The sequence below is a fragment of the Drosophila innubila genome, chromosome X, assembly GCF_004354385.1.
Source record: "Drosophila innubila isolate TH190305 chromosome X, UK_Dinn_1.0, whole genome shotgun sequence".
In the NCBI taxonomy this organism is placed as follows: domain Eukaryota; kingdom Metazoa; phylum Arthropoda; class Insecta; order Diptera; family Drosophilidae; genus Drosophila; species Drosophila innubila.
This window is the reverse complement of record NC_047626.1, coordinates 22644853-22789031: the sequence shown is the minus strand read 5'-3', so window position 1 is coordinate 22789031 and position 144179 is coordinate 22644853. Positions and strand designations below refer to the sequence as shown.

The 144179-nt window shown below is 35.9% G+C and overlaps 11 protein-coding genes, 1 long non-coding RNA gene and 5 other non-coding genes across 27 annotated transcripts in view; 9 read left to right on the top strand and 8 right to left on the bottom strand.

Annotated features, from left to right (window-relative positions):
- LOC117789231 (glycine-rich cell wall structural protein 1.0) overlaps positions 1 to 65949 on the bottom strand; it is a 115336-nt gene extending 49387 nt beyond the window's left edge. For both annotated transcript variants that reach the window (XM_034628330.1, XM_034628340.1), the window contains exon 1: positions 65836 to 65949. The gene's annotated coding sequence lies outside the window, so the exon portion shown is untranslated. The remainder of the gene's footprint in view (positions 1 to 65835) is intronic.
- Positions 18409 to 19722, top strand: LOC117789240 (mastermind-like protein 2). Its single transcript, XM_034628353.1, has one exon. The coding sequence runs from the start codon at positions 18583 to 18585 to the stop codon at positions 19504 to 19506; it is 924 nt and encodes a 307-aa protein (XP_034484244.1). The 5' UTR covers positions 18409 to 18582; the 3' UTR covers positions 19507 to 19722.
- Positions 65950 to 71519: 5570 nt separating the features above from the next.
- LOC117788449 (ATP-binding cassette sub-family A member 3) lies at positions 71520 to 80065 on the top strand. The gene is made up of 9 exons (XM_034627230.1): positions 71520 to 72392; positions 72462 to 72605; positions 73547 to 74839; positions 75358 to 76172; positions 77253 to 77587; positions 77650 to 77973; positions 78064 to 78421; positions 78994 to 79734; positions 79788 to 80065. Exons 1-9 carry the CDS (start codon positions 71520 to 71522, stop codon positions 79984 to 79986), a joined length of 5082 nt encoding a protein of 1693 aa, XP_034483121.1. The 3' UTR covers positions 79987 to 80065.
- Positions 80066 to 80285: 220 nt separating this feature from the next.
- LOC117780208 (ATP-binding cassette sub-family A member 3) lies at positions 80286 to 97538 on the bottom strand. 5 transcript variants are annotated; one of them, XM_034616648.1, is made up of 14 exons: positions 97447 to 97538; positions 90704 to 90995; positions 88011 to 88599; positions 86060 to 87484; positions 85152 to 85485; positions 83859 to 85085; positions 83639 to 83789; positions 82910 to 83080; positions 82190 to 82846; positions 81861 to 81986; positions 81722 to 81799; positions 81530 to 81649; positions 81273 to 81467; positions 80286 to 80886 (listed from the first exon to the last, which is right to left on the bottom strand). In XM_034616648.1, the coding sequence occupies exons 2-14, from the start codon at positions 90913 to 90915 to the stop codon at positions 80796 to 80798; spliced, it is 5376 nt and encodes a 1791-aa protein (XP_034472539.1). In that variant the 5' UTR covers positions 90916 to 90995; positions 97447 to 97538; the 3' UTR covers positions 80286 to 80795. The 5 variants fall into 5 exon arrangements, with proteins under 5 accessions (XP_034472539.1, XP_034472569.1, XP_034472561.1 ...); XM_034616678.1 differs by having other exon boundaries at positions 81530 to 81634; XM_034616670.1 differs by having other exon boundaries at positions 81861 to 81983.
- On the top strand, positions 95163 to 95252 carry Trnac-gca. The gene is given in 2 exon segments: positions 95163 to 95199; positions 95217 to 95252. It is a non-coding gene; the product is annotated as a tRNA-Cys (tRNA).
- On the top strand, positions 95331 to 95420 carry Trnay-gua. Its single transcript is given in 2 exon segments — positions 95331 to 95367; positions 95385 to 95420. It is a non-coding gene; the product is annotated as a tRNA-Tyr (tRNA).
- Positions 95500 to 95589, top strand: Trnay-gua. Its single transcript is given in 2 exon segments — positions 95500 to 95536; positions 95554 to 95589. It is a non-coding gene; the product is annotated as a tRNA-Tyr (tRNA).
- On the top strand, positions 95796 to 95885 carry Trnay-gua. The gene is given in 2 exon segments: positions 95796 to 95832; positions 95850 to 95885. It is a non-coding gene; the product is annotated as a tRNA-Tyr (tRNA).
- A 1973-nt stretch (positions 97539 to 99511) lies between the features above and the next one.
- Trnay-gua lies at positions 99512 to 99615 on the bottom strand. Its single transcript has 2 exons — positions 99579 to 99615; positions 99512 to 99547 (listed from the first exon to the last, which is right to left on the bottom strand). It is a non-coding gene; the product is annotated as a tRNA-Tyr (tRNA).
- A 395-nt stretch (positions 99616 to 100010) lies between these two features.
- LOC117786784 (ATP-binding cassette sub-family A member 3) lies at positions 100011 to 107408 on the bottom strand. Its single transcript, XM_034625174.1, has 12 exons — positions 107081 to 107408; positions 106423 to 107017; positions 106172 to 106319; positions 104686 to 105920; positions 104342 to 104621; positions 103770 to 104283; positions 102558 to 103243; positions 102364 to 102502; positions 101771 to 101953; positions 101056 to 101715; positions 100915 to 100980; positions 100011 to 100422 (listed from the first exon to the last, which is right to left on the bottom strand). Exons 1-12 carry the CDS (start codon positions 107296 to 107298, stop codon positions 100188 to 100190), a joined length of 4959 nt encoding a protein of 1652 aa, XP_034481065.1. The 5' UTR covers positions 107299 to 107408; the 3' UTR covers positions 100011 to 100187.
- Positions 107409 to 108611: 1203 nt separating this feature from the next.
- LOC117781600 (26S proteasome regulatory subunit 8) lies at positions 108612 to 110944 on the top strand. The gene is made up of 3 exons (XM_034618380.1): positions 108612 to 108767; positions 108833 to 108977; positions 109812 to 110944. The coding sequence occupies exons 1-3, from the start codon at positions 108750 to 108752 to the stop codon at positions 110864 to 110866; spliced, it is 1218 nt and encodes a 405-aa protein (XP_034474271.1). The 5' UTR covers positions 108612 to 108749; the 3' UTR covers positions 110867 to 110944.
- LOC117781608 (acyl-CoA-binding domain-containing protein 6) lies at positions 110913 to 111809 on the bottom strand. Its single transcript, XM_034618393.1, has one exon. The coding sequence runs from the start codon at positions 111772 to 111774 to the stop codon at positions 110983 to 110985; it is 792 nt and encodes a 263-aa protein (XP_034474284.1). The 5' UTR covers positions 111775 to 111809; the 3' UTR covers positions 110913 to 110982.
- Positions 111810 to 111890: 81 nt separating this feature from the next.
- On the bottom strand, positions 111891 to 112702 carry LOC117788441 (SRA stem-loop-interacting RNA-binding protein, mitochondrial). Its single transcript, XM_034627221.1, has 2 exons — positions 112696 to 112702; positions 111891 to 112228 (listed from the first exon to the last, which is right to left on the bottom strand). Exons 1-2 carry the CDS (start codon positions 112700 to 112702, stop codon positions 111924 to 111926), a joined length of 312 nt encoding a protein of 103 aa, XP_034483112.1. The 3' UTR covers positions 111891 to 111923.
- Positions 112703 to 114043: 1341 nt separating this feature from the next.
- Positions 114044 to 118398, bottom strand: LOC117793539 (CTD nuclear envelope phosphatase 1 homolog). 2 transcript variants are annotated; one of them, XM_034633876.1, is made up of 4 exons: positions 117218 to 118398; positions 115626 to 115883; positions 114683 to 114865; positions 114044 to 114611 (listed from the first exon to the last, which is right to left on the bottom strand). In XM_034633876.1, exons 1-4 carry the CDS (start codon positions 117314 to 117316, stop codon positions 114420 to 114422), a joined length of 732 nt encoding a protein of 243 aa, XP_034489767.1. In that variant the 5' UTR covers positions 117317 to 118398; the 3' UTR covers positions 114044 to 114419. The 2 variants fall into 2 exon arrangements, with proteins under 2 accessions (XP_034489767.1, XP_034489768.1); XM_034633877.1 differs by having other exon boundaries at positions 115626 to 115874; positions 117218 to 118397.
- Positions 118399 to 119219: 821 nt separating this feature from the next.
- On the top strand, positions 119220 to 126282 carry LOC117792660 (basic proline-rich protein). 3 transcript variants are annotated; one of them, XM_034632887.1, is made up of 4 exons: positions 119220 to 120396; positions 120473 to 120989; positions 122067 to 123247; positions 124612 to 126282. In XM_034632887.1, exons 1-4 carry the CDS (start codon positions 119845 to 119847, stop codon positions 125173 to 125175), a joined length of 2814 nt encoding a protein of 937 aa, XP_034488778.1. In that variant the 5' UTR covers positions 119220 to 119844; the 3' UTR covers positions 125176 to 126282. The 3 variants fall into 3 exon arrangements, with proteins under 3 accessions (XP_034488778.1, XP_034488770.1, XP_034488786.1); XM_034632879.1 differs by having other exon boundaries at positions 120473 to 120995; XM_034632895.1 differs by having other exon boundaries at positions 120473 to 120995; positions 124589 to 124807.
- Positions 126283 to 126453: 171 nt separating this feature from the next.
- Positions 126454 to 128797, bottom strand: LOC117792682 (GPI transamidase component PIG-T). Its single transcript, XM_034632907.1, has 2 exons — positions 128498 to 128797; positions 126454 to 128431 (listed from the first exon to the last, which is right to left on the bottom strand). The coding sequence occupies exons 1-2, from the start codon at positions 128685 to 128687 to the stop codon at positions 126717 to 126719; spliced, it is 1905 nt and encodes a 634-aa protein (XP_034488798.1). The 5' UTR covers positions 128688 to 128797; the 3' UTR covers positions 126454 to 126716.
- Positions 128798 to 129531: 734 nt separating this feature from the next.
- On the top strand, positions 129532 to 132899 carry LOC117792687. 3 transcript variants are annotated; one of them, XR_004618192.1, is made up of 3 exons: positions 130066 to 130168; positions 131588 to 131882; positions 132370 to 132899. It is a non-coding gene; the product is annotated as an uncharacterized LOC117792687 (long non-coding RNA). The 3 variants fall into 3 exon arrangements; XR_004618194.1 differs by lacking the exons at positions 131588 to 131882; positions 132370 to 132899 and adding an exon at positions 131378 to 131397 and having other exon boundaries at positions 129532 to 130168; XR_004618193.1 differs by lacking the exons at positions 131588 to 131882; positions 132370 to 132899 and adding an exon at positions 130321 to 131271.
- Positions 132900 to 144179: the final 11280 nt, after the last annotated feature.

Below are 144179 nucleotides of genomic sequence, written 5' to 3'. Positions count from 1 at the left end.
AATAAAGTTAAGAAAAGCTTAAAATTTATTTAAATTAGAATTTTATGATAATATATTTGAAATAGTGTAAATATAATTAATTTATAATAGTTACAGGATATGTTCTCTGCTCTCCTAGAGTTATTAACTTTACAACTTTTATATTTTTTTTGGGTGTTTTTTTTTTATTTTGATTGTGGCGAAAAAAAAGAGGGAACAACAAACAAAATGAAAGTTGAATGCGTTGCCGCAATGTCGACCCTCGTCTAGGCACAACAACAATCATAACTATGACACAAAACAACAATGACAACAAGAGCAACAACAAGAACAACGACAACGACAGGAACAACAACATTGACAGGGCTACAAAGCAAAAGGCATAAATATTGTGTTCACGATTGTTGTTGCCAGATTTCGCTTCCGAAAACTGACCAAAAGCCCAGAGAGAGTGAGAGACAGAGAGAGGAAGAGGAAGAGAATGAGGAGTAGACAGCACATGAATAACATTTATGAGGGCCTTAAAATACTTACATAAATTAAATTATTTATTAACGTTTTAGTTAAGCAACCAACAAAGCGAAACAAAATCAAATTAATCAACGAAAGCTTTCAGGGAAATATATAAAAGATTTTTAGATTTTAACCATTTAAGATAATGCAAAATTGTTATATTCTGTGAAAATGTGAAAAGACAGCGCCGAAAAGTATGCTACATTTTCTCATCTATGCATAATTCATGTCTGTATCAGAGAGCTGCATTGGGTATGTTCGAGTATGATCGAACATGTGTGCAGAAAATTCAACCAAATCAACTCAACCACTCGGGCGCAACGTGTTCGATCAGGTTCCGCGCGTCTCTGTTTACGATCGAGTATCGAGCGTGATTGTTTGTTTACGAACTACTCAACCGGATTGAGGTTCGTTTGTGACGAAACCCAAAGCCACGTTTTGGTTTGGGTATGCTTCGAACTTGGGTAGGTATGGGTATGGGTGTGAAAACATGTGTCGGTTTTGGGTATCTATATGGGTATGGGTATGGGTATGCGAATGAGTGTCGGCGTTTGGGTATGCAATCAGGTATGGGTATGGGTATGAGCTTGAGTGCCTGTGCTTAACAAGAGTGCGACAGAGCGCGCAATAGCGAGCACGCGCGGCGTTTACTTTTACACTAAAATGTGTATGTGAAAGAAATAGTATGTATTGTACAGGTCTAAGAAAAGATAAAATTTTACTTTTGCTTGAATAAGTATAACTTTTAGGATTAGGTAAATAAAATTTACAACTATAGTTTCGTCAATAATTTTAAATAAACCTTAGAATTAACTTCTAGAAATAAGTTAATAATAATTAGTTTCCTTCGTTTAATTTACTTAAAAAATGCAGTCAGTAAAATACTTTAAGCATAAGTTCATTTTAAAAAAGCAAAAATAATATTAATTAATAATAACACGTTTTTTTTTATTATTTTCAAAATAAAGCAATTCATATATTTTCAATTATTATTTCTTTGTCATAAATTTATTTTGCCATTCAATAATAATTTTAATACCAACTAACTAACAAGAGTACAAAAAAAAAACATACGCGTAGGTATTCGCTTGCAAGCCTGCATAACCAAACGCAGGCAACCATGCGCACGGCCATACTCATACCTGATTGCATACCCAAAAGCCGACACTCATTCGCATACCCATACCCATACCCATTTGGATACCCAAAACCGCTACCCTTGCTCATACCCATACCCATACCTGATCGTTTGAACAAAATGAGTAAGCATCAAATCAAGTCAGCCTGCCGGTTCGGTCAATGCTCGTGGTTGAACAAAAACAAACAAACACAAACGGTCATGAACACAAACTGGCAATGTGTTCGAACTGAGCGAACGAACCGAGCGCTCAGTTCGAACGGTCCGCTCCTGTCGCTTAACCAAAGCAAAAAAATCATAACGGGTTCGAGTCAATGTTTGAGTATGATCGAACATTTCATACCCGTTGCAGTTCTCTGGTCTGTATCAGTTCTACTGATACTACGTGTAAGTTAAATATATTTTGTATATACTCCTGCAATAAGATTGATTTATTTTTTACGGAATTAACATCCAAAATGCTCTGCTATTCGGATACTTCAATAAAATTACTTTAAATTAAAGTAGCTTAAGCTTTTTATATAGAATTATTATGCAATGTGAAACCACATTAACCCAATTATCATGAGTTTGAGCTTAAGAATTCAACTAACCACCGCAGTAGAGCTTATTAATGGGAAACAAATAGAAATTATAAGCTTAATTCTTAAGCGTAGCTCAAGTTAATAGTTCTGATTAATAAACTAATTTTAACTTCATTTACCTGTTACTTTTGCGCTTCCACTAATCGAATTAGGTAGTTAAAAGGAGTAGTTTTTTTTATCCGCAGCACGAATTGAATCTGTGAAAACTTCTCTAATGACTGCTTTCAATTTGCATGGAAGTGGAGTGCTAAGCAGGGATTTTAAGTAAAGTAAAGACCCTAGATTTTAGCTGGCCCACAACCTACTTATGATTGCGTCTACATTCCCTGTCCATTTCCTTCCTTGTCTTCTGTCCGGAAATCGACACAAAACGCTGCATTTTCAATGAATTAACCAAAGGAGGCAAAACCAAAAAAAAAAAAGGGAGAAAAAAATAGAAAGTGAGAGTAGATAAAAGAGATATGGCCAACTACAGCTCTAGCAGTTGCTGATCTAGTTATTTCCAAGAGCCAAAACGCCCAATGCTTGTCCAGAATAGAAAGAAGGGAGCAGTATTGGGGGTAGGAGTTGGGGAGGGGTGGGGACAGTGGCAGGATGCGCTGTCGGACAACGCGAGGCAATTATTGTAAGCGGCTTTCATAGTGCGATGATTACACTTACAACTGAAATGGCGCCCAACAAGAAAAGCAAAATGAGAGAAACAAAATTAAGAAAAAAGCAAAGAATCATTTATCTTAGCATTGCCCACGATTAAATACTCTTTCTTTAGCTGATTTTGAGAATATATTTTTAAAATTAGCTTAGCTTCAATGAAATTATGAGGCAATGTTTTGAAAAAAATCCATATATATATATTTTTATAGAAAATAAAAATAACCATACTATATATTAAAGGTACAATCATAAAATTTGCATGGACATTTAAAGCTTTCGTTTATTTTAACTTGCTAATATAAAATTCAAAAAAATTGACAACGTAAAATTTTTTATAAAAAAATTGAATAGTAAATATTATTTTAGATTTTTATTATAAAAAATTAAAAATAGTAATTAATTTCAATTTTTATTATAAAAAATTAAAAATAGTAATTAATTTCAATCATTTCAATTATAAAAATCAAAACAAAAATTATTTGTCAATTTCTATTGTAAAAATTGAAGAATAGAAATCCAGTGTAAATATCAATACCTTAAACATCCTTAATATACGTCCTTTAGGGTCGTGTAATGTATCATATGAAAAGTATTCAGTCACAAATTATAAATATTTTTAGATTTTGGAAATACGTCACTTGGTTCAAAGGATATTTACATTCATGTTTTATAATAATAATTGATAAATAATTTTTATTCTAGATTTTTATAATAAAAATTGAAATCAATAATTATTTGTAATTTTTAAATTAAAAATTTAAATTAATAATTATTTTTTATTTTTAAAATAAATATTGAATTTAATAGTTATTTTTCAACTTTTTTATAAAAATCAGCAAAATATTGTTATTCATAATTTTTATTTTAAAAATCATAACTGTTACTGTCCCTGTCTTAAACAGATTTAAATACATAAATAAATAGCTTGAGCATATACAAACCTGTATCTTAAGCCTGATCAAAAATCTATATGTCGTATATAAAGTTGATGGTAATCAATTCCTAATTATTTTTGGTGTTACACACTTTGTTTTAAAGTTATAATACCAAGCATGATTGCGATTGCAGGGTATTAAAATGGCTACACAAAAAATGTGCGGCTGTTAAGAAGGCGGCGATTGAAGGCCAATAGAGTAAAGACAACGGCAACAGTAAGAAATAGAGAGAAGGGAAAGGGAGAGAGACTTATAGACAGAGGGGGGGTGGTAGTGTAAGTGAGATGGAAAAACATTTCTAAAAACGCATTTTGCTTACATTTGGCCCGTTGGCTGTTTGGTTTGTTGGCTGGTTAGTTTGGTTGCTTGTCTGGTCGCTTGTTGGCCATGTTTGTTGGCCTAATTAGTGCTGTGCAATTTTATGGCATAATTTTCGGTGTTGTAAGCGTTTTGGCGCCATCAAATTGTAAAACATGAAAATATTACATTAAAATTTATGAACTAAAAACATACACAAAATAACAAAAACATCAAAACTTTGAGCCAACACACACACACACACACACCCACGGAAGAAGAGAGACAGAGAGACAATGAGAGAGAGAGAGAGAGGGAGATAGAGTTAACGTGGCTAGTTTGATGTTAGCGGTTAGCAGTTGGTTCCATCTACACTTTGTCTGGATTACGGCCAGGGCAATTAGTGTCCAGACTGGGATTCAGACAGCAACTTGGTTGTGATTTCTTTTTATATTTATAGCATATTCAATGGAGCTCACCTGCAACGAGATAAGAAGATAAAAGATATCGCATGAGTACTTGTAGATTGTATAAATATTAAATTTTAGTTTAAACGAGTTGAGCACACGAGAACTTAATAGTTCTAAATGATTATAGAATTAACCGATTTCTTTTTGCGCCCAGAATGTTAAGCTTCTTTTTAAATAAATTAGTATCTTTATAAATCTTGATTTTAGATTAATTAAAAATTAGCTCGTTAGTTTAACGATGTTTTTGATTTAGAATTAGTTTAACTAGTTATCTTTAATATAAACAAATTTAAATAAATAAATTAAAATTTTTAGAAAAAAAATAACGATGGTTTCGTCGAAACGCCTTTCTAAATATTCTATTTAATTTATTTTTTTTAAGATTGTTTGCAAATTGATTTTAAATTAAAGAGTTTGTCGTTTGACAATGTATTATATAGTTTATATAGCTTTTTCCCAACGCAAGATAAATAAAATAACATTTTTATCAAACTATTTATTAAATATTCATTAATTATTCACTTCAAAATTAGAAATAGGAGATAAATGCAAATTTCTTGGTTAAGGTAAAATTTAATCAAACAGATATTTAAATTTAAATACCCATAAAAATGTTTACGAATATCGCTTGACATCAATTTCAATTGCACGCTTATCGATAACAGAGGAAAAAGGCCAATAAGTTTGTTTTAGCCACATTGAAATTGTTTAGTTTATGTGGCCGACAGAAAAAAGAGGCAACAGTCAATATCATCGGAGGCATTTCAATGGTTGTATGTGTGTGTGTGTGTATGTATAGTATGTAGTTGATGGCATATTGTGGTGTTGCAAGTGCCCTGCTGCATGTTGCATGGATGCATTGGTTGCATGGTGCAATAAAAATGCATTTCATGCTCGAAACATGACTTGGCTCAATTTATTTTACGTTGCCGCATTTAACGACTTCACACAGGACTTGTCCCGCAATCGGAGACGCCACAGCAGCTGGAGTTGCCACCACACAAACGCAAATACATATATACATATATATAAATATATATTTATATATATAAATACATATACTAGAGAAATATTTTGGTGTTAGGCCACAATGAGCTCAATTTACGGCAATGATTGGTGGTGCCGCTTGTCGAAGGAAAGAAAAAGGGGGCAAGTGGCAAGTGGCAAGCAGCGCCCGAGGGCCGTTTGAATGCCTGGCAAACTCCAGGGATACCCAAAGGTCCTCCACCTCACTTCGATCCCGTTGCGATTGCCGAAAAAGTTACATGTTTGCATTTGCCTATCGTCTATCGTCTATCGTCTGGCCGTCTGACTTTAGTTTGTTGCTCGTGTGAGTGGCAATGTGGCAAAGGGGCAGGGAGGAGTGGATTTTGCCTCCTAAGTAGCAGCCGCCAGACGTTAAACATCGCGTGTAGACAGACATGAACGCGCCCCCTCCCCCCTCTCCCTTTCCTACCCCTCGTCACATTCACAACAACAGGAACAAATCGAGAAGGAAAAAAAAATGAAAATCTAAAGTCGCAGACATGAAAATTGCACTGCACACGGCACAACGACGACAACGACTTCTTGGCCATATAACAACCCCCTCCCCTGACCCACCGCATGCTTCTTCAGCAGTCAAACCACACCCCTCTTGGCCTACGCCCATGTCTTGGAGCCAAACAAGAAACTACAAGCAAAGCCATATATAAAAAATCAACTGACATGTCTATGGGCTGCAGAGAGCGTCAGCGACGTGTCGAGTGGAGGGTGGGGTGGGAGGAGGGAGGGGGTAAGTGAGAGAGAGTGGGTGTAGGGGTAGGAGTTGGGATTGTTGTTGTTGTTGGCGCAGTGGTTGTTAAGGCTTGCGGAAGTCGCCCCTTGGGCTCGTCTCCTTTTTCTCTCACCCCCTCTCTCACTCTCCCCCTCTCTCTCTCTCTCTCTCTCACACTATAGGGACTGGCAAGTTTACTTGTTACACGTAACAAGCGCAGCATTCTATTCTTAAACGAGGCCCCCTACTCTCGTCCTTTCCTCTTTCCGCTTTCCTCCTCCTTCAGTCCCTACACGTACTACTGAATATAGCATTTAAGGCAATCAGAAATGGCGATTGCAACTTTATGGCAAACGCCAGAAGACATTTTAATTGTGATTTGTACATGGCAGACAGACAGACAGACAGAGAAAAAAAAATAGATTGAGTGAGAAGAATAGACAGAAAACACTGATAAACAGTTTTGCCAGAACTGATTTTTTATCCTGAAATCTCGCTATTTTTTTTAAACCAATAGCAATAATTAAAGATTAAAAATTTATATTAATAATTTAATAAAATTTAAATTAAATAGTGACCATCATATTATTTACCTATTAACTTTGTTCTAAGAACCATAAGCAACTATAAAACAATTTAATGAAAAATTAAAAAAAAAATATAAAACCAAGAAATTAATATTTTTTGAAAAATAAAATGTGTAAATTTCAGTTAAAACATAAATATTAATAAATCAGAAACATAAGATGATCATATGTACGACTAAACAGTCCGTAGGTCAAATTCTGGCTACAACAATTTAGCTATTTGCCTCAAAAAAAAAAAAATAATAATAATATTTTGGTTTTACAAATGTTGGCAGCACTGTCGATAACCAACATTTAGTTGAAAGTTTTCATGACAGCCTCAAAGTTGCCCTTTCGCATGCCAGAAACTATTGTTTGGAATGTCTTGAATTGCCGTCGATTCACTTTGAATACTAATTAAGACAACAACACAATTGTAACAGCAACAACAACAACTACATAATAAATAGACTACATAATTAACCTGTCGCTTACAGCGAGTGTTTACCTCAACAAACAGTCTCTAAACTTAGTTGGTCACACTGTTTGTCATTAAATTTATAGCATTTGCAGAATCAAATTTGAAATGATTGTTATTAATTGAATGGCATTTACGAGACAATTAGAAGAACATGAATATTTTCAGATTATTCAGCGTGAATTTGAGCAAGAAAAAGAATAACAGTTGAGAAGAAGAGCAAAATAGCAGAGAAAAATAAATGGTGATCATTGAAAACATTGAATCTGGTCAGAACATTCAGAAAAACATTTGTAATCTGGTCACATAAAGTTTCGGTGAAAAAACTCTGATCTTTATGGACTTTTATGAATTTTAATCCTTCTCAATCTATATTAAAGTAAAAAATAAACAATACTTAACAATTTTATTTAAGAATTTCTTCTCTTTCACTTTAGCTAATTAGCTTGTTAATCGCCATCTTTGAATACCAACAAAACAGATTATTATTACCTGATTTTTGAAATCGAATATAAAGATTAAGCAGTTATTGTACTTGATTGAGCAATTTCTTAATTATATTAATTGCAACAAGTTGCTCAAAATTGCAAATTGATAAACAATGTTATCACATCCTTGAAGTCAAACAATTCAAATGAAAATTGTTTGCTTTTTGCCGCTTGCATTGTTCGAAATTAAGAACATAAATATGTGGCCAACAACAAGTTGGCTGACAACAGACAAAGTGACTGCCTGCCTCTTATGCATTATCAGCATCAAAAGTGTAAGAAACTTAACAACTAAACGAAGACGAATAGGCAAATACCCTGTAATCTATTGGTGTCGAATTGTCTAATCAAAAATTTTATTTAACTTCCAATGAAATGTCTATTAAAATTAGGCATATATATATATATATATATATATATATTTACAGCTGTTAATTTCTCAATTCTGATAATTATCAAAACTTTACTTTTAAAACCTCACTTTGATAACGTCCCCGAGTTTTTTTTTGGAAGATTAAAGTAAACTAATGTTTATATGATGATATTATTATTATTGTTATATGTTTATTAAGTATTCCAGCACAATGTATAAGTATAAACTTATTATTTACTGTGCTAGTCACGATATTTTTATAACTTAAACTATGTTAAAGCTATATCATTTATAATTAACAAGAATAGTCCTGGGCAATTTTTTGTCGAGTTTCTTCATGAAACTTTCAGGACTGATAAATTTGAGGTCGCTGAATCCGAAAAAAAAATTATTTATGTTCGTCCTTGTGAGGATAATCGACAGGATCATTTTTTCAACTGTTACCATATGGTAACGCTGGGTCGTACAGGGTACAGGTTTACTAAATACTACAAAACACAAATATTTGAGAAACAATGAAATAAACACAGCTTTATATATGACCAAATTTGGTTCAAATCGGTGCACTATATCATATAGCTGTCATAAGAACAATCGGGGTCAAATTTACCTTTAGTATGCAAAACTTTTTGGTTTTCTGAGATATCTCAACCAAACTCACAGAATCTGCATTTAAGTTGGTTATATACATTCTGACTAAATTTGGTTCACATCAGCTTACTATATCATATAGCTGCCATGGGAACAATCATATTTTGTGAGCAAAACAGTACCGAAATTAAAATGAACAGAAAAAGCTTGTACCCTGTACGTCCCAGCGTTACCATATGGTAACACGAAAATAAAAAGCGTAAATTTACCGAAAAAAAAGTGTTTTATTCCCGATTTTTTTTATAATTGAAAAGAGCACTCTTTTAACTTACTGATGATGAGTGCATTGCATATAGTTCAGTACTAAAATTAGTTAAGCGATTTAAATTTACTTGTGACGAATTGCCAAATGCTGTTATTTTGCACTGCAGAATATAGTGAGCAAATTTTTGGATCAGCTTACTTCAAGAGATTGTTAAAATCTACTTAAATCTAGAGACAAAAAATTTCTCTTAGAATATCATTTAAAAGTTAATCTAATGTTAATATGTTGTCTAAAAAAGAAGTTTTAGTAAATGCCTATTGCTTGTTACCATATGGTCACGCTAGGACTATTCGGGTTAATTTAAATAATATTAATTTGATTTTCACATATTTGTTGAGTTTAATTTAATGTCTGCAAGTGTTGTTTAACTTAACATTAAACCTTTTTTGTTATCATTGGAGTTTAAAGAAAACAAGACTTTTATTAAATTGCATAACTTGTCTATTTATTGATCGAAAAATAGAAAACATATGTAATTAATTTAAATTTTTTGTTTTTTTTTTTCTTTAATAAAAGTATTGCCTGACTAAGCATTAGTTTAGCACATACAACTTTAATAGTTATTTTTGGCACTACAGGGTATAAACAGCAGATGTAAATAATGAGCAAAAGAAGAAAAATATGGAGACGAAGAAGTAGTAGGAACAGCAACAAGGACAAGAGACAACAACAAAAGCCATTTGCTATTATGATAATTATTTTGAAAGGCTTTGCACGAGTTTTTGAACACAAAAGGGATTTAAATTACGCCGCTAAGCGGTTTATGTAGCAACAACAGCAACAACAACAAGAGCTCAAAGTTAAGAGCCAACGAATTGCTGTCATCTTAAGGGCGAGAGAGAGAGAGAGAGAGAGAGAGATAGGGGGAAGAGAGCGGTAAAGTGACAGAAGCTTCAGAGAACTCATCAGCAGCCAAGCATCACATTTTGAGATAAACATAAAGCGCACCTAATGCGTATGTGTTCGGGTGTGTGTGTGTGTGTGTGTGTGTGTACCCGCAGACAGGCTACTCATATGTGTGTGTGTGTGTGTGCTGTTGACTTTGGATAATGTCGTTTGTTGCCTGTCGTTGTCGTTGTCGTTGCCCGCGTTGCGTTTGTTTGTTTGTTTGACTGATTGTCTGTCATTTTGTCTGATTGTGCGCCTATTAGTATACAAATGAATGAATAAGTGTGCACACCCCCCCCACACACACACACACACACGCACAACCAACACCCCAGCTTTCCCCTTCTTCCACTTTTCACAGCATGTTTTCATTTTCGTTGATTGAATGTGCGAACAAATGTTACGAGCTAAAAGCCGCAGTTAGAGATTAGGTTGGATCAAAGTTAGAAAGGGGATGGAGAAGGGTAGGGACTAGAAGGGAAACCTGTAGTAGCTTGGAATTGCAGAAGGGGATTCCCCTGTCAATGTCTATACACACACACACACACACACACACACAACGAGATTATTGTGCTTTAATCCTTTAAGTCTTTGTTACACAATTTGCAGCCAAATGGCATGCAGACAAATTCAAGCGCGACGAATTGATACCCTTTACAAAAATATATAATTGCATACGGAAATAAAAAACTGAAAAGCTCTTACTTGTCGAATTAAAATGCTAAGTTCACATTTTTAGGGTTGTCACCTTTGAGAGGAAAATATAAAATATATATGCATGTTTTTAAAAATCAAAGTTAACTGTCTCAACAAGTGACTTATTACAAATATGTAAATGCAATACCTTGGCAACTCTAGTTAAACAAGCTGTAAAACTTCTCCGAATTCATGATTCAAAATGATCCAGTGAAATTCCTCGAAACATTGTAAACTTATACAATTGTACTTAAATATATCAAAACTTTACAAGTTGAATTCAATTAAATTATATTTGAATGATGGTGCCAAATATACTTTTCAGATATCAAGGTCGCAATTATCAAATAATATCTAAGCAAATTTTATTTAAAAAAAAAAATATAATTATTAAAAAAAAAAATACAACTCAAAATAGTTGGCAACTCTAGACAAATTGACATGATTCTTTGTCTCTTTAAATATTGCATTGACTTTTTAAAAGTAACAAATAAAAGTTTGAAATATCCTAGAATGATTTAATATTTGCATATATTTAACATATATTGGCAACTCTGGTTAAATATCTATTTACTTTAACACTACTGTAATGCCTATAAATATATTTTTTTAAGCGAAAGAGAGAGAGAGAGAGAGAGTTTTTGTCCACCTTCACTGACAGACTGTCAAAACCGCTCAACTGTCCATTACAGGGTATACAAAGTGTTGATTGTGCCTCATTTTTTTTCTTTATTGCGAGTGTCTCTGCAAGTGGCTTTAATTGTTGTAATTCGATTTCATTCATTGCTAGTGACTTCTGTCAGTCATGCTATCAGTCAGTTCATCAGTCTGTCAGTCTCTCAATCTGTCTGTCAGTCTGTCACTCTGTCAATCCCATGCTCAACATCAGTCAGTGATTGCAATTTCATGGTCGCATCCATTGTTGTTGGGCTTCTAGATCCGCTTTGAGCAGCTTGTCGGCATGTTTCAATTGACTTGGCTCTTGGTGGTGCGGTGGTGCGGTGGTTGGGTGCTGCGGTGGTTGTCTGGTGCGATTTAGCGGATTTAACGCTAATGCAATTGTTACTGCGCTTTGGCCAGTTAAATTGCCAGTTAGGCGCCATCAGCCTATTATGTAATATAAGTCAAGCAATTAATTCTCTCAGTCAAATTGAAGCACTCAAGCGTCAGTTTTAGCGGCTTTGTGCATTTCAAATGAATGAATACCTAATACGAGTACAATGAATGATTCGATTGTATAACGCATTCTTATGACTAACACTTCAACACTTATTTATTCATTTTTATCTCAAAGATCTGTTTAATTGCCACACGGACTATGCGAATTTTAAGTCTACTGGAAGCTTTAACTTTTAATTAAGACAATGACACTATAAAGTTTAATTATTCTGCCTGTTCAAATCAAAGCTGAAAGGCCTTAAAATTTCAAAGAACTTAAACGTATTTAAAGCCAGTGTTGTCAATTTTGTTTTTAGCACCTTTGATGTCTTTTAACACTGTTCAAACTTCAATCGTTTCCTGTTTTTCTTACTTTACTTAAAACCGAATTACTAAAGTATTCTTTAAGCTATAGCTTTAACTTTTGGTTACAAGCTCAGTTTCTAGCTTAGTTTGAAATTCTGAAAATTTCAGCTAATTCCTGACTACAGGGTAACTGCCAGCCGAGCTTAACTTACAGCCAATTTATGCAAATAATTTGCTTAGTTTTATATCAAGTATTTATTGAAATTGTTATAAAATATTGTTCAAAAAGAATTGTTTATTATTAACAACATTATTAACATCATCAAAAACATCATTAGCTATTCATCATTAGCAGCTAATGATCATTAGTGTTAAATAGTGAATTGCAAGACAATTTTTCAATTGTCCCAATCAAAATAAATGTAACTGTTTGGTCAGTTGGACTGCCTGGGTATTCAGACGAGTACTCAAGCGCGTATTCACACTTATTCACATCATTTGCGTCAATTACAAGTGACTTGAACGAGCACTTGAGTCACTTAAATCAACATAAAAACAAACAAATTGACTGCATTTAGTTGAGGTATCTTGTTGTTGCTTATTACAGTGCCTGTTAGTTGTCGTTGTACAGTTATGGTCATGAACATAGAACATACACATACACATACACATACGTGTATGTATAGTCGTAATGAGAAGGGCGTTGCGCATAAATTGACTGTGGCTAGACAGAGTACAGTGCCAGCAAACAGTTTACACACACACACACACACAACACTGCAAGTCCATGGCAGTCATAAACAGTGCGCACAAATTGTTAATTGACACATTGGTATAATGAAGACATGAGATGCCATTGCACAGCTTGTTTCATCTCCAGCTGATTTCCCAATTAGCCTTCACAACAACAACAGCAGCAACCACCGCACTTGACTTTAATGGATGCCAGCGTGAAGGGGGTGGGGGTCGTAATTGAGGGTTGGATCATTAGTGCTTAACTGCTTAACAGCTTTACAGCTTAATTGCTCAGCTACCAACTATTGTGCTATTACTTAACATTATGTTATGGCCACAGTTGGCAGACAGATTTCATTTGACGCTCCTTCAATCAGCTGTCTTCGCCTTTCTGCCTTCTCCACTCTCCATCCTCCCCTTGCTCTATAAACAACCCTCGGAACTATCCCTCACCCAGACAAATCAATCACAATTAGGATTTGAGCAAATACTTACGACTACAGTCAAACACTCATACTCACTGACATTCACACATGTGGCACATTCCATTCATTATTCATTATGAATTCCGTGAGTGTGTGTGTATTTGTTGTTGTTAAGCTAAATGAGTCTGAAACCTTTGGTGAAAATAAACTTTCGAATCTCATTTAAACAATTCTTAGTATAAACAATTTAATGGCATACTTTTTGGGGAATTGAGCCCATTGAAAATGGGCAAAAAAAGGGTATAATGTGTTTGGCAGAATGTATGTAACAGGCAGAAGGGGGTGGCAGATCAGAATCAACAGACGAGTCGATTAAGCCATGTCCGTCTGTCTGTCCGTCTGTCTGTCCGCCTGTCTGTCTGTACGTCGCGTCGATCTCAGAGACCATAAGAGCTAGAAACTTCAAACTTGGTCAGTAGGTTCAGATCGGTTTCCTATATCAAATAGCTGCCATAGGAACAATTTTTATTTTTTATCTCTGAAATTTACAAACAAATTTAATTGATTACGATTAATGATGCTGGCAAATCGTATACAAATATATTACATTAGGCGAAAATTTGAAATTTTCTATAAAAATTAGTTTTACAAACTTTAGCATTTCATAAATTTGAAATCTCTTGTTCAAAGAAAAATATTATATATTCCACAAAATATATTTAAACCAATAAATACATATCCAGCCAGCTGAAAATCTAAATCAACTGCTTATTGAGTGAAGAAAATCTATTGGAAGTTGGAACTTAGAGTTTTATAATTGAGTAATGAAATGAAGCAACTTTCTAATTGTCTAAGGAGCTGCAATTAACTTGAAACCTTTTCAATGGGTATTAAAACTTTGCTTTATTGATATAAATATTCTAATTTTTGTGTAAGATTTGGCACGCTTTAATTGCTCAATTGTGAAATTGTTGAATTGGTCAATTGGTCAATTTGCTCATTCGGAATGCATTCAATTTGCAACAATTTTATTTGGCACATGTCTGACATGCCTTTTGACATAAATTGCATTTGCCTTGGCATTTTGCATTCACAGATTCCATTTTGCATTTGCATTTAAATGCATTTTGGCCAGAACACAGGACAGTGGACAGTGGGACATTGGGAAATGGGATAGAGGACACAGGACATTTGACTAGGCAAAGTCATTTATCAAGCGAATATATCAAATAAATTAGTTAAATATTATGTTATCAAATTAAGTGCGCACGCCCAAAACATAAGCACAAGCATACACATAAATATACACACACACACACACACACACAAATATGTAGTCACACACACATGGAGTTGTTCTAGCATATGTTTTACACTGTCAGCATAAATTTCACTCACAACATTTGACATGACAACAATAAAGTCGAATTGCATTTACTTATAGTGCTCATCTCAGATGCAGCTTGCCGTCAACTCACATTCAGCTCATATTCAGCTGATATTCAGCTCATTCAGCGCTCATTCAGCGCATATTTAGTGGCAATGACAATTTCAAGTCTGCATTCAAATTACAACCAAAAACTCGAAACCAGCAAATTGTCAGCGACAAACTTAACGACCAGAATTTAGACTCGACAGCTGGTTGCCTGTCCCCCTTACCCCGCCTCCACCTGGTTGCCCCTCAAGTACAGTTGCAGCATGACACATGTCTGTTCAAAATGCTAATCACCACATATGACATTCATTGTCTGTAAAACAATTGGAATCAGACAACATGCTCAAATTGCTATGAATTGTATTACGTGCTCACGCGGTCAGCTCAGAATAGTCACCATTGAGTGGAAAACACAGACACCCCCATATTCCCCATCCTCCCCCTCACATACCACTCATCCCTATCATCTTGCTAGCCTGGCTGACAGTTGATAAGTGAGAAGCAGCTTAACTAATGTTTATGTATATCTACATATTTTGTGCCAAAACCCAAACCCACAACTTGTCTCTGAATTCAACTGTCAGCATCATTTTACACTCGCCAACAGAGTAGTTTATCTGAATTAAATATAAATATAAATAGCATATATCTATATACAGACACCATTAACAGTTTTATTATACTCTCAAAATATCATTTGAATATAAAACCAAAATTAATTTTAGACTCTTCAATTTCAAATTGATTACAATATTTATTGTTTGTTTCTTTTTAACTTAATATATTACTTTATAATATTTAATTTAATTGTATACTTAATTTTATCCAAAACACCACAATAAAATTTATTTAGAAATTTAAGTTGATCTCTATTTCCTTAGCTTAAGCTTAATACAAACTGTTATACTCTCCGTTTTGTTAGAGTATAGGATTTTTTTTGGAAAATATGCGTTGGAGTCCAGAGAAGAAGGCTAAACAGAAAAAGGATATAACTCAACAGTAAGGGGACTTTACACACACATGTACAGGAAATGAGCATATCTATGTTTGGCACACACACACACACACTCACACACACTTATACTACATACTAAATGACTTGTGGCTTTGTGTTGAGTCAGTCTGATATATTGCTGGGACAGAACACATATATATCCTGCTTAAATGTACGAGTACTTCCGGATATTAACCCAACTCAGCTGATGAAGTGATCAAGGCAAAAGCTAAACTCAAAACTAAAAAGAATTATTATAAAGAAATGTTTTATTCAAAAAGATTTGAGAACATTGGAATAAAAGGGATGGAATGGAGTGTCTAAAGTATGGAAGGATATTCTTAATTCATATACAATTTAAGAGATTTGGAATTAACTAGTTAGGTAAAGTCTTAAAGAGACTTAAAGAGACCAGTGCCTCAAAATCCTAAGCAGATTTGTTTTTAAATTTGAGTACAAGGAAGATTCATTAAATTGTAGCATGCTTTATAAATTAGAAGGACCTAGAGGAATTCTGGGGACAAACCTAACTATAAATATGCAGAGCTAAAAAAACCTATAGACTTAAGAACTTAGAATAACTTTACAGCTTTAAGAGCTAAGATATCTAAGAATCTAGAGAAAACTAGCAGCCATCAATCAGTGAGTGAATGAAACAAAAACTGTCAATCCAGCAACAGACAACTTGGGAAGTAAAGACAGATAGTGTTGTACTCTAAATAGATATTAGATTCCTAACGAGATACGCTCAGATAACCACAACACACAGCTGACAAAGGAACGCACAGCAATCGCCTCATTTTCTAACTTTCCTGTCTTTTACTTTTTCTTTATATCTTTTCCTGTCTTACATTACATATTTTTATACGTTTTCCTTTGATTTTTCTTTCCTTTTTTGCACTTGCGTGCATTATGTTAAACTGCTGAGCGCAGCAAATTAGCATGGAGGGGATGACAACAACAACAACAACAACAAAAACAACAAGTAACAAACAACAAACAACATGTGTCACTCTCTCCTGTCTCCATCTCTGTCGCTCTCCGTCTCCATCTCTCTTTGACTGTTTTTCCCGACGTGGAGTGTGTCACATTAAATGATACGCAACACTTGACACCAAAATGCGACACTGCCAACGACGCTAAGAAAAACTGTAAGCTAAAAGCAGAGTGTGCTTGACTAAATGTTACCCTGTCACTCACTCTTCCCATTTTCTTCATTCATTCCTATTCATTCTCTTCACAACTGCATCCACTAAAATACATTATTTATCAATATTTTATTTATTTTTCTACATTTGATATAATATAAAATATTCTATCTTAAGATGCAAGCCGATTACGAAGAGTATTAGTAACTATAACCCTTTTAACAAAAAATTGCAACTCTCCTCTTTAAACATTACAGGGTATTTGAAAGGAATATCATAGAGAGATTCTGGCGACGCACTAAAGTAGGCAACAAAATTGCTCTATAAATTTATGTGCGTACTTTATTAATGAGTCGTTAGCGGTGGTTGTGTTGTCTTTCTGGTTGTTGTTCTAGTTGTTGTCGTTGTTTGTGGAAGTTGCATTCTCTAGTGTTGGGGTTGCACACAGGGAAAATCAATAGAAAGCCAGCTGCTGCCGCAAAGTATGCAATGAAATTGGGCAAATGAATTTAAATGATGCCGCCACGCGTTGCGTATACGCAATGTGGAAAGCAGTCAACTGTGAAAGAGTAAAGAGGGATGGAGAGTTAACATTTGTAAGGGGTACACACACACACATACACACACACACATAGATAGGGTACATATGTGTGGTGGCAAAAGCATATGCAAATACTTACAAAAATCTAAGAAAGCAAACGGAAGTTTATTTCAAGTCGGCACAACTGAACTGCAAGAGGGGAAGGAAAAAGGGTGGCAGGGAGGCAAGTAGCATAGGGAATGAAGTGGCAGTCAAGTGCAAGCCCAGGCAACATCAGAGGCAAAAGTAAAACAAACAAGCGCATAAAGCAAAGGCCAAGACAAACAACAGGAAGACAAAATCAAGCAGCTCTAAGAAAATAACAGAAAAAAATCATAAAAAATATATATAAATTTATATATGTATATCTAAAAAAAAAAATATATATACATATTTATTCAGGCAGAAAGCATGTCCCCCCTCCCTTAGTAAGAGTTGTTTGTAGCATTTTTGAACTTGTAACCTCAGCGAGTCAAAAGGTAAAAGGAAGCGGATGTCTTGACTGGCGGTTGAAGCAGCAGAAAAAGAAGAACGGAGAATTGGCGGACAGTGAAGCTTGCCAAAACGTGCTCAAGTTCATACAAGCAAAGAGGGGCAAAGAGACAGCCAGAGAGACTGAGAGATGGTAAGAGAAACAAATAGACAAATAGACAGACAGACAGACAGACAGACAGACAGACAGACAGTTAAAGCGTCAACATCCACATCAAGTCTATCAACTGAAGTATAATGCCTCTTTTTCCTAATCATCATCACCTTTCTCCATTTGGGATTTGCCCCGTTTGTGCAATTTAGAATTATGAAAAGATGAAAATTTTGAATTTTAAAATATGATTAAATATTTTGAATTTGAAAACTTTTTTTTTTCGTCATCATCATCTTTTTCCTCATTTTCCGTTTCATAATTTTTGTCATCATGAGGCAGCAGGCCGTGTGTAAGGCACTTGAAAAAAAGGCATTCCATTTTCATTTCAGTTCAGTCAAAACATTTGAGGAAGTCAATCCATTCAGTCAGCCAGTTAGATAAACAAAATTTTTGGAATAAAAAAAGAATAGACAGAAAACACAATATGGCAAAAGTGAAACAACGGCCAACAAAAATCAGGACACAGCAACTACAAGAACAACAGCAACAGAACCAACAGCAAAACCCACAACAACAACAACAACAGCAACAACCGCCTTCAAAATCAAAAGCAAAGTCAAAGTCAAATCCAGTGGCAATCATGAAATTGAGCAACCAGCAACCCAATCACAATCCCAATCCCAATCCCAATGTGATGACCGTACTGAGAGCGCACCCAACAACGTTGACCAAGCCCCTCGTCAGTCCCACGAAGAAACGGAAGCCAAAGAAGCAGCAACAACAACAACAACAACCTATACGAAGATCCCACTTGATGGCCAATGCCTTGTTGCCCCTAATGCCATCCGCAAAGAAAAAGAAATGCGATGAGGGGCAACAAAAGGTTGACGGTAGCGCAGGTCGTCGTAAAGTGTCGGGGAATGCAACCCAAACCCTTTTGGTTATACGGGATTCTCTGGAGCGCTTGGTGAATCCCAAGAAGACTTCCCCAAAGAGTTCGCTTCGTCGCAATCCAGAGACAACAGCAGCTGTCAGTGTCAAACTGGAGAAGGTGTCGCATCAACCGGTCAGTGTGGAGACCTTCTATGATAAGGGACAGCGTGTAGGGTCGAACCGTTTGGCCCCAATGCCGTTAAAGCAATCGCAGAAGCTGCACTTGAGCACGGCGGCAGGAGCTGGAGGAGCAAGCGGAGGAGGCGGGGCCAGCGGTCTGTCAAGCGGTGGTCAATCCACTGTCCATACAGTGGGTGCCAAGCAAAATCAAAAGAGTAATGAAATGGAGGTACCCCTAACAACTCGACTGCCCATCATTGACTTCATTTCAACTGATGATTTTGCCCGAATGCATGCAACGAAAAAGCAAAAGGCTGCCAGACGTTTGGCATTGGCTAATGAAGCTAACGAGTAACTAAATGATGGTATCGACTAATCCCGAGTAATCACGAGTAATGCGTAACGCGTAACGCAATTCACGAAATTGAGGAACAGAACCGAGTAACGAACCGGCAATCATTGTTTTGGCTACTCGGCTTATGTTTTATGTTCTACACAAAATTGCAATTGAAACGGTCTTTTTTTGTTTGTCAAATAAATTCCCCCTCTTTTGGTGACCAGTGACATAAAATAACTCTAACGAGTGACCACTTACGAGGAGTAGTCTATCATTGAAACCAAATGAACAGAAGCGAGTGAATTGTGATAAATAGCTAACAACAAGTTTATTTCAACGACCTAGCAGCAACGAGTAGTCTTAAAAAAAGTGACGAGTATAGTTCAACACGTTTACTTCAAAGCTCAAAGAGCAACGATTAGCAATAAGCAGGGAAACGAGTAAACTACAACGAGTAAATGATAATAGATCATAGTTTTAAAATCAATTCCTAGTCCTCGCTTTTTAAGTTGAAAATTTTCTGTTTTTAGTCTAAAATTATGTTTTAAGGACAATTAGTCCTTTAATTCTATATTAATTCTATATAATTTTGAAAGTCCTGGTTCTGACAAAAGTTTTGAAACCAATGTTGTCAGAATCGAACTAAAAACACTAAAGATTTGCCATTAAAATCATAATAACAATTTCGAAAAATTAAAACTTTAACTCAATAAGCGGGGACTAGAAATTGATTTTAGAACTATGGTATCCGGGTGGAAATATCTTAGAATTAGCCGTAGATCACGAATTTGGATCGATGCACTCTACTAGTTAATAGTGTATAAAAACGAGTAGCCTGGAACAGTGAAAAATAACAAAAGAGCAGTGTCGAGTCAGCCGTAACGAGTATTCTTAAACAAATATGCAGTAACGAGTATATTTATTGTAAAGAGCGGAATGAACAGCAACGAGTAGGGAGTCACGACTATCCCATAAAAAATGCAGAGTAACGAGTTGACAGTAACGACTGCACATAACCAAACAAATTGACACTTGGCTAATAACGAATGCAGTGCTTAATAACGAGTAGTTACTTAAAAGCAACGAATGTCCAGTACTTTTCTGCCTGATCACATTTTCGAAAGAAAAAAAAACACAAGTCGAACTTAAGAAGTAGATGAAAAATGGGGAGTGAGAAGGAGCGACTGAAGAACGAGAGAGGAAAGCAAATGCGAGGTAGATTTTAGTTGCAGAAAATGCGGTAATAGGAAGGCGAAGCCAGAGTAAAACAACTTTTGCGCAAATTATCTGCGTCGCGTTTATTTCGCGCAAACAAATCGCAAAAGTTTTGTCGACCCGAAAACGACTTGACTTGGCCCCAGAACGGAAACGGGAACGGGTACGAGGACGGGAACGGGAATGGAACAAAATGGTACCGAATGGTTCTTGCCTGATCTGCGACTGGCCTCGACAACTGGCTTGACATGGCCCTGCTCGGGTCTGGTCGGATCTGGTCTGGTCTGGTGTATTTAAAAGTTTTTGCCGCTTTGCCGGCACAAAAGTTTAGCTTGGAGCACGGGCATCTTGCAGCAATTTACGGCCTTCCTTTTTTCCTACTGTCCTGGCTAACAGAATCAGACCAACTTCAAGCAAAGCAGCAGTTGGAATTGGAATCGGAGTTGGAGTTGGAGCTGGAGAAGAAGATGGAGTTCAAGTTGAAGCTGAAGCTGAAGACGATTTGGCAATTGAAGGAATGCGGCATGAATTTTGTTGCTTTTGCAACGAGACTTTTTCGGCTTGTTTTCATTTTCGCTGCTAGAGGATTTGCATTTGTTGAAACGGACCAAACGATGGGGAAATTCAAGTGGGCAACTTAAGGTGGAAGACGGAAAACGGAAGGCAGCAGACGGGAAACGGGAGACGGGAGATGGCAGAGGTATTAGAGACAAGCACAACGACGATGACGATGAAGATGACGACGGCTGCGGCTTTTAACCGCAAACCAAACGGAAATTGAGATTCATTTAATTCATTGTGCGCTAGACGATGGAGGCAAGGGGCATTAAGGCTGGGTGCTGCAAAGGGTTAAACGCAGTGCGCTGCTTCGTTGACAGCTTTTGGGCCATGGCATAATCAACAGCAGCAGCAACGGGAGCAATGGGAGCAACGGGAGCAATGGGAGCAACGGGAGCAACATTTAAATGACTGCGGCTACGTCAACGGCAACGCCTTGCTAATATTTATGCCCCAAGCTTTATAATCGAGTGGCAGTTGCAGCTGCAGCTTCTGTGGCACAAACCGGCGACGCCCCAAATGCCAATGGCTGAGGCAAGTGCACTTCTTGGCCAGTCGAAATTCTTTGATTGCCCTCAAGTTGGCCAAGCAAAAAGAAGAAAGCCAAAAGAGGCAACAAGACTGAAAGGCAGGGAGCCAAGGAGACTGATACGTTGACTGAATGGGAGGTGAAGCCTTGTCTGGCGTCGTTTTGGATTGCAAACTTCAGCAATAAAGTCGAGTGGTTGCAATTCCCTCATCATTGAGGGCCACAGATTTTTTCGTAGCCACCCAATCTCATTATGCCCATTTACTGTCACCTAAATAGGGTATATTGATCACTGATTGATTTTAAATAAAAACTGAATATTTAATTGAAAACTGCAAACCTCTAAGATTTAAGAGAAGCTTCGAATTTAAAACAGATTTCAATTCAATGTAATGACAATCAAAGACATATAAGTTCTTTTATAAATAAACTTTCAATTATTACTCGGAAAAAATATAATTATTTTATATTTTTAATGTTATGGACCAAAATCATTGATAGCTAAGTAAACTAAAGAAGGAAATTGTCATATATCACATATATTTTAAGCGATAAAAATGACGGCTAGTCAAAGCAAAGAGTACAAAATGTAATATTATAATTGTTCCAAAATGTATGCAACACATATTTTTAAAACCAAAGAGTACTCTTTAAATATAGTTTAATATGATATTTCTAGGTAAAATTAGGAAACTACTTAAGAATTGTAAATATTTAGAACGCTTAAAGTGACTTGTAATTAATTGTATCATTTTTAGTTTTAGTTTCATTTGTTACTTTTGAACTGCAGCAATTTTCTAAGTAATGTAAGTTGAGCATATATGTTGGAAAAGCTTTCTCTCTCTTTCACTCGCAGTGTCTCACTCTCGCATTCTCTTCTCCCCCTTTCTCCAGCTAAACTCATTAGCACTGCTTTACTCACTGAAACATAAGATTCTCTCTCTATCTTAGTGTCCACTTATAAGTCACATTACGTATACGCCACATGGCACACACACACACAAAAACACACACACACAGCGCATACAAAGTTCGTTGTCTGCATTGAGAACTTAATATATTTATTTTCCTTATCCAATTGCTTTGGCTTTTGTTGTCATTTTGGAGGATGGCAAGTGGGGCTATACTTTATTTTTGTTCTTTGGTGGTGCAGCGGGTGGCACCTTCCGCCTGGCTGAGCACTCGGTCTGACCAATGAGCCACTGGCATTTCAGGCATATTCCTTTGCAGACTGCCTGCCATTTCAGTTATGTGGTGTGCAAATTTGCTTTTCGCACGATTTCATTTCAAGTGGTGCATAAATTAAGCATTGGTCCGACTTCAAATTTTTGGTGGTACTCAATTGCGAGTCTATGTGTATGAGAAAATAAAAAAAAATGTAAAGAAAGCTTATTTGCGGCACACCAAACATCTGATATCCTTGTAGAGCTCTGTTTAACTGATTGTTCCTACGTCAGCTATATAATATAGACATAAATTTTCAGTCAAATTTGCTTAAAAATATATAAGATAATGCAAAATAAATAATCTGTGAGATTTGTTGAGATATCTCAAGAATCAACAAAAAGGTTTATATTAGGCCTGAACTATGAAACGATCGTTCTTATGGCAGCTATATGACATGGTGCGCAGATTTTTTAGTTATTGCTTAGGCTTAAGCAAAGTACTTTCATGCTATGCCAAACCGCTGAAGTTACATGTTTTAAGTTTGGACACAATATACCTAAGATAATTTTATCGGGATATAAGACGGCGTTTTGAAAAATTCGACCTGCAAGTGTGTCAAAATAGAGGCCATAGCGGCGTTTGGTCAGCAAGCGGGTTAAGTACTTAGGTTGTGCAGAGGATGGTGTCGTAGACTCACGCCCACGGGGTCGTGAGTTCGAATTCAGAAAAAGCAAGATTTATTTTTATTTTTTAATTTTTTTTTTTCACATTTATTTGACCAAATTTTGTCAAAATCGGATGACTACATCATATACATGCCATTAGAGCAATTGGATGCAAATAAACTATTAGCATGAAATTTTTTTTGTTTTTTGAGCTATCTCAAACAAACTCACAGAATATGTCTATTTTACTAAATGCTTCACCCTGCTCCGATTTGTTATAAATCGGATAAGCCCAATGTTAGAAATAACGACCCTTTGCACTTAAATGACAGAAACTGCAGTAGTATTCTATATATTTGTCTGTCATGCCTTTTTTCATGCGTTACAGATTTTGTGACAAAAGTGAAATACCCTCAGTTAGGGTATAAATAACCAGGCTAAAATTTAATTATGCATGCAATTGCAATGGCTGTGGAAGGCATTTGCTTAGAGAAGAAGTTATATGCACGAATGCACCACACAGATAAATTTAGAGCGACAGAGAAAGAGAGAGAGAGAAATGGAGAAAGAGTAAGAAATCCACCACCCAATTGATATGCCAATTATGCAGCACAAGTGACACTTGTATGTGTGTGTTTGTGTGTGTGTGTGTGTATGTTTGACCTGCTTATTGAACGATTTTGCAATTACCTGACACAGTTTCCACATACGCAAAAACGATGCCAACGTAACGCAATTGCAAAATTGGTGTCAAAGTTCACGGGAAACAAAACTTTCCATTCAATTTCTCCATTTCCTTTTCCCTTTCCCTTTCCCCATCCGTTTCCATCGTTTTCTCATCTGCTGGCAGCTGGCATCTCGCATCTGGCATCTGGACTTTTGTTAATTAGCCACAGAACCACATCCTTTTTGCCAGGACAAAACCCACCCCCTCACCCCCAATTGACCCACTAAACGATCCACTTTGGCTTCAACTTTGAGACTCATCCGCTCTTTACCTCCCCATCCCCTATCCCGCTGTTGCAATCCCCTCGCAAGTGCAAACCTGATGATATTAAAAAACTAATGGAGCTGCCGGCTGACACAAGTGCAGAAATCGAAAGGCAACAACAACAACAATAACAGAAAGCGATGCAGAAAATTGGAAAACAACTGTAATACGCCCCCGAAAACAAGGGGTGCCAAAATGGTGCCCACAATAGCGCGCAAGGGGAGCGACAAGGGGAAGGGGAAGATGGTAACTGACCTCGACCCAGTATAACTTTATTGTATATGTATTTGTATATTTCGCAGTTTGAATACCCTGTAAAACATTGAAAATCTTTAAAAAATTAGAGTATTGCAACATGCTGTAAAAGGCATAGAAAAGTACACTGACCGAAAGAAGATAAATTATTTTTAAAAATTGTTGAGATACAAAAATTTATAAAGCTCCACTTCTTTTTTAAGTTTCTTTTTGTAATTTTTCACAAACATATATCTTTTTTAAGTATAATACTCAAGGATATAAAGTAAAGTAGTCTAAGAAATATTTTTCATTTGGTTGTTCCTTCATATACTTACAACTCTTTTTTTGGGTTCTTTCTTCTTTTCTGAGAGAACTAAAAATATTAATTTTGTTCATTCTGCCCAGAACCTGCCATTTTCTCTGCTTAGTTTTCCCATGTCCAATAATTAATTTTGTAGATTCATTAAGTTAAATACTAAAAAAAAATTATTTTTCTTATATGTTAATTTTTTATTATGTCATGCCAATTTCTTGACAAAATTTAGGAAAATCTTAATAGCGATTCTGTTAAAGCTATAGACAGCATTGAGTATGTGGTTAATAATATCTTTCATATTATACATAATTTTTCTTCTCTTTCTTATTTTTATAACATTATTTGCTTCCATTTTAACATAGACAAAAGTTACTATCGTGAGATTTTATGTCTGTCTATATTAAAGTTTAGGTATGTATTCAAAAAAAGGGTCAGATTATGTTTTACTAACTTAGCGCTAGCTAAAGAGTATTTCATAGTCGTGTAACAATGTTATTTTAAATTTTTCCAACGCGACTGTCTGTCTGTCTGTCCGTCCGTCTGTCTGTCCGTCTGTGTGGTTCTTTGGTTATCGCAATCGCAATTGCTATCCATTTCATTTACCGCAGGACAAATTTTTATTGCCGCCTGCGCTGACCCAACAACAAACAACAACAAACTATAGCAACAGCAACAGCAACAACAATGTGGCATTGTTTCAATACCTACATATATACATATATAAAATTGCCGGAAAGTTGTTGCAATTGTCCTCATTTTCTTGCATTTAAGGACAATTTTTTTATGCATTGTTGGCCAGCTGCTGCTTTTCTCCTCCCTTCCCTTGCCCCTAACCCCATTGCCACAATTGTTGTGCAACATTTAATATATGTAAATAACAACTACTACTACAAACAGGCTCAAGTTTGTACATGCCCATTCATGTCCATATGTCCAATGTGACAGTCGTCAAGTGCATTGTGCACTTTGCCAAAAACAATTTGCAGTCAAGGACACTCTCCACAACGAGTGCCTTTTGACTGCACGGGGTGGCAAGAGAGGAGGAAGGTGGCGTATCTTGTGCGAATGGTAGAGACATTCATATGCATGTCTGTGCATGTTTGCCTATGACTGTGACAAGTCCAAAAGCTTGTTTAATTATGTTGACAATTCATAGCTATAAAATAATTGCATTCCAGTTTGCGGTCTAATGAGGAATTCGTAATAGTGCACTCACGAATGCAAATGAGTACCTATTCACGCTCATACTCACACTTATACTCCTACTCAATTAATGGTGTCAAATTAATTAAATTACATTTATTATATGCTCGACTTTTTTGTCAATGTTTTGAATTAACTTATTTTTTTGTAGATTTTAGTGCTGATTAATTTAATTTTGAATTGCGTAGTCTTTATTTATTTCTTCTTTTTACACAATCTTATTTTATTTTGTAAATTTAATTAATGTTTTTATTTAAATTTATTTTTGGTAGATTTAAATTTTCTTTAATTTAATTTTGATTTGTGTATTCTTTCTCTATTACTTCTGTGTCTTACTGCACAAATACTTTTTCTAATTTTATTCGTTCTTCCTCAGTGTTGTTTGATGTTTATGTGTTTCATAGCAGTCAGCTTGACTGTCAGCGCCATGCAGCTTTTGCCATAAAGCATTGCCTTCACCCTGCGTTCTCGTGAGTGAAATCATTATCACATTTCCATTTACTCAGACGTCTCAGAGCCCATAAATATACATATCAAGCATACGCCGCGTATACATAAATCTGCACCAGAGCAGTCCAGAGTGTCCAGTCCATGGAATTGCACCTCTGGCAACTTGGGCAACAAATGTGTGGCTGAAATGTTTGGCTTAACACCTCAATAAGTCGAAAGCCCGAAAGCCCGAAAGCCGTACATGAACGTAGAGCTTGTCAGTGCCCGGAATTGCCAATGGGGTTGCAAATCGGGGGGATTGGGGATAGGAAAGTTGCGAATTGTCTGGGAATTGGTATCGGATTTAGTGTAGCATATGCAATTGGCGCCTGCACAGACGTTGGCCAATCGGCTGACCCACGATTTGTACTTGCAGCTTGCAACTTGCAACTTGCCACAAGCCACAAGCTTAAAAGACACAGACAAAGACAAAGGCACTTGCAACTGCAACTGCAACAGCGGCTCCAATAGCTATGAAAATATTTTTTCGAGCATCGGAAAACAACAGCAATAACAACAACAACAAAACGTTGTTTTCCGCTTAAGCACATCGTCAAGCTTGCGTCGACTTTCAACTCCTTCCTCGAAGAAGAAGCAGCAACAACAAGAGGAAAACAGTTTGTTTTATATTTTGCCGCTGAAATAACAAAGCAAGCCACAACTAACTCATGCTAGACTTTTAGATATCCTCTTAAAAAAATTTAAAACTCTTGCCAACAATCTACTTTAATTTGTATGAATTTTTCAAATATTTAATTGTGTATTTAACATCGATGAAAGCAACAATTATAAAAATTTATATTTATATTAGAAATTTTTATTTTAAATTAAAAACTAAAGAGATAAAAATATTAATAAATACTATCTAAGCTGATTTGAATATGTATAGGAATATATTCAGCATATTTACATTAATAATTGTGTTTATGACTAGTGTATAATGCATTTTCTAACACTAAAATAAAATTAATTTTAATTGATTTTAAATCTAAGTTTAAGCTATAAGCACACAGTTTAAAAGGAGAATTTTAAATTCTTTCACATTCTACTCCCACTTCTTGACCATAAAAAAAATCTAGTCCATCAATTGTTTAGCATGTTAAAAAATGTTTAAATATGTAAAAAGTTAGTCATAGACATTTATCTTTTTAATTTGTCAAATACTTCTTGACGCCTCAAAAATTACTATAAAAAAATGGAGTTCGTGAATTAAATGGTTTTTATGGATTTTGTGAATTTTGTTACATTTAAGCTATTATTATTATTTGTTACATAAGAAATGAATAAAAATATATTACTTAAATGAATTTTGGGGTTACCATACTTTAAGTATGAGTTCTTGAAAATTTGTTAAAATGACTTTAAAACTCTTGCAGATTACAGTTATAATATTCTTTGAAAGTACAAAATGTTTGAGTTGGCGGAGACTGCAATATTTACAGGGTATAGAGTAAAGCTTTGACTCAGACTGAACCTGAGGCTGCCATTGTTGTGACACCGAACAAAAAAAGGAAGCCAAGCGGCACAGAAGGACGTCAAACAGGCTAAGAAAAGTGAAGAGAATGCAGCAGATGGGAGAATGTGAGGAGAAAGAGAAAGAGAAAGAGAGAGAGAGAGAGAGAGGGAGATAGAGAGTCAGAAAGAAGTGGTAGGGAAATGTTAAAGCAAAACAGAAATGTGCACATGCTTCGTTGGCCGTGGAGTGCGCTATTTTGCACCTATGGGGATTTTGTTGCTCCACTCGGCACATGGAAAAACATGAAAATCCATTTGAAATCAGTCAACGCGCCAAGGCTTTCATTCAGTTAGAAGGCAGCGCAGACAACAGACAACAGACAGTATACAGAATGAAACAACGCAACAAGCAACGAGCAACGAGAGGGAGTGAATGAAAGAGGCAGCGGTGGGTTAAGGAGAAGGGAGCAAGAAGAAAGGAGACGCAAGCTATGTGGCAGGCAACAAACAACATGAGTCGTTTGGGGCATCAAGGGTTGTGTATTCATGTGCTCGGGTTGTGGCTTCATTTGTGCGCCAAAAAGCAGGCAATACAAAATATTACAACAGCTGCATACATATGAGAATGTAAGAGAGTATGTGTGTGTGTGTGTGTGTGTGTGTGTGTGATTGTACGTGTGACTCAAGTGAAGCTTGAAGCGGAAGTGCGGCTTGATTTACTCAACTCGTTTGCTCGCTCGTTTGTTTCCGACTGCACATATTTTGCTGAACCCCTCCCCAACCCCTCCTTATTCCTTTCGCCTTTCGCCTTTCCCCCTTTAACCCCTTATACAGCGCTCACTGTTGGGGCATCTTTTCTCTTCCTGTTGCAGCCTTAAATATTTATTAGCCTTAAAACCGAAATACTTTTTCACAGACTGCAAGTTAAAGACTTAAGCTGATCCGATCTATTCTGGCTGCCCAAAAACAAATGTACCGGAAATGGCAATGGCACGTAGTTGTCCAATAAGAAAAAAGGCAGCCAACCAAAAACATGCTCAACTAGCAGACACCCTAGAAGCTGTCAAATCTCAAACTTTTCACATTTTACTTGCACTTCTTTTGCTGCCCGCACAACAAACTTAGATAGGTCAGAAAGAACAAAAAAAAATAAAACAGCTTTCGTTCAAGTGCTCAAGATATAGGAAAAATTTATTATTTATTTTTTGAATTTATTTTTTAGATTAATAATATTGTGCAACAAATGCTGCCCGCACAACAAACTTAGATAGGTCAGAAAGAACAAAAAAAAATAAAACAGCTTTCGTTCAATTGCTCAAGATATAGGAAAAATTTATTATTTATTTTTTGAATTTATTTTTTAGATTAATAATATTGTGCAACAAATAAATAAATATTTAAGAATTTAACTTAAGATTATGATTTTGTTTTAATTTTTTAAGTCATAAAAAATAAACCACATTTCTCACACGTCCAGGGTATGCGAAAAAAAGGCAAACAAATTTGTGCATGTTTATTAAAGCATTTCTTACGCATCATTTGTTGCTCTCACAATCGTCGTGAGTCGCAATCTCCATTGGGAGAAGAAAAAAAAGACTAACAGGACACATGAGATAGGAAGTGGAGAGTGGGAATTGAAGAAGGACACAGAATACGAATGCACATCAAGTTGAATTCCACTTTTGCAACAGGCTTAATGAAAACGCTCCTACAAATTTGACACAAATGCCCATTTTGCCAGTTTGGAATGGAATTTCAAATTTCATTCTAACCAAATTAAAAGACAAAAAAAGAAAGTCAAAAAACTTTCAAGCAACTACAAATTTTGGCTATATTTGTTGGCAAAGTCAATGCTAAAACTTGCTCAGAAAACTGGTCAAGTGGCCAATGATACTTCAGCTAGGAGCAAGCAATTAGTCAGTTGAAAGGCAGCTGCTTTTGCCCTTTCCGAGGTTCACTCACTGGGCTTACTTGACGTATGAGTAATATGTATGTGCAAAGTGTTAGAAATTTGCTTACAACAGCAACAGAAATTTTAGCAATCTTCTCAAAAAAATTTGTTTAATTTTATAAAAAAAAAATTGTTTTTATTTAATTTCTCAATTTGTTTTTTTTTTTAATTTTTTTTTAATTTGAATTATATTCTCTCCATCAGGCTATAAAAGTGATATAACATACACGTAGATATAGATATTAATTGATTTTAAAATTTAAATGGATTTTTGTTGTCAATCGTTACTCTAAGCTTTATTTCCAAGAAAGGCCAGAAGACTAAGAGAAGTTGAAGAAGAGTAAAAGATTTCGGAATTTATTCAAAGCTGCAGAAATCCATAAAAAAATGCTCAACATTTTTTTGAGAGTCGCCGACTTATCAAATGTATAGTCACAGCTTGAAAAAAAACTGGTTTCGATTCACAATCATGTTATTCTGAATGTGTTTTTATACTAACACTTAATTTAAATATATTTTTGGCTATCTAAAAACTTGAGCTGGTCACGTGCTCGTGCTTTGTATCGTGACACGAACAGCAGCAATTTGGTGTGTGCGTATTCAACATGACTTTGCGGCAAATCTCTCGGCAATCTCTAGTCAAATTGAGGTTGCACTTGACGTGACGAGAGACGAGAGGCACGTATTGGACACAACTTGTAGCAAAAGCAAAAGCAAACACCAGCACACAAATTGTACAAGTCCGCGCACGTATCCTATTTAGTCGGAAAGTGGGGATAACATGCTCAAAGGGGGCATGAAAGGGATTGTTAACAATCAGGCATCGATCATGGCAACTAAGCGAAACAAATGTCAGTTGCCCGTTCGCTTAATTGCCAGCATCAATGAAAGGAGGCAAAATGAAACACAAAAAACTGTGTTCGAGTAGTGGAAAAGTTTTCGTTTTTCTTGTATTTATTTAACGTTAGCCGCAAAAATCTTTGCAAAACAAAAGAAATTAAGTAAATCACCAAATTAATTGTTTAGCCAATGAGGAAAAGTCAGCATGAAGTCAGTACAGAAAGTATATAGAAAAGTACACAGAGTGCCAGGTCAATGTACTGAATTGGTCATGTACGTGGCATGTGGCAAGCAGCAAGTGTAGCGTGTGGCAATGTCGAAGAAATCCGAAAGAAACGCAAACGTTGAATGTTGAATGAAAAAAGTCAATAGGCAACACTAATATTAATGCACTACACACACACACACACACACACACACAATTGTAGCTTTGTCCACAAATGAAGGCATAAAAGTCAAAGACAACTTAAATGCCTTTCGCCCACGTTTACATTTCCGAATCGTTGGCTTTAGCCCCTCACTTTTTTACCACTCTTACCCTTCTTTTCTCTTTCCTTCAATCGCTCTTTCCCTTTGGCCAAACTTCATTTAATCAAACATTTGCCCAATTCGTTTGGCAGACAAAACAAAGTCATAGAAATTCAAGTGTTGGCTGTAGCTATTCCGCCTTCACTTTCCGTTCCTGTTTTTGTTTCAACCTCCTTGAACAGAAATTAGCCGCATTTTCTTGGTAACTTGGCGACTTTGGCCTGGTCAATGGACCATTTAGCCACGCCTTCAAGTGTCTTGTATTTAACCATAAATTGTTGTTTTTATGTGCGACGTTTAATGTAATTTGTTTCTTGCTCCGCAAAATGTCAATTACTCCACTAAGTAGGCAATTGTAGCTGGAGGGGGAGGTAGGGTATAATATTGGGACTTGGAAAATTGCAAATTGTGTTAAATTATTAAATAAACTACGTTAATTATTAATTTCAAACTGTTTTTGTCTCTTTAAGTAGAATTTATTTCCCTTCCATTGCATTCTCTTCTCAAATTCATGGGGTATATTTTAATCTTTTAACTGAAGTTTTTGTTTGTCAATTGCTTTAATGCAATTTGCTTTGGTTTTTCATGAAAAGAGAATTTTTTTTTTATTTTATTAAATTAAATCTAGCATACAATGCTAAAGTTAGTGAATGTTTAAAGAGCACTAATTCCTGTGGCCTTCGACTCTCTATTTTTTTTTTTTTTTTGAAGCTATGTTTCGTTTTTACTTTAAAGGGTTTAACTTTCTTTATATAAACTTTATTTTCTCTCATTTGAAATCTTTATAGGGTATTCCTTTTTGTTTACCATTTTCTTCAAATAAATTTGAAATTTATTGGGTTTCTTTTAAAGGGTATCTCTTGGTCGTTTTGCTCTAGCGTTGCTTTTTTTTGTTGTTTGGAACGTGTTTTGTGAATTGGAATTGGCAAATGCTTCAATTAAATTTGATTTGTTTCCTCACCACACACACACACACACTCACACACCACAGGGAGGGAGACTGTGACATGCATGGGCAATTTGATAAGCTCAATAGTCTATCTCCCTGCCTCCTTGTGTCCCTTTTGTCCCTCTATTGGCCACGTCTCTCGCCTTTACCCATCATTAGTTTCGTACTTTGAGCGCTTTTTCCTCGCCACAAATTTACTGCTGCACGTTACATTGCTGTCCCTTACCCCCTCCCCCCTTTCTCTCACTCTCTCTCTCTCTATCTCTTTTTCTCAGTGTATGTGGACAATTTGATAACCAAAAGCAGCCGCCCATCGACAGCTCAGCTGGTCTCCAATTTGGATTCCAATTGCGGCTCTACCTTCAGTGTCCTGCGCTCGTTGCCTGCAAATGACATTTTCACATCATTTGCTGATGTGGCAAATGTGTGCGAGACTGCATATATATACATATATGTGTGTGTGTGTGCCTCGTAACAGAACTCAAATTCACTTCACATCATCCTGCACTGTAAACTGGACAAAAAATGATGTGAATATCATCGTTGCACTGTGGTCAACAGCATTTCGCAATGACATTTTGAAGAATGTCGCAGTTACTCGCTTTTTGAATACCCTAACAAACAGAGCATTGTGAATATTGTAGTAAAGATAACACTAAAAGTGCTATTGTAATAGCATAATCCGTACTCTGGTACAGTGTAGTCTAAAAGTATGCTGTCCCTATCACATGTCATAAGAGAAAGTATTCTAACGCCAACTTTAGGAAAACACAACTCTAGTCTAATCTCTACTTAGCAAAAGGGCTGGCAAATCATAAAATTTTAATGGTCATCGAGTATTTCGATTGTTTTTCTCAAAGATTATTAGCCAAAAAATTCTAAATACACAATCTGGCAGATTGGTTAGACTTAACTCGTTGTTCGAATCATTTCGGAAGAAAATATTATTGTACTATTAATATATTAATATTATAATTATTTTATATGCATTAAATTCTCGAAAAATTAAAAATTCTTTTATTTAACAAATTAATGTTAAAAAATAACAAGGCATAAATCATACAATTAAGAAATCAAAACAAATTATTGTTTTAAATCAAAAACTGACTATGAATTCCCAAATTTAGTTGATTATTATCAAGGCAGATTTTAAAACATCTGTCTAACAACGATTTCCATTTTTAAAAAATTTCGATGTATCGATGTTTCCATCTAAATTTACATCTTTTAGCTGGATCAGCTAATTAAGAGTAAATCGAATGAAAGGAATTTAATTTATGTTTTAAATTGAAAGCTCGTTTAAAGATTCGAATGAAAGCAACTAACTTTAAACTAAGGGTAGTTCAACAGTGACTTCTGGTTTACAGTATTTTTTGATGTTGTTTGTGTTGATCGTTTGTGCTGTAAAATTTGAAATATTCCCAGATGAAAGAAAGGGAAGTGAGCAAAGCAACTGGCACCTTTTGAATACACTTGTCGACGCCGTTGGCAGCCATCATAATGCCAATGAAATGAACTCTCCGGCTGCGATTCCGTCTCAGTTGCATTGAATTCCTTTTCCTTTGATATCCTGCTTCACTAAACGGTACTTGTGTGTGAATTGATGTGTGCATGTATGCGTGTAAGTTTGTGTGTGTCTGTGTGTGTGTGTCCAGTTCCGTTTAGCACACAGTCCACACTCTACTTATGAAGTTCACTCGGTACTCAGTAAGTAAACAAGGCCACAAATGAGGTATAACAATGCAAATAGTTAACTTGATAAGAAGGTATACCTATCGATAACTCAATAGTCGATATACATTTAAACCTACCACTCGGGTATTAATCGATATGTTTATTAAGGTTTTTGCATTAGATGTGCCAAAGATATATCAATTATCCCTTTATTCGATAACATTTTTGCTAATCGATAACTTTATCATCGTTTTCCAAGTAATTCCAACAGTAAAAAACCTTGAAAAACTGCGTAAGTCTAAGCATTTCAATACAATTTTAGTCCAAATTAGTGATGCATTTAGCTATCGATAGCCCATTAATCGATTTATGCACATATAATGCCAATATAAGTTGCAGGTGTAACTTAGTTCAGTTCAGAGCTTGACAGAAATAGCCAATCGGCGCAGATATCGATAACTGAATAGTCGATATATCGATATTTTATGCCGTTCTACATTTTCGTAAAATTTGAATATAAAATTAAGGTTTTTTCCTAAGGTAGGTACTTATATGTTTGTTAATCGATAGCTCAATAATCGTTATTCAAGCATTATTAAGGTTGCAATCGATATAGGAAATTTTGAATTAAAAATATGACCGTATATGTATAAAGCTAAGGAGCCCTCACTTATGCAAGGTATCTTTCAGTCTATCAAGTAGCTATTTTCTCTGTATTTGGTTTTGCTCGCTCGCACTTTGACTGCACTTTTCATTTTGACTATATGTAGCTCCGGTCATGCCCCAAAGGGCGCACACAGACACGGACACATACACATACAGCCAGACATAGTCTCTAACACACACACACACACACAGACACACAGACACAAAGATCTGGCATATGCATGTGACTGTTAAATCTTCTGCAAATCATTTAATATTTGGTCTTTTGCTGATTTGGCACTTTTTCCATTGGCATTGCGAGTGATTTTCAAATTCATTTACTTCCTCTTCCTCTTCCTCTTGCTCATCCAAATCCTTAGCTTTCTATTTCTTGGCTATTCTCTTTACCCTTTTTGGCTTTGACATCCGCTTTTCTTTCATCTTCCTTCAACTTTCTTCTTTCGCTTTTTATCGCCTGCGTCATCGTCTTGTTGCATTTCAAGCGTAAATTTTTTCAACTTTTTCTTTGCATTTTCCTCATTTTTTTTTTAGGTTTTCTTTTTTTTCAGTTTTCTTGCTTCGTTTTTTGGCTAATGCATTTTTCGGTGCTGTCGTCAGCGGCCACGCCCCCCGCTAGCCTCTTGGGGGGTGGGAAGGAGGGAGGGAATTGAAGAGAACGTCGTCAGTCGCTGCTGCTGATGGATATTTGGTCGTTATTGTGACCCCTTTGTGACCCAGCTACTCCCCCTCTCCCCGCCCACAATCCTTCTTTTTCACATCTGCACCTTCTTTTACCCCCTTTCGTTGTTCTTCCTTTATGTTGTTCTTTTCTTGATGCTGTACTTAAAAAATCGTTTCTTTTGCTGACGCAGCGCTTAAATGGTTTCATAGTTGTTGTTGTTGTTGTTTTTGTTGCTATTGTTGTTGTTGTTGTGCGTTTTTCTCTTGCATTTCTCTTTAGCTTATTGTTTAACATTTTGAGGAATTGTTTATAATTTTTTTGCCAATTCTTTTACTTCCTTCATTTGTTTTAGTTAACAAAACCTTATGTGCCTTGGCTCAACTCTCATCATTACACTCTCTTTCTCTCTCTCTACCCATCGGACTCTTCTCTCTGCCAGTCTTTGTGATTTTTTTTATTCAACGACTTTAATACAATGCCTACGATCAGAATTTCTCGGTGGTTAACATTGTCATATCTCTCATTCCTTTTTTTTTCTCACCCGCTTTCGATCTCTCCATCTATTAATTACTGCTTTCCATTCACCTGAAATCACTTGACTCCTACAAATTTTTACCTTCAACGTTCTCTTTTAATGTTTTTTGTCTTTTCTTATTTTATGGCATTGATATCATAGTTATAAAAAATAATAATAATATCTTTAATTTTAAGTTCTTATCTTAATACCATCCGTCCTACCCTCATTCTCCCATTCTTTTTCTTTCCTCTTTTATTTTTTTTTTTTCGATCTATTTGGATACCATTTTCTTTCCGTAGTTTAATTTTCTTTATCTTAATACAGTTTATATGTTTTCTCCCATCCTTTTATAATTTTCCACTATTATTTTTGCACCTCCTCTCCTCTGTCTTTTAATTTCATCCTCTCCCTTCTACTTGAATTTGTCGGTATTCTCTCATTTTCTTTACATTTATTTCAATACTTCAAGCTTTGCTTTTATAAGTTACACTTTCTATAACTATATGTAATTCTTTCATTATATTCGTCTCTCTTTCTTTTCTACTCCATAACATATTACTGTTCTGATCCTCTATGGCTAGCATAACATAATTTTCCAAACTTTTGAGTAATTTTTTACAAATTGATTTTATTCTTTTTTGCAATTTTTATTGGAAAGCAAGTTTTTCTATTTTGTGTTTTCTTTTTTTTTTGTCATGCTTCTTCTCGCTGCACATCACATGTTTGTATTTTACTTCAATTGTCCTCAGGCGTTACGTTTTTTCAATTTATTTTTTATTTTGAATTTTTGAATACAATACAAGAAACAAAAGAAAACTTTAAGCCATAACTTTGATAACTTATACGTATATTATGTCAACTCGTTATATGTCTCTCTTTCCCTCACTCACTATATGTTATTCTCTATCTCTCTCTCTCTCTCTCTCTCTTTCTCTCTCTGTCTGTTGCACTTACTGACCAGTGTCCCTGTCGGCATATTAATCTTGGCCAAGTTAAAAGCAAAACACTTGCGCCCACTGCTACTGAATGTAAAGTTGTCGTTGTCGTTGTCTTTGTTGTTATTGTTATTGCTGTTGTTGTTGTTGTTGTTGGCCACAGCTGCCAAGAGTGCGACAAAAGTCCTCGTCTCGTGTCCAAGTCTTAGTCTTAGTCCAAGTGCCCAATGGCGCCTGTCAACGGCCACCAAATGGCAGCCAACTTCCAGCGGCAGCTGAAAAGTCTATTGTGGAGACCCCGACTATGAAATACCCGTTGCATACTTTTAGACGATGGAGTTGATTAAGAACTTTAAACAGCCATAAATACAGTTATATTTAGTCGATCTTCATGCAATTAGTTAGCATAATATCTACCTGTCTATTTCTTATACTATAGTCTGTGAATTCAAGTTGGCTGTTGATGCTGATCAAGAATATATATAGTTTATAGGGTTGTAGCTGACTTTTCTACGAATACACCCTTGTACTTATTTTTTACGTAGCGGGTATAAAAATTATACCATAATCACAGGCGTCCATTTTGCTGTTGTCGTTGTTCTTTCTTTTCCTCTTCTTTCTCTTTCTCTTTTCGCTGTTGTCGTCGTCTTGGTCGCTGCTGTCTTAGCTTTTAAGTGGGGCCAGCATTAAGCTATTAGCATAATTTTTGTACATTATCATTACGAGAAAGCGAACGTAATTCCTATACGAACCAAAGTGAGAACCGAAATAATAAATTAAAGTGCCACTCGACTATGAGATACCCAGCAATTTGTTTTGAAAGGTCATACTATACTAATGCTCAAACACACTTAACTAAATAAGTGGCTTAATGTTATGATAATGCCCTTAAATGTTTATTTTTTTTACCAAATTATTAGTAAGTACACTCAAAAAATATCTTAGGCTTTTTTTGTCTACTTTAAAAATCCCCATAAAAAGGGGGAACACGGCAACTTACCCTCGATTAGAAAAATTTGTTTTTAAAATTTGGGAAGGTATTTTCTTTTAATAAGTTAGAAATTACTAACATTTAAAAAAAAAAAATGTAACTTATTTTTCTTAAAAATTTTTGAAAAAGTTTTTTTTTTTAATTTTTAGAATTTAAATTATATTTTGAGTGCAGGAAAAGATATTGAAAAGATATACTGAATTAATAAATATAAAAAATAAAGCAGATTAATATCTAAATATAATCAAGTCACCCAATGCTAAGCAATTTTTAAGTACAGGGTGTATAAAACTAAGTTTATGCCATTTATCATTGACATATTTGCTGTATTGCTTATATTTTGTTCTTATTTTCTTTCGCTCAAGAACGCATCAAAATTTGCTCTTACCCGAAGACAAAGGAAAAAGCAGAGCCGAAAGAAAGTTACTTCTTTTTATATTCTACGTCTTATGATATGTACTTCTTGTTAGTCAGCGGGAACTAAACTCACCTGCAATGAAGAAAGAAAAAGAAGAAAGTCAGCGATGGAGAAAACATTATAAAAATAGATAAGAACAGTTGCTTTTTTTTATTATTTTTATTTAGGGGTTTTCAGTTTTAATGTACTTTAGCTGGGCAACAAAAAAAAAGAATGACCAAGGATTTCAGTCAGTTAGTAGTTTGGCCAAAAAGCAACTGAATTTTGGAAGCCATTGTAGACAGATAAAGATACAGTGGAAGATACAGATACACACAGACAGGTAAATACCTATGCGATACTTGAGAAAGTCGGCTAAGCCACAAAACCTAAATGATTCTTTGTGTTGAAATACAGAGACTGTCATGTAAGGTAAGATAGACAGAGAAAGAGTGAAAGACAGAGGCAGACAAATGGAAAATAAGAGAGAATAAAAAAGATTAACAAGATAAATGCTAACAAACTTAATATGCGAATTGGCAGACTGATGAAATGCATTTGCCGACACAAAAAGTAAAAGTAAGGTACTTCAATACCCTAGTGATATTTTAATATCCATTAAGTTAATAACTTATCTTCTTATGCACCATTAAGTCAGTTTAAGAAGCTTAATTTGTAATTTACCGAACTATTTTTAGAAAGATTGCATTTTAATTTCCAGTAAACTTATAAAACTAACCAAAACAAAATTTTATTAAAATTATTAAAAATAAATGGAATCAAAATTAAAGTTATTTATTAAAATAAAAGCTCTAAACGAATTTTTCAAAATTTTTGAAATTTCAAATACTCAAATTAAACTAAAAATTTTCCTTAATATTACTTATTAAAATACCCTATAATCTTATAAAAACTTTTAAATTCTCTCCTCTTTGCAGAGAGAGCTTAATTAAATATATGTTTACTCTTGAGTAATAAAATATTTAATTTGGTTTATAACTCTCAACAAGTATTATCCTAGCTTCAGACTTGAGTCATAAAAACGTACTGATAAAATCAAAGTGAATTGCACAAACTTCATTTGATAGTGTAGTGGAAATCCAAACTGAATCGAGTTTAAAATCGAAATGTTAAAATCGACAACAAAAAGAATCGAGTTGCCGATCAATCGGCAAATAATTCATCGAATTACACAAATCGAGTTTTCCCACAATTTGTATTTTTCCAATTAGGTTTTTTTATGAAAATCGATTAAATTAAGCCGATTGATTGTCAAAAAAAATAATCGAGTTAAAGTAGTTAAAAATTGTTTTGAGAAAATCGAGCTGTCGAATTTTCAATGTATTTATAAACTACTATTTAATAGTCAACCAGCAAGAATTCAGATCATAATACTATATACAATTCACAACTGATTTGAGCGCCAACCGAGTATATATGCATTTATCTTTAAAGAAGTTGTTCAACAAGTTTAATTTCGAAGTTGAAGCCACTTTTTGTGGTGATGCGAACAGTAAATATTAATAAATGCATTTTCATCTCATATGAGTTTTCATTTTAATTTGTGCAAAAAATCCATTCGGCAAATGTCATTTAATTTTTAATTTATCAAATGGATGGCAAAAGCAATTTCATATATTTATATTGGTTCATATACATACATATATATATATATATATTTATTTCATTTATTTGCCTTTGTTTGTGTGTGTGAATTTCTCTCATTTCTCTGTCTCTGTCTCTATCTGTTTTTGTCTTGTTCTCGTTTTGTTTTGTCTGCGGCTTTTTGCCTGTGTTGTTGTGGCAAGTGAGTGTGGCAGATTGAGGTGGCGCCACATTTTAATTGCCCGACTGCAACTTTGGATACGTGTGCAAGTTTTCTAGTTCCTTGTTCAGTTCGCCAGACTGCGGGGGCGGGGGGGCGGTGAGGCGGGGAAGCTGCCACTAAGCCAGCCACGCCCCAAAGTTGCCAGAGATAGCCTTGCTAAGCCGCAAAACGTTGCATACTCGCCATTTGACTGCGGTGGGCAAAGATGAGAGAAAGAGGGAGGAAACTAATCCGCCTCGAAAATTTATTTGCTTAATTTCATTTGTTGGCTGGCAGTCGGAGCAAGGACTAAGGCAGGACACTAGTCTCCAGTTGTCAGTGAGACAGTAAGACAGTGAAAGAGAGTGCGAGAGAGATGGAGAGGGAGAGGGAGTAGAAGAGTCTCTTGTGGGCGTGCGATAATGTTGCATTAAGCTCTCGACATTTGCCACATCCTTTTTTTGGCTGCCACTTGCCACAGTCGCTGGACACAATCGGCAATCATAAATCGTGAGCGTAGCGCATTAATTACAATTCTCTCGCGCTCTTCAATCTCCGCTCTTCAGTCCCTCTCCCTTTCCCTTTCCCCTTTCCCCTTCCCATTCTAAGTTGCCACGCATCTTTATTTTATCAGAAAGCCAGAAGCCTCAACGTCTGACAAAATTCGTTGCCTTCATTTCAATTAATTTCCGCGACATTGATGCGCCCTGTCGTCGTCCTGTTCCATCCTGTCGTCTTTGACACACACACACACACACACACACATCTCCTCTCTCTCTCTCTCTCTTGTGTTTGTTGTCAACGGCAACGCGCTTAAAAACATTTTTGCATGCGCTTTTTAATTAATTTAAAGTTATTTTGCTTGTCGTCGTTCACGTTGTCCTCAAGCCGCACTACACCCACCTCCCTCCCCTTCCCTCCTCCTTTCTTTCCTCTCCCCTCAACACTTGTATATATCATCTATCCGCCCTGAAGCGTCGACTGCGCTTTATTAAATCCGCCTGCATTGCGTTTTAATTGAAATCCTGCTGCTGTTGCTCAAGCAATTTACATAAATCCAATTCCCCCTCCTTTTTCCCATCCCCTCATCCACCGACACTCCCCTGCAGTCGCCTCTTTCACAACAAACTGCCAACTCAATCTTATTGCTTGCTTAATGTATGCTGCAATTTTTGGAAAATGTTTCGATTGATGCGATGCGCACAACAAATGTTTTTTGCTGTTTAACCTGGCGTATGCTTGATGTGCGTATACTTAATCACATTAATAGCGATGTGTGCCTATTATTTACAACTGTTATTTAGCTTTTACATGGGCGTATATTAAAATTAATATATTATTCTACCGATAAATTTAAAAAATCTTTTATTTATCAGATTTAACGTAAAAAAAATGTACAGAGTAGCATGAAAAAATTAAAAATGTTAAATAGTATATTACCAAAAAATTGTATAGCAATCGGTAATATTTAATGAATAGAAAAAAATATACACATATCAAAATTAATAAGACTGCAAATATAAATAAGTGTTATTGCATCAAATTAAATATTTCTAAGAATTGAAGGAATAACAAGCTCACAACCATATCAGTATGATTGAATGAATTATATTTTATATAATTTAGTATAGTTGTTCATGTTTTCACTTCTCTTCTTCTCTTATAATTAACCTTAGTTATCTACTACTTATTTCAAAACTTTCTCAGCATATTTAAAGTGAAATGCGCCCGAAGTTTTGCCTATTTACATTTTTTTGTACTTGTTGTTTGTTGTTTGTTTGTTGCTGTTGTTGCTGTTGTAGCGCTTTTTGCACTTTTGCCGGCTGTTTTAGTGTATTTGTTTTGTTAGTCTGTTTGTTAGTTGTCAACATTCTAGGCATATGAGCAGCTGACTGAAGTGCAATGTGCATTCAAATTGTGAGTCCTTTAGTCCTGCAGTCCTCAGTCCTCAGTCCTTATTCCTGGAGTCCTAGACCCGTTGCCAGTGCCCCTGCCCTCTGTTCGCTGCCAGTTCTGTCATTGCCCAGCCCTTGGTTTGCCTTCATTAGCCTTTGGCAGTGTGTCAGAGTCACTCGCTACGTGTGTGTTTATGCCTTTGCGTGTGTGTGTGTGTGTGTGTGCTTAACAAAGAGCCTTTTGAATATATCTACATATATGTACACATATACAGATGTATACATGTGTTTGTGCTTAAATAGTGCAAAGTAGAAGAAGCAGCAACAACTGCAGCAAAGACAGTCCATATGGCATTGACTTTACTTCCAGGCGTAACCTCCATAACCTAAAACTACCCCTCCCCCCATCCCACTCTCCAGTCCCCACTGTTCTCTTTCTCACTTTTCCCCACTACAATCCTCAGAGCTCTCCTGTTTCCTCCTTTTGTCCAGTCATATTGATTGTATCCAAGTGCAAATTGAAGCTCAGACTCGCAACTTTTTTAATAACTGTCACTTTGCCACACACACAACAAAAATACACACACACGCACACACATACAAATCTGCCTACATTAATGCATAAGAAGTTTATTTTCAGTTAAATTAAAAAAAGACACCGCTATAAATATAAGTAAGAAATACGATTAGTGCAGAATTTTTCACATTATTTTGTTATTTTAAAAAAATTTTAAAAATCTTTGTTAATATTCATTTGGTGTTTATATGGTTGTTAAAATACCAGATATAAACTTAAAATTTAGTACATCACGTTTCTGTATATACGCACTTAAAACAAATTGTTCTTTTATGATATATATCTAATACTAACTCTGAGTAAAAATATTAACTAGACCTCCATAATGTTGACAGGTAAAATATATTTTTTTTAAGGTCTTAAATAGTCGGAAATCAATTTTATATTGAAAATTAAATATTTTTTAAATGGTTTTTCGTATGATAATCAATTCAGTTTGATTAACGCTATGCAATTGAGGTCTGATATATTATAGAATGCAGTACTTCTAATTCAATTTGTAATAATAATGTAAAAAGATGAAAAAAATTTAAATTATCAAATTTAAAATAAATGTAAAGCCCTTTTTTAAGTCTAGTTGACATTTTCCCAAAATTTTAAAACTTAAATTTTAAATTTTATGAAGAAAGTTAAAAGATAGTTAAGAGAACTTCGCTTTAAAAGTGAAACTCGAAACTGCTGAAAATATTCAAAAATGTTCAGAAAGTGACTACTGTATTTTTAGAATATTACAATAGAAAAAACACATTGAAAAGTGATCAAATCTAATTTTATTGAAAGTTTGGCTCACATTTGCAGTCAATGTTTGTCTAGCTGTTTTTCTTTCAGTGTATGCACTTGTATCATACTAGAAGTGAACATTAAAGCCATTGCTAAAGCAGCAGGCAGCTGGCAGCTGGCAGCAGGCAATCTAATTTAAGTGCAACTAACGTCTGCAACTGTTGGTTGCAACTGCAGATGGCAGGCATCAAGCATCAAGCATCAGGCATCAAGCATCAGGCATCATGCAACACGATTCGTTGTGAAAATTGTTTGCAGTAGCAGTTGTTCTTGTACTTGTTGTACTTGTTGTAGTTGTAGTTGTTCAGTTGGCAGATGTCACTCACATGGCGGGATAGCATAGCAGATATAAGAAGCCCAACAAAAAATGCAAGATATAAAAAAAATAAAGAACCGTTGACGGCACACGTTTAAACATAATAATTCTCAATTTCGTCAGCGATATCAATGCAGAACCAAGTCGGAAAAGTAGAAGTTAAAGCGGGGTCTGTGTGTCTGGGATTGGGATTGGGACTGGGACTGAGAGACGTTGACGGTAGCCTGGGTAGAAAGCAGTTCTCGCGCCACAGGAAAACCATGCAGAGACATCAAAATCAACTGACATTCTCCCCTACAACTTTACTTGTGTTGCTTCTGCTTGTGCTTCTTCTTCTTTACTTCTTTACTTCTGGTTCTTCTTCTTTTACTCTGCACGAAATTGAGCACACGAATGGCAAAAATAAGCCAAAAGCTAGAAAAACAAGCCCAAAAGCAGCGAGCAAAAAAATATTATAGAAGAAGCAGAAAAATAAAGCTCAAACGACATGCGGAAATCATGTCAGATGAAGCAGCAGCAGCAACGACAGCACGAAAAAATGGCACAACATTGCGTCAAGTGAGCGACTAGCAGATACCCTGTAGTCTACATTTCATTAATCTGCATAGCTTTTATCTTTTTTTTATTTCATTGATTCCATACAATAAAATACTAAATGTAAAATTACAGGGTCTCCATTGATATTTGTCGTTTAAGCCAACTTTAAAATGTTGCCCAACTATTGTTATTATAAGGCAAAATATCAGCTTATATAGTAAAAAAAGGGAATCAAGCCAAAACAAATATCGGTTCCGGTACGTTCCGAAACAACTATTTCCCCGCTGTTCCGATATAAGTACCGGTACAGCAAATCAGTTTTATAACATTAAAAAATGTTTAATTTTCGAAATTCCATTCATTAAACTCGAAACCCAGGTACAGGGTATACTTCTGGGTGATTGTGAATTTTTAGTTCATATTTTCTACTTTAAAAAAATTATTCTGTTATTGTCTTAAATAGATAGTTGCTCTAACTGCATATAATACCCTTTATTTTCTTGAGTACAGGGTAGTTTAGAGGAAGCAAAAAAGAAGAAGGCATAGGAATACGAGAGAGCGCGAATAAATGGCAGCGCTCACACACACCCATTACACACACACACCCATTACACACACACACCCATCACACACACACACACGCACACATGTGCATGCAGCTGTGAATACAGATGGGCTGATGAAATAAGTAGAAAAAGAGGCGGGGAGAGAGAGGGCAACTGTTGGGGTCGGGTTGCAACATGCAACATGGGCAACTGCGACGCGAACAATCGCATGTTGAAAGGAAACGAAAAGAGTTGTACGGCATTGCCGACATTGCCGACATCAGAAGTGCACAGTATGTCCAACAACAGCAGATCTAAAATGAATCTTCACACTGATTTCATTGCATTATCTTCTTTAAACTGATTTTTTTACTCTCTATTCTTCTCACTGTTTCTTATTCGTGTCAACCACGATCTTTAATTGTTGTAGATTTGAGTAACCGTTTCAGTCGAGTCATATATAATAGTGAAATAAACAGAAAATAATATTTAAAAATACACCTTTTTCTTCTAATGTCTCTTAATTCTCTTCTTTTACTTAAACTTCTTCACATTGAGTCTTCTTCTTCACACACTAAATCCTCTTCATTATCATATGAATAATTAACATTCTATATTTTCCTCACACGGTTTTTGCTGTTTTTTTCTTATCTATATAATATTTCTTTTATAATAGTTTTAGTCTTTACACTGTAGATTATTTTGATCATGTTTTCACATAAATTTCTAATGACATTGATTTTCCTCTTAGTTCTTTAAAATGTTTGTTTTACTTAATTTTCTTCTGATTGGCTCTTCTTCTTCAAATTAATTAACACTCATTATTTTCCTTAGACTGATTCTTTTATTCTTCAGTTGAATTTTCATACTTATCATGTTTTTCAAACTAATTATTTTCCTTATTTTATGTTCTTCACACTGTTTCTTCGTATTCACCTAATTTAAACAGATTTCTTGTAATTACTTTTGATTTATATTTATGATGCCTTGCAATTCTTTAGCTCTGAACATATCTTTAAGGAATTGATTTCACTAAATTAATGAGTTCAGCTTTTGTTTCATTGTTCATCTCAGTTTCTTTAACTTAGCATGATTTGTTTTCAGATTTAAGGCACGTTAAGTTTCCTTGAAGTTTCATAGTCCTGTAACCACTGTGCTTGACAGCTGGCAGCTGGCATTGTCATTATTATTTGCGCTCGTTTAGTGCCTCGTCTGTAAGTGCATGGTAATGTTTTAGAAAAACGCGACACAGACGCTCCGATAAGGGCCAACAAAGAGGCCAAAAGCGTTGCCATATCAATTTTCAATTTCCAGCACCGAAAGCCTGTCAAGTGTCAGTTTCCAGAGGGGAGAGGGGTTACAAAATGTTAGGTTCAACGGAAGTGAGAGCGCGGCGTCTGATGCGATTAGAAAATATCCGAAATCAACATGTCGAGACAATGAAATGTTATTTTTTTCTTTTATACTCCAACTCTACAAGGACAGAGGAAAAAGTGTAAGAGAGAGAGAGAGAGAGAGAGAGAGAGAGGAGTAGGAAGAACATTGTCAAATGCTTGGCCCAGTTGCTAGTTTGATTTATGAGCCAAAATGCTTGGCCATTTTCATTTCATTGAAGGTCCTGCCGATCGTCAGGTGGGGACACCAATTGACCAACAACAAAGCAGGCCAAAACAAATATTTGCTGCCACTACAAAAATACAACAACTGTTGCCACTACACTCTGCAACAGCTCTCGTTGTTTGGTCATTGGTTGGAAAATCCTCTTGTTGAATTTTTGGTTAAAATTTTCGGCTGGTAGCAAACACACACATAAGCACACAACACCACACAACACGGCAAACTGAGCTGACATTTTGTTCAAATATTTGCAACATTCTCGTAATTTGCCTTGTGCCAAATTTTGTGGCAGTTATCAATATGCATTTGTTAACAGCATCCATCACAAAACAGAGTTCTGTTAGGTGTCCTCTTTCCATCAATATTCCATTTCCTGCTCCCGTTTTGTGTTTCATTCTGTTGTTTGTAATTATTTCAACTGATGCAAAAGATTAAGATTTTTTGCAACTTGTAACAGAATATTTGTTACGTTCTTCTTTATATTCTTCTCAATTAAAGTGTTGTTAAATGTTGCAAATTAGTTGAACTTTACTCTTCTTTTGGAATAGTTTTAAAAGTAGTTAGAAAGTAATCTGGAAAGCAAGTCAGAGATGAAGAAAAAAAAAAAAAGAAAAAGAAAAAGAAAGACAGACAGACAACGAGGAAGCGAGAAGGAGATAGTCAAAGCTCTAAAGCAGACTTTAAAAAATATCGTTAAGACCATCGATATTGCGAATCTTAGGGATATTATAAGGAATTGCAAATATAAATATGAAAAGTTAAAAAAGAAAATATTTAAGTTCCTTAGGAATGAAACGCAATTCTCAATTAGGTCATATTGAAGCAATAATTATAATAATAAAATAAATGGCAGACTGCAGTAGCTAAAAATATCGCCAATACTTTCGCATAATAAACTCTACATATCGATATAGTCGAAATATTTGTTACGATAAATAAATAAATAAATAAATAATTACGATAAAAAAATATATATGATAACACTAGGCAACAAATTTGAATTTTTTGGCTATTACAAGAACCAAACCCACTTTTTTTAATAGATATGGGGCCCCAAACGACGAAAAACTATTTTTTTTTCTATAGTGAAATTTTTTTTTAGAATTTTTTAAATTTTGACTTTTTTAATACTTTTTTTCAGAGGTGCGCTCACATTTGTCGTCATTACTCGAGAATTCCAAAACCGATTTTCAAAAGTTATTCTACAGGGTATACCAAAACAGCAAGTGTTGCAACAAGAGGCACTTAATTAGCGATGCGTGGCAACTGCCACAAGCCACATGCCACAATCTAGCATTGCTGCAACTTGAGTCAATAGCTGTAGTTGCAGATCAAATCGCATGAGACGATACAAAATTAATTGGGGCGTGGCAGTGGCTAAAACCACAGTCAGGCAAACAGGCTTAGATCCCTTGGCTCATTAGCCTTGCCACGTTGACACACATTGATAAGCGTGTGTTGCTGTGTGTGTGTGTGTGTTTGTGTGTGTTGCAATGCAAGTCTAATTAACCCGCTAATGTCATTTGCAGCGAAGGGCGCTAATTAAGCTCAAAAATGGAAAAAGTGCTGCCTGCGGAAAAGGTCAAAGCATAAATCAAGAAGCGCTGGCAAAGCCAAAAAGCAGCGACGGCAAAGCGTAAGAGGCGCAGATAGAGACAGAGAGAGAAAGAGGAGAATGGATAGTGAAACCATTGCCTTTACCGTTACCGTTGCAATTGCAATGTCCCACTTTAATTTTTTTTTTTTTTTTTTTTTTGGGAAGAGAGCAAAACGCGCGCGAATGCCATAATAAATTTGTTTTTTTTCTTTGCTCTTCTCGCAATTATATGAGGAATGGGGTAGGGACAGTCGTTTTGTTGTACTCAAACTAAATCTAAGTGCATATTAGTCAACGCTACCGCTACTGTCTTTGACTGGCCCTGGCCTGTGAGCAGCCCGGGAGCTGCCATGTGACACAATTTCGCAGCCTGGCCGGGTCGACATGGCTTGCACATTGGGTTCGGTTTCATTTTCTTTATTTTTCTGTTGTTTTTTTATTCGGTTTTCGTGGGCAGAGGGGCAGCACAATGTATTTCAAGTGGAGCGAGCGCAAATAAAATTAAAAACAAGACGCGCAAAACAAAAATATGGCAACGCTGCGGCGCCGACCTCGTTTCGGTCTGGCCACAATGGCTAAAAGAGCCACCCGAAAAGGACGACCAGAAGGCGAAGGATGGAGAAAATTGTAGTTTGGGAGATTTTGGGTGGGTTGTATGATGGCGCGACTTGTTTTTCTACTTTTCAACGTTGTCTGTCGACCAACGATGCCAACACTTGGCGACCTCTGCTGCTGGCGTTGCCATTTTGTCATTGTTTGCATTTGGCGCGCCTTTTGTTTTATGCCCCAAACTGCAGCCAGCAACAAACAACAACAACAACATCAACAGCGGCCATCTGAATCAACTTGAAATGCTATTGGAGCCGCCACAAAGATGAACTACAAGATGCCCAGCAAATTAGGAAAAAATAACTAAACGTAGATACAATATAATTTAATTTATTTCCATCGGTATCAACGAAAATACCTAGTCTTTTGCAGTTACTGCTATTAGTTGGCGCCCAACGTTGGCTGACTACTATATTACAGTCTGGACTTACCAAATTACATCTATTTAATCAATAAAACAATTCAACTATAATATTCACTTTCTCCCTTACTTCACACTACTTTCCACACCGACGTGGCCAATTAAAAATATCAATATAACGTGTTTTCCATTATTAATCCAACAATTTGGCGCCCAACGTAAGACCAACAACTTACCTATAGTAAAAAGTAGTATAACCATTTTACGAATTAAAATACTATTTCAAAATTTGTTCACTTTTTCTCACAAAACTTGGCGCCCAATTCGCTAAAAAAATTCTGTTATAATGTTTATAATTAACGGATAATACCTTAAATAGAATCTCCACATTAACAAATGTTGCAGATATTTTTCTGTCATTTACAGTCACTCTAACATTTTGGCTTCAACTTGTGCTTAAAGAACGCTTATTTCCACCCACTCTCCAACAAATTAAATATATCAAACTGTAAGCTCCATTTAAATTTTTAATAAACTTTAATCCAACAATTAGCTATTTTAAATAATGTTAAAGAATTTTATTATGCTACTCATGAAACGAATTTCAATTACTTAAGCACATTTCCAAACAGGTAAGAGAAACCGGTTTTTAATACTCATCCTAAATATTTAATGTGCTTTCAAACTACAACAAAAGGCTCTTCAAGTGCGCAGTAAATCCCACAACAATAAACAAAAAAACTTGCATAGTGCTGCAGATTTGCGAATTATGAGAAAAACAAATTTCTGTGAATTGTGGATAATCCAGACTTGCCAGAGTTACCACACTTCACTTCAGTCCTGTCGTAAACAACTCAATTGCTTACATAAAAGTATTTGCATTAGCTTCATATGATGACTTTAGTTTTTATAGTCGCCAAGATAATAAACTCGAGTTCTATCTCCATCCGTTGTTTAACGAGTTGTGGTTTGCTTTGCGGTTGACAAGTTACTTATATGAGCTGGCATGTGGTATACCCCATTCAATTAATTGGCCAAGAGGGCATAAACAACAAGTTTTAGTGCTGTAGTAGATGTAAAATAAAAATATTTAAAAAAAAAATTTTTTAAATTTGATACCATTTAAGCTAGACGTTTTCTTGAAAAAGCTTCGCATTAAAATACATTTTTTTAACACATTTATTGCGTTATTATTTGAGACTTTGAATGAAAAAGCACAAAATTATGAATGAAAATTAAAACACATTCTTAGATTAAATTCTTAAACACAATTGGCTGTTTTTTATATTTTTTAATGAATTAAAGAACTCAGCAAATTGATAATTAAAAGATAAAAACAGTTTTGAACCAAAACCTTTGTTTTAGGGTTCTTTTCGGATACAAAGATGTCAGACCATTTGGTCCTATTTCTATTTTAGAATATATCATGCATCATAAATCGAAAATCTCCCAAAAATGTATGGAGTTTTTGGGAGATTTTCGGTTGCTTTCGTTTTCTGTGGCAGCCCTGATTATGTTAACTAGACTACTATAGCATATTGATAGAAGAGATGATTTTTTTTTTAAAATATATATACCTGTCCACATTATATATACCTGTAACATGCCCTTACATAAGTAAGTGCTACACCAGTTCATACACTTTATGGCTACAGGGTATGCAAAAACGAAAACAAGCTTCAACTTGTGCCGCACACATTTTTATAATTCCAAGAAAAGTCCGGACGAGTCGAGCTGTTTGTTTATTAGGGTTTTTGGCTCTTGCATTGTTTTTTCATTTCATTTTTATATGCTGCAAAGTCGAGTGGATAGAGGGGAGAGGCGAAGCGGGGACTAAGGGCGGGAAGGTTGGTAAGCATCTCATTGAGTTGCATGCCGCGAACTTTTTGTCATATTTGCTGGCACCTTTGTCAAGGACGCGAAACCATTTTTGTCGCAATTTGTTGGCATCTTCTTTTTTACTCTTTGCTTTTTTTTATGTGCGGTCAAAAACGAAATCGCAAATGTTGCAGAAGCTGCTGTGGTTGCCTCAGCTGCTGTCTCAGCTGCCACTGCCGCTGCCGCTGCTGCTGATGACGTTGACGCGACCGGAAGTTGTGCAAAATTTAAAACGGAAGTCAATTGTCAGACAGCCAGCGCATTGGTCGCCGCCGTTGTCGAGCCGGAAGCAGCAGCTGCAACGCTGCCATTTTTGGTCATAACGACGTCACACACAACACACACGCACACTCACATACATAGTAAAAGAGAGCAAGCATCGTTATACATTTTGTATTTTTTTTTTTTGTTTTTTATTGAGTTATTGGCGCATTCATTTGCCATACGCCACATGCAAGATTTATGCCCGCCATGTGTCATGTGGCTAAAACAAACAGTCGGCCATCCAGCGAGCCATTTAGCCAGCCTTGCAGCCTTTCAGCCATTCAGCCAGCCAATCGGACAGACAGACAGACAGACAGACAGACAGACGGACAGTTAGCCAGCACGAAAGCGGACCCAAATTGTTTAAAAGCACTGACAACAACATTGCGGCTCAAATATGTTCCGCATATCGCCTTCCTTTAACTCCCTCCTCTCTCCCTCACTTTCTCCCACTCCCTCTCTCTCTCTCTCTCTCTCTCTCTCTCTCTCTCTCTGTTCCTCTCTTGCTCTAGCTCCTTGCTTTGGCATTTCCTTTCATTTGGTATTGGCCCGTTTCATTCATTTTATTCTTCATTTTTTTGCATACGTAATTGCAATGGGTTTTCGGTAAATGGCTAACAGTCTAACAGGCAGCAGGATCAGATACCAGAGTTGCTATTCGCCGCGAGAATTCGCAATGATTTAATCTATGAAACGTGTGAATAGAATTATACAACGTTACTCTTGATTGCCTGCCAATTGTCGAGTTACAATAAAGTTTCCTATGCATTCATAAAGCATACTTTAAAGGGACTGTTAATAGCAGTTGACTTGTATGTTAAGTGCATTTTAAGGTCACTGTTAAATAAGTAAAAGATCTAATAATGCAGAAAATGTTTCATGCAAATGTTTAATTTTATTCATTAACAGATTTAAAACTGAGTTTAAAAATAAGTTTTACTACAAATTTAATATTAATGTCATGTTATGTCTTAATTGGTCTGTAAAGCAGCTGTTATTAAGTAAGATTAAAATTACTTTCCTCTTCAGTACGAAATCAACTTTTCTGTTGACTGCATGTTATGTTATGCCTATAAAAGATAACAGAGAGCTGTAAAGTACAGAGAATGTTATAAGTTAAGCCTCAATTTAAGCAACTTATAGACTTAGGTCAATATTAATATTCAAATTTCTCAGCATAATTCTCTTTTATTGTTTATTTATAAGTTTATAAAATAAGTTGTAATTCATTAAGAAGTTTGAGTTTTTAATCAACTAAAATCAAAACTCTTGCCTTTTAAATAAATGGCATTTCGTAGTGAGCTGAGCAACCTTCACAGCTTATTACAGGATATTTGTTTGAAAATAAGCTCGTTATTTATAAATTTATTTGTATATATACATATTTATGACATGATATATACGAATTGAGGTCCATTAAATATGCATTATTCGTGGTGTAATTAAATTCAAATTAGAAGTAAAATGTGTTTCAGGTAAAATATATATTTAGATAGATTCGTTGCGAAAATTGCGGAAAAATGTTTCAGCTAATGATCATGACGTTGATTAAGTGAATTGTGTAAAGTACAACAACAGCGTGAAAGGGAGCGAGAGAGGGTGAGAGAAAATGGGAACCGGGGAACAGGGAAAAATGGAGTTGACAAATGATTTTTGCTGCGGCCAAAAGAAAATGCAGGCACAGCTGTCTCTGTATATGTGTGTGCGTGTGTGTGCGTATGTGTGTGCCGTGTTAAACCACAACTGAGCATAAATTTATATTTAATTATGAATAAATTTTGCAAGCGCATTAAATTTCATATTTTCAACTCATCAACGTCGACAACAACAAGAACAATAAGTTTGAAAACCACAATTATGAGTGATTGACTTCAAAATATCCTATATTTGCACTTGCATCATTACATTTATGTTTATCAAACATAACGAAATTTTAGAAATAGATAAAGAATATAGTTAGATATAAGTACACAAAATTTAATGGAGACATCATCATAAATAAAGATGGAAAAGTAATGCTAAATTTATAAGTATAGTATGCAGGTAATACCATACATACACTGTCAATAACTTTTAATAACTCTGAGTTGAAATTTAGAGATGTAGAGGCAAATTTAGAATGTCTCAAATCCTGAGCTAGTTGAAGGAACATTCCTTGACTTTTTCAATTTATGTTGTAGGATGGAAGACACCTCCTTCAAACGTCTGTGACATAGAATACCACAGTGTTTTAATACCCATTTAAACCATTTTTTAATGAGTATCTGGCATAATAATAATGGTCAACGCCTCACGCGTGCTGTAAATCAACAGATAAACGCCCTCTCTCTCTCTCTCTATCACTCACTGTCTCGTTTTCCCTCTCCCTCCCCATTATTCTCCCTCTATATCTCACACACATATATCTGCAGTTGTGTTTTACAGTTAATATGGGTTCCTCTGGCGCAGTTGGACATTTGGCGGCTTCTGGCCCGGACAATTCACAATTCGTTAAATGCACTGCAAAATTTATTTATGACGCCAACACACAAACAATAAACAATTCGGTCAGAGCGCAAGGGGGTTGGTGGGGGGAGGGGAGTTATAGCCACGACTGAGTCAGCATTGGGGTTATTTTATTGGCTTTCAGCTTACGCAGGAAACATTTAATTGCACATCAAATGAACTTTAATTTCATTTTAATTTGCTAAACAGGTTTTTCACTTGTTTTACCATTTTTTTTTCGTCAAATGAGCCAAACACTTGAACAATTCCGAGTATTCGCAATTCAATTAGCCAAATCTATTCAGAAACATGCAATATTTAATTAATCGACTCGTCTTGTTAAACATTTAACTATACAAAATATTATCTATTGATTTTGTACACATTTTATCAGTCGATTTCAAATATTTTGTAAATATATTTATAAAATACATAATATCTAAGACCATAATTTAATTACCGTCACAAAAAGATTTGTATCAGTTCAAAAAGGGTGTAAAATAAATGCCTTAATTATTTGAATAAGTGAATATTAAATTTTAATTCTAATTAAACAAGCATAATAACAACAATAAGAACAATAACAGAATTGAGTGTCAGGTGCAAGTTGAAGATAAAGATGCTGCGATAACAATTTCCATATGGCAACCTTATTCGAGATGAGAGCTTGAAGAATACTTTCAAGCGAGAAAAACAGATGACACAAAACGCAACTAGAAGTGGGAAAAATAAAAAAAAAAAATAACAATAAATTTACTAAAAAAAAAAAAATAAAAATTGCAAATAAATCGAAAATAAGAGCATTGTCCGGATATTTGGAAAAATCTCCGATATACTATTTTATCCTGAAAACAGGATGAACTTTCATTTTAAAATTATGACTATAAAAATTTATTTAAACTCATAGTTTTGATTTAAATAAAAATTATTATAAAAAAATTTTGGTTCAACATTTATTTCAATATTTAAAAATCGGTTTATTTAATTTGTTTAATTGTACAATATTATACAAATTAAAATTAAACGTTCGTTTGCAATCATTATTCTTTAAATATTGAAATTATAAATATCAATAACAAAAATAAATACATATATATAATAATATATATATAAAATAATATCGAAAACTGTTTTATTTACTTTCTAAAATTAACTTTAATAAATTAATTAATTTTGAGTAGAATTAGAAACACGCTGTAGTTTATTAGAAGAATTCGTGTCACGACACGACCTATGTAAATTTTACACCCATCACCAATACATGCACTTCGATGGGCTTAAATGCTTTTGATGTTTAATGCTTGATAAACGTCGCCTACGGAACAAAATGCCAAACGGCAATAAAGTTTAATAACCTAAAGGAATTGGTAGATGGATGAGGGATGAGGGAGCTGTGGATGCGGCGATGTAGGAGCAGATGGAGACGGAGGCGTCTATAATCAGCATCATCAACTGGCATCTTCGTGTACATAATTTGCCTTTGCCTGTTTCTTACCTCTCGCTCTCTCCCGCTACACAAACACACACACACACACACACACACACACACATACTTACAGAGGAGCTGTATCCATAGGCGCTAAGCTGTTTAAGTGTAAATGACGTGAAAATGGGAACTCTGAATGGAGACTGAGAAAAACCGATGAAAGTGATGGCAAAAACTGAGGCCGAGGGGCAAAGCTGAAACTGAAAGATGTTGGGACCATCATTTTGGCAGGCGACAAAACATAAAAAGTAATATATATCTATATATATATAAAGTATTTATATGTACATATAATATATATATCGTTTCGAACTGAAAAGGTTGCCCTGGAGCCGAGTGGGATGGGAGAGGGGGGCTTGGAGTTCGTAACATGCCCGACAAATTGTGCATGAAAAAATATTTTGTATAGATTTATTTATGATGACGATTAACAATGAGCCGGCTCCGTTGTGAAGGCGTGAGGAAGAGGGCCACTTAAAAAAGTTGTATACAACAGCATAAAAAAAAAACCCGATGAGGATAGTAGGAGAAGAAAAAGAAGTATTTATTTTACGTAGAAGCAAGCGGGAAGAGAACTAAGCAAAGCATTTCGAATGCCATTCAACTTTCTATTTTATTTTTTTTACCCCACTCCTGTTCTAAAATGTATAAGGTGTGAGGTATATGAGACGCTACCTCTGTCAGCCGCTACACCGAAAAAAAAGATCAACTTCCGAAATCAAGAGCATTCATCTCAAATATTTTGTTCTCAAAATACGAACATTTGAAGACCATTCAACTAATACTTAGAATATTAATCTAAAAAATCAAAGTTCTTAATACAAGAATAAAAATCTTAAAATTGTACAAATGTATAAATATGTACTAATTCAAATGAAAAAAATTATGGCCGAATACCACTCGTTACCAAGTAAAATAACATTTATAAAATTACCGAGACAGAAAAAAATGAATATTAATTAAAATTACAAAAAAAAAAGAAAAATTTATGTATAAAAATCATTTTTAATTTTTTTATTTTTTTATTTTAATATTAAGAACATTTATTCCCAAAATAAGAACTTGATCTTATTTGATATGTTCTTAAAACCAAGATGTGCTTTCTTAATTTAAGAATTTTATGTTCTCGATGCATTTTTTTGAACATAATTCTTAGTTTTGAGACCAAAACCTTGATTTTAGAACACTTTTTTATCACTGTACATTCTACAGCCTTCTTCTGCCTCTCTCCCGCCCTCCTTCCCTCCCGGCTCGACTACCCTCTTCAGTTGCCTTGGTTAAAGTTAGCTCGTAATTTTCATAAATCAACATGGGCTTTTCAATTGAATTCTTTGTGCCTGCTGCACGGCGCACAATTTTCATTTTTATAATTAAATCATAAATTATGGGCGCACATGGAAAGCGGCTCAATAGAATTTTCTCAACTCGAACCCGACGACTCCGCGCGATTCGATTCGACGGATGCGACGCGTTTTCCCTCAGTGGACAAAAACTGAATTTCAAAGTATGAGAGCCGAAAATTGAATTATCACAAACAAAATAAAGAGAGAGAAAGAGAGAGAGAGAGAGAGAGAGAGGAGAAAAAGGTCGTCTAGCTTTGAGCCAGAATTATGAGCAATTTGATTCAATAAATTTACTTACGAGTGTATTCAATCGTTTCAATTTATATGCAATTATTCAAGCGTTTCCAACGAATGCGACAAATATTTTGTTTGATCAGCACAAAGTTTGCAACAAAATTAAAGTAGTTAAAGTGAATATCTAATTATAATGTTCATTTACATTGTAAGCGATTGTTCACTGTATTAACTAGTTTATTTACATCATTTGAATTTAAGTTATCACCTCTAGATTTATTGCTTATTGATTGACTTTCAGTTACCAAAAATTGCCATTAATATGTTAATTGCATCGGTAGTAACTTTATTTTTCATTGATTTTAGCTTTAATAAATAAATCAAAATAAAAAAAATGGTTCCTCTTTTGAAAATTTACAATGACAACATTTTCTTCACTTTCATATCAGTTATCCAAATATGGGATGATAAAATGTATAGAAAATAAAAAAAATTATAAGAATTTTAAGAATTAAAGTTATTTCAATTTTTTTAAATACATAAAAATTATAAATAAATATATAAAAATAAGAAGCTTCTTTAAAAAAAATACTATGACAAGATTTTCTTCACTTTCATATCAGTAATCCGGATATGGTATGAAAAATTGTATAGAACAAAAAAAATTGTAAAAATTTTTAGAATTAAAAATGGTGAAATTTTTTATTTATGATAATAAAATATAGCATTGTAATGAATTACTTAAACTTAAAGATTGATTGGTAGCACAATTAAAGTGGAAGTTAGTGGGGTTTCACTGTAAACGTACCAAAAATATATGCACATATTTTTATGTATATAAAGCTACTGATCTCATCACGCGCTCATCCCAATCATTGCGAATGCCAGAAAAAATGTAGAAAAAAAGCAACAATTAAAAAGCATTTGTTTTTTATATTAGCTTATGAGTAAACCCGTATTTACCCATATTATAAACGAGATAGCCCATTGGGATTTTTTGTTATGGACTTTAAGCTTTGTATTGTTGTCGTTGTCGTTGTTGTTGTTGTTGTCTGGTTGTTATTGTTTTGGTCGTTGTTGTTATTGTTTTTGTCGTTGTTGCTGTTCTTGTCATCGTTGTTGTCATTTCCATTGTATTTACGTACGTTTATCAATTGACTGTGGAGCCTGTAAAAGTTGCAGTTGAATTGATTCGATGCTTGAATTGGTCTCACAATTCGTTTCGATTGCATTCGATTTGATTATTTTGATTATAAGAATGTTTTGAGTTATTGTGGTACACAAAAAAAAAAAAACTAAAAAAAAGCTAACTTTATTTACAATATCAAATTGAAATCAAATATCAAAACGCAAAGCTTTTCAATTCTGACTGTCCTCAACCGAACGTCTATGAAATTGTCACTGAGTGAGCTGCCAAATTAAAAAGGGAACGACAGCAGACACACACACACAAACACACATATAGAGAGAGAGAGAGAGAGAGAGAGAGAGAGGGAGAGAAAAATGGAAGTTGACTGCGTCTGAATGTGGCGCCACAAAGTGTGGAGTAGGTACCGAGTTTGCTGTAGAATAGGATAACCTTGAAATGCAGCCATGTCTGCCAACTTTATAAACGGATGTGACAATTGAATTGTCGAGCGTTGTAACTGTAACTGTAACTGTGACTGTGCCTGTGACTGTGACTCGACGCTGACTCTGTCTACGACTCTGACTTGCAACTGGAGCTTGCCACAGTGGCATGCAACCATGCAACCATGCAACCGTGCAACGCCTGGCAGCATAGCGAAATTTGTCATGTCATGGCACGAATGTGGCTACAGATCTACTTTGGATTACAGCTTAAAGACCCAACAACAACCAACCAACCAACCAACCAAAGCGACCCCCAAAAGTCGCATTGCTTTTCAATTTGATTCGCTTTCAGATACTACGAATGTGAATTGTCCAAAATGACTTCAATGACTTCTGGCTACTACTGGTTAGGTTACCAATCCCATTCTCCCAGTGTATGTAAACCTTCAGATAACATGCGATTTGTGTGTGGTGCACAACTGAAGCAATGTGAATGCCACACACTGCATACCCACACACACACTCACACGCACACACACACTCACACTCACACAATATTAAACATTCAAATTGTCTTGCATAAATTTCGAATACATGCTATTCCTGATTTGAGTACTTATACAAATTGTCAGATAAATAAGTTATAATAGTTTGGAATTTTTCAAAAATTTCTACATTTCTGCTAACTTTCTTCTGACTGTTTCTAATTCTCTATTATTTTTAATTGTCTTCTTTTCAACTTTTAATTTTGTTATACATTTTGAATCCGTTGTCATTTTCTTTTTTTGTTTTACTTGTCTTCTTTTCCCGCTTTCCACTTTATTTTCTTCTAATACTTTGCTTTTCTTTTTAATTTTAAAATATATTTCCATTTGATTTCCCTATTCTTTGATCTCCCATTTTATTTTCCCTTTCATCCATTTATTTTACTATTTCTTCTTTTTCTGGTTGCAACTTCCGAGTAAATATTTTGATATTTTCGCTGCAATTTTCTAATTGTAATTGCTTCCACTTCCAGCTATCTAGACTCTTACCTCCCCTGCGTCTACCCCCTTCCGACACGCCTTCAAAATGTCGCGTATGTTGCGCCCTTGAGACAGGCGACGATGTCGACGCCACCGACGTGTGCAGCGCAGCGTGCCACAATTCCAATAGGAGAAGAGGGCAGCGGTAAGGTGAAAGCGTACCAAAAAATAAAAAATACACAGCAAAACACTCTGAAGAAAGGCATCAGACATAAAGGTATAGGAGTGTATTTATTCATCTATAGTACGAGTGCTCACAGCAAATACGCATTCTCATGTATGGCATAAATTAAGCGAAACGCAAATTCAATTCAACATCGCATCAATTCAATGCAAATGATTGGCCCATGCGGCGTATGAGTAATAAAATTGCACCTGCACAATATGAAGACTACATAAAGTTACTTTGATGATGCAGAAAATATAGTGCCGAAGATCTTTAAAATGAAATGAAATTGACTGTAAAAGAAAAAAGCAATTTCCTCTATCAGGAGTTGAATTCATTATTTTTTCCACAAATTGGAAGCTACAGAAACTAGATTTAAAGTTCATCAAGCAATCAATCAATCTGCTAATTATTTTCTTAATTAAGCTAATATTTTTAAAAATATGCACAGCTTAATCTCTGCCAATTTATAAACACTATATTAAAGATTTGTGTTGGTTCTTGTTTAAGCAGAAAAAAGTATGTACAGATAGCTTTCTCTTATACTTTGTCTAGCATTAATAATGTCGAAATTAAAAGTGTAGAAAATATATAGAAAAATAAATAAAAATCAAAAAAAAAAAACAAATGTATTTTACTTAGTTTCTGAATTGAATTGAAGGTTTTATTTCGCGTTGCTCGCAGTCACTATCAATGTGAGATTGTGCCAGAGACTTTTGATAACCTTTAGCTAAGGCAGCTGTGGGTCAAGACGCAATCGAATTATATACTCTATGTTCTATACTATATGTTTGTGTATATATATAATATATATGTATGTAAACTGTTATTGTGACTCTGGCGATGTGGTTAAGCAATCCACACGTAATCCAATTTGCTTTCATCATCAGCTTTGGTCAACGAGTGTCTTTATTTTGCTCTGCTTTGTCTCTAACTCTTGCTCTCTCTCTCTCTCTCTCTATTGCTATTGCTTTTGTTCATAAAGCCAAGCGGCATCCTTTCGGCGAGTTAACAATTGTTTTTGATTATTTAATTTGCCAGACTTTTGCTTTGATTTAGTTTTTCGGCTTAGTTGCAAATTTACTTGGACAGCTTGAGGCAAAAAGCCAAACAGACCGCAAGATTTTCCTTCTATCCTCAGTCTATTCACTCTTTCTCACTCTTTCACCTTGTCTCTTTTTCTTTGTGTCTGTGTGTGTGTGTGTGTGCTTATGATTTAGCTGTGCCGCAGTTTGGGGACCTTGAAAATATTGCAGCGCATTGTTTGCTGTTGTTTTAAATTTTTTTTTTTTTTTTTTTTTTGGCCTCAACCGCAACGCAAATGCGCCACACAGGCGACTGACTAAAGATGTGCAGCATTCTGTATACCCTATAATATCAATGTAAAACGAGTATATTAGTTTCCAGCTGCAGTATTTTGATGAGAAAATTGTAGCTGTTCTCAGTATCTTTATAAATACTTTACAAGTTTTTAATTGGATTCTAGATTTGTTAATGTTAATTATTCGACTATTTTAAAAAATTAAAATTCAGCTTAATATGTATATGAAAATGATAATTTGTTATATTGTTGATAAGTGCTCTGTAACTTGGGTAACTTTACTTTAATAGGGGTATTCATATTGCAGAGTCTATCAACCGAGTACAAATTTGCAATAGTTAAGCTTAAAAACATTTGCGCTTAAATTCATTTTTATATTTTATTTTAATTATTTAAAATTTACATTTGTAACACATTTGTAACACTTTTAAATGGTAACGAATATTACGCATGGACTTTCACAAACAATTTTTAAATCCTTAAGCAAGTAGAAGTTTTAAAACCCAAAACAAATAAAAATAACATATGTTCATACTTTCATAAAATAAGAAACAAAAATTCAAAATAAACAACCAAGAATAGATGATATTTTAAACAAAAGTAAAAACACTTACTGTAAAAACAAATAAAGAGAGTGAAGATCATTAGTGGAATTTCCAATTTAGACTTTAATAAATGATAGCATACTTTTTAGCTTGAATTGCAACAGCGGCAATTAGTGTAAAGGTTAAAGGGCAACTGGGAAGTCGTGCCAAGTTTTGTTTGCCGCTTAGATGCCGCACTCGCCTTGGCTGTTGGCTGCCGGACAACAAACGTGCAACATGGCGTGGCAACATTTGTCCTGCGTCCTTGATGCCGCCTGACTGCCCTTTTGTCTGTGTGCATTCGGCTTGACAGTCGCAGTAACCAAAAGTTCACTTTGTACCTTTGTTTTTGTTGCGCTTTGCTGATTTCTATCTTCAACTCTCTCACTCTCACTCTCACTCTTACTATCGCTATATATCTATCTCTATCGCGTGCTCTCTTTCTGTCACAGGCTCTGACTGTGCTTTGGGAGCATTTTGAGGTATTTTTCTCGAGATGCATTATTAAAATACGTTGTTGCCCTTTCTGTGAGTATTGGGGGAAGAGGGCGAAATCTCGTCGTGCCACTTTGGCGCCCAACGTAGGGGTCTACCTTCCCCAATCCACTACACTCAATGTTGAGCTCAATGTCTGTAGGCGTCGCTGAAACCACAATAAATTTTCAGCCACAATTATCTTGTTGCGCATAACTTTCAATCGGAGTTAATTGTTTGACTCACAAAACTTTGCAAATAGTTTGCTTTTATTGGGGTCTTAACCCTCATACAATCACTATTCATCTTTCTCTCTCTCTCTCTCTCTCGCTGCATCGAAAAGCCATAAACAAAATTAACTTTTACCCAAAATAGAGAGAAAAAAAGCCTTCTTTGCAAATTATTTGCGTGTGTGTTAGAAACTGGTCATACTGGCTGTAAAAGTGGGCGTAGAATTGTGAATCGCCCGAAAATTCATTGTTAACGATGGGGTGTTATCTGGTAAATATACTGATTGGCAACACTGTTTGGGAGCATATAACGGCATATAAATTAGCAACACTATATGTTGTGTGTGCGTGTGTGTGTCGATTGTTTAAGAAGGATTATTGATCGCTTAACTTCAGCTGATACACATTTGCATAACACGGAAGCTAAATAAATTACATATGCGTACAACAGTGGGTTAAGCGGGGGCGATAACGATAAATTAAATATCGATAACCAGTTGCAAGGTTTTGAGTAGCAATTATTAATGAAGCTCAACAGTTGAATGGCTTCATTTAATAAGAAAAAGCACTTTTGAAATGAAACTGAAACCGAGACCTAGCCTAAGCTAATCCAATACAGTACAACCGAGCTTAACCTAACATAACCAAACTTAAGCCTTACCCAACCTAACCTAAGAAAGTATAATTCAATAAGTGTCCTTTTCTTACAAAAATACAGGATTCAAACTTAAATTCTTACAAAACAAAAAGAAACGAAGATTGTAAATAAAATAATATAACGTGAAATCATATCTGATAATAATTTATTTAAGAAAAATACGAGATCCGGAAGTCGTTTAAGCATTAATCACTTAATACCAAATAAATAATGGCATGAACTAGTTGAAAGTTAATACATCAGCCCCTAGAACTGTTTATAATATAATAACTCCATCAGACTCGTACAATGTACTATACGGTATAGTCTCAGTTGGAAAATAATTACACGAAGAACTTAAACCTATTGGTAAAACTGTGACGAATACGGAACATACTATAAGTGAACAACGAACTTTGATTAAAAATTCAAAACATAGGTTTTTAAATTAATAGAGCTAATATGAGTAGGGGGTGTAATAATGGGAGGGGTGACATTTCCCCTATAATATGCAAATAGTACGCCGCCATATAGCTAAACAGTTGGTTAGTAAAGTAATACACACTGACCTGACCTACTCTCCGGTTTCAAGCAGAGCAGCACGTCGATGTTGTACGGCAACGGCAACGGGAACGGGAACAGGCGCACAGCGGTTGGCATTATTATATATACATATATATTTGTATATGTAAATATATCGTAGAATATTTGTAAATTTATATATAACGAAATGGAAAACAGAAAGAAAAAAAAAATTACAAGATATTTTTTTTTAGAAATAACGAACTATGTAAGTGGTAAGTACAATATAATATTTATTGTATTTGTTGTTGTACTTTAAGAGTATGATATATAAGTACGTAGAACTATTGTACGAGTTACTATATATTTGAATGTCCTATGAAAGCAAAGTCGACCGCACAGCGCGCACTGTTTGAAGTCGGTTTTTGGGTCCTGCTGTGGGAAAGGAACTGAATCTGAAACCGGCCACAAAGTGGGTAGCACCGGGGGGGAGTGTAGAGAGGAGGGGGAGGGGGCAACGTTCTACACGCGATGAAGGCAGCGACTTTTGCCTGACGGACTGTTGCGTGTTTTGCTGGGAGCCAAAAACTTTGATGTGCTTTATTGTTGTTGTTGTTGTTGTTTCTATTGCTGTTAAGGCTTCTATGTATATAATTTCTATTGTATTATATTTTATGCGGCTTGACAAAGAGCAGCCACTTAGACAACTGCTTCAACTTGCTATTGTTGTTGTTGTTGTTATTGTTTATTATTGTTATTTAATATTTAAAGCACACTGTACTTCCATACATACATATGTACATACATACGTGTATGTCGCACTTCAGCTTCTCCACTCAAGGCGTCAAAAAAAAGTATTATTAGCTATTGAGCATTATTCAAATTACTGTACGAGAGTGTAAAGCAAATAAAATAATAGGAGCAACAACAATGAGCTGACGATCACAGTTTGCCACTCTTTCTCTTTTGCTCACTCATCCGTTCTCTTGCGCTCTTTGCTGTCAAGAGAGACTCAAGACTTTCGGAGCGGCAACAACAACGCAAGGTCTAAGCGTGAATCTTGAATTGTGTTTTGTGCTCTGCTCTGATTCTTACACTCAGTAAAATCTGCTTGAGAAATAGAAACAAGTGAAAAGCTCATTACGAATTGATGCGTTGTGAACAATGATTAAAAATACACGATTGTATTTAAATTTTCAAGCTATTTACTTTGAGCAATAGCAGTTAACGTACACTTGAAACTTAAATGCAATTACAAATACTATAAAAATGCCAATATTGGCATATGGAAATAATGCGAATTGAGCAGTAAATAACATATGTAAAGTCTGAGCTAGTATTAGCCAACATTACCCGGATTTACCCGGCATTACCCATTGCATTTATAAAGACTAACAAATAATAATTATTTAGAGAATTTGATGACAATTACTTTGGAAAACCACCAAACAAAATTTCAAAATTTCCGAAAAATCATTATTTTGAAATCACAAAAATCGTCTGCCATCAATTTTTTCGATTCTAAAAAATAGTAACCATTGAAATTTTTAAAATTAATTATTGTATTTTACGACATTTAATTATATTTGAAAAAAATTGTATTTAGATTTATAAATTTTAAATGTTGACATTGGTTTTTACAAATTTGTTTCTCTATAAAACTTGGAAAACTGCTTTGATGGCATAATTATATTTATATTGGCATTGAGTATATTTTATTCGCATATATTTTGTTCGTTTTATAATTGATTCCTAGTATCTCAAAGATTTTTTAAAAAACAATTTTCAAGCTTAATGCCAGCTGATCATAATAATGATCTCACAAGGTTAAGCACAACCTACAATAAATTGTTATATTCGTTCGTCGAGTTTTTTATAGACTCAATTATTCGAGCACAAAACTTTTGCATGCGTCAGCAAAAAGTCGCATTTGTTTAAAACATTTGTGGAAATTACAATATTTGTCAACAAATTTGCAGTACATTTGTATTTTTCTCAATCAGTCAATGAAATCAGCAACTAAAATAACAACAACAACAGCGACAAACTATCAAGATCAATGACGATCAGATGCTGCGCGTGTTCTCTCCTCTCCCTTCCTCTCCCGTCGCGAGCACACAAACAAAATTGATAAACGGGGAAAAAATCTGTTGTTTGATCTCGTGGAAATATGCAAAAACGAATGTATTTTAATTAAGATAGGGAAAATCCGTACAAACAACAAATATAACAACAAAACAATCGGTGTGCTTAGATTATCATTTCTCTCTAGTATCCGCGTCACTTTAACTTAAAGATGATTTATTGACCACACAATCAAAAAAATATTTCAAAAAAAATGTTTGAAAAAAAAACCAAATTAACAAAGCAAAACGATGCTCGCGAAAAAAACGAACGTTTCAATAATTAACACTTTAATTGTTAAATGTGACTGTTTTCTTTTTATTGTTTCTGTTGTGAGTTGTTTTTTTTTTTTAACAATTTTATGCATTGTTATGTATGTTTTGGATTTGAATGAAAGCCGCTTTGGAAATCAACACAGCTCGCAACGTACGTCAAAATATGCGCCAAATATACGAACGGAACGACGACAAAATGAAAGACCGCAAGACACCTGACACCTTCGATGCTTCAATTCGCACTGAAACGGCCAGACAGCGACACAAACAGTCAGCGGTCCCAAAAACCGGTCGCCATTCGTTTCATCGCTTCATCGTTTCGTCGTTTGTATCTTTCATTCGTCGTGTCGTGTCGTGTCGTGCTCGACTTCGTGCTCGTGCTCGTGCTCGTTTCGCTGTTTGCTTCGTTCGCCTCGAAGTTTGAACACACGATTGCCGCAATGGCGGGCTGCCTGCCCTAACTACGACTATTTTGCCCCTCGTTCTCTGGCCTAGCTCCATTTCTCTCCCTCTCCGCTCTGTGTGCGTTTTGCTCTGTCGCTCGATGACGTTTTCAATGCCAAGCAAGCAGCTGTTCAGCGTACGTTTGTTTTTGTTATATTTTTGTCTTCTCTTTTGGCGCAAGCTTCAACTAACGGTCTCTCGACTGCAATGTTGCTCTACTCAAAACAGATCGTAGTTGGTTCTAAATATACAAAAATATAATACGCGTTCTGTTTAAAATTTACTTATGTTTTTTAGTTTCTTTAAATACAACTTTTATTTAAAAAAAAAACTGAAAAATACAAGTAAATACAAGTAAAAGTCAAGGAACAACCTTAAAATTCAAAATAAGTGATTTTTCTTAGCATTTATTTCATAAATCAGCATTTCAGACTTACATATAATAAGAATTGTCTTAGAAATAGATAATAGTTAGAGTAATCAAATTTGGCGCACGGAATTCTAGAAACCCCAAGCTGATCAAGTTTGTTGTAAATTATGGTCATGTAATATCTTAATCGCAACCAGATCATTTAAAATAAAACAGAAGTAATGGCTGTTTTAACTTTTAAAGAAATTCAAGCTCCTAAAAGTATGTAACAGGTATTCCTATAGTCGGGGTCTTGACCAAAGCTTTTCCGACTAGTTTTTATTTATACATATGTAGTTCATGTGCCTGCAAATATTTAAAAAATAAATTCACAAAAACTACAGGAATTTGCTCGTAGACTGCAGGGAAAGTCTAGGAAATGTTTTTTAAAATAATTTATAACACTTATGCTGATTAATTCGAGCGTCTGCAAAGTGACGTGTACTTGGCATCTTACAATCGAGAATCTTGACTGTAGTGTTTTAATTTAATTTTATTTTGAAACTTAAAACTTCTACGATCTCTGGTTTCACACTTAAACACAAATATATACAGCGGTGGGTAAAAGTATTTACAAAATAATCATTCTTTTCTAAACATCTCTCTCACTCTCAATTTCTCTCTTTCTCTTTCTCCAGAGAGAGTCGGCTCAAATATTTGAGTCGCGTTCTCGACGCCGCACAGTTTTCATCTTTAGCCGCTTATCAGTTTGTTTTTGAAACACTGTTAGCACGAGATAAGCGTCTTCTCTAAAAAAAAAATAGACAAATGCGTAGTGAACTGATAAGAGTCAAGGAAATTTAAAAAAAAACCATAGTAAGTATATAAAGAGTTTACTCTTTAGCCAACATTCCTAAGCTTGCTTTTATTTCCCCAATGCATATTTATTTGTATTTTCCTTCCTATATTTAAATACTCGTATTTATACTATAAATTTACCTTGACTTCATAAACACCTTTACATAACGAAAACGCCCAGTTGAGCATTTGCATCACCTACACATAACTGGTTTGGAGCGCTCAAGCAATCCCAATGAAGTGAACCAAACCTCCCGCTGCAACACTTGCATTAACGAGTTCTCCTGTGTGCTGCATCCTCATGTTTATAGGGAGTTCCCCTCTTCCGCTTCACCACAAAGCTGTTGGAACTGTGGCATGCGGTTATGTTCAGTTTGTCGCCCGGTTAAGTTTGGCTTTCGTTTAATCGACAATTTCGCTGAAAAATTGATTGTGAACTTGATTACTTGACTTCTATTCCACCAAGGAATAAACATACTTATTTCAATAATTTTCAAATGAACTAAAAAAACATAGTGGAAGATCAATGACTTGAAATCTGCCTGAGATTAATTTGTATAGCATATAATATAACAGATCTGTTTATTTCTTTCTTATCAAATGAGTACTATAAATAAAGTCGACATATACTTAGCAGAATTATTTCAATTCACTCACTAAAAGTTTAAAAATCTAGAACATTTTTGAATATTCATGCTAACCTATAAATTATTTAGTACAATATTTATCAGTTATCTATCAGTCTGGTAACTTTGTCAATACAACCTGCCATCTTGTTATAGTACTTAGCATTGCCATTTTAGATGCTTTCTATCGCTATCTTTATCTGTATTTGCAACTCCATCTCTTTTTTGTTTCAAGCCCATTTTTTTTTATTAACTGAAACATTTTCGCATAAACACAATTTTCATTGTTTTTTTTTTTTTTTTTTTGTCATTTGTTATTGTTGTTGCTACCAACATTTAATATGCGGCCTTTATTATACCCTGTAGGCATACAAATGACCCCAATAAAACTGTCAAAGCCTGTAAGACAATATGGGGTCGAACAACTCTTAAGATTTAAGACCCTTTGACATTATTTCTATGAATGGAATACATGAAGTGTATTCTTTTAATTTATTTTAATACTAGTTGTATCAATAACTATTGCAAAGAAATATTGAAATGTTTCAAAATTGACAACCATTTACAGGGTATCGGCTAGTCGACGTATGTAATTCTAAGTATTTTCGACACAGTATGATATAAACTATATGGAGGCAATTACAGGATATCTGCTAGTCGACTAAACTTTGAAGCTGGAAGCATTTTAACGCGTATAAGAGAATGAACAGTTAATTGCAGGGTAATGCTAGTCGACTAACATTCTTCATTATTTTGCACATTACAGCAAAAGGAAACAGCAGGCTTAAGCTTCTTAAGGAGTATTAGCAAAGTGTCAGCGCAAAACAGAGTATCTGCTAGTCTACTAACATGCATCTAGTTGATTTTTCATATAATAAAGCAAAGGAAATTGACAGATTGAAGCCTGATTGCGAGTATTAGGAAATTGTCAACTAACTACAGGGTATCTGAAAGTCGACTTTGGTCTTTTAATAGATTTTGACAACATTTTGCACGTTACACATACTACATATTGTATTTTTATGGGTATTTTCATTCAGCCTAGAGCATAATACTCTCAAATAACTATATACTTTCTATGTATGAGTGTGTGTGTGTGTGTGTGTGTGTATGATGTACCTATATATCAAGAGATAACTGTCGCTTTAATGTAATGTAGTCCATTTGCGACAAATATGCGCAGGCCAAAAATGCTTGGACATTGTACGGTATACAATAGGAGAAATTGTTCGCATATTCATGACCGAATTACCCACATTCAGAGGCTACACACACAAACACACACACACACACACACAAACACACACACACACACACACAACCACACACACACAGATATGGGAACACATACATCCACAGTTGAGTCGCCATTTGTGGACAGCAGAACAAACAAAACCATTGAAAGGCACGCAAATCTCAGCTATGACCAAAATATTTGCCAAAGTTCGTGGAGCGTACACAAAAAACAACAAACAAACAGACAGAGATAGCTAGAAAGAGACAGAGAGATAGAGAGAGGGAGAGAAATGGATTGGAAAAAGAGAGGGGTAGTGAGTGAGTGCCAAGAAATCAAAGTGGGCCGGATATATTAGCCAGGCCAACAGCAATCGGACAGATCGGCAGCATCAGCTACATGCATACATATAGATATATGCTCGTATTAACGTTCCCCCGCTCAATGACAAAAATGCTGTTACCACAAGCTTCCCACAAGCTTTCTCCCTCCCACACACACTCACACACATTCAACCATTTGAAGCAATTTTAGGCTACTCACATGACGTTTGAACCAACTATGTCTATATATTTGAAATCTCTCATTTCGGTTTGTGGCCCAATAAGCACAAAGACAAGCATCCATAAAGTAAACACACACACCAGCACACACACCAGCACACACACACACACACACACACATACTGCTGTCCATGTCGATATCGTTTTGGACACTAATATTTGCCAAGCGTAAAGTAATAAAATATTTCTTTGGTCAATAAATGCAATTGAATGTGAAAAGAAGCAGCGGCTAGTCAAGATACTCTCAAAAAAAGAAGAAAATACCCAGTATTTTGTTGAGCACTCCTAATAAGTGCAAAAATGAAACAAGTCGAAGAACCCGCACTACTTTATTGATATACCCCACTTATACACATAACCTGTGCAGGGTATTAAAGGGAAAACGAGTCGCAGATAAAAATCGAATATTGCATGCGCTGCAAATATCAATTGAGATTCAATTGACAAAAGTATCGACTAAATATACTATAGATTCCACCCATATAAAAGAGCAGTTAAACAGGAAGAGGAAATCAATTGGATTGCAAGTGTACTAAATATATCAATTGGACCTTGAGATATGTGTATGTAAAATTTTTACCTTTCCACAATTTTTTTTAAATTCGCAGATGTCATATAATCTATGTCTTTATTTGAAGTGTAAACTCAACTAGTTCAATATGATTGCTAACAAATCGCCATCGCTTTATTGTCATTTGTTGACATTATAACGCAATAAAACTGTTATGTCAAAGGATGAATAAACGCTCGACATGCTGCCAAAAATAACATGCAAGAAACTCTTGTAATTTGACAAGCATGACTAAACAAATACCCTGTAGCCTGTACAAGACAAAAATTTACTAACTTTTTTATTGTATTATGCAATTTTAAGTTTACAGTGGGTTAACAGATAATTTCTAGTATATTAACAGCTGTTATTTTTGCATGTAACTTACATCAAAAGATTTAACTTAGTAAAAAGATTTCCTAATATTTATGTGCATATAGCGAGTAAGCTCTGTGTCATTGAAACTACAGGGTATAAGAATGCTTGTCTGGAATTTAAGGGACAAACTGACCAGCAAAATTAGAAATATGTTTGTACTTTAAACGGATGTAATAAGCAGTGGACGAAGAAGTCCAAAAAGGATTTGTCGATTTAAAGAAATGGGTATAAAGAATATAGGGATTAGCGAGATATAGATATAGATATAGATATAGATATAGATATAGATATAGATATAGATATAGATAGATGCTGATACAGATACAGATACAGACAGATAAGATATAGATATAGATATAGATTAGAGACATAGATACAGATACAGATATAGACATAGATATAGATTACAGATATAGATAGATACAGATACAGATATAGATATAGACATAGATAGATACAGATATAGATACAGATGATATAGATATACAGATATAGATATAGACATAGATAGATATAGGTGATTACAGATACAGATACAGATATAGATATAGATAGAGATATAGATATAGACATAGATATAGACAGATACAGATATAGATATAGATATAGATATAGATATAGATATAGATATAGATATAGATATAGATATAGATATAGATATAGATATAGATATAGATATAGATATAGATATAGATATATCGAAATTTAAAATACAAATAATTATATTTCCAATTTAGACAAATATCTAAACTGACATAAATAGATATGTATGTAGACTCAGGGAATGATAAAGTAAGCTGTGGCTAGTTTTGCAAAAGGGTCAGAAAGTGTCAAAATGTCAATTCGACACTATATCGAGAGATTTCTGTTGCTTACGTGGAAACTGAATAAGACGCAATGGAACCGTCCTCTAGAAATGCTATGGTTGCTATTATCCCCCACGTTGCTGTGCATTATAGCTGTGGGAATGCGAATGGATACTGATGTATCAGAGAGGCATAACACATATTACGATGCGATTGATATGGAACAAAGCTGGATCGATTTGGTTGAGGCATTATCGGAGCGCGACAAGATTCGGAAGCACAATAATCGGAGTAACAATGTGTTTGTGCCTCAACTGGTAATTGCCTGGGCTCCCAATGATCATAATCTCTTTGGAGAAATCATAAAGATGTCCGAACCGGAGCTTCATACCATGAAATTTAAAGGCTTTATCGATTGCAGCACAATGGAGAAGGCGATACAGGAGAACTATCTATTTGCGGGCATTTGCTTCGATAACAGCCAAATTGAAAAACAATATGTGATTTTAAATAGTCGTTTGGGACCCGGTGAGATTTTGTTACCGCACTTTAACTACACTATCGTCTATCCCAGCGAGTTACGTATATTCAATGGTACTTTTATCGGAGACAATTGGAAGACAATCTATCATGACGATCCAAGAACCTGCATTGTACAGCGACTCAACGAACCTCAAACAGATGGTCACATTTGTTATGTTCGGGAAGGTTTCATTAAGATCCAGAAATCCATATCCGAAAATTATTTAAAGCTTGTTAGCAAAACCAAAATTCCAAATATTGTTTTACGACGATTTCCGGTCGATGGACGCGTCCAGGATCCCCTATTGAACTATATCAATCGTGGTCTCCCATTGCTCATAACCATTGGATACATGTTTCCAGCACAGATACTTGTCTGGGTACGTTTTCTATCGCAATACGATTAATCGATTATTAAACAAATACTCTGTATCTATCTTGATCTTTAGCAAATTGTAGACGAAAAACAGCGGCAAATGCGTTTATTTCTTATCAATATGAATATTGGCAATATCATACATTTTACCTCCTGGTTCCTTAAGGGATTTCTCTACATGTTTTTTAGCTCCCTTTTCCTTATGTTGGTTATTAAGGTAATGATTACAATTACATTTCTTATTACAGTATTTCATCATCAATTATAAATTCAAACAGGGACCGTAACAATTATAATTTATTAAATAAAAAAAACTATATGCTGATTTTTATAAAAAAGTTAAAAAATAACTATTAATTATAATTCCTATTATACAAATTTAAAATAATAACTAATTTAAATTTGTATTATAAAAATATAAAAATCAAAAATGAAAATTATTTGTCAATTTCTATTATAAAAATTGAAAGATAAAAATTTAATATAAATTTAATGTAAATATCCTTTGAACCAAATGGTGCATTTCTAATATCTAAAAATATTTATGATGAGTGGCTCCATACTTTATATATGACACATTCCACGACCCTAAAGGACGTATATTAAGAATATTTAAGGTATTGATATCTACACTCTATTTTTATCTTTCAATTTTTAAAATAGAAATTGAAATCAAACCTGGAGTTAGTAACATTTTTAATTTCCTAGTTCTCTTTAATAAGTTAAAACCACAGTTTTAATTTTATTCTGAGATGTTTTATTTATTTGTAAAAAATCATGCCGAGTTTGCCGAAAATTTTGACTTCTAAAGTTGAGAGGTCAAACGTCTGACCAACTTGAAACATTTATAACTTTGTGAAAACTCAACCGATTTGCAATTTAAATTGAATTAATATCGTTATGCTAATTTTTTCATCATGATCTAGGTTTCGATTTTAAGACCAAAGAGTTTTTAAGCGGAATATAATTATATGCATAGTTTAACCTCATAATTTATTCTATTTTCAAATTTAAATAATTTTGTTTAAAAAATACAGTCTAGCTCTTCCTTTCCAGTATTTACTTAACTCATACTAGAGTCATAAATATATATTATTAATAATTATTCTAAGATTATTCTGATTGATTAAGAAATCTTCTACTTTGTCGTTGTTTTAGGTGCATTGGAACAAGGCACACAGTCTTCTCACTCAGACACCGTGGTATATAGTGTTGTTAGTGTTGACAACGTATAACGTAGCGGCGACAAGTTTTACATTGATGGTAGCATCGTTTTTCAAAAACAGCGCCCTGTCGGTAAGAATCCTGACTATACTGTGGCTGCTGACTTATATGCCGTTCTTTGTGTTGTGGAATAATCGGGAAAAGGAGGTGATGATAATACGTTATGTGTCTTATGCGTTGCCCAACACTGTGCTGGCCTTGATATGCGAGGGATTGATCGAGCGTGAAGTGATCTTTGATAAGTCATGGGTAGATCAGGGCTATGCCCTTAACTATGCTGCCGATCGACTCAATGTCTATTCGGGAGCTTTCATATTCCTTGCCATTTCGGTATGTTGTTGTGCGGTCGGTATATATATGGATGTATGGAATACGGGAGAAGCGGGGGGAAGACGACGACGTCGTATACCCGTTCCAGCGCATAGCGGTGACTTTACATTTCAAGATCGAGATGATAGTTTCATGCCACAGGGCTCCCAATCGATTGGCATTAAGGCGACCAAGATCTATGAGGTAGAGCCATCGCATCGGCGCTTCAAGATCAAGATCAAGAAATTGTGCAAACGATATGCTCCCAATAGTCGGGGGGCCTTGAACTCCTTCACCTGGAATGTTTATGAAAATGAGGTGACTGTCCTCATGGGGCACAATGGTTGCGGAAAGTCGACACTATTGAAGATCCTCGCCGGATTGCTGGAACCAACACGTGGTCTTGTCATGGTCGCCGATTATAATATACAGACGGAAAGACAAGACGCATCGATGCAGTTGGGACTCGCTTTGAATAATAATCTTCTCGTGCCAGACTTTAGTGTAGCCGATCAAATTCGTTTCATTTGCCTGGTCAAAGGCACCTCCTGGACCACAGCCACCGAAGAGATCGAGCTTTACACTCAACGGTTGCAGTTGACACAAGTGAAGCAAAACAAGGTGAAGACGTTGACAGCACAACAACGTAATCTTCTCAGCATTGGTTGTGCCTTTGCTGGCGGTAGCTCGATCGTATTGATCGATGATCTCCATTGTGATCTGGACTTACTCGCACAATCTGTCATCTGCGGCCTTATTAATGAGGAGAAATCTAGGCGTACCATCATTTTGGTATCAAATTCAACGGCCCTGGCGAATCATGTGGCCGATCGACTGGCGATCATGTCCAACGGCGAGCTGAAGTGTACGGGCACGAAGCCTTTTCTACGTAATATGTACGGACATGGCTTTCGACTGGCAAGTTTCTCATATTAAATGAACAATTCTTAATTTTTGAATTTCCAAAATTCGATCTTTGTCGGGCTAAAGCCCTTTTTCTCCCTTGATCATTGATTTTTGATTCTCCATCCTCCATTAAAAATTTTAAAGTTTCTTAACATAATTTTCTAGTGATCATTGATCTTAAATCCGTATTCTTACATTATCGATTTTTAATTATCTATTTTTGATTTTCAACCTTATATCCACGATCTTGGATTCTTAATTTTACAGCTTTTTCGTCTTTGATCATCAATCTCCTTTTCTTCATTTTCAATCTAAATTAAATTTCTTAAACTTCGCGATCGTAAGTCGACTTGATCAACATTCTGAAGTTTTTGATCTGCATTCATTAATTTCCAAATCTCGATATATTATTAACCTACTTAGTATATTAAAGAGATGATAGATTTTTTGATCTACTAACATATCTCGGTTCTCCATTTACAAAACTCAAACGTATATGGAAAAGTTAATTCTTTGATCTTCCTTTACAGACGCTCATCAAGGGCAAGACCTTTGATTATCAGGAGCTAAGAAATCTATTAGGTAAATATTTGCCCAATCCCACAGTGGAAAGTAATATTGGCTATAAGGTAACGTTTGTGCTTGAAAATAAGTATGAGGATAAATTCCTCGATCTTTTTGATGAACTGGAAGAGGAAATGGTTAATTTGGATATAGTTAGCTTTCGATTGCGTGACACTTCGTTGGATGAGATCTTTTTGCGCTTCGGTTCCGAGGAGGGTGATCTAACCCCGGAACCAGCCTTACTGATCGAGGACTTCAAGCTGATCCTCGAGGAAACCGATAGCTATTCCAAGGCAACAGGACACAAGCTAACAGGTCTTCAATTTAAGGCACTACTTTATATGCGTTGGGTATTCAATAAGCGTCAGTTGCCCATTAAAATAATCTGCGTGGCCGCTCTGATGATCGCTACAGCTTGTACCTTCTCTGCTGTACATCTTTATGGAAAGAATTATCAACTGAAATCACTGTCATTCAATCTGACACAGCTTCATTATATTGATGCCTTTGTGGAGATATTAAACGATAACCTTGAAGTTCTTGAAATGCAAGAGTTCTTTACGGAGTTGCTCTTTTGGTACGATGGGCATGTTAAAGTTCTCGAAACTGAAGAAACCAGCGACTTTTATTTGCTGCAACAAAATGATTTCAATAAAGTTGTCAATTATCGTTATATGTTCGGGGCCTCCTTTGGTTCGGAAACTGTAACCGTATGGTTCAATAATATTCCACTCCATGCGGCACCTTTTGGACTGAATCTGGTGCATAATGTGGTCGCTAGGTAAGTTTAACAAATACAGGGAATTAAGGAACAAGAGTGAGACTCACACATTCGTTGAACTCAAAACTACAAGTCTCTTATTAAATTTATTCGTTCCCTATCAAACGGACGAATGTTGTATCCCATTTTTACGAGTCTCAATCAGTGCTGCCAGTTTAGCAATTTAGTTGCTTTTTTTCAAAAATGCTATTAGCCACAAATCTACCAATTTTTAATTTTCTTTAGCAATTTTCTTTAGCAATTTTAGCAACTTTATTACAAAACTAGCATTTCTTAATTTTTCTTTAGCATTTTTTTCCATTTTTATGCCTTTTTGAAATTGATAGCACAAATTACGATTGATAATGGTTCACAAAAATATCGGAGCTCGTATTTAACATAGAAGTTCGCTTATATGAACAACTTGAAAGTATACGCGCACTCTTTGGCTGTGTTTTGTGATTGGGTGAAGATGCCAAAAATTTAGAAGCACTTTTTTACTTGACACAAATTACTGGCAATGAGAACTACACTGATTTCAATGAAGCCGACGAGTTAGATAGCATTATAAGTATTCTTTAGTAAATGTTAATGTAATTGCTTAAATTATGAAATCTTGTTCCTTTTTAATTAAAGTATTTTTAATATAGATTTTTTTTATTCATACATTTGCTGAAAACGAACATTTTTTTTTTTTAATTTTCACATTATTTTTAGCAATTTATATCAACTTTTTTTCCAAATCTAGCAATTTTTGCTTTGAAGATTCTGGCAGCACTGGTCTTAATAGAACATTCGCTAGTTTAACTAATTAGTTCGCCTGTTGTTTCTTTATACAGCTCCAACTAATAGATAGTTTATAAAACCAACTCGTTCGTTCATTAAATTCTAGCAAACAGACCTAATCAAAATACCTAGTCAATTTACTCGTTGTCACTAGTTGTTACTTCTTATCGATTCCAGCAATACAAAAATTAAATAGTGCGAATCGATGTCAAGTAACATTTATTCACTCGTTCAATTCTACCAGTTCAGAATAAGTCGTTAAATCTGAAATACCGAATTGAAAGTAACGAGCGATTTTTGATTCGCTTTCCACAGACGCTTTTTCAATGAAGAGGCCTCGATTGATGTCGCCCTTCAGCCGCTGCCATTTCAGGCCCAGGTCAATACGCTACCACAAGCCCCCCTCACCGTGGGCAGTCAAATGGCGATCAATTACTCGTTCATATTTGGCACTATGTGGGGTGGACTGGCAATCAGTAGTTTATTGGAGCGAACATTTAAGAAGCAACAGTATCTGGCGGGTGTGCGACTTGCAACCTATTGTGCTGCAATAATTGTATTCGATTTGATAAGGGTTGTGTTCATAAGTCTTTGGCTAATATTGATGACAGCGATCTATCTTAGTCCCCGACACGATTTTGCCCTGTACGGTAAGTATTAAAAATAAAATAAAATTAACTGTACCATATATAATCGGCATTTTGTAATGCAGGTTGGATCTTTATAGTGTTCGTTTTGTCGGGAACCTCTGTTGTGACATTATCCTACCTATTATATGCAATATTCAAGGAACCAAATTATGGATTCATTATAATAAGTCTACTTAATGCATTGGGCATTATTATATTCACCATTACTGTGGGCGATGAGCTAGTTAATATGAAAGATTCTTATCAAGTACTTACCCAATATACCTTCGGTGAGGTAATTTTCAAGCTCTTCTATCTGTACGACTATAACTGGCTTTGTAAGGATCCGGAAATACATTTCGTATCAAAGAACATACTCAAGTGCGACAGTACACCGAATTGTTGCAGTTAAGTAAAAAAATGTTCAGAGTTGAATAGGAATTCAAAGAGATTTTCGATTATTTTAAGATCTATTAAATATAAATGTTGTTCCACAGAAGAATATGACTATTTTCCCGGTACATATGGGGTGATTTTTGACATGACAATGCTGCTGCTGGCACTTTGGATACCGCTGATCCTCTTCATACTTGAGGAGCACTACACGTTGATGACATGCGCCTGTTTACAACGGGCGATACCAATAAAGAGCTTGTGGCGGAGTAAGCGAAATCGACGGAGCCGACATCAGGGAAGTGACAAAAATGCGATCGATGAAACGGTTATTTCCGAGCGACGTCGCATCGAAAATCTTACAGATAAGGATCGATCGGAGATGGCTGTCGTCTGTCAGGGTATTGGGAAGAGTTATCGTCGAAAGCCGGTGCTAATACGCATTGATCTCTGTATTGACAGGTGAGTGTACACATTTTATACTAACTATATTTTTTATATAAAATTTTATTATACATCAAAAAGTTGATATACAGGTGGGTTCTACAAATCTCTAAAAGCGCTAATGCAACTCACAAACAATTGTTGGTGTTCCTTAAAGCAAGGAAACATTGCTTTTAAATTTAAAAAAATTTGTTTGAAGATTTGACAAAATTAAATATTGATTAAAAAATTAAAATAAATATATTGAAAAAATTAAATCTATGGCATTTAAGGAACACCAACATTTGGAACGGTTGTTTTCAAAAACATTTCTTTTCAAAATCTCTAGAGCTTTGTGGAACACACCTGATAGGGAATATTTCGCTCAAGATTAACATTTTTGCTCGAAACACAGTGTATAGTATCCAAAGGTCAATATTTTAAAAAAAATTTTTGCATTTTAATAATAATTTATATCAGTTTACAAAAAATTATTTTAAAAGACTGGGCGTACCTCAGATCGACAGATATTACATATTTAAAGCTTGCTCTAGAGGATTACATACAATTTATTTACTGTCTCCTGTTTGCTCTCTTCTTTGCAATTTCAGATCCGAATGCATTGGAATAATGGGAGGCAACAATACAGGGAAAACAACATTGGTGAATTTATTGGTGGGCGAGACAATTGCATCGTACGGAAAACTTTGGATTGGTGGCTATAACATGGATACTGAACGTGCCAAGTGCTATCCATTGCTAGGCTGTTGTGCCCAGCATCAGAATCTTCCAGCGAATTTTACTCCACGGGAACTGATGCACGTACATGCCCAGCTGCATGGTCTGTCCCTGAAGTCGACCACACAGATCTGTGAGGGATTGGCCCACATTTTGGGCTTCTTCCATTGCTATCGCCAGTTGATGCGTCTCTGCACAACGGGACAACATCGCAGGGTCGGATTCGCCTTGGCCATATTGGGTGATCCGTTGCTCATTTGCATTGATGGTCCACCGGGTGGCATCGACCCCAATGGTAAGCGTACCCTGTACAGTCTCACCGCCTATATGCAAATGCGCGGCTGCAGTTTTCTATTTACAAATCTGGGTGCTTTGGACTGTGAACGATTGTGCGATCGCACGCCCATTCTCTTTGATGGACAACTATGGACAATGGGCACTCAGGAGCAACGTTATCAACCAGGTTATTTGCTGGAGGTGCGTTTCAAGCGCAAAATCAATGCCGACATCACTACTGCAAGAAACACATGGGATCGTATCAATCAGTTTCCCGTATCGCCACACAATAAGTTTATACTCTTTATGCAGGTCAAGTTTCCCGATGCAACGCTAAAGTAAATATTCTCTCTCTATCTCTACGTCTATCTTTATTTTCATTTTTTCGCAGACATCGTGAGGACGAATCCATGTCATTTTATATACCTGGCACCACTACAAATTTTTCAGAAGTCTTTCTGACTATACGCAAGGATGCCTTTGAATTGAACATTGAGGATTTTTACATAACTCGCAATGTTGTTACTGGCATGCATTTGGATTTATTTGATCGTTTGGCCTTGAAGTCCGTTAAAGCACCAACTAATTAATCAAGTTGACGTTAATAGAACAATTTGTATTTTGTTTTTCATTTAGTTTGAATAATAAAACGTTTAACTTCACTTCAAATTTCCGTTGCTCAATTGAGACTGTTAACTTGAACAGCGCTGTTAAAATTATTAGTGCTATAACATTGCAGCTAAATGTCAATGTCAAAGATTAATAGCTTTGGCACTTGCATATCGATAACTTTAGTGTTGTCGTTGCTCAGCACAGTGACTAAAAGCTGATTGATATATACTAGTTTTTAAAATTTTAATTCAAAAGAAAAAATGCATCTTCACGGTGGTTTTTCATTGCCTAATGTTTTATTTTCCATATTGTAAATTCTTTAAAGAGTTGTATACAATAGATCAGCCCCAGCTCCAGCATCATAAAATACAATATAAGAATATGTATTAAATATAATATCGTACAATTTACAACTAGATCGGTGCCAAATTTTAATTTTCTTTCAATAAACATACAAAATACTTTACAATTAAAAATTGAGCGTATCAAACAGATTTATATAGAACAATGTTTTCGATGCCAAACAATAGATAATACATGAATGTAACTATAAATTTCACTAAAAGTTTACAATATAACATTCTTATAAACTATATTGTTTATTTGTATTCATGTTCCACTCAACGATGTTGCTGATGTTGTTGTTGTTTACTGTGCATTCTGTAGGTAAAAAATATAGCTCCTATATATAGATATATAGATGATAACCAGTTTTCATGGTGGTCATTATTAGGTAGGTCTCAGGTAGATATAGTGAAAATAAAATCTTTCTGCTTTTATAATATTATCATTGCGGCTCCTGCTGATTCTGTTCATTCATTTCCTTTAGTATTTTCGTTTCCTTTCGTTTTCTCCTTTCGCTTTGTTTTTTCAATTTTCTATGATTAAATATGTATAGTATATTATGGTTAAATTAGACTTGTGTATCAATAGTTAAATTTGTTACTATTTTAAGCATCTACACACCAGCTCGAAATTAAACGAACTTAACGATAAATATTAAAATGATGATACTTATGCTGTTAGCACGTGTCAGATTTGGCATTATAAATATAAAAGCTTAAGCAACTACTACAATATAATAAAAATAATCAATTAGCTAAAACATAAAGTTAAATACGAAAAAAAAAAAAAAACGTTAGATGCAGCTAAAGTTGTGCCTAATGAGCGTAGTATGTGATGATGTCCATTTGTGTGTGTTTGCTTGTGTTTGTGTCTGAGTGCGATGTTAAATTATGTTAACAATTATCTGAGACGGGCTCACTTCATGTGTGAGGTGCGTGGATCCTCACGCTGATGCTTGGCAAAGTCCAAGAATATCTCCTCCAATGTCGTCTGGCTAATCGAATAATCCTCCACATTTAGTTCGTAGCGACTTTGCTCCATAAGTCCAAAGATCTTCGACCATTTGATGCCATTCAATGGAATGTAAAAGGTCAACATGCCCTGATATTCCTCCCTAAAAATTTCAATTGCAAATTTAATATTGAATGTATATTGTAGATTAGTAAAGAAACTTACTGTAAAATGGCTTGTGGAAATTTCTGTTGCACAAACTTCTTTACAGTTTCAATATTATCATCGGTTTTCTGGCCACTGGACCCTGGAATCTCATCCGAACTTCGCCTAAAGTTTACGGTGCTACAATAAATAAATTTACAAATTTCAATCTTTTTTCTATTAAATTGATGCAGTGAATTTTTTGGGCATTACCTGCGTCGACCTGCTGTTTCATCGATGCTGTCGCGATCGGCCACTGGTGTAACCATTTGATCTTCGGAAATGCCATTGCTACAAGTAAATCAAAGATAAATACATTGATAGTTTATCTATCGTGTCGAATTTTACTCACCTGTGTGGCATTTTAATGCTCTCCAGACTGCGACGTAGTGACACATTGCTGGTAGTTTGATATGGCAACGGTGTGGATGGTACTGATTCTTCGGAATTTTGTGTCCGATATCTGCTGCCGCTGCTTCTAATTTAAAAGAGAAGAATAGAGTGGGGAAAAATTATTTATGGGTCATAAAAAAAAGCTTTATAAATAAATCGATTCTAAAATTCTTCTATATAAATGAAACTATTTAAAATTATGTGAACATAATTGATTAAAATAAAGTTATATCGAAAGGTAAAAATAAATTTAAAAAAAGTAAAAATTAATCGTTATTTAAGACTTACACCTGTGAGACTCTAAGACCATCTTTATTGCGTCGCACTTTAATCTTGAGCACAAGACCCTTGGAGAATTTGTTCTTTAAATGCTGTGTAGATCCAATGCACTTGAATTCACCATTAACCATAATTGCGAGACGTGTGCAAAGTGCCTCGCATTCCTCCATGCTGTGGGATGTGAGGACAATTGATTTGCCCGTGTCACGAATGCGACAGACCATATTCCAGAGCTGACGTCGGGCAGCTGGATCCATGCCTGTGGTGGGCTCATCTAGATATATAACCGATGGTGCACCAATCATGGCAATCGCTGCACTCAGTTTACGCTTATTGCCGCCACTGTAGGTGCGCGTCTTTTTATCGATATGCTTCATGAAGCCAAATGATTTGGCCAATTCTTCGGACACCGGTTTGATAGCTTCTTTTTGGACGCCACGTAGTAAACAGAATATTCTTAACATTTCACGTCCAGATAAATCATCTAGCAGTGCATCGAATTGTGGACAATAGCCAATCCTCTTATAGATGTGACCCATATCCGTCTCCAAATTGAGACCCTGAACATACGCCGAGCCCGAACTGATTTTCTCATCGCCTGTCAACATCTTAAACGTTGTCGTCTTTCCGGCACCATTGACACCCAATAAACCAAAGCACTCGACCCTGTAAAAAATTTTAATAAATATGAGTTAGGAATTAGCGAAAAGTTTTATAAATTTCACTCACTCTCCAACGCATAGCGACACCTGATTGACGGCCAAGTAGGATTTATAATACTTGCTCACACGATCCAATACAAGATTCTTGGCGGACACTTCATGCGGCGTCATATTAAGGATGCGTTGACGTTCCCTCTCCACATCGTCATCGACATCCTGTGGGGCTGGCGGTGTTTTTCTGCAATGTGGAAACACATTCAATTATTGCAAGCTTCAGGTTTATAGTTAAAGACATTATTGATTGACATTGAAACTTAAAATAAGTTTAGTAAAAATTTCTAAAATTATTTGAGTTCTTAAATAAGCTAAATATGAAGGCAATATAATTTGAAAATCAAACAATGAATTTAAATTTACTTAATTAATACTTTTGAAAATATTTAAATTTTCCTAGTTTACAAAATTAATTTTAAATTTCGCAACAATTTTTGATAAAATTACGAGAGTTAAAAATTATCGAAATACTTTTCAATGAAAATCATCGGAAAGTTTTGAAAAATTCAATTTCTCAAAAAAACTGTCTATTCGCATAACATTTTTCACAAGTTGACGCTTTTTCAAAATTTAAAGACTATGTTCACAGGTAAAGAATTGTGGAATATGGAAGATTTTTCTTTTTAATTTCGTTGGATATCTTGGTTATACTATTGCAAAAGTGACTTAAAAAATTAATAACAAGTAAACTTAAATGAACTTTTAGATTTAAAATAGAAAAAATGATCTGGGGTTAACTTACATTTTCATCTTGCGAACCTTGTAGATAAGCTCATTAATTAAGCCAAATTCGCCTATGATGAGCACAAGGAAACAAATGACTCCTGTGCACAACATATAGACAATTTCTAGCATGACACCCGGATTTGTCCAGCCAAAGAAGGGTTTTAAGTCTACAGTAGAAAGAAATGATATTTCTAGAGAGAGAGAGGGGGAGGGATAGAGGAAAATGTTATACTTACCGCAGCACTTGGGAACCAGCTCGCAGAGAAGTATAGGTGGAAGAGCACCGACCTTATCGCAGGCATGCTGTGTGGCCACAAAGGTGTATGCCTTATTCAGCCCCATTGCCAATGAAAAGTGGGGAAAGATGCGGAATATGTTGCTGAGAGTTTTGGCCGTTTCTTCCGTTTCGAATACTTCAAATGACATGACCATAACCACAATGAACAAGGCCATGCCGGCAAATATATTGATAATTGAATTGCGTGCAAAACCCGTTGCCGGATCATCAAATTTCAATGATAAAAGATACGTGAATGGCAATACGGCAAAGCCAAAGACAACGAGCAATAGAAAATATCGTGCCAGTTCATCGGCTGTAATGAAGCCATCCTCTTGGAAGCAAAATATTGTTATTATAATAATGACCGACGTAATCGTAATTGTGAGAAAGTCCCAAATGTATTGGGTTAACCAAAATGTCCAAACTCTTACACCACTCACAAATTGCAATAACTTGGCACGCGATTGACGTTCCTTGATCAAAAACAATATATACATGGCACTCACAAAGCACATGCAGAAGCATAAATTACTTGCCATCTGTGTGCCAATATTGTTGCCAATATTCAGTTGGGATAATAGCGTTTGTGTCGTATATGGATATGGATAGTTGGTAACAACAATTGCCGCATCATCGCCAACATATCTGCGGGCAATTGCATTATGCACCATATTCACCGTTAACGGGGCCGTATGCAATGGTTTATTGTTAAGCCATGCTACGATTTTGTCATCTCCCACACTTGCCGCAACCAAGTAACGTGTATTAATACGCGACTGTATTGATTTGCCGAGAGTGAGTATATAATCGCTAAAGTTCTTTTTGTCCGTAGACTCATAACGATGCGAACTACCAATTGATTTGGCCATTTCCTCATATTGATCAGCCACTTTGGCTCCAATGGAATTCGGTGTTAAATTTGCGAATCTTTCCATAACCGTTACCGTTTGCGGATATTGTTCACGGCTTATCTCGATTGGCGGCAGTTGACGGAATGTGCTTTGTGTGTGCGCTATCAATATGGTGATGACAACAAAGAATACGGGCATTAAATTCTGTATACAGAGCAATAATTTGTTACGCCATGTGTAAAGTATCTTTTTCAGCATCATTGCATGCCATTGATTCAACGTCAATTGCATTCCACGTAACGAATGACGCTGATCCGAGAATGCCCGATCCGCTGCAAACAGTTAATTGAGCTTATCAGTAATTGAATGATATTAGATGAAGTTCAAACACTGCTTACATCGCATCGATTCATTGTCATCCTCCGCATAGCCAGAGGCACCTTTCATAATTGCTTCAGCCTCCTTGCGCTTGCCCTCGGCATCGGTTTCAGCGCCCACCTTCATGAAGACCTCCTCCATTGAGGTGATGCCAACGCCATATCCACTCAAATGCAAATCCGCAGATCGTTCTTCTAGGGCTCCAAACATCTTCTCAAATTTATCCGAGTATCGATCCGGCAATGCGTATGATAATTCAGCACCAATATCGCTCTTTGGCTGTATGCCGGGTATATAGAGGGAGAGTAAGGCCGTCACCTCTGCGGGATCACAGTTGTCTTCCTTTACACAGATCTGCAGATGATAAACCAACCTTAAATTAATATGCAATCGACTTTAAAGTTTTTTCTTTCTTAGTCTTGTTTCATTCTGTAGTATGTTCTACTGATTAATTAATTAATTTTTCTTTAATTATCTTAACTTCCTGTATGGGTTCTTCTCCCCTTCAGTATTATTTCCGTAAATTTAAATGTTCTTAATAATTTTCTTTTGTTTTATTCCATTATTGTTTTCAAAACTTCTTACTTTCACAAATATTTCTATACCTTTTAATTTCACTATCCTAATATTCTATTTTTCTTTAATTTATTATTATTCCTGTACATTTTAATGCTCTTATTCCCATTTTATTTTCTCACCTTCTTTCTTATCCTATATTATTTCTAGATATTTTAACTTTTACGTCTTAAACTTTTTCTTTTCTTCCTTTCTTTACTTAAAAATTTGTTTTCCCGTATTATTACTCTAAGATGATCTTTTTTTCAATATCTATTTGATCCTTTCTTCTGTTTCTACTTCCATTCCATTTATATTTTCTTTTATTTAGATGATTTCTCTAATTAATTGTTTTCCGTCTCTTTTCACTTACCAAACTATAGCCGGAACCGTAGTGTTTCTTAAGGAAGAAAGAGGTGCCGTAACACTTGAGCTCACCGTCGCACATGATGGCAATGCGATCGCCCAGGATATCGGCCTCATCCATGAAATGAGTGGTTAGGAGAAGGGTTCGTCCCATCTTTTCCTTCTGCAGCAGATCCCATAATTGTCGTCGCGCTGCAGGATCCATACCAGAGCTGGGCTCATCGCACAGGACAACCTTGGTGTCGCCACAAAGGGCACAACAAACGGACAGTTTACGCTTCATGCCACCCGATAATTTGGATGATTTCGAATTGGCTTTATTTTCAAGTTGAATTAACTCCAGATATTTCTGGACTTCCTTTTCCACAGCGGCACCCTTGAGTCCCTTCATGCGGCTAAAGAAACGTATGTGATTCCCCACGCTCATGTCATCAAAGAGAACATTATGCTGCGGACAAATTCCGAGCGACATCCGAGCACCCTGAATATTGGTTCGAATATCGCTGCCATTGATGATCGCCGTACCGGATGTGGGAGGAAACATGCCCGTTAACATTGAAATTGTTGTCGTCTTTCCGGCTCCATTATGACCAAGAAGTACTGTTATTTCGTCCTCAAACATATTTATGGACAAACCTTTGACAACCATTTTTTTGCCAAACTTCTTCTTGATGTTTCTCATCTGTAATCCAATTGGTTTATTTTCCGGTTCAGCCTCGAATGTTCCTTTATTGGCTTGACCATTTTCATTGGGCACATCCTCAACACCCGTAAAATTGCAACGATCACCGCACCAGAAGGTCCGGGTAAATGGGAAATACCATTTGCGTGCCACACCAAAGTCACCCGGGAACACCTGTTCGACATAGAGACAGATGCACATGTACAAGGCACTGGAGATGAGCATCATGATCATAACGGCGCCAACACTTAGATTATCATCGATTGTGACAGGCGTAAACATATTATTCCATTGAAAACCTTCGCCCGTACCCTCAAATTGGAGTATCAACTTCATGCCAAATCCCAACGCCGTGTTTGATATTAAACTCCAGCCGAGTTTCGATCCCAGTGTCATTGTTTCATAATTCTGTTGTATCAATGTGAATGGCATATAGGCAATGAACCAAAGTAATCCTGTGACAGCTGCCGCCGTGCTTGCTTTTGAAAAGATCGGTGCGATCATAAAGCAGAAACATATTGCAGAGATAATATAGATCATTAGAAAAAATACCAGGGCTGTAAAGCTGCCATTGGTCAAGATGGAGACACCGTTCTGCCAAGGTATCTTCATCAATACGGCTATTAGTATGGCAGATATGAATAGCATTAAAAACGATTTGAGGAACCAGGCACTCCAATGTAACCAATTGCTCAATCCCATTATTTTCATCACCTCCTTAAGCTGTTTCTCCTTCTCCGTCGTTATGTACTGCAAAAAAAAAATCCAAACGGTGAAAAATCTCGTTAAGGTTATTCCGAATAACTATGCTTGATGAAATTATAATATCCAGTTTAGGCAAAGTTTTGAAGGCAATATTATAAGCATATAAAAAAAAAATATATATATCTTTATACTAAATGGAATAATGTACCAAAACAAGCGTTTCGGGTTTCGGTTCTTAGAAAAAAAATTATTTATTTATTTTATTTAAATTAAAAGGGAAGTTTCAGTTAATGGTTCCGGTTCCCTGAATGTAGCAAAAATACTCAAAATTTATTATCCAGCTATAAATTTTAATATATTTATGTCTCGTGTATATATTCGGTTAACTTTATAATTTTTTGCGAAAATTTTGTTTCCACGCAACTGTACATTTTGATATACTAGAAATTTCAAAAATATATAAGATTACAAAGAAATATCAAAATATTAAACAAAAAAAACTTTTCTGTGTACATTATTTTTATCATTTTTTCTTTTATTATTCAGCGTTGATTAAATAAACATTACTTACCCTAGTAATAGTTGTGGCAGGATAGATAAAACTGAGCACCAGAATGAATGACACTACTGCGGCTAGACCCTCAAGCAATGGATCATATATATAGGAGGGATATGGATAACGTTGCATCACAACCTCGGGCAATTCATCTTGTCCCGACTTTTGTCTTATAAAGGACATGCTCAGAGCATGCTGAATGGGTAGGAAACCTTCACGTAGATAACCGACAGGTATTCCACCATCATTATCCCGGAGATTACGTGGTCCGGTTGTATCGATAACCGGAAATAGCCTCATCGTTAGCCATGTTAGACCAAACTTATAGGTTGTCGTACGCAGTTCCGATGGGAAACGCAATGTGTATTTGAATTTTTCCGGCAATTCTACCAAATCCGACCAGGATTGATCAAATTCAATGCCAGCAAAGGCATTGCTTGATGTCACACTAGTTTGTAGAGTTTTCGCATCCTCGAATCCCGTATGGTTTAGGCCCAAACTTCTTGCCGCCGCACCGACCACACTATCCAGATGAACATTTTGCGGGGAATAATACAGAGAATATGCTGGCATTCCCATACCATTCTGTCTACTCATCGTCTCACTGTATACAAGTGAAGAAAATGTATTAGCTTTTCATTATAATTAATATAACTCAACTAATTTACATTTAGAGTTGGTTTTTAATCGAATTTTGAGTGTTTATTTGAGTGCTGAGTGCAGGCTGTTTTAACAGTGGTTCTTAACACTTTTCAAAATGTTGGTAACAACACTAATATTATTTCTAGCATTAATCATTGCAGTGCTGTTAACAGCACTATGTCACAACAATCTTTGAACTCGCGCAATCTTTTATCATAAAATAGACGCAGTAATGTTGAAAAATAAGGAAGAGAAATTGGAACATAAAAAATTGAAAAGGGATAGAAATCTTTAATGGAATTCGAACAGGAAAACAAATATGAAAAATAAATTGGATTTTAAATAGGAATTGAAATTGTGTAAAGAAAGAAAAAAAAATAAATCTATTTTGATATTTGAATGCGAAAAAAATAGAAATATAAATGGAATAGGATAGGAATTTAGAAAAATAACCCAAGTTAAAATAATGGAATTACTTTTTTTGAATTATCGTATTGATAAGTTAAAAGATATAAAACAAATGCATCTCGAATAACTGGCAATTCAACGAGCTTTAAGAAATTTACATCGTTCTTTGGCGTGACATAGTGTTTTTTACATAGGCGATAGAAAGCGATAAAACGTTGTTTTAATATAAATTTGCAGAGTTTACAAAGCATTTCTTAAAGAGTTAAGAAAGAGAAGCTCTAGAAAAGTGAAAAAGTTTTACAATATGAATCGATATTATATTTCGACATATCGGACAAGCGTAAAATATTTGTTTTAATCTATAAAAAACATATATATATATTAATTCTTAAAATTAGAATTGTTATCATTAAAAAAGTTAGCGATACAGCGGACCATAATGAGTGTTTAATTTCAAAACAGCTTTCAATTTGTTATATCCATAAAAATAATGTTAAAGTTGATATTTTATATAAAATGACCAACAACAAATGCAAAATAAATGAGAGAATAATAATCGATACAATATTTAAGTGTGCAAATGTTGATTTTACGATTGTAATTGAATGCATGCTCATTCTGCAAGAGTATAAAACATTCGGTGAGCCGAAATAAAGAATCCATTTTAAATATTATTATTGTTGTTAATCGATTATTTTTGATTTAGTTTTGATCTTTACCTCTTTGACTTTGATACTAGCAGGGAAATGAGCGCGTGCATGCGACGCGAATTATGGATACAATATCTGAAAGTTGTTTTATATACGATATAAGACATTTACATGGAAATTAACTAAAATACAGCAAGTATAATATATTATACACATAAATATGCATACATATTTATATATGAATAATACACAAAACTGTAATCTTACGGCATACAGTGAGTAGTTTATAAGGCCACAAACTGAACCAATATATACATAGTTTTTTAAATTCCCAGCCTCGAGTCAGGAGAAGAACAATTCAATTCAATTCAAGAGAGAAAACAACTAAAGATATAAAAGTTTTTTAAGTTATAGAACTTCTGTATAGTGTTTTTAATCTATATTAAATGCACAGCAAACAATTAATAGATAAACTTAATTTTTTGCAGTTGAATAGAGTTCCGATCAATCGGTGGTCTATGGTAAAATGGTGCATATACTAACTAAACTCACTGTACGTAGTTGGATTCATACATGTACATATGCATACATATCCATATGTAATATTTAAAGATAGAGTCGAACACAAATATTATTAAGTTCTTAAGCAGCTGTGCTCGATGAAAAAAGTCACAAAATATAATATTGAATTGAAATCAAAATACTAGTTGAAACCACTGTATGCAATTGGACACATACATGTACATATGCATACATACATACAAATATGAAAAAGTTAAAGATCGAATAGAAAATAAAAAAAAGTATTGCTTAGTTCTTAAGCAGCTGTGCTCTTTAAGGAAATCGTAAACGGAAACTGAAACTGAAAATAATATTGAAATTAAAATTGAAACGCGCACTAAAACTCAAAACTCAATCAATGAGAACAACTCAAAAGACTCTCGTAATTGAATCAGATTCGATAAATCGAAACCTAAAATTATATTGTGGATCAAAAGATTGACTTACTTAAACAGATCCAAATTATCTAAAGCAAGTGGTCGATAATTCACCACAGGCATGTGCTCAATATCAACGAGTGTACGAACCAGGACCATCAGCAATGAAAAAATTGCTGGCAATAAAAGTTCGATAACCAATTGCCATTTGTGACTCCATTGTAGGATCCAATTTTTCCATAGCAAAAGGACAAATTTATCCCAGTTTGATATCTTTGCCATTTTATTGTGTTTTAGTCTGTCATATCCAACGTGATATCCTTACAATTCAATTCGTCTTCAATCGTTTGGACCACATACAACTGTAAAGAAATCGATAAGATTTATTGATTAATTCATTAATTAATTTTGATTATAATAAATAAACACATGGGGTATAACCGCTAGTGATGAGCTTAAATCTCTAATTTGAACAACATTCTCCACAATTGGTTTAATTTTAAGGTTGATCTGCCTTGTCAGATATATGTCAGATATAGATCTACAACTTGTAATTGTTTTTATTGAAGCAAAGTATATACTCTAATAAATAATTTAGCTGCCTGTCTTTTAGAGTTTAATATTTTTGTTTATATTAACAAAAGTGCATGCTTCCACTTTAAATACAAGGCCCAAAAACACTTAGTAATATTATATTGAACAATTTTTGTGTATGCAATAAGTCAAGTGTTATTAATATTTACTTTAAATGTAATATGAGTGTCGAGTAAATTATACTGCGCTTTAATTAATTCTTTCAGCCCAAATTTCTTCAAAAATCCGAGCATAAAATAAAATATTCAAAATCTCTATATATAATTATCATTTTTAATCAACTGTTAATGAAACTAACAAGGGTCTACTAACAAGATAAAGTACATTTTGGCAATCTTTCTTTGTGTCAAATAATCCTGATAAGTGCTAAATAGGGACAATCGTATGTACTCAAATATCGTATCAGATTAGTATCTAATCAGTTATTAGCAAGTCAAATGTATACACGACACGAGCACCCAGGTGTAAGGTTGCTGGAACTTGATCATTTGTTATCAGCATTACGAAAGTGTAGACATCGATAAGATTAATGCAGAAATGTTATTTATAAATAGAAACATATGTAAACAAATGACAATGTTGACAGAAATAGTGGAAAATCATACTTCTGATTTTATAATATAGCATCATTACATCTTCACATAAGCTACTTTTAAATACTACCTCGAGAGTAAATTATAAAGCAACATTTAATAATTATATCAATAGTGCAAAAACTTATCGAACAAGGATATCCTTACCAAAAACAAAGTATGCCATAATTGATAACCGATCTTTCTAGATTTTACTATGTCATATAAAAATCGAGTTTATAAGTAAAAGCATTTTTATGACATAATTTATCAGTATTCTGGTCAGTTGGTAATAGAGAAAACCTCTTACCAAAAATAGCCAAGAAATAGCTTTATGAGTGCAGAGATATATCAAGTGAAAAAAGCATGACCTGTTTTTAGCGACAAGTCCGATAAAAACATTTACAAGCATATAACAAATATTATGTACAATTAATTGCACATTTGTCAAGAATTAATTCGATTTTATTTAAAATCTAAATTTAGTGTGAATTTCAATTTTTCCCACCACTTGTGAATACAGATTATAAAACTCTTCTATTATGAAATAACTAGGGGAACTGTAAAATTAATCTATTTATCATGTTGTCAGGTTGAAAATATTAAACTTCATCGTTCTACGTAATGGGACCTTCAAGATTTGAATCGCAAAAAAGTGCAATTTAATGGTAGCACCGATTAAATAATTTAAAGCTAAATTTGCACGGTAGCCGAGACTGGCTGATATGATTATCTTGATGCCTTCTAATTTAAAGAAGATAAGTACGTTACAAGTACAAGATTATAATCAAGTATTTTGGTCGAAACAACAAACTTGTTTATAAACAGAACGAAAAGGCAAATACTCAAATGGAGGAAAGAAATTAAGGAAATATAAATTAGCGATGATGAAACTGTCATCTTACTATGTTTTTTGAAAAGTAGAGCAGTAGTTTTAAATATATTGCTATTGTAGGAATCTGTCATATTACAGATAAACTGAGAGAAATAAGAAAAGAAAGTGGATCGAAATAACCATATTCAGGGCTGAAAACGAAACCAACCGAAAATCTCCCAAAAATGTATAGAGATTTGGGAGATTTTCGGTTGGTTTCTTTTTCTGTGGCACCCCTAATATTTCGAAAGTATATACATATGTCATTATACGATGAATAAGAAGTCGCATTTGGAGAGCAATTATGAATGTAAATATTATAAAAGATATGTGTTTCAGTTTATTTCGAGCAGTAATACTGGTCATGAGTCAAGATCTGTATACTCGTAATAAAGAGCTTGCTGTAGTGCAAATTTGTCGTATTACAGATAAGCTTTCGCCTAGGCATAAATCCAAAAACTTGAAGGGTGCTGTCAACAAATTTTTAGCGCTGATAACTCTGATGAAAATATTTATGTATGCCGCCTCATTTTTTGTGGTAACATTGCCTAAGCAATGTAGAAGTGGGTGAGCAGGGTGTGAGAACTCACAGCTTTTACAGACTTTCCTCACTTCGTAAAAACCCCTCGAAAGCACAAATTAAAAACGATAACAAAAATTAAAAAAAAAAGCAAAAAAAAAACTAGTGAACATAAACTAAATTATTAATGAGTCAAGAAACTAGAAAAATACAAAAATCAAACAAATTTTTCAAAAATAATAATACTAACGGACAAACAGGAGGCGACCAACCGTTCGACTGTGGCGACAATTTCAAACTGAGTTAAGCTAACACATTTGTCGAGCCGAGGTGCTTCGTATTCTCCACATTTTTTTTTATCAATGTTTCCGTAATAAATATACAATCTATACAATAGAATAATACGAATAAGTTTTGTATGTGATATTTATTACTACTGTTCGGCACGCTCGGTTATACGATTGGTCTTTTTAATCAGATTGTTCGGTCGACATTGATAATCGATAAAAGAAGACGCCTGAAGTGCAATAATAGTGTTTGCAATATATTAGTCATGTTAGTTATGTTACAGCAACAATCAATCGGGATGTGATACCCTTTAGGGAATTGGCTTATTTGGTTTATGGCTTTAGAATAAAAAGCCTTTTCAATTATATTTTGAGCTTAAAAAATAACGAAAGAAATAGACATTTATCGTTTTCGATAGCAACTGCGATATAAAATTAGTAGTAGTATTTGCCTATATAAACATATATCGTGTATAGCTCCAGCCGACTACATCCACATACAATAACCTTTCACTTCTCATTTTTTGGGTACGAAAAAAGGTTCGTAGTACACATAATCAAAATAAAACACAACTATATATTCAAGTACAATTTAACTGTCAACTGATCGGTATATTATTTCAATGGGTACTCCTATCTCTTATCTAGCGAGTTTTATTGATTCAATATATGGGAAAGAAGTATCGATAAAATATTCGAAGTACAAACACACCGAATCGTGAGTAATATAACTAACAATTGACAAAAGTTATATAAATAGTTAGTTATCTTTATATATGTTTAACAAATACTTCAAGTGCCCATTCAGACATTCACATTACGCGTATTACGAGAATTATCATTTAACGGAAATTAGACAAGTCTATTTACCTTTTGTTTCAAAAAGTTGAAAGTTAAACACTTGTTAAGAACAGTTAAGTCTCGAGAGGATTATATATGAGCGTAGAGACTATGCCAAAGCTCCGGCATTTCAAGGTTTTTTCCTCGAATTTGCCTAAGACTTGTCTTATCTAAGTATCAGTGAACTATGCAATTACAATTAAATTCACAGAAAGACTTAATAGAATCACAATAAAAATTATCCAAAAAACAATTTATGTAGATTGTGCTCAATTAAAAGAATACCCTATCCTTCCTTTTCCTGTACAAAAGCCTTAATTTTTATTATAAGATTGCATTAACATTAACATTTTTACAATACATTAAGTTTATATTAGCATAATTGTAGTTTAAAAAAGTATTGACGAAATCGGCCTATTGAGTTTCAGGAGTTTCAGGAATTTCAGGAAATTGAGGAGAAACTTGTCTACCTCCTTACTACCTTCTTTGAGAAGGAGTACAGGCAAGATTCACAAGTTCAAAAATTCTTTTATATATATAAGTCCACAATATGGCATATAACCCTACTAAGAAAAAATATGTACAGGTTAAAATACTTTTTGTTAAAAATTCAGAAGTCATGCTAGACATGCAAAAAGAAAGAAAAACATTCGGAAAAGATTCCGTCTTATCAATTATTTTCGGTGGCTCTACAATTGCTAACCAACAGCATTCATAAATTAATAAAGAATGTTAAATTTAGCTTAGCTAAGCTGATAGACGAATACACTTTTCGTCATTACTTCTGTCACAAGACTAAACAGAACTTTGAAAGCGCAGCTTATGCATTCGAATTTCAAGTGCCTTCGATAGCTCAGTTGGTAGAGCGATGGACTGCAGTTGTGATTATAACAGAAATCCACAGGTCGCTGGTTCGACTCCGGCTCGAAGGATCCCAATATTTTTTTTTACCGATAATGCATCGATTTTAACAACTTGAAGGCACAGATTTTGCATACGATATTCAAGTGCCTTCGATAGCTCAGTTGGTAGAGCGATGGACTGTAGTTGTGATTATAACAGAAATCCACAGGTCGCTGGTTCGACTCCGGCTCGAAGGATCCCACTATTTTTTTTTTACCGATAATGCATCGATTATTACAACTTGAAGGCACAGCTTTTGCATACGATATTCAAGCTCCTTCGATAGCTCAGTTGGTAGAGCGATGGACTGTAGTTGTGATTATAACAGAAATCCACAGGTCGCTGGTTCGACTCCGGCTCGAAGGATCCCACTAATTCTTCGATTTTTACAACTTGAAATCGTAGCTTATGCATTCGAAATTCGAGTGCGATGGACTGTAGTTGTGATTATAACAGAAATCCACAGGTCGCTGGTTCGACTCCGGCTCGAAGGATCCCACTATTTTTTTTTACCGATAATGCATCGATTTTTACAACTTGAAGGCACAGCTTTTGCATGCGATATTCAAGTTCCTTCGATAGCTCAGTTGGTAGAGCGATGGACTGTAGTTGTGATTATAACAGAAATCCACCGGTCGCTGGTTCGACTCCGGCTCGAAGCATCCCACTATTTTTTTTTTACCGATATTTCTTCGATTTTTACAACTTGAAGGCACAGCTTTTGCATGCAATATTCAAGTTTCTTCGATAGCTCAGTTGGTAGAGCGATGGACTCTAGTTGTGAATATACCAGAAATCCACAGGTCGCTGGTTCGACTCCGGCTCGAAGGATCCGATATATCTTATATCGAACATGCTTACCCTATAAAAACTAGAAAGAGCTTTTCCCAAATTCTTGCCAATAGAAACATTATCTTTCGCCAATATTCCACATTCAAGTTTCATCTAAGCTTAAAATGTAAATCGGATTATCTCGCAAAATGAGTACAAACGCTATGAAACTCGTGAATTTTTATTGTATTCCCATATCGATAAGCCAAGAATCAAACGGGCACATCTATAAAAATAAAATGGCAGTTCGTTGGCATTTCAGAGAACTATAGTTAAAACCAATGATAACGCTTAGACACATGACTCACTACTCGTGATCTTTTAGGTACTCGAATTGATTATCTAAATGACTCATAAAATGTATATACACATTAATTAAACTACGTTTAATGGTAATGATAAGCAATTAATTTATAACTGACACGTGATACACATAAGTGATAACAACTAGAATATTTGCAATTCTAAAAATTCTAAGCACCTAGACGATATATTAAAACTGCCCTATATTCATTTATGTATTTAAAACATGCCAAGTTTATGAGTCTTATACATACATGTGAAACATACTTATAAAAAAAAAAATGTTACATATAAGTATTATAATTATATTGGTATTATCTTCAAGAGCTTCATCGTGTAAACCCCAGCTATGACAAACGATCTTATTGCCAATAAAAAGTATCTATTTTCAGTTTCAAAAATGTTGATCAGATTAGTCTTAGTACTTTTATTTCTTGCTTCCTTGTTATACGCGTTACCTAAAAAATAGGTAAAAGGGTATATTGTGTTCGTTGGAATGCATGTAACAGGAAGAAGGAGGCATCTCCGACCCCTTAAAGTATATATATTCTCGGTCAGCATCAACAGCCGAGTCAATATAGCCATCTGTGTCTGTCTGTCTGTATGAAAAAAAGGATCTCAGAGTCTATAAGAGTTAGAGTAACCAAATTTGGCTCCCAGATTACTATATACCCCACGCAGATCAAGTTTGTTTCAAATTTAAGCCACACCCTCCTCCGCCCCCGCAAATAGCGAAAAACCACCACACCCACAGTTTTTGAGATTGTATAATAGTATTATCTATTGTCCCACTGAATCGCATCAAGATCGGACAAGTAGAACGGTAGTATTGGCGATTTAATGTTTTCAAAGTAATACAAGTAATTTCATTAAAGTACTTTAATATACATATATAGAAATAAGTAACGAGTATCCTATGGTCGGAATCTCGACTATAGCCTTTCCCACTTGTTTTTAGTATAAATTTGCGCTCTTTACGACTTAATTAAATGCAACAGTATATCAATATCTACATATGTACATATGTATGTTGGAGAATTAGAAGACAGAGTGCAAAAAGCAACCACTAAAATAGAATTTAGTACTCACCAAAAAGTAGGGCTCTTAATTGCAATTCTCAGTTCGTTTTGTTGCCATTTCAAAAGTAGAGACCCAAGTGACGTCACAAAACTAAAGAGCGCGTGTGTGGTGTAAACGGGCGAGGGAGAGGAAAGGAGCGGTCACTGTAGCGGCAATATAATTATTAAAATAATCACAAGTCTCAAATCAATGTGTTGTTCGTAAATGTAGCATGTACATACATATGTATTTCACTTATATTAATGACTAATTAAAATTGTTTTACTTTGGCATTGCTTTCTAACTTAATAATTAACGAAAGAATAAAAACCAATTTGTTAGTAATTCACTTAATATATACTAATACATTATATTATTGCAATGTCATGATGAATATTGGCTAATCATTTGGGTCCACACAAACACATTAGGTGCGATTGCCCTTAGTATTATAGTTTAATTGCAAACACATACACACACACACTGTATTAACAGTATGTCATGTCATTGTTTTGACAAAATAAAAATTGACCAAAAACTTAACTTTTCTTTACTTTCTTCCTATTAAAATTTAGTTGCTTTTAGTTACTAATAATATGCATTTGACTTTACTACTTTAAACCATGTTTATGTTGTCAAAGCAATTACTCGACTAACTGTATGTACTCAATGTTAACCGTTGACATTTAATATTTGAGCACAGCGTGTTCGTTGCAAAATGTAACAGCTGCATTTACTGCGTTCATATCCTTGCAGTTAAATGGAACACCCTGTTTTAAATGCAACGTCAACACAAACGCGCGCAGCGGTAAATCTTGTGTATGCACCGTTAGGTACAACTGCATACAGAGTTTGCCAAAAAAAATAATATAAATACATATATATTTGCGAATAAATATCCAAGTTCACAAAAAACTTGTTGATATTTCACATTTCAATACGTCTGCATGTTTTTATACCGTCATCGGTTTCTAAATAATATTTTATTACACATTTTCTTATTCATTCATTTGTACATATGTACATATGGATATGTACATATTTCTAGTTTGTACATTTTATCTCATTCGCCTTTTATTGCATGTGTCACAGCGGTCTTTAGTTTTTTATCAAATGTTTTGTTATTGCTAACATTGTATGCACTCTTATATTGTATGACCATAAGTACACACAAATCTTAATGTTCAAATGTAAACAATTATTTACAAAACTAATATTTCATTGTTGTCATCATCTGCAGCTCTTTAACAGCTGTTCATTCACACACACACACACACAATTGCACAGAAACCAAATTAAAAAAAATAAAATAAGGGAAATAAAAATATAAAGAACAACAACTAAGAATACATTTAATGTCTGGCTCTCAGAAATACCTGAAAAGCACGCGCGCTATGAACTTTACTCGAGAGGCCAGACGAAACAACAACAAACAGATGTACGCTTTGGTTTATGCTTTGGATTGTGACTCTATCAATTTTCAATGTGTCAGCTGAGAGCTAATACGAGAGAGCGAGAACGAAGCCGACACGGAGCGAGAGACACAAAACATTCTATTGGTTGTCAACAATTCGTCTAGTACAACTATCGTATATCGAAATAGATTAAGAGCAGTGTGACCACACTGGCTAAGTTTGAATTTTCAAATGTAACGTTTGAAATTGGTAACAAGAACAATGAATCAAATAATGAAAACTGTATTATTTAAAAATTCCTTTTGTGCTTTTGTGCGCATTGTTCCCTGTAAATATTTAATATGAATGTGTCGCCCAGCTGCGTGCACATATGACTAAAGTTTTCAAATTCACAGTGAAAATTTCTATAGTTTATTAAAATGGGTCAAAGTGTAGAGGTCTCATTAATAATGCGTCTGCACGTTTTTAAATAATCGTTAAAAATCAAGAACGAAACTTGATGTCAACGCCATCGAATTTAAATTATTCATCGTGTGAATGTCAGCCCGACAATTATTTTATAGTACACTCGAAATATTAATTAAACTCTACCGATATGTTATTTTGTTTATTAATTGCAATAGGGAATATTTAAATCGGTAGAGTATAATTTTTTTTAAATAAAAAATAAAACCAAAAAATCCTTCGAGCCGGAGTCGAACCAGCGACCTGTGGATGTCTATTTAATCGCATAATGCAATTCCGTAACTACAGTCCATCGCTCTACCAACTGAGCTATCGAAGGCACATGATATAATGCGACTGGAAGTCCAACAAAAGCGGTAAATGCGAAGCATACAAATTTAAAATCTTATCAATACCAAGACGCAAAGTGAAAGGTGAGCACTTTATTCAATTTAAAATTAAAATTTTTCAGCGCTGCGAACACGCAGACCATAAAGAAGCACGCTTAGTAGTGCAACGCAAGACAGGTTTAACAGATGAAAGATTGTATACACTTACATTTTAGCCATCTTATGGATGCTTTTTGGTGGACTTTATGCAAGGGTATTAGGCTAAATAAATTTGTATAACGTAGCACCTTAAAATGCTTTGATAAAATTAATTTATATCTAAATGAAGTTTCAGGGTCTCGACTATAGCCATTCTCGCTATTTATGTTTTTATACATAAGACATATTTTAATCACGAATGCTGATCTGTGACAATTTGTGACAGAAGTGTTCACATGTCAAAAGTCTTCACAGCGCTGTGACAAGACATTATGAATACCTTTGCTGTGAACGCTTCTTGCCATTGTCACACTGTCAGTGTATTTTTACAAAATATCATACAAATAATGATTATTTACAATATTTATTTGTAACTCGTTGATGGCTCTGCTGGTTGTAGCGTTGGTTCCACCAACCGACGCTTTAGTTCAGCGCGTGTTTCCTGCACTTGGGCAATTACAACATTCATGCTCGCCTGATAGATGCAATAGTCGTAGACATTAAGACGCACTTTATTCTTCTCCATGGCGCCATACAGAAACGAGTAGACAATGTGACCCACGGGTATATAATACTTGAACCAATTATGCAAGCGTCCCCTGTTGTTAAAATATAAAAAATATTAGATAAGATTAGATTTTGTGGTCACATAAGTTAAAAAACACATATTAATAAGCATTTATCGGTTCTATAAAATCAATTTAAAACCCAATTTAAACTGGTTTCAGACTAGTTCTTGTAAACTACAAAAAAAAAAAATGTCAATCCTATACTTGACTATTTGTTTTCAATATTAATAAAAATTTACATTTACAATGTTAAAAACGGGAAGAAAAGTTAAAACTTTTCAGTTAACAAACATGTTTAAATATTTACATTAGAAATATTCCTGTGAACTACTCTTCCTTTGAAACTGTTCACATCATCCAACGACAATTGGTGACTTCAAATGCGTTTATAACATAAAAACTTATTTTATTATAACTGTAAACCACTGTAAGACCGATTGGCAAACCTCATAAATAGATATGATACTAGATTTTCGCTGATGTTTAAAAACTTCAAAATATCGATCAGATATTATAACTTACACCAATTCTGATTTATCATGCAGAAAATTAATAAAGCGTGCCAAATTGTCAACATCCTTGCGAAGGCTACAAAGTAAAGGAATAATATATGGTTGCATTCATTTTATTCAGATATGATTAAATGTCGGGTTATCCACTCACTTGGCTTCCGATTCTTCTAACGTGGCGCCATCGCGTACTAATCGCACCTCCAAATAGAAGCCGTGACTGTACTTATAACGCAAATACTGCATGCTACCAATAGCTAACATTTCACTATCCTGAAAGAGTATTATAAAATCAGCCAGTACCTTACACTCAACCTCATCACTGGTAGAGAAAATGATCGTTTTGCCACAATATCGCAAATATCTCAAGATATTCCAAATCTCTCGACGCGTCGTCGACGGCATGCCACATGTGGGCTCATCCAAGACAAAGATCTTATTATAGGCTACCAGCGAGAGGGCAACATTCAATTTGCGACGTTTCTCGGGTGTAAGATAACAACATTTTCGATGCATCCATCCCGACATGTTCAGCATGAGGCAAAGATCGTGCATTTTCTCGCTAATTTTATTTTCAGTGACGCCGCGAATCATGCAGAGAAGTCGAATGTGTTCCCGTGGCGTTAAATCATTGAGAAGTCCGTAATGCTGTGGACAGTAGCCGACATAACCGAGAATCGTGTCCAGATCATACTTGAAATCCAATCCTCTCACATAGATCTCACCAAAAGCGAATCCATCGACGCCCACAAGTTGCCTCATTAGGTGACTTTTCCCTGAATTCCTTGGCCCAAAGATGCCCATGCTCATATATCTGTTAGGCAGTTAAAAGCAAATTAGTCGATTAATCGATTAATTGATCGACTCACTTATTCAGCGCAAATGACACTGTGTTGACCGTGTTACCCTTGTTGGGTATCTTGCCCTCAACTTGATCTACCAAAAATACAGATTGCTTGCATTTACTCATGTCCGCATCGGCGATTTTCTGCTTAACATCCGCCACATCACTGTCATCAAACTGATAAGTCGCCGTCCGCATCTTATGGAGGCTATAGGGATGGGATACATTCGATTAATAATGTTATCGAGTTACGCTTTCGCTGACTGAGCACCCAAATCGATTGAAACAAAAACAAAAGTTATAAATTCGTTCAAATACTAGAACTTTAGTAGTACGGTAGACCTCTAGTTGGGTGTGCTCGACTAGCAGATACCCATTACTTTCCTAAATAAGTTATACACAATTTCGATTTGTCGCTCTAGGGCAAGGGATTTACAATTTTCAGATGGGTGTGCTTAACTGACAGATACCCTGTATTAATTTTTACAGATATTCATTTAAGCGTATCTCTGAAATTCAAAGTCTCGAAAGAAGCCCATAATCTATATATTTAATGGTATAACTTTGATTCAGTTTTCAATTCAGAAAGATACACTTCAAGAATATTTACCCACTTACTCTTTGGACGAATGAAACTTATTTTCCTTCCGATGCAATTCAATCCAGAAAATAAGAAGAAGCGTAAAGAGTGCGTCTAACAACATAAATGTTATAGATGGCAATATGCCAGGATCGGTCCATTTGAAGTAGGTACCAACTAAAAAAAGATAGATCATATAACTATATCTTTATATAGAACTATAAATACCTACAATGACAATGTGGGACCATTTCATGCATATTTTCGGGTGTACAGAACTCAATTGTTTCACATTTGGACAAACAAAAATGTTCCTCGAGACGTTTTATATAGATATTGCTAATGCCGTCGAGAAGGGCGAAACCAGGTGACATGCAAGCACCATAATAAAATATAATGTTACTGTTAGCAACATCCCAGTAGACGATGTAGAGCACCAGACCGGTAAGGCCCTGAAAGACGACAGAGGCAAGAAAGGCTCTCACAATGGACTTGTTAACATACATGGACAGCACATATGTGATCGGTAATGCGGCTATACCATAAACTGTGATCAGTAGCAACAGCAATAGATTCTCATAGGCACCAAAATATCCAATAGTCGTACAGGCCAAAAATATCACAATGATCACCGAATAGATAAAATACGTAAAGAGATCCCAAAACAATGTGATACCCCAATAGACCTCCAATCCAAGCCCAGCAATTACCTGAAGTATACGCATCTGTGTAATTTGCTCCTCCACCAAGGGTAAAATGAACACAGACACCGCCAAAGGTAAAACGCATCCGATCGCCAATGGAGCATTTATATGGGCTACCTCATTGTCCATTAGATTGATCTTCATTTGAAGAGGCGTCGGCATCGGATGATTATCGACCAGAAAATACACCTCATCATCATCCGGATATGATAATCTGTGTGGTATCAGCTTGAGATCAGTTTTGGTAAAGGTAAGACAAATCTGTGATTAGTATAAAATCAGTCCGTAATAAAAATAAGTTACATCCATGATGTGTTCAAATTAGTATATGAAAAGGGTAAGATTTATCTGTGATTGGTATAAGATCAGTCTTTGATCAGTCCGTATTGAATGTAAAATAAGTTTGGCATCAGCTTATGATCACAATGTAAATTGATTGCTGTAAGATCGGTCTGTGATCAGTGCAAAACAGTGTAGCCCACCAGTAGGCTTTAGAGTGCATTTTGCTATCACATGAGATAGGAAAATGTGTTTTGTAGCCTACTTTTGGACAACACTGGTGTAACATCAACAGGCAGTGTATGATCAGTCTACAACCGCTGTACGATCAATCAATAATCTTCGCAAGATCACCCTACGAGCGGTGTAAGACCACCATGATCAATTTAATACGAAAGTAAGATCAGTTCAGTAAATGAGCCCAAGATTAATCCATTATTAAGTCACGATCTAGCACTCACCTAAGTATAATGTTGTGTAGTAAATTGAGTGTAATTGGAGCTGAATGAAATGTATCCTGACTTATATATCCGTGTATCCCCTGTTCGCTACTCATCTCAATAGCGCCCAGACTTTGCAGTTCCGTTTTACGCTTCAGATAATCCCTATATCTACCCTTGTTGCAGGCAAATGAATGCGGACCAAAGACCCGCGCTACCTTAGTGGACTTTCGATAGGCCGGCTTTTTGGCCAATGATGTGATGTCAATATAGCCGCAATCCTTAATATTTGGTATATTCTTCAGATATTTCGTTGCACCCTTAAAGCCCAGCGGTATGACGTTTGTACGAATTGTGGGCACATTCAGTACTAAGGCCAGTCGCGTAACAAGCACAATCAAAATAAGGCAGGCGAAGATCATTATGATGGGCCATACGTTGGGCGCCGAGTGTATCATCTTTTTGTAGAACATGGCGCGCATTTGCTGACGACGCAGTTGTTTTTTCGATACCACGGCATATTTGAAAGTTTGCGCTGTCGATATCATAGTCAATAATTATCGATAACTATCGAATTATCTATTACTACTTACTGACATCCGGTATGACCTGTTGTCGTAATCGAAACGATGTGACAAGCTTCATATAGATATCGGACAATTCAGAACCCACAACTCTGATATTCTCAATGCCCATCGCTTTACGCTCGTTCTCCAGATGTATAAGCATTTTTTGCAAGCGTGGTCGATGCTCCGAATTGATTTTGTAGGTCAACGTATCGCCGATTTCATTTTCAGGCTCGACATTCGGTATATACTGTGAAATGAATTCAGTGATCGGTGTATCCGGAATGTGGGGTTTTTTGATAAGCACCTAAACTCGATAAGTTCAAATCGGTTAATAGTGTTAACAATCGATAGCTGTTACCTTAACTTACTAGCTCAACACAACTGCTGAATTTGGCGCGCAGAAAAAATGGCGTTCCACTGGCTTCAAGGACACCCATGCTAAGAATGCCAATGCGATCGGCAACAGCTTCGGCCTCATCGATGCTATAGGTGGATATAATAATGGCTCGACCCTCCTTCTCCATTGCAATGATACTCCAAAAGATTTGAGCCTCCCGGGCCGTCAACTGCAGTGTGGGCTCCTCAAAGACAACGACCTTCGTATCACCAGCGAGAGCACAACAAAGGGCGACCAATCGTCGCTCTCCGTTTGTCAGTTGCCATACTCGTGTACTACGACTCTCGACATATGTCTCCAGTATATCGATCCATTTCGTGCGCTCTATTTCATATCGATCCAGATTCTCCTTGCTAAGTTTGAGACGAACATGATAGTTAATGGTTTGCTCGATCGACAGATGATCTGCAAATCCATTCTCAATGCTACGAAAGTCAAATTGTTTTCGAATATTCGGCAGATCTTCGTATATATCTTTCCCTTCATAGAACACCTTGCCACGTACCGGATACTTAAGGCCACACAACACACGCAATAGGGTCAGCTTACCAGATCCAATGTGACCAAGGAGAACAAACACCTCTCCCTTGTAGATCCTCATCGAGATGTTTTTCAATATCTTACGCTCTGATAAGGAGTGCGACGTATAGACATGTTTTAAGCGTATCCATTCGCAACTTCCCACATCGCCAAACTCAAAGTTATGCCAACTGGGCGATCGTCCCAGATGTAATAAATTTGAATCCATTAAAAATTTCCTTCGACGTCTTCTATAAATAATCCGACGACTAATAAGCCGACCTGGCATGCGCCATTGTAAAAGGATTAGAATTATAAAGAATATCAAGGCACTGCTAACGGCTGAGACATAGAGCGCCGCTATATCATATACAACTATATCCTTGGGCTCCTCAATAAGTCGATTAAACATTTGCATGCTATATGGTATTTGATTGTTAAAGAATGATGATAATATCACAAACACATAGTATCCATGCTCATCCCAATACCGTCTCAAGATCACACCAAAGACAGCATAATTGAATATCCATATGATGATGGCGCATAGAACCGCATTTGTGGCATTCCCAAAGATCTTGGCCAAAACAATTGCCGTTATGATCAGCTCGAGGGTAAAGATAACAATGAACGTTACCATTGCAAGCAATACAATTCCCGAGGTGTTGTCATTCTCCACTGACCACACTATCTGCGAAATAATAAAATTTAATATGACTTATATATAATTATATAATTTACCCGTTACTCAATATCTATTAACAATAACTAAAAGTTTTTAAAGTCTAGCAGTATTAAGCATCAGTATCAGCAAAATTAAGTAGCTCTAGCTCTTATATTCAAGGTGTTTATGCAGACTGTAGATATTAATAAGAAACTTGAGCTCCACAAGTAACGGGCATAAGTGTATGATACATAAAGCAGTTCTTAAAGCTGACTTACAAATATCACAATCAGTATGACAAAGTTTAGTATTAATAGACGTATTAATAAGACGAGAATTATGCACAAATATTGCTTGGTAAAGGAATAACCGTATTGCCATTGATGTGTCATGACCCCATCTCTCAGCTGTCCAGCAATATTCTATGGAAAAAATAAAGATCCATAGTTAATTAGCTGAAAATCTAAAAGTCCTTTCGACTATTGAAATATTAAATTCGATTCTATCTTTTAAAGTTCAACTCACCCGTATTATGTTAATGAAAGGCAACAGATATAGGAAATTGAATAAAAATAATGGAACTGTATACACATCAATGCTGGAACAACGATCATCGGGAACTTTAAGACGTACATTGAAAACCTCTACTACCGGCTCCGTATAAGTTGTCGGATAAGTTGAGCGAAGCTTGTGCAACCATTCAGTAAATACCTGATGCTGTATCTGAAGAAAGGTTTCACGTATGTAAATATCCTGATTAATATCAGAATCTTTTACATTATCACGCTTAGCATTGACAAAACCCGAACAACGTGTCAGCCAAAGACGATCTTCGGTAAGAAACGGATTAAGAGTGCGAAATTCACTGGGGAATCGTATTGACACTGAGAGCGACTTTGGTACGGTCTCCAAACTGGCATCAGTATCTTCAAAAATTATCGCAGCCAGTGTTGTACGCTCATCAAATTGATGTTGTAATGTTTTGGGATCTTCAAACCCGACTGTACCATTCAATTCCAATCGATCGGCAACGGCACGGGCAACTTGTTTTGCAAAAACCGACTGTGGACAATAGGCCAAAGTGTATTTAGTCTGCTCGCGTCTTGAATCGACCAGGCTCCTAACAGTTTAATACATTTCGAATTTCAATTTTACGCGAATGAAATTTTTGCTTTAAACTTACGTGAGTATATTGATATCGTCCAGCTTATGAGATACAAAGGAGTGATCTCCCTCGAAATAATGGCGACTATATAGCAATCTTTTTGAATATGAAATTGGATTAACTAGTATTATAAGCAGCATTATTAATACTGTAATTGTTTCAAATAATGTGCGCCTCCATAACGACAATTCAATCAATGTATTATGCTTAAATAGCAAACCAAATGTTGCCGGCATCTTGATTTGATTGGCTTGGTTAATTAATTCATCTGACTTTTAAAATTTTTAATGCATGTAGAATAAAATAATTTGTGTGTATAATTCTGTTTATCATGTTTGACAAGAAACTCACTGATTTCAAATCCACACATCCCGCATTTAAAAAACAAACGGTTGATTGCGGGCTATTGATTACTGAGGGTAACAGCATAATAACATTAAAATGCTTACTTAACATACATGAGTTTACATTCATAAACAGCGATATGATTAAAATAAAACCAATTAACAAAATACATAAAATATCAATTATATTACTTAACTAGAAATTAATAGACTATTATTCCAGTTGGTGGCAAAGTAATTTGCAATATTTATAGTTTAACAGTGCAGTGGAGAGGCACTTAACAGAAAATATGACTGACAAGTGAATTAGGGCTATTCCTGAAACAGATTCGGATTTGGTTTCGTTACAGATTTGGTTTCGCCGATCAGCTGTTCACAGGTGCTGTATACTAAATGTGTAGGGGTGCCAGACAAAATAAAAAAATTTCGGAAGTGTGGTAGCCCTTAAAGATTTCAGGATATCTGGTCTGAGGCAGATTTCGTTTTGATTTCATTTCGATAATGTGTGAGACCGTTAAGATCGATAACATTATTTGGCCACACTTGGTGTTTGTTTAAATTTTGTTGTGATTTAAATTTGGAGAATGTTGAAAGTTTTTGCATTTCAAAAATTTAAAATTAAATAACTATATATTTAATGCAGAAAAAATACTATAGCTGTCCCAGATGGATATGACAGCTAAGAAGGGAGCGTGAGAATTGAAGCAAAAGCACGAAAGTAGTAAAAAGACGAATGTGTAAAATTGCAGATTAAGCATTATAAACAAAGAATATAATCTAAGCCAAATCCGAATCTTTTTTAGGAATACCCGTCTATGTTTATAGGAAAAAGTTTGCACCACTGAGATTTGTGGCTGCCACAAGTTAAATTTTTCTCGTAGCTTTTAGCAATAGTTTGTCAAAAATTAACAATTTAATGAACATTTTTAGTTCGAAATTAAATAAAATAAAGGTCGTTTCTTTTAAAAACGCTGGGAGTTTGTGGTGCCACAGGCGAAGATGTTATATAATTTCATTTAATTTCAAATTTTAATAAAAATTCTGCACAAATTTTAAAACTCTATCTTCATAATTATATAAATTGCATATTTTCATACTTTTTGGAAATTGATCACAATATGAAAATGTATTTAAATCTGCGAACCAAGGCTGCCAGACCGTTCTTTTTAACAAGCTGGCAGCACTGGATACAACTCTGTAGCACAACACACACACTCATAAAAAAAAGGCAGACTTGCCGAGTCATAATCAAAAACTTAACAGGCATTGAGATTAATTGCAAACGAAATCTCCAATAGTAATTCTTGATTTAAAGGCAAATCAACTTAAGAATTGAGAGCAATATGACGCTCACAAATCGGGTAAGTGCGCATATGAAATGCTCAACGCAAACAAACTATAACAATTGATGTACTTTTGCGGACAGATGGATACGGAATCGGCCTATCACAAAGGCGAAGGCTTCCGTTCATATTACATACAAAAAATTGAGGAACTGCAGCTGATTGTGGCCGAGAAAAGCCAAAACCTACGTCGCCTGCAGGCTCAGCGCAATGAGCTTAATGCCAAAGGTAAGAAAAGCCGAAAGAAAGAAAGTTTTATCTTTGGCACGCCAAAGATTTGATGCCCTTGCTGAGAAGTACTGTAAGCATTAGGGTGCATCGATTCGTATAGGCAAAAAAATGGAAAAATGGTAAACCAAGTTCGTAATCTAGTGCCAATTATAAGATGTTTTCACCAAGAAACCAAAGGTCTATAATCAATTTGTGGTCCGCGCTTTTTGAGTTGAAATATGTTTTATTATACCCGTTACTTAAAAAATAAGTAAAAGGGTATGTTGTGTTCGCTCAAATGTATGAAACAAGGAGAAGAAGGCATCTTCGACCCTATAAAGTCTATATATTTTTGATTAGCATCAACAGCCGTACGTCTCTCCGTCAGTATAAGCGCCTAAATCTTGTATATTGAAACAAATAACGGGTATTCTTTGGTTGGGATCTCGACTATAACATATATTTAACTTCTGTTAGCACCAGAGCCTTCAAAATTATAAAGAATTATTATAAAATCAAAGGACGAATTGTTCTTAAAACATAAATTTTAATCTAAAAACACAAAATTGTTCAACTCAAAAAGCGGGGACTAGGAATTGATTTTAGGAATTCTTGGTGAAAACATCTTACACCGTAGATAACGAATTTGGGTTACTATTTTTATTTATTTAAATATAATATATACGTGTTTCTATATTGTCAATGGTTCATAGAACAAGTTAAAAAAATAAAGAAAAATAATTTTTAACGATTTTTGATTAATCTTATATCTCGAAGACAAAGTTATAATGTCCTATTAAATATGCATATAATTTTTCATATATATTTTCTCATTCCCTGTTCCATTTGCAGTGCGTATGCTGAGGGAGGAGCTGCAATTGTTGCAGGAGCAGGGCAGCTATGTGGGCGAGGTTGTCAAGCCGATGGACAAGAAGAAGGTGCTGGTCAAGGTGCATCCCGAGGGTAAATTTGTTGTCGACCTGGATAAGAACATTGACATCAATGATGTGACCCCGAATTGTCGTGTTGCATTGCGCAATGAGAGCTACACATTGCACAAGATCCTGCCCAATAAGGTGGATCCATTGGTGTCGCTGATGATGGTGGAGAAGGTGCCCGATTCGACCTATGAAATGGTTGGCGGCTTGGATAAACAGATCAAGGAAATCAAAGAGGTCATTGAACTGCCAGTCAAGCATCCCGAACTCTTCGATGCTTTGGGCATTGCCCAGCCAAAGGGTGTACTGCTCTATGGACCACCCGGTACGGGTAAAACATTGTTAGCTCGTGCTGTTGCCCATCACACCGAGTGCACCTTCATCCGTGTCTCGGGCTCTGAGCTGGTGCAAAAGTTCATTGGCGAGGGATCACGTATGGTCCGTGAATTGTTTGTGATGGCACGCGAGCATGCACCATCGATTATATTTATGGATGAGATCGATTCCATTGGCTCGTCACGTATTGAATCCGGCTCCGGTGGCGACTCTGAGGTGCAGCGTACCATGTTGGAGCTGCTCAATCAGCTGGACGGCTTTGAGGCGACCAAAAACATTAAAGTCATCATGGCCACCAATCGCATTGATATACTGGATCCAGCCTTGTTACGTCCCGGTCGCATTGATCGTAAAATTGAATTCCCGCCACCAAACGAGGAGGCACGTCTGGATATTCTTAAGATTCATTCACGTAAAATGAATCTAACGCGTGGCATTAATCTGCGCAAGATTGCCGAACTGATGCCAGGTGCATCCGGTGCCGAGGTGAAGGGTGTGTGCACCGAGGCGGGCATGTATGCGCTGCGTGAGCGTCGTGTCCACGTTACCCAGGAGGATTTCGAGATGGCCGTGGCCAAGGTGATGCAAAAGGACTCGGAGAAGAACATGTCCATCAAGAAGCTGTGGAAGTAAACCTCAACACACACACATTATCTTTTAAACAACAACTACGATTACGTTTAATTTCACAAAATATATAATTTGAAAAAACAAAGAGAAAGGATACTAGTTATTTATGTAATTGTATCTTATGTTGTAATGTTGCGCAACTGCAGCTCGGCTTGCAGCATGGCACAAATCTGCTCATCATCGGCGACATCGAGGCACGTCTGTCCATCGGCATCGCGCAGTTGCACATCCGCCTTCAGTTGCAACAGATACCGCAATGCCTCAACGTGTCCACAACTTGCTGCATAATGCAATGGTGTCTGTTGCTCCGCATCCAACTGATTCACATTCGCCCCGCACTTGATCAGATACTCTATTATCTCGATGGCATTGCGATCGGTTGCCCAATGCAACAAGGCCATGCCCTGTTCATCCAGAGGCGTTAGATCGCTGGGTTTTAGTTGTTCACGCAGACGCTGTAAATTGTTCTCCTTGACATGATCGAATATGGTCTTTAGGTGCTCCGGCGTTGATTGCTCCTCCACGGGCACCGATTCAATTGAATGCACCACCCAACCTCGCAATCTGCCACCGTCTCCTGCTCCACCTGCTCCACTTCTCTTCTTGTCCAACCATTGAGGATCGAGTTTGTTGAGTTTATCAACATAGGCACGCTGTGCATCCGCTTGTGACATCTCGCCCAGCTCATGCCACGCATTCCACTTGCTGCGCGCCTTCATTTGCAGCACATTGGGGCGTGGCGTGCGGCAAGCGCCCTCTGTTGCCTGTTTGTAGAAGCCATAGAGTTGCAGCAAATCTGCAGCATCATAAACATTCGCTTTGGTCATCACATGCGCGGTGGCAAGTTGAAATTGCTCCTGATCCTCATCCTGTTCCTCATCATCGTCCAAATCCAAATCACTATCCGACATACTTAAATGCGATTGCAATAACTAAAAGAAACTTAATTATAATCCAAGAGATAGTTTTCACTCTCTCGCTCCCTCTCTCTCTCTCTGTTACTTGTCTGCTTTGTGTGTATATGTGTGTGTTGCTGTTGTTGTTGTTGTTGCTCTTGAATTTATGACTTATGTATGTTTAGATAATTTCCCTCCAGCACATGCTTCTGCTCGTTCTCAATTTTCTCCAGCGCCTGCAAGCTATTGAAACTCACAAAGCCGTAACCCTTGGAGCACCCGGTTTTCTTATCAAATATGACGTTGGCGTTGATCACACGTCCAAATTCTTTAAAATAACCACGCAATTCCTGATGACCCACCGTCCACGGTAAATTGCCCACAAAAATGCGGTGAACTGATTTTCCAACTTTTGCTACTGCGGTTGCCATGTGTACAAACAGTTTTTCCTCACACACTCTCTCTCTCGCTCACACGCTGCTTAATGTCTGCAAAGAACAACGAGTTTCTCATTGAAATATTTAATAAATCTCAGGAATTTAACTTGAATTTCACCTGATGTATTACAGACGGACGTTGCGTAAATTTATGTGTGTGTGTGTGTGTTGTGCTACAGAGTTGTAGCCAGTGCTGCCAACTTTTTAGAAGAAAAATAGCTGGAAATTGCGATGCAAAATGGCTAAAGCACTAGCCAAGTTTTTTAACATTAATTTTTTTCATTTATTTATAAGAAAAATCAATTATTCGACAAAATTCTCATCGATATCAGTATTGTAGGAATCTAATGTACCAATTTTGCGTAGTTACTTTTCGGACACAAGCGATATATTTGGTTACATTAATAACAATTAGCAAAATATCGAAGCATGGGGATGACAGACAAAAAATAGCCAAGTTGGCACAGTGTCTTTCAAGTATTGTTTTAGTGCTGCCAACTTGTCATGTGTTTTTACTGTGAAGTTTAATCGAATCCGGACATTGTTTAGAACGGCGCGCTATTTAAAAATAAAAAAGGAGTGAGCTTGATATTTTTGTGTTCCCTTTTCGTTTGTAATTCATTTATGATTTTATTTTTTGTTTTTTTTTTTTTTAACAAATTTCTTTTAAGCTACAAACTACTTAAAATTAACAACATCGCATACATATTTAATAAATAAACAAATAATTAATTTTTCGTACATTTACAATTCAATACAAAATAAACACAAATCAATTGGCGCAAGCTTGGGGATGTTGATTTGCTTTTGTTCTGTGTTGGTAAGCATTTTGAAACAGTTGCAATAAATAACTATGGAAGCGATTCGTCTCTTTCTATACTTTTCTTAAAAATTTAAGTCAGCCAATGAATGGATTATAATGTATTGCAAACAGTTGACTCTAAGGTTTTTTTTTCATGTTTTTTTAATAAAACGTGCTAAGATTGTTTAGTTATGTTCATCATCATTTTAATGTATAATTAGTGATTTGGCGCTTTTTCTTTTTTTTCCCAAGTGCATCGATATATCTGGGGAATCCATAAAACCAAAGCAATTGAGTGTGTGAGTGTATTGTGTATCTGTGTGTGTGGCTCAGCCGTATAATTTGTTGTTCTTGTCTACTTGGCTGACCCTTAAAATATACGTATGTTTTATGAGTTTAGTTTTGTTTAATGCTTTAATAGTTCTCATCGTCTTATTTAAGTTTAAATACAAATATAGTACGCCTTCAATGTCAACGCCTGTATGCAGGCATATCTATATATCTTAAGAGTTAACATAATCCTTTCCTTTTATAAACATATACATATACTTAGTCCATTGAAATTTAGTTTGTTTGGTTGCATTTGCCATTTGTTTACTTTTCTTTTTGTTTAAATTTTTAATTTTCATATTTCTATTGACAAAACTATAGAGAGGTTTGAAAGTTATCTTTTGCCTGATTTGTACAAAAAACTATACAAAAGTTTATTAAATTGTATATATTAAAGTGTATGTGTCTGTGTGTGTATATAATATGCATTTATTTTTGCATATAAATTAATTGTAAAAGTATATGTTTGTTTTTGTTTTATGTATACGTATTAAACAATTTTGTCTCGCTCGCTTTTTTTTTGTTTCTTTTTTTTTAATAATAATAATAATTATAATGTAATTACAACAAACTATGCCTAACATAAATATATATATATATAATGTATATATATATGTGTGTGTATATGTATATGTGTTGTAGTTGTCTTAGCATAAATGTTGATATATAAGTGTGTGTGTGTGAGTGTATAATTTCTCAACATAATTTTTAAATCATTTGCCTGATGAACATACTGTAGTTACTCCTCTCTTTTTATTATTTATAGTACAAAAATAACGCAAACAATTTTTTAAATTTCTAGCCAGAAAAAAAAAATATAATCGATAATATATATATATAGAAATATATATAAATAAATGATAGAACATTGCTTATAGTAGTTAGAAAATGTTGCATTAATTGAAATGTAATACATATTATAGAAAAGTCACTTTTGTCTATTATAAAACATAAAATTCGTTTATGTGTCACAGCACCACCTTTTAATGTTGTTTTTTGTTGTTGTTGTAATTTGTAACTGATGGAACAAAAAAAAATTGTTGTAGTTGTGTAATTTATTGCATTAGCTACGCTTGGTGGCGGCACACCTGCTACCAAAGGCGATGCAGGTGAAGATTTCGCGATAACACCGAACGCACATCGTTGGTGAATCTCAGGGCATCGAGCATGGGAAGCAATGATAATAGTGCCGTATCCATTGGATCGGAGAACCAGCTTTTAATGGGTATTGCATTATTTGGAAAACACCGATATGCTCCAGGCGAATTGTCAATGATAAATATCTAAAAGAATCAAAATCAAATTCAAAATATCAATTGAGAAAATTACTATTAACTATGTAATGGTCACTTACCCTATTCAAATCACTGCAGATAGCTGACAAATCTTTGGTATAAGAGCCATAATCGGGCGTGCAATGCTGTCTATAGTATCGACGCCGCAGTATATTGCGGCCATTGTCCAATTTATCGGCAACCGCAGCCCCATAGATCTCCATGCTGGCAGTAAACACAACCAGATCATACCACTGCGATACCTGATTTAAATATATTAAAAAAATATATTAATGTACATAACATTTTATTTAAAAAAAATCAATTAAATCGATATGGTAATATGTACTATATTTATCTACTAATCCTCGTCTTCAAGGGTAAATATTATAATTAAATTAATCAAATTAGAGTTGAGTTTAAAAAAATTAAACCTAAAAAACATATCTGGATGATTGAAAATACACATGTTAGATATACGATAGATGCGTTTTGATTTTTTCAATATAAATTGATAATTTATCATTATATTATTTTATTATTTATCATTATTTTGTTTGATAAAAACCAACAAGCTATTTATATCATATAGATTTAAATAAATAATAATCGCTTATTCAATATTATAATATACATTAATGACAAAGTAAAAATGTATTTAAATGTTTAATAAATAATTGAACATTTCTTTTTTTGGATATCAAACTGATTGAGTCAAGTTTGATAAAAATCAACAAGCTATTTATATCATATAGATTTAAATAAATAATAATCGCTTATTCAATATTATAATATACATTAATGACAAAGTAAAAATGTATTTAAATGTTTAATAAATAATTGAACATTTCTTTTTTTGGATATCAAACTGATTGAGTCAAGTTTGATGAGTCAAAGCCCCTACACCGCGGTTTTTTGTTGAATTAACGACATTGTTTGACATTTTTTCGTGATTTGAGTAATGATTTTTACCATGTTTTGAGATTTCGTTTCAAGTGTTTTTTAAGTTAGCATTGTACTCACCACATCCAAAAAGTAATCGACATGCGGCCGCTTGTGTACAAAAAATCGCACTGGATGCCTATCGATGGTCACCTTAACGGTGAAATCATGCGGCGTCCCTGGCTTCACCGTATTCCTGGGCATCGCATTGTGATGTGAGTGTATTAGTGTCTCATCCAAGTCCAATACCAATGTTTTTCGCTGCACCAAACTGAGCCGGTGTCGCGATACAGGTGACAGCGGGAAGAGTTCATATTTAACCGGCTGATACTGGATAAACTAAGAGAGTTAATTTTATACATTCAAATCTTGTATCACATACATGTATTCAACGATTGTAATTTCGTTTTATTTTAGCACAGCTGAAAAGTAAAAGTCTATTAGTCTGGGCCAACTCCAAGTCAAAAATAAAAAAAAAAAAACCCAAACAGAGACCGATTTATCAAGAATTTAGCCAAAAAAAATAGATTGGGGACAAGTTATTTTTTTTTAATCTTTAAAGTTTCCATACAAAATTGCCTATTTTTGTTGTTGCTTTGTGCAACTTGTCACTTTACAGCTCGTTTACCAACACTATTTTGGTCACACGGCCACAAGTAGCTTCTCAAACACCTCTATAAACTTAATTCTAGAGGTGTTAAGGAGTGTAAATAGAGGACCGTAGACAAACATTTTTTTTTTTAATTTTGTATGGAAACTTTAAACATTAAAAAAAAAAAAACTAGTTTAGTCCCCAAACCTTTTTTTTCGGCTAAATTCATACTAAATTGCCCTCTATTTTTTTTTTGATTTGTAGTTGGCCCAGACTAATAGAGTTTTACCAAAGTAAGACAGTGTGATGCTAGGTTCACATTGCGTCACAAATTGCTTGAAGAGCTATTTCAATTTCTTAACTTTCTCAAATTAACTCTCTTTTCCTGTGACACTGAATCATAGATTTTGAATTATTACATTTCTTTATTATTATTATTATTTTATTTCTTTTTGCCATTTTATTGTATTTCTAGCACTTTTGATATGCGAATGCCTCTGTGACAAAATTTCAATTCATTTTGAGCCATAGTTTCACAGTGTGAACCAAGCACAACATGTGAATCTCTCTCTTCAGTGCAGCGTCATGCTGCTAATGCACAATATATAAATATGTACGAAAATGGGCAGAGAGGGGAACGTCAAGCAAACTACATGTAGTAGTACATACATATGTGTATGTAGAGTGCTAAACAAAAAAGAACAGAGAAAAAAGAAACATGATAATAGGAGGACGCTCATTTGCAGCTTTCGCCGCATCGTCAACCAATTGACACAAGAAAAATGTCAATTTGATAAAGGATTTGATTGAACATGAAAAGGGATCGACAGATCAACGGGGTATGGGTTAATAGGCGGGGGTGGGGTGGTAGGGTTTTGCAATTGCTTATCGCAGCCTTGACCAGTGGGTGCCGTTTATGTTATTCAATCGGTGTTCTGTGATAACACACGACAAGTACAATTAAATGAAGAGAAAATAGAAATATAAATATAAAAAAAAAATAAAACAAGTGTGTTTCTTATACATTTGTTGTAATTTGTAATTGGTGTGTTTGTTGTTCTTATTTATTTGATGTACTTACAGCGCGCACTTGGCGATTGAACATGAAACAAATACATGTCCAGACCTTTGACAGCAGCAGCAGCAGCGCATGGAATTTCATTTGCAGCAACGAAATCATTGGTAAGAAGTTCTCTTCTTACCAGATTTCCCTTAATATTTTTGTTATATTTGTTATATTGTTATATTTGCGGCTGCTGCGTTGTCGTTTGTCAACGTTGTAGTTCTTTTTCACTATTGTTGTTACGCTTGATGTTGGGCTAAGCAAAAATAAAAAACAACAACAACAAAAAAGAAAACCAAAAACAAAAACAAAAAGCTCCCTCACACTCGCGCAGAAACCAAAAACGAGCCGGCTGTCAGACTAATATACCAAGTTGTTATTGCTCTTGTGCTTTTATTTTTTTGATAACGCGCTCAAAAATGTTTTGTTTGTATTTGTTTTCCGCTGCGGTAGCGGCTATCGGTAGTTGTCGTCGTCGTTATCGTTATCGATATCACAATTATTGCTTTTTTGGATTCTTCTTTACACAAACACATACACATTCATGCTGTGAGCGAGAGGCGCGCAGGGTATAAAATCGATATTTAACACAAGCGTGCAACCGGAGCAACCAGCAAAAAGATATATGATTTATGCTGTTTATGTTTATGTTTGTATTTCACGTTTTATTTTCGATTTAACACTTTTAAATTGCCCAAATGTTTCATCACTATTCTCATCATTCAGTTCAGTTCAATGAGGTTTTGTTGTTGTTTCTGTTGATGCTCTGCTGCGGGTCTTTTCGCTGCTCTGCTGTCACAATTGTTGTTGTTATTTTCTCGTCGTCGTTTGTCGATTGTCGCTGTTTCTAGCGATTTGCTGGCAAATTTCAGAGTTGCGCTCGCTTTTGTTAATCTTATATTTAAGAGCCAGCCACCAAGAAAGAAATCACTAATTGATGAAAATTGTATTATTTGCTATCTTCATTTGTCTATTCAACAATTTCATATGCGTGTAGCGCGGCAAAAAAATATTGCACTTTGATATTCAGTAATCTAGTTTTTGCTTTTTGTTTAATAAATCGCACGCTCATACATGCATATACACACACACACACACACACCTTTAATCAATTTGGCCAAAAGCCAGTCCAAAAAATAAATTGTGAAAAATAAAGAGAGATTGTCGTCGAGAGCGTGGTTATTGCTATCGTTATATTGAATATCGATATTCGCGATATGTTCCCCTGCTTGATGCCGGTTGCAAAAAGTATCGGCGGAAAATATTGCTATGCTATTGTCACGAAAAATTAATGTATGTTCCATATAGGGCTTTGTCAAATGTTGTAAATAAATTGCAATTTGGCGTAAAAAAAACTTACATATTATATATAAAGTATGGAAAAACATTCCAAGTTTGATGAACTGCATGTCAGAATAACGCCATATTGGCTTACGACCAACCATCATGCAAATGTTTGAAATAATTAATAGGGGAATTCCTGAAACGGATTATAATAAGCTTTTATATAATTTTGATTTCGGCGATCAGCTGTTCACATCTGCTGCACTTAAAAGGAGCAGCTAAGCCCGAAAAATTACGAAGCTCTGGTCACACTAAATAATCAAATAATCTGCTCTGGAACAGATTTCAATTAGATTTTTATTTGATTTTATGTGTTAACGTTCACTTTGATAACATTATTTGGTCACACTTGGTGTTCGCTTACATTCGGAAAATTACATAGAAAAAAATGTACAGATATCTCAGCTGGATATGGCAGCTAAGAAAGGAAATTAAAGCTGAAACAAAAAAAAATTAGAAAGACGGAGAAAAAATGTGGTTATAATGCTTGATTTGCAGTTAAGGCATTATTAATAAATAGTAACACTCTAATTCTACTATTCTGCAAGCAAGCTGTCTTCCATAAAAAAAAAAAAATTAAAATCTATTCAGTGCACCTGATTTGGTTTAATACAATAAATATCTAACCATAATCTGTTTCATGGATACCCCTAGAACAGAAAATTGAACCACGCGTCTTCATGCACAGTCTGACCGTTCATGTGCACCTTGGCGCATCGATAAATGTTAATCGGCCGGCCGCTGTAATCGTTTAAAGCGTCGTTGACGTTCTTTGCAATTTGCAAAAGTGGAAAGAAAAAGAAAAATTATGTAGACTTTTTGGCAAAAGCATATCAATTGTAAAAGTGTTGCAAAAATCAAGTGTTTGGACTAAAAGTCAGGGACACGTGCGACGTTGCGTTTGGCACGCAACGAACGGTTCGGCAGTTTTGCAATTACCATATTATATATATAAAATTATATAGATATATATATAGATATATATATATATATATACATATACATGTGTATATATGTAGGCGTGTGTGTATGTGTTTTAATGCGGCGAATGTGAAAAAAGCCGCACTCTGCAAACCCGAATCGTAGACTACTATTTTTTTTTTGCTCTTCAACCTAACTTTTGTTGTTGTTATAAGTGCAACGTTGATTTGTCGCTGAGACAAGGCAGCGAAAGGGAAAGGAAAAGGGACGGGGACGGAAATTTTGGAATTTCTTTCACGAACCGTTTTATAATAACCGCTAAAATTGTGGAAAAACAGGAGAAAACTCCCAAGCGGAAGAAGAAGGCTGCAGCCAGTAAAATGTCTGCAGTTTATTCGCCGCAACCGCCGCCGCCGCAACAGCAGCAGCAGCAACAACAGCAGCCGCCGGTGCAGCATCCGCCGGGATCTGTGCAGTTGCCGCCGCTGCAAGGGCCGCCCCAACAACAACAGCAGCAGCAGCAGCAGCAGCAACAACAACAACAGCAGCAGCAACAACAACAGCCGCCTGGCACTGGACAAGGGCCGCCAGGTGGCGTCGGTGTTGGTGGCCCCATGGGACCCATGGGTCCAATGCAACAACAACGTGTCGGACCCGGTCCCGTTGGTAATCCCAATGTTGGTGTTGGTGTCATGATGGGCACACCACCAAATCCGAATGCACAGCGTGGCGGTGTGCCACAGCCGCAGGTCAACTCGGCACAGATACAAAAGATGCTGGACGAGAATTGTGGTCTTATACAGACCATACAAGACTTTCAGAATATGGGCAAGGCACAGGAGTGCATGAGCTATCATGTGGCGTTGCACCGGAATCTGGTCTATTTGGCTCAATTGGCCGATCCGCAAATGAACATTTCCCAAATACTGCCGGTACGTCACAATACTTATTCGTAATCGTAACCTCCTCTTGATCTTTCGCTCTCTGTCTCTTTGTCTATGTCCACAGCCACCGCACATATTGCAGACGCAGGCAATGCAACAGGGCAATCAACCGCCGGCGCCGCATGGCATGATGGGAGTGGGAGTCGGTGGCGTTGGTGTGGGTGTCGGTGTTAATGTTGGTGTTGGTCTTGGCGTCGGTCCGCCGCCGGGACAACAACAACAACAGCAGCAACAACAACAACAGGTGCAGGGGCCACAGGGTGCACCGGTACCGCCGCCACCGGGTAGTGTCATACAATCCCAAATGATGCAACATGCCGGCGATCCCGTACAAATGTCACCCTATCCGGGCCAACAGCAGCAGCCAACTCATCCTGGCATGCCACCTGGTGCTCAACAGCAATCTCAGCAGCAGCAGCAGCAACAACAACAACAACAGCAGCAGCAACAACAACAACAGCCCGGTCAAGTGCAGCAGGCGCCACAAGTTAGCCAGGCTGGTCCACAGCCACAGGCAGGACCATATCGCAATGTCCAGGCCGGCGCTGGACAGGCACAGGTTGTGGCCAATGCAGCGCCCAGTAAGTGTAATGTCGAACAAAACCATTTCCAGTATTATACTCGTAGCTATAAAGACTGTTCCATGTTCCCTGTTTCCTGCTCCTATTCCAGTTGTTCCCCATCATCATTTGAAATTTTGCAATACGTTTGGGAAAAACCCAATTCAAGTCATCGTACTCAAAAATGCTGTGTGAGACAGTGAAATGAAACAAATTAAAACATTTACTTGTTTCATCAACATTTTTCCCTGTTTCCTGTTCCTATTCCAGTTGCTCCCCATTATCATTTTAAATTTTGCAATATGTTTGGGAAAAACCCAATTCAAGTCGTACTCAAAAATGCTGTGTGAGACAGTGGAATTAAACAATTTTAGACATTTACTTGTTTCATCAACAGTTTCGATGCATTTTTAGGTGAAACACTGAAATGAAACACCTGTATTCTCATCTAAAACCTCTTTTTCCCCATTTAAAATGTGTAAATTGTGAATTCCATTGCCACATTCATTCAGTTTCTCAAAATGATATTTTTATTCCATTCACAAAAGCCTCTTCAATTTAAATTTCAAAGTGGAATACTGGGATACAATAAACTCAGTTGCTCCTAACGACTTTCTCTAAATATCGAATTAAGCATTAATCAGATTCTCAATTGAGAAGAAAGCGTTTGAAATTTTTCAAGCTGCAAATCCAACAGTGGTACGCTGGAAAGAAACACTAGAAAAGTCGGAAAATCTTACTGTAATTGTTGTTTAGAGTGACTTGAAGCATCGGTTAGAAACAGATTAAATGTCAATGAACCTCATTGTACATTTGCTTAGTGAAACGTTGGAATGAAACACTTAAAATCGTTGAAAAATCATACTTTAACTATTGATTGACTGAGTTGTAACAAAAAAAAATAAAAAAATAAGAGATTCACTTGTAACGAAAATGGAAATAGGTTGTCCAAGTGGAACACTGGAAAGAAACATTAGAAATTGTGAGAAAGACACGATTTAATTGCTCTTTTGAGTGTCTTGAAGCCCACTAATCTTCTGCTGGAACGATGGAGTAAAACATTAGAAATTGCAAGTAAACATATAAAATATTTTACAGATCAACAACAACAGCGACCCAACAATGGACCTCTGCCCCCGGGTCAGAATCAGCCGCCGCCACCGCAACAACAACAGCAGCAGCAACAACAACAACAACAGCAGCAGCCGCCCAACCAGCAACAACAACCACAACAAGGTCCTGGTCCGGTGCCACCGCCACAGGCACAATATCGGGTTAGTTATCAGCAACAGCAGCAGCAACAACAACAGCAGCAACATGGCCATTATCCGGGTTATCCGCCGCAATCGCAGCCACAGTATCAGCCACAGAATGCTTATCCGTATGGTCCGCCCGGCCAGGGTTACGGTCCACCACCGCCGCCACCAAACGCTCAGGCAGCTTACCATCACGCCGGAATGCCACCGACATCGACGGCCGCGGGTGTGGGTGTGTCCCAGGGCGTGGTGCATGCCTATCAACCGAATCCGAATGCCGGTGGTGCTGGGGCTGCTGGGGGACAACAACAGCAGGCGCCACCACCAGGTGCATATCCGCCACCGCCGCCCACACAGCAAGTGGCGCCCGGCCAGCAACCGCCACCGCCGCCAGCGCAAATGTACGGACCACCGCCCACTGGTGGTGGTCAGGCCGGGCCACCTGGTCCGCCGGGTCCGCCACAGAGTGTGCTGCCCAATCAGTATGGGCCACCGCCACCACAACAAGCCGGCGCCGTGGCACCCGGTCCACCACCCATGGGCTATGCGGGCTATCCGCCCAATCAATACGGCCAGGCTGGTGCGCCTGGTGCACCACCCGGCAACTATGGTCCACCGCCGCCCACAAGCCAAGCCCAGTCGCCGTATCAGGCGTATCAACAGGCAACGGGAGCGCCACCGGGCAGTTATCCTGGTCAACCGGTGCCCGGTCCCCCCAATGCCCAGCAGGTCAGTGTGGCGGGCACGAATGCTGGACCGCCGCCACCGCCGGCCAGTTATAGCACGGCGCCCAGCCAGACGCCGCCGCCACCACAGCAACAACAACAACAGCAGCAGCAGCAACAAACGGCGCCAAATCAACAACAACAACAAGGCGGCAATCCAAACGGTCCAAATACGCCGCAATCAACGCCGCCACCGCCGTCACCAGTGACGGGTGTACCGCCGAATCAACAGGCACCGGGGCCGGGAGCGGGCCAGCAACAACAACCGCAATACGCGCCACAACAACAGCAGCAACAGGTATGGGCAGCAACAAAATATGGAAATTGACCAGGGAATAACACCGGAACCGTTAACCGAAACTAACCGTTTCATTTTTGGGAAATAAATTCTCTGTCCAGAACCGAATTACCGAAACGTTTCCGGTTAAAGAGTTGATCAACTTTAAACTGTCATAACTTTATCAAAACTGAACCGATTTAATTCAGTTTGCATTCAAATTTTATTAAATTCATAGAACAAAATATTTTTCTCTATATTCTGCAAATTATTGATTTCGATGCTAAGGGTCCCCCCTTTGAAATTTCGAATATTCACAATTTTAAATCTCAAGTTTTTACTTTTAATCAACTCCCTATATCGTAACTGGTATAAAACAACACCTTAAACTTGATTCTGAGGCCTTTAATTTTTTTGTAAAAAATCATGCCAAATTGAACAAAAATTTTGACTTGCAAATCCGTAGTCTGACCAACTTCAAACTGTCATAACTTGATCAAAACTAAACCGATTTTCAAGCGGAATGTTATTTTGGTCTTGATTTGGCCTCTAAATACATTCTGCACTTAAATAATTTTAAAATCGTTCAAAAATTTTTTTTGCTGTCATCTTTATTATAAAACAACATCTTAACATTTTAAAATGTTTCAATTTTTATTTGTTGTACCATGACGTAGCGGTACAGATACAGTGGAAAGTATTGAGAAAAATTAAGTGAAGGAAACAAATTTTTAATGCGGCATCAAATTAGACGCTAAGTAAGGATGAAATTGACATTCCGGAAGAAAGTCGTATAAGTTTTGACAATGATATGAGAGTTTAAAGCTTTTAAAAAGTTTTCAAAACAGTAAATTTTGATTAGGAATCGAAAATAAGAGGCCAAATAATGATGAATTTGACATTCCGCAAAGAAATCGGTTAAGATTTTAAAAAGTTGTGACAACTTGAAGTTTTTGAAAAGTTATCAAGAGTGGAAAGTATTGAAAATATGGACAGTTTATCTAAAAAAAAATTTAGTTTTCCAATTTTGATGAAGCATCAAATTAGAGAATGAATAATGATAAAATTGACATTCCGGAAATCGGTTAATTTTTGACAAAGATATGACAGTTGGAAGTTTTTTGAATATGTGCCAACGAGAAAGAAAGTATGGAAAGAAGGGACAGTGATGAAAAAAATTTAATTTTCCAATTTTAATGCAGAAACAAATTAAAACTAACATTCCGCAAGGAAATCGGTTCAGTTTCGACAAAGTTATGACAGTTTGAAATTTTTGAAAAATAACGATAAAACTTGACTATATCATTGTTACTTCTTCATACTTCCATTTGGAATGATAAGGTCATTTAAATTGAAATTGAGCAAAACTCCTTTGAATTTTTCAGCCGCTGCAGCAACAACAACAACCGGGACAGCCGGGACAACAGTTGAGTGCGGTGGTGTCCGGCGTATCGCCGTTGCCGACACAACAGCAACCGACGTATTCGACGCCACCCACAAGCGTCGCTGGATATGGAACACCACAGCAGCAGCAGCAACAACAACAGCAGCAGCAACAGCAACAACAACCGCAAGGTGGTCCACCACCACAACAACAACAACAAGCACCGCCAGGCGGACCACCGAATGCCACAGCGCCGCCACCACCAAATGGTGCAACGCCACCGATGGCACCAAATCAATATCAACCGGCACCAGGTGGACAACCATATGGTACACCACCACCACCACCACAGGGTTATGGACCGCCACCGCCGGGTAGCGCATATCCCGGTCATGGCTATCATCAGCCACCGCAGGCTGGAGGCTATGCACAATATCCGCCATCGCAGGGATATCAGGGTTATAGGCCAGCGCCGGGTGGGGCACAGATGCCGCCACCGGGCGCACCACAGGGACCCCCGCCAGCGGGTGCCTATGGGTACTATGGTAATCAGCCGCCACAGTGAACACCCGACATGAAAAGGGAATGCGATTAAAGATTAGCAGGATTTCAAATTGATGACAACAACAGACGCCACACATATGCACGAAAGGAAAGAAAAGAAAGAGACATAATGTTCCTTCTGCTCCACACATGATCTATTCACTCTTGCTCTCTTGCGCTCGCTCAGCTTTCAACTAACTCTCTGTGTGCGGTGCGAGCGAGTGAGCGTGTATGTATGTGTGTGTGTGCGCCTGCGTGAGAGCGAGCGTGTGTGTGTGTGTGACTGGAAGCATATTAATACTTCGAAACATTTAGCATTAGTTTGTATTTGTAATTGTAGTAACTTTAATTGAGAGCCGAGAGCGTCAAGACGCGTCCATTATGCATATAAAACTCTACCATACACATACATACATATAATTCATACATTTTACCTAAATAGATACAATTTAATTTCCATTTGTTTGTAACGTATGCTTGTTTCTGCCCCCTTTTTAAGCAATTTAAATATTTTATAATTTTTTTTTTTAATTGTCAACGTTTTGTCTTCAATCGATATGTAAAATGTAACTTTGCTAGCAAACACTGAATAATTATTTTTTCTTTCTTTTATATACATACATTTTTTGTATACATATATTTTTTAATGCAATTTACATTTAACGAAATGGCAGCATCAGAAGCATGAAAAAAATAAACAATATTTAAGTAGTATTTAATGATCAAATATTCCAATAACAATAACAACAACAACTCATAACTTGACTATTTTGCCACACAGCAATAACAACAACGCAGCCAAGACTTCTCCGTGTGTGTGTGTGTGCGTGAGTATGCATGCGACTGCTATTGCTGCTGTCCTGCTCGAACGCACAGCGGCGCGCGCACCTAAATCTAATTGTAACTTGTAAGCTGAAAAAGGGTTAACTGATGATCGATATATCTATTGTCATCGATAGCATTTACATTAATTGAAACTGTATTTTAGAAATGGCAAATATGCTAAAGCTAAAATGAAAAAAAAAAAACAAAACAAAACCGATACTATTATTATTTAAAATACTTACGTATAAATGAATGAACAAAACAAAAAGCGAAATGCATTCAATAAAAGCAACGAGCTGTCGAATTTCTCATGCGTTTTAAATGGCGCGCTGAAAAGTGTTGCCTACTTTCCAGTCGCTATGATTTGTAATTGTATCGATAGCTGTGGGGAATATGGCGATTTTGGTGGGTTTTGCGGTTTGTTTACATTTTTCAAGAATCCCCCCCTCTATGGGCTAGAAGACCAAATAAGGAATATATGGACATGGAGCGTTTTATTTGTGGAACGAGTAATTGGAACATGCCAGGCGATTTAGTTAATATTAAACATACATATGGATCGAAATGACTGTCGTACTTTGGAATATGTTTTGTAAAAGCCACTGAAATAGGAGCTGCTTACGAGTATATCTCACTTCTCTTCTCTCTCTCTCTCTCTCTCTCTCTCCCTCTCCTGCTATCTTTATCTGACCCATGATCTCTCACTCTCTATCTCTTTCTCTCAGTTGTCTTTGTTTATCACATGTGCGCCTGCTTATCACAAGCTTGTTGCTTATCCAATAGTTGTTCCTGCTCCTTTTCCTGCTGATTTTCCTGCTCCTTCTTTTGGTCAACAGTTTCTGGAGCAGTTGCAGCTTCCTTGCGTTTACGATTCGTCAGCTTGTGAAAGAGTTTACGCAATAGATTACGTGGTATGGTCGTCTGACGTTCCACAATCATCAATTTGGTGGCAACACTGTGAATTGGCCCAAATGCCAAGGCGACCACGGTGCAGGCCAAACAGATGACATTATAGGGCATACTAAAGTCCGGTGTGGGCAGCGATACAATCAGTGCCTCGGTGCGCAGTGTCAATGTATAGCTGGCTCGTGACGCATTAAACGAATCTTTGAAGAGATGCCCCTCCAGCGGCAATGCCGTATAGTTGCGTCCCATTGGCAGCTGTGTGCTGATGACAGCCGCCCCAATATAATGGCCATGATTCGCATCCGGCGGATATTCCAGCCACTTGAGCAGCAAATAATCCACCTCGATGGTAATCAAAGCACTGCTCTGTGCCGGCAGCATGAAGCCAATCTCCAGATGTGTGGGCAACTCACGTTGCTTGCCAGGCGCATAATGAAGCAGCTTAAATGGCAGCTCCTCCGTTTGATCATATTCATGGCGTCGCTGCGCCTTGATGCGTATACGCAACGTATGCAGATAGGCATGGACATACCATGGTATCAGCTCCAGCAGCACAACAGGCAGTGGCTCATAATGCGTATTGCTAATCTCAGTGGCAATACGTCCACGTTTCTGTCCATTGCCAAGCAGATAACGATGCGCATAGATCGGTGGCAGCGACAATTGGCGATCTTTGCGGCCATTGGGATTGTCTTTTGCTCCCACCCAGGCAATGTTAAAGAGACGCGCTCCTTGACCCGCAAACAGCTGCTGCATATCGTAGACAGCATACTGGACAGTGTAACCACCACGAGTGCTCGTCACCACATCCTGCGGTGGCGGCACCAACTGAAAGCGTTCCCCTTGCTCATTACGTTGCACATAGATCTTACTGCTGCTGGCCAGCTCACAGTAACCATTCAATCCCATGCCAAATAGACGACGCAGCGAAAAGTCTGTGTTGCTCTGCTCCAACAATTTGAGATCATAGACCAGATTCGCCGTTTGTGTCAGCTCCACAATGCAATTGTTGGCATCATCGGTATCACAGAGTGTACGCACCTTGAGGCCCAGCGAATGATATTTGGTATTGTGCACATAGCCCGAGTTGAGCAATGTGGCTAAACCGGATGCACTGCCACATGGCAATAGTTTCTTCCACGGCGTCAAGTTCTCCGTACACACAATTTCACGTGGTAACGTTGCATAGCGTACATATTGTTGTTCACTGCTCGCATTGCCGGCCTGGGATTGGGATCTCATAAACTGCGGACGGAACATGTGCTTGGGTGCAATACTATTGGTATTATCCACGAAATTGAGCGAGGAGCAGAGTACGCCGGAAAAGACATTCGATAATTGCATCCATTGTTTGTTGACATTATCGCTGCTTAAATTGCGGGCACTAAACCACGCCCACAGCTCGGCACCGCCCGTTGCCTCCACAATGGGATAACCCCAGGTCTCGTAACGCCACAATCCCTGGGTCAGACTTATATGCAGCTCCTTTACATCATAGGTTTGCAGAATTTCGGCAATGACGCGCGGCGTCAGCTGCGTGTGATAAACTAAACAGGAAGGAATTGCAATTTATATGTAAATTATTTATCTACATACCTTCGGCATTTACTTACGATTGTTGCGATTGCCGTAGTGCCAGCGTGTTGTGAATTGAAAATACGTATTAACATGATCGCCGGCAAGCGGTCGCACCACAAGCTCCTCATGAAATTCCTCATCGCTTGAATATTGCGATTGTTGGCTAAGACTTGGCGACGATAGCGTCAGCAGCAACAAAAATGACAATGCCAATGTGAATGCCATTTAGATGCAGCAGCAATAAATGCTCATTAATACCTATTTTATGTACTTTATGATATCAATTAAAATTGAGATGTTGATATGATTTCGATAATACCTAGTTGACATCCCTCGTTATGTATCGATTTTGTTTTGTTATTGTGTAGGGCTGCAAAAGCCACGATAGTGTTTACATCGATGACATGAACAATCGAAAATATTTAAATTAATTTGAACGTAAATTGAGGGACTAAATTTAATAAATGCAAGTCTTTATATTTGAAAACAAATAAAGATTTTATATACAAAAGTAGTTGAATGTATTTAAGCAAAATAAATGAATAACTAAAACAAAGCATTGAAACTAATAACTATTTTTTTACACAATAATATTACTTTCGTTAACGTCTCACCACCTAATGATATATCGCACATTCCTCCTCCTTGCACTTACAACACACTGAGAATCCCACATTTATGTACATTTACCGTTGCCTCTTTTTTAATCCAAAGTCGGTTATGCATATTTAAAATGTAAACAAACCACAGCTGATACAACAGTGTGACCACTCAACTTTTGATTCCGTTTTGGTGTAACAGTAATCACACTAGCTCCCACTAGCCATCATCACATTATCATATCGTCATATCGTTACTGTGTACTAAGTTAATTCATTAACTTATTCATTCATTTATAGAAAAGGCTGTCAAAAGTATACTATTTTTGTATTGTTTTGTCGTTATAAACATATGTTGCACTTTAAAAACTGTATCGATATATTTAACGCAACTCAGAATAGCAGCTGTAGTGACAGGGTTGCCTTGATTATGCGGTCACACTGTCATTAATACAAATTATGTTAGTGTATCTGCTGTGTGTGTGTTGCAAAACGTGAGCATACATATGTAAGCATACTAAAAAGGAACAATAAAAACACGTTTAAAGTTGTTTGAAATTGTTTGTTTATTTAAATGTTGAATTACACTATTTTACTACATAAAGACGTTGTCTCGCATGCAAAAAACCAAGAAAATGTCATATGGAATTAATTAAAAGCACGTGACCAATTTACCCAAATTTCATGTAAAATATAGGCAGTGTGATAAAAATTTCAAGTCACAGCATCTGCAAAAACATAACATTAGCTCCCAATTCAATTAGATATACATATTTATATATGGAGACCAATTGTATGTATGTATTTTAATCAAAATTCTGGACGGTCAGTTTCATATCATTAATACGCTTCTCGCTGAGAATTATTAAAAATTATGTAATATTAGTAAGAGTTTCGACATGCCAATCTGTAATTGAAATTCGATTCGATTTTTGCGGGCTGATAATTCGGTCACACCGAACATGGCGAGCAGTGTGGCCGCTGCGAAAATATATCGTGTGCTACGTTCGGTCACACTGCTCCCTCAGGGCTGTCAGTTGTTAGAGAGCCGAGCGACTGTGAAGACGTACGTGTGTGCTCATACAGTGCTCTCAGAATTTATTTTTGGTAAATTTTTTTTGATTCTGGTATATAAATTAATAAGTATTTTAAACAACAATATCACGATAATAAAATTAATTAACGCCGCCATAATTATTGATAAATAAACAAGTAGTTTAACGTACAATGCTGAACGAAGCTATTTATGCAAATTTCAGGCAGTTTTTTTCCCCTACTGGCAGAATAGCAAGCAAAATATAACAAAAAAAAAAAAAAATGGTTATTAAAAGACAAAATACAAATGCAATTACACTTCAGCAGCCGCACTAACATCAACAATGAAATGTTATTTTGTTGTTAATACAACATTGAATGTATGAATTGCAAATGAAACAAAAACAAAAGGCATTTTCTGAAGCGACACATTTATTTGCGTACAAATACATATGTATATATATGTATATGCATAATAACAATACGTATATATGGGAGCAATTAATAAACATTGGATATTTTTTGACAAAATTCACTAGATAATGGCCACGAATATGAACAAATATTTATATCTACCAAAAAAAGAGAAAAAGCGTTAGCGTTTCTTTCATTCAATTGAAAAAGAAATTGAAATTCGCGGAAGACGACACGACGACGACGACGGTGAAGAAAGATTTTTACTCGCGTCGCGGTATACTTCAACTGTTTTTGAACTTTTATTGCGTTGCTGCTGAGCAAGAGCGCCAACTACAAAAGTCGCCGCGCAGCGCCCAACAACAAGTCGCTGCGACCGAAAGAAACAAAAAAAAAAAACGAATTCAACGAAACCAGAACGTGTGTGCGAGTGCAAAGTGTTGAGAGCAAAGGAGAGCGAGCGTGCGACTTGAGCATGCGCGATGTGCGCTTAAATGTAGACGAACTCAGCTGAATGGATGTATGTGTGTGTGTGTGTGTGTGTGCATGATTGTGTCGCGTCATTTTCGCCTTCGCCGCACTACGTGCTGCTTTGCTTACTGTGCGCGTTTTTCGTTTATCGCCGCCGCCGTAAACTCACACACTGAATTTGCCATTGTTGTCTTCTCAGCGAGTCGCCGTCGTAGCCTCGGCGCTGCTTTGTCGCTGTCGTCTCTCGTGCTCGCCGTCTCGCATAGTTTGCTTGCTGTTTTGCCAGAGGACAAAGTTGCTTTTATTTTTTTGTTGTTCTTGTAACTAGCACACTACTGTTAATTATCTACTGGCGCAGTTATATTAATGCATATTCTATTAACTATGCCAATTTAGTAAGATAGTCAGAGTTCTTGCAAAAACAACAAAACATATACATATTAGACACATGCATACAAAATATACACATGTGCGTATATACATAAATACTACATACATATGTATATGTGTGCAAACTTAGTCATTGTTGTTTGTATAAACTGAAAGTCGTAAAATACAACAATCAACGCATATATATGTATGTGTGTGTGTACATTTGTTTGTAAGAATCGACATCGACCAAAAACAACAACACAACAAAAAAGCAAAGCAAAAAAAGTGTACAAATACAAAAGCAAGCAAAAGTAACGGAAAGTTCGTAAGCGACATTCTTTGCTCGCTCTTGTGGTCGACATTGTCGGCCCAACAGTCGCAGCGGAGCAAGCGAGAAGGCAAGCTGCTCACTACTGAGCAGCAGCAGTAGCTCCCGTAGCTACGAGCTTTTGAAAGAGCGGGCGCTCATCAAACCAAAGAGTAGCAAAGAGAGCACATTACCAACGACGCGACCTACTCTAAAAAAAAGGTGATTTTTTGTTCAATTTGTATTATTTGTTTCTTTTGATTTTCGTTTTAGTTTTTCGCATAATTGTAACTCCTCTGTAGGCTAACAAACTTGTAAATTAGCTTGTAAGTTTTAGTACTTGAAAAGTCAGCAGCAACAACAACAGCTACGACAACCAACTATATATGAATAAGCAACAACAACAACGTGCCTTGACAAAGAAAATATTCATAAGAAAAATATTCGTAGACCATACATACAACAAATACCATAAATAATAATTTGTAGCCAAAGAAAATTTCTGCGTAACGGAATATTTGAGAAAAACAAAAAAGGAACAAAAATATAACACAAAGAACAAAAAACAAAAAAAGAAAAAGAAAACAATACAAAAGAAACCAAAGTTAAATAAACGTAATTTTCATTGCCTTTACCAAACGAAAAACAAAAACAAATTACACTTTTTCTTTGCTCCTCTCTCGCTCTCTCTCGTTCTCTCTCTGTGTAGTTCTTCGCTGACAGCTAGTCGCCGTCGTTGGCTCCTAATTTCATAACTAGTTTGTGGGTGACAGTCATCACATGTTTAAACAAATATGTATGTTAATGCAATAAACGTCGTCTAGTTGCTGAATTATGTTCTTGCAGCTATAATAAAATAAAATCAACAAATTATAAATTCACAGTTTTGTATACAGTTTACATATTGCATTTGGGACAAAGCAAAAATAAAAGAAAGAAAGAAAAAAAAAATCGAAATGCGCCATTGCGCTTCCCACTCAGAAATGTGAACGCGTCATTCTGCGCTCATTTGTCGCTTTGTAGCGCGCTCACTTTCGTTCAATTACAAATATATATACATGTATATTAACATGTGCTCTCCACTGCCAGTGTTACCACACGTGCGTCGCCCTGCTTTTTCTTTGCTTTGAATACATAGGCACAACAGACGCACACAAGCATGTGTTTGTGTGTATGTGTGTAAATATGTAATTTCCTGTCCTTTAGCACGAATTTATTACCCTTGAGAGTTGCAAACGATGAAATGTACAACAGTGAGTAATAACTACGCAACTGTTGAGAGTGAGAGAGCATTGGGCTGCTGGCCAATCACTGCAACATTTCCTTTTTGGATCGGATCTCGGATCTGCATGTGTCTTGTCTTTATTTCTGTTTGGGTTGGTTGAGGGGGCGTGTTCTTCTTCCTCCTCTAGGTTCTATATCAAGGGCATTCAACCTCCTACAGCTGCTAATGGAGCTTTTGCTAAATAAATAAAACATCATGATTGCCGATTCATCCTTGTACATAGATGACGTCAGACCGACCGACCGCCCGAAATCACGTTGGCTATTTTTGTAAAGAGCAGCCCCCAACTACAGTGCGCTTGTATTTGCTGCCTACATGTGTATATGAGAGTACGTCTGTGTGTACATGTGTGCGTGTGTGACTCGCTGTTGCCATCGCCGCATTCGCATTCCTCAAATAATTTTGTATTTTATAATGGCAGGGTTTAGGGGAGGGGTAAAGAAATAGCCAAACGCTATATACAGCAGAGCATACAGCGCATTGTCGTCGCGAGCGCACTCACAGACACACATACCCACATAGAGACAGAAACTCATACGACAATGCTCTACGCTTCTGCCGCCACCTTGTTGACCCAGCTAATTTTTCGCTGGGCCCTCTGCCGCGTTTTCGAGCTAAACGCTCGGGCCCGCGCTGGCGGCAGACTGAACGTTTTCATACATTCGAAATTTCAACGAACTTCGGTTTGTGGCCGTCAACCACCGCTGCCGCTGTCGTCGTCGGCGTACATTGGTGCGCTCTCTGCAGCTCTCTTTTGTAGCTTTGTAGCGCGCAAGAGTGTAGTTAGCGCGCGCGACAGCAGCGCACATTTCATGAACTAACAAGTTTTCGCCGCAAATTCGCTCACTTCATATCTGCTGCTTCCTCTCCTATTTATTTTCTTTCATTTCATTTTATTTCATTTTTTTTTTACTTGATGGTCAGACTAACGACGTTATCGTTGGCTGTGTTGCTGCTGCTTATTACAGGAGTAGTTGTTGTTCCTGTTTATATTTTTATAATTTAATCAAATTATGCTAAATGCCGTATCTTACACACACATATTAATTCAACACATACAAACAAATACAGCTAGATTCACTTCATTTGCAAGCAGAAACGTCGCTGTGTCTGTATGAGTTTTCTTTTGCTTCCGTTATCCATGCATATGTACATGCTGTGTGTGTCAATTTTCATAATGATGTAATAGTTTCTTTTTTTTTTTAGGTGCGGCTTCTTTGTTTATTATTGCTGTTCTATATTTTACACTTTTCATACTTTAGCTTTGCCAAACGAGGCCATGTGCATATTAAATACATATACATACAGTTAGTCAAGAAAGGGTCTTGACCAAAAAAATGCACTTACATATGTATTTATTATATTCTTAAAAATATTTAAATTCGATTAAAAAATGTATGTACAACTTGTTCTAAGAACCATATACAAGAATAATAATGCGCTTTTTGGTTTTGTCAAAAGAATTTCTTGACTAACTGTATGTACACATGTATTTCTGTTTAGAGTCCAAACGCCTCTGTTCCACTTTTCTACTTGTCATCGTTGCTGTTGTCAATATGACGTCTCTCAATTATCCCGCAACTCTTTATCTGCTGTTAAACTGTCATCTGTATGTATGTTCATATGTATTCATGTGGAAATGTAACTTCCGCTTGTCAAATCTGCATAAATCAAACAAAATTGTGATACCCGCACAAAATGTGAATGCGTGCGTGTATGTCTCTGTGTGTTAGTGTATGTTTACCACAGTCACACTTATCGCTAATTTCTCAGTATATTTACATTCATATTACATACACGTAATCGGTTGTTCTGCTTTGTTCTTTTGTTTTATCTTCTCATGCATGCATTACGTATGTATGTATGGGGTGTGTTTCATAGTCATTCAATAAATTAAGTCCATTAAAATCATGTATTTAAGTTATTGGCCTGCATATGTATGTAAATACTGTGTATGTTTGTGAATGTTACAATAAATAGTAAATGACGTAGTCCCCAATGTGTCTCTGTAATTGCATTCTACAGTTAATGTTTATACATATATACATACATATGTATGCTTGTGTACATATATTATGTTTGCATGTATGTATGCATGCGCTGATTAAAAATATGTATTTTAAGTAGAGCATGCAAAGCAACGTCATAGTTACACACATACACAAACACGCTCGTTTACAAGTGAAGAAAAGCGCGTGAGAGAGAAAAGAGCCGATTACCGATCGGTGGCGTCTTTGTGCCTCTGAGAGAGGCGCTGCGAGTTTACCTGTCAAAAAGTGGAAACGCAGCAAAAACAACAGCAAGGCCATAATAAAGTAAAGAAACCCGCAAATTCAATTGATTTTCAAGTTTATTAGCCGACGTCGTCGTTACAGCTGTTTTACAGCTGGAATTTGTCCCCCTTTTTTGCTCAATGATTGAAAGAGGAAGATGCATTTGTTTTGTATGTATGTATGTGAGTGTGCAAGTAATATAGAAACCTACATATTTACATAGCTAGTGTACCGCCTTATCTCGCTGTAGTAAATGCCTCACAATTCATGTACATATGTATGTACGTGTGTTTGTATTGTAAATTTATGATTTTTCCATATAGTTAATTTGGTAGGCTTTACCAGTATTTTAAACAATTTTCAATTTCTGGCATTCTCACATTTATGAAATTAAAATATTTTGCATGGGCGTGTGTGCGTGTGGATATGTGACCGTGAGAGCTGCACTCAATGTGTTTTGTCATTTCTTTCGTTACTCATTCGCGCCTTTCGACAGTTTCGTTGGTCGGCTGCCGACTTTGTCATCGTCAACGTTATCGTTATTTACCAAGTTTATAAGGCAGCTAAAAGTGTTTAGCTGTCAATTAATTGTGTTCTTATTCAATTATGTTTATGGTAATCAGCTGATTTTGTGTTTTAAAAAAAGTATAAGCAAACTTGATTTCATTTAAACCGAGTTAAGCTGTCGTGTAAACTTGGTAAATGTCCATCAAAAGCCAACGGTAAATGTTTGAAAGCCAGAGAGAGAAAGAGAGAGAGAGCATCAGCTTAATTCCAGTGGCGACAGTTCATGTAAACAGATTTTACCAAATATGTAAACAGCAGAGGTTGATGCCAAAGTGAGCGTGCGTCGATAGCTAACAAAATTATGGATGGTCAATGGCGCAATATAAATCTAAACTTTAGTTTCTAAACATTTATAGCAAATACATACTAGAACGCACAAATACATGCATATGTAAAGTATAAATGGGCAGGTAAACATAAGCATAAAAATTCATTGATTTTGACTTTTACTTTCTGCTAAGCTCGCGTCGCTTCTGTTTAATTCTTCTTTCTCTCTCATTTGCTTCTGCTGCTATCCGTTGTGTTGAAGCTTTCTTTGTTGTGTTTATACTGTCTGTCGCTTATACATATGTATATGCATACATATGTATGTACATGCGCGCTCTTTTATACTCTTTGATATATTTCCATCATCTCTTAAGCATAATATGTATGTATATACATACATACATAATCTTTTTAAATGTTATTGCTTGCTGTTTCTATCACGGAAGTGTGTCATGCACATTGAATCAATGAATAGCAGGCAAATGTAGTTTACATACACATATGTATACATATATATACATACATATATGTACATATAGACGCACAGCAGCAAAAGCAAAGCGATCAAAATTGGCGCGTCCATTTCCATTGCTGTCAGCTGTTTACATATGTACGTATGTATGTGTGCATACAAATCATATGTATGTATGTATGTGTGTATGTATGTGTGTATGTATGTATGTAAATGAGTTGCTGATTGGTATGCTGAAAATAGAAACATAAACTTGCGTACACACATACATACATATACGTTCATATGTATGTAATTTTACTGTTTTTGCTTTTCCACTGGGCTGTGTCTTTGTGTGTGTCGTTGCTTGAGTTTTTAACGTCAGTGTAATTGCGAGCCTCTCTTAATGTTTGAATAAAATTTAAGTGCTCTTCGTACCCATATATGTATATATATATATATATATATATATATGTACATTTTATTTACTACACATGTACATATGTATGATATATTAGTTTAATTGATTTACGCCTCGAATTCATTATGAAGCAAGTCAATAATAGAAAAACCTACACAATCAAACCTATGTACAATCAAACAGTAAGTCAAAATAGTTTTAACAAAATCAAAAATGTACACAATTTCTAAAGTCAAATATTTTATTTTTTATTGAATTTCATTTTATTTTTGTTAAAGAAAAAATAAAAAAAAACTCAACTATTTTTTAAAAACAAAATAACAAATGTGTAAATTTGTGATTTTGTCAAAACACTTTTTAACAAACTTTATGTACATATGTATGTATGTATGTACATACATTGGCGTTTGTAGGTAAATCAATTATCATAAATATACGTATGTAGGTACATATGTATTTTTGTAAGTCAATTATCAAGATGCATAAATAATTTTAGTGCTAATAAAAATTACAACAGCGCTGCTTAGCGAATACAAACATTTAAACATACATACATATTTCGTATTTTCGTAAAGTGCATGAAACATGTTTGTATGCACATACGTACACACACATACATATTTACATAAGTATAGGCGTGCGGTCAAGGTCAGCGCCTTAAGTAAGTGTGACCAGCATTTAATTTCTTCGTCTTCTTTTCTGTCTGCACCCACACTCTGGTTCTGCGTGTGTGTGTGGGTGGGTGTGCGTTTTTGTGTATATGTGTGCTGGCCAGACAGCGAAGCCAGCAGCGAACTTTTTGAGCACGTTTCCACTTTAACTTTTGGGTTGTTGTTGTTGTTGCTGCTTGTTGTGTCTGAGTATTGATTTCATTATCCTGTCAAAAAAAAACCTACAGCTTATGCCTGTTGTCTGAAGGCATCGGTCTGTCCTACACATAACGGTTAATAATAACAAATCGACAGCTGTGTTGTTGGTGTTGTTGTTTTTGTTTTCATATAAGAACCCAAAAATGTCAACGACTTGGGGTTTGTTGTCGCTGCCATTCTTATTGCCCTTCCTTCTGCTCTCCCTATTCCACTTCATCTGTCTCGCTCCAGCTTTGCTTATTGTATGCGGTTCATTGACATCTTTGAACTGAACTAAGGGCGATGCTGGCATTTGGGGTTGCGTTTTATCTTGATTTAGGGGTACCAAGTGTTCTTTTTTCTTTTTGGTCTGACTTTATTTCATTTCATTTTAACGGAGATCCATTTAAATATGGCGCATGTCGCCATGCATTTCTCAACACTGGCACTCGCACTACATATTTGTCAAAATGTGAGAGTGTGTGTGCGTTTGCTTAGAATCTCCAACAACAAATTGACACCAATTTTATGCAGAGCGTTGAATTTTTGATTGCGGTTGATTTCAAATTACAATTGAAATATGTATACATACATACATACATAAGTAAACTATGATTTGTGCATGTAACAGTTGGTCAAGAAAGTGTTTTGACAAAATAAAAATTCACATATTTGTATTATTATTTTAAAAATTTTAAAAATATTTAAATTTAATGACAGTTATTATCTTTTTTTTAACTCGCTCTAAGAATAAGTATAATTTAATAAGAAATTAAATAAAATTCCCTGAAAAAAATGTGTATTTTTTCCAAGGAAAATACTTTTTGCACTTAGTGGCAATTGTTACGATTTACGTTTTTACATCCGGTTTGTGGCAGTTTCTTTCTCTAATATTTATAGTACTATAATAAATATTTTATGCGATAAGTGCAATTACTTCCGCCATTGGTTTTTCGTTAAATACATTGTTGTTATCGATATGTATAATATTGTAATTACTAATACTTGCTCATTATTTACTTGTGTATTTGCAGGCTCCTTGGTCGAGATTTCCAATAAACCTAATTAAGGACTATTAAGAGGTGAGTGTTATTCGATTGATGTCAATATCGATACGCATAATCGATATGACACATACAACATGCATGTATGTACATCACTTAACTTGGCTGAACACCCTCTCTACTTCTTTTAGCTTCGGTCCAAAATTTTTGCGTATTTTCAACATTCTCCCATTTTATTAGGTGAATATTGGCGTATTGAAAATCTATTTTCGTTTTAATTTCGTTTTCGATCTGAAATATTCCCAAAATTGGCAAAATAAAATCTTTTTTGGATCGAAGAACACGATCTAAAAAAGGACAGATTTTCGTATAGAGGAAGTTTGACATTTTTCACGACTGAAGCAGTTAAAAATAGGACAAAGCTATCCGCGAAAAGGCTTAATTGACATCACTGATGTACATTCATACATATATATGTATGCATGTATATTTCGAGTCGCTGTCGCTGATTTCGGACAACTGAGTAATCAAACAGCTATCGATGACGCACAGTGTGACGATGATAGCATAATCCAAAACTGCCGGCACCAAGACGCCGGTCTCACAGACAAAGTCTCAGACGTCGACGCTCTCAGACTCTCTGCATATCTATGTACATATGTATGCAGCAGATAAACACACATATTTATGTATGTGTGCATATTCATCTAAATTTGAGTGCATGTGTGTGTGTGTGTGAGTATGAAACCGGTTGTACCTGCATTTTTTTTTAGCTATGCAATTCGTTAAACATTTTGCTGTTTGCCCCTATGTGCAACAGTTGTTCAGTTGGGGGCGGGGTGCAGTTGGGTTTGGCAGTGAAGATCAACGTGGAAACTAGTTAGTTAATTATAGCTAAGTTTACAACTTTAAACAAGGGCGTAGGCAGGGAGGGCTTACAAAATTTTAACTTCCAAAACCCATTCAGATTGGTATCGCATTGCATAAAATAACAAAATAAAATTGAAGCTCTGGATCCAACAGTGGTACTATACATGAAATTATATAAAAGATACTAAAGTCTCCGAGCTCTAATTTTTCACACCTATTTGCGGGCACACAAAGTTGAGCTATCTTCATAATTGATATATTTGGTAAAAAAAAAAAGTTAATTTAAAATATACTTAATGCCTTTTTGTTAAATTTAAAAACAATTTAATTAAATTTTATTATTTTTACATTTAACAGCAACCATTGTTCATTTCTAGAACCTCGACAACGGCTTTTTTGTTCTTTTGGGTTGTAAAAATATGCAAGCAATGCTTTCAATTAACAAAAATATTTTGAAGAGATTAGGTATTAAGGTATTTTTTAAAATTGAATGAAATGTATTTTGAATTAATTAATTAATTATACAAAACATACCTAAAATAACACTTACATAACTCGGAAATTCTCAAACAGTTTGCTTAAAAATCTCTAGGGGTTTTAGGCAGGGTTAATGGTGATATTATAAAAAAAAATTTTGGCCCCCCTTCGCTCAAAGCCGCCTACGCCCTTGACTTTAAGTCAGCTGTTGTTTGCCAAACGTTTGGACGATGGATCGATAGGTCAATAAGGAAATCGCCACCAGTGCTGCCATAATTCGATAAGAAAACAGGATAGACGGACTCCGAAAAAAGGAAAGAAATCGGACAAATATCAAAATTCCACTTTTCAACATGAATAAGAACATGCATCAGTTTTTGTGTTATTGCTGTTTTTACCGCGATTTTGTCAATTTTTGACCGTTAAAAATATTAAAATTGGAAAAGTTATAATCTAGATAAAAAAAAAAAAAAAACAAAGAGTAAGCACCCAAAACCAAGAAAATATATGATTTCAGTGTTTTTCAATAGTTTTAATAACTTGCAGGCCTTTTAAACATAGCTAAAAAAGAATAAAAAAAAGCTAAATTGGCAACGGAGATTTAGAGTAGGCGTTACTGCGTATCTGTCCGGAAAAAGGATGATGTGGCAGCCACTGGTCGCCAAAAAAATTTATTTCTATTGTTCAGCTCTTCCTGCATTGTTAATTCGATACCACTCGATTTATCGAATATCCAGATTGAAACTCAAAAGAATTTTATTTCTATTTATTATTACATTACTTGATCTATAACATTAAATAACATTGTGATTTAAATTTATTTCATTTGTTATTTTAATCGTCCTGTGGGTATATCGATTGATTTTCTAACACATGTTTCTTTTCTGCTTGAATAATCGTTAACTGTGCCAATTTACAACTTTACGTAAACATACATAAGCGTATGTATGTATGTATATAAATTGTGCACATGTTCATTTACATCATAACTTGGCAACTGCTGTCAGCTGACAAAAGTTTGACAGTTTTGCCTTTTTGTTGTTGCTGCATTGTTGGCTGGGCAGCTGCAGCTGTTTGTTCCACGGTCGCCTGCAAGTGTTATCGATGGCTTGCACCCACTAACAGCTGACGTCAATCTACACACACACACTCATACATGTGCTGAGCTGAGCTTAAGCTCAAATTTGCGCTGTGTCCTGCATATCGCAGGTATACCTTTTGTTATACACACTTATATAAGTATGTACGTATGTATGTATGTATGTCGGTGCATATGTAAATTATGACAGCGGATTCTTGAAATGATGACAAACCGTTGGAAGTTAGGGTGGAGGGCTGTGGCGATGCGTCAACTGCATTAAATCAATAACATTACACATACATTTGTATGTATTTATGTGATTCAATGTGTGTACACACTGTTACACTGCTGCTGAGCTTACTGTTATTGTTCTTGTCGTTGTCAGCTGCCACTTAGTCATTAGCGTCTCCATCATGTAATGAAAAATTTAGGTCAAGCTTTGGCCCTTAACAGCGCTGTTAAGCGTTAACAGTGTGCTGTAAGCGTGTTACATTCAGTCCACAGACATTGTAAATACATATGTACATATGTATGAATACTTAAACTTATTATATACATACATTTGTATGTATGTGTGTACTTCTTATTTGCAAGCACTCGGCGCAGGCACCTGTTGTGTGAATTATTTCGTATGTATGTTTGTTTGTTGTTGCTGTTGCCAAGCACCCGCTACTTAACGAACAGGTTTGTTTACGCGTGACTGCCAAACAGTCGCGCACTCGCACATACTCACACATGCACATACACAGCACGCACCTCACCCTGAGCTTTGTTTCAATTCCAATGCATTCCACTATTGCAGCTTAAGAGCATTTAGAATTTGATGAAATTTATGACGCATTTAATGCAAGCCTGTTGTAAACAATCCACCTGATGATGAAATTCCCATGAATCATACATAATAAAAAATAAATGAAATTGAATATAATAAATTAAAAAATTATGTTAACAACCTGCGCTTAAATCATTTTGTTATCTCTTTTTAGTTTAGTTTGTTGTAGCTGATTTTCAAAAATTTTAGTTGCTGGTTGAAATATGCTGGGATCCACTGTAAAATTCTAGCATTCGTCGACACTTAAGTTTTGTTATTTCATAGTTTGTGCAAGAAATCAACGTGATATTATTTCCGGCCGACAATAATTGTGATGTCATTTACACATACATTTACCAGTAATCGTAAGCATTTTCCACAATTTATTACAATTATGTATGCGCTAAAATTGAGTCTCGTTTTTTTTAGCAGCATGTTAAGCTGCAGTGCTACAATTGATAACAGCAACAAAGCGTAGCATCTACATGTATGTACATATGTATGCATGTGTGTGATTGAAAAATATTCAAAGGCAATAAGCAAAAAGCTTTACACATTTTCGTTTCGTTTCGATTGTTTTGGATGCGCCGTCGTAAATAACATTTTGCGATTAGTATTGTTGATTATTTCAAATAATATTCAAGAAAACGGACAACGCTCAAAGAGAGACAGCACAAGAGTGAACAGAGAGAGGGAGAGAGAGAGATCAGCATCAACGAAAGCAGAGAGCGAGAGAGAGAAATTAATAACATCACGTTTTGTCTTTTCAACTAGAGCTATTCTTGCTTCTTATGTCTCATCATGTTTGTTATTTGTATCGCCAATGTTGTTGTTGTAGTTAGTGCTCTTGGTGATAATATGTCGTACACTCAAATTTCTACAAATATGGAACGGAAACGAACATGTACATGAACACAAATGCACGCATACATACATATGTACATACATAAATGTGCATGCGTAACAGAATGTTATTGTTAGTGTAGATATCTCACATTACTAGCCCTGCTAAGGTAACCCAACACAAATTAATCTGAAAAAATTAAAAAAAAAAAAACTTTTGAGCAAATTATGATCAGCGTTGCCAACGTTTATGCTTAAACAACGAGTGGCAATTTTCCTTTATTTTGCGTGTGGTAAATTATCAGCTATGAGACATGTACATATATACATACATACATTCATATATTCATACCAATGTACATTGTACAATGATGCCCTCTTTTTTTTGCACCATGCACTGCATTCAGTTTTTGGTCATTTTAGAAAATACTGCATAACATTGAAATTTAACATTGAAAATTCATGTTCATATGCACACATAAATAACCTGTATTAAAGTCTATTGAGTTTTATGCAGAAATCGACTGCTCTTTGGTAATTAACGATTTGCCCGTAGCTAGCGACAGTTTCTATATTTATTTATTTTGTATGTGTGTATGTTTGCACATATGCATACAAATATACATACAAACAATGTATGTACATATGTATGTATTTCTGTTGGCTTTGCTAGAAAACAGTTGTCATTTGGCCTTGAACCTGAATTTTCGAAGTTCAGTTGCGCTTTTTTTTCGTGCACGATTTGCGTTGCCTTTTGTAGTAGATACACACACACACACGCACGTGGATACCCATGTATGTGTATGAAATTATTTGTGTTTCAGTGCGTTCACTGGCATTTTGCATTTTACCGCATTTGTCGTTATTATCATTGTTAATATGGATACTTGATGAATGTATATACATACATACATACGTATTTACTGTGGCATGCAAGTGTTCTATTCCTACTCACTCATTCGACTGTTATGAACATTTTACGCAAGGGGCATATGCTGTTATACAAGGAATTTGGGTTTGCGTACTATGATTGTTATATACGCCTGTGTATATTTTGCTACCTTGCAGGAATTCCCTACTGTCTGTCAATGACAGCTGATGTCATGCTTACAACTTGCTCTCCTCTCTCGCGCTCACTCTCTCGCTCTCGCTCTGTATGACAAGCTGCCCAGATAAAAGTTGTGCACATTTTTAGATGAGGTGTGTCATAGTCGAAACGTTGCGGACTTTAGCGCTTTAACTTGTTGGTATTTTGGGTTAATGAACTGACGCATATTATAATTACCCAGGGGTCGTTCCCGTGCACTTTAATTTTTCCGTT

What these genes read in the sequence shown, in the direction of transcription:
- LOC117781608 (XM_034618393.1), bottom strand. Translation starts at nt 111,774, where the DNA reads ATGTCGGATAGTGATTTGGATTTGGACGATGATGAGGAACAGGATGAG.
- LOC117781600 (XM_034618380.1), top strand. An exon ending in CAATGAGCTTAATGCCAAAG is followed by an intron (nt 108,978 to 109,811) that starts GTAAGAAAAGCC and finishes TTCCATTTGCAG; the next exon opens with TGCGTATGCTGAGGGAGGAG.
- LOC117780208 (XM_034616648.1), bottom strand. Translation starts at nt 90,915, where the DNA reads ATGGCAAAGATATCAAACTGGGATAAATTTGTCCTTTTGCTATGGAAA. An exon ending in AAGGTTCGCAAGATGAAAAT is followed by an intron (nt 83,081 to 83,638) that starts GTAAGTTAACCC and finishes TCCACATTGCAG; the next exon opens with AAAAACACCGCCAGCCCCAC. An exon ending in AGCATTAAAATGCCACACAG is followed by an intron (nt 81,800 to 81,860) that starts GTGAGTAAAATT and finishes ATTTACTTGTAG; the next exon opens with CAATGGCATTTCCGAAGATC.
- LOC117793539 (XM_034633876.1), bottom strand. Translation starts at nt 117,316, where the DNA reads ATGATTTCGTTGCTGCAAATGAAATTCCATGCGCTGCTGCTGCTGCTG. An exon ending in TCGATTACTTTTTGGATGTG is followed by an intron (nt 114,866 to 115,625) that starts GTGAGTACAATG and finishes TATTTAAATCAG; the next exon opens with GTATCGCAGTGGTATGATCT. An exon ending in TCTGCAGTGATTTGAATAGG is followed by an intron (nt 114,612 to 114,682) that starts GTAAGTGACCAT and finishes TGATTCTTTTAG; the next exon opens with ATATTTATCATTGACAATTC.
- LOC117788449 (XM_034627230.1), top strand. Translation starts at nt 71,520, where the DNA reads ATGTCAATTCGACACTATATCGAGAGATTTCTGTTGCTTACGTGGAAA. An exon ending in ACACGATTTTGCCCTGTACG is followed by an intron (nt 77,588 to 77,649) that starts GTAAGTATTAAA and finishes TTTGTAATGCAG; the next exon opens with GTTGGATCTTTATAGTGTTC. An exon ending in ATTGATCTCTGTATTGACAG is followed by an intron (nt 78,422 to 78,993) that starts GTGAGTGTACAC and finishes TTGCAATTTCAG; the next exon opens with ATCCGAATGCATTGGAATAA.
- LOC117792660 (XM_034632879.1), top strand. Translation starts at nt 119,845, where the DNA reads ATGTCTGCAGTTTATTCGCCGCAACCGCCGCCGCCGCAACAGCAGCAG. An exon ending in ACATTTCCCAAATACTGCCG is followed by an intron (nt 120,397 to 120,472) that starts GTACGTCACAAT and finishes CTATGTCCACAG; the next exon opens with CCACCGCACATATTGCAGAC. An exon ending in CAATGCAGCGCCCAGTAAGT is followed by an intron (nt 120,996 to 122,066) that starts GTAATGTCGAAC and finishes AATATTTTACAG; the next exon opens with ATCAACAACAACAGCGACCC.
- LOC117789240 (XM_034628353.1), top strand. Translation starts at nt 18,583, where the DNA reads ATGGCAAAAGTGAAACAACGGCCAACAAAAATCAGGACACAGCAACTA.
- LOC117786784 (XM_034625174.1), bottom strand. Translation starts at nt 107,298, where the DNA reads ATGCCGGCAACATTTGGTTTGCTATTTAAGCATAATACATTGATTGAA. An exon ending in ACTGATTGTGATATTTGTAA is followed by an intron (nt 105,921 to 106,171) that starts GTCAGCTTTAAG and finishes TTTCGCAGATAG; the next exon opens with TGTGGTCAGTGGAGAATGAC. An exon ending in TCAGCAGTTGTGTTGAGCTA is followed by an intron (nt 104,622 to 104,685) that starts GTAAGTTAAGGT and finishes TATCGAGTTTAG; the next exon opens with GTGCTTATCAAAAAACCCCA.
- LOC117792682 (XM_034632907.1), bottom strand. Translation starts at nt 128,687, where the DNA reads ATGGCATTCACATTGGCATTGTCATTTTTGTTGCTGCTGACGCTATCG. An exon ending in CTACGGCAATCGCAACAATC is followed by an intron (nt 128,432 to 128,497) that starts GTAAGTAAATGC and finishes CTTCCTGTTTAG; the next exon opens with TTTATCACACGCAGCTGACG.